Here is a 144,179-nt window from a genome sequence, read left to right as displayed (position 1 = left end):
CTAGCCTTATTCTTGCCAATGAGAAGAGTTTCAAGTCTCTCAGCCTTTCCTCACAAGACCTTCTCTCCAGACCAGGCAACGTTCTGGTAAATCTCCTCTGCACCTTTTCCAATGTTTCCAGATCCTTCTGGAAATATGGGCACCAGAACTGAACACAATATTCCAAGTGTGGCTGCACCAGCGTTTTGTATAGTTGCAGTACGGTATTTCAACTTCGGAACTCAATCCCTCCATGAATGAAACCTAACACACCGTTTGCCTTCTTAACAGCACTATCAACCTGGGTGGCAACTTTCAGGGATCTATGTACATGGACTCAAAGATCCCTCTGCACACCACACTACCAAGAATCTTTCCATTGACCCAGTATTCAGCCTTCCTGTTATTCTTCTCAAAGTGCGTCACCTCACATTTAGTTGCATTGAACTCTATTTGCCACCTCTCAGCCCAGTTCTGCAGTTTATCCAAATCCCCTTGCATCCTTTAACATTCTTCCACACTGTCCACTACTACACTGACTTTAATGTCGTCTGCAAATTTCCTAATCCATTCATCTATACCTGCCGTGGTCCCAAAACAGATCCTGGTGGCACGTGACTAGTAACTGGACACCAGGCTGAATATTTTCCATCAACCACCACTCACTGCCTTCTTTCAGAAAGCAAGTTTCCAATCCAAACTGCTAAATCACCCTCAATTTTATGCCTCTGCATTTTCTCTAACAGCCTACCATGTGGAACCTTGTCAAAGGCTTTACTTTGGTCCATGTGTACCACGTCAAATGCCCTATCCTCATCTACAAACTTGGTGACCTTCTCAAAAAACTCAATGAGGTTTGTGAGACATGACCTGCCCTTGACAAAATCAAGTTGACTATCTGAAATCAAATTGATGTTTGCCAGATGATTATACATCTTATCTCTTCTCATCCTTTCCTAAACTCTTCCTACAACAGAAATAAGGCTCACTGGTCTATAATTACCTGGGTCATATCTACTGCCCTTCTTGAACAAGGGCACAACATTTGCAATCTTCCAGTGCTCTGGTATCAAATCTGCAGACAATGACAACTCAAATATCCAAGCCAAAGGCTATGCTACCTTCTCCCTAGCTTCCCAGAGAATCCTCGGATAAATCCCATCTAGCCCAGGGGACTTGTCTATTTTCACTCCTGCCAGCATTGATAACACCTGTTCGTAACTAACCTTGATAATTTCTAGTCTAATATCTCATACCTCATTCTCCTCCTCTACAATATTCTCCTTTTCCTGAGTGAAAACCGATGAGAAATGTTCATTTCGCATCTCTCCGATCTCCACAGGGTCAACACTCATCTTCCCATTCTGTCTGTGATTGGCCCTATTCCTACCCTAATCATCTTTTTATTCCTCACATACCCATAGAAAGTTTTAGGTTTCTCCTTTATTCTATTTGTTAAAGACTGCTCGTGTCTTCTCTTTGCTCTTTTTAACTCTCTCTTTAAATCCTTCTTAGCTGATCTGTAATTCTCCATCGCCTCATCTGAACCATCTTGCCTCATCAACACCTAAGCATCCTTCTTCTTCATAACAAGAAATGCAGTTTCCGCAGTAAATCAAGGTTCCCTTACCTTATCACTTACTCCTGCCTGACAGGGACATACCTATCAAGGACACGCAATATGTGTTCCTTAAACCAGCTCCACACTTCCATTGTCTGCATCCCCTGCATTTTGCTACCCCCATTCTGTGCATCTAATTCTTTCCTAATAGCATTATAATTGCCCTTGCCCCATCAATAACTCTTGACCTGTGGCATGTACTTATTCCTTTCCATCGCTAAACTAAACTTAACTGAATTATGGTCACTCTCTCCAAAGTACTCACCTACAACTAAATCAAACACCTAGTCTGATTCATTACCAAGGACCAGATCCAGTGTGGCCTCCCCTCTTGTCGGCCCGTCAACATACTGTGTCAGGAAACCCTCCTGTACACATTGGATAAAAACCGATTCATCCAACGTATTCGAGTTATAGCATTTCCAGCCAATTTTGGGGAAGTTAAAGTCCCCCATAATGACCACCCTGTTACTTTCACTCCTATCCAGAAAAAGTTTGCTAATCCTCTCTTCCACCTCCCTGGAACTCTGCGGAGGCCTATATAAAAAAAACTCCAAGCAGTGTGACTTTCCTCTTCTGTTTCCAACCTCAGCCCACACTACCTCAGGAGACTTGACCTCATCAAAAGTTCTCTCAGCCACCGTTATACTCTCCTCGACTAATGTGACATGCATGGACCCATTGCAGAGCTTCAAACTCCATGAGGCAGCCATACTCTCTGACAGACAGACTCAGTCTGGAACCTCCTCTGTCCTTAAGACCTTATGCACTGCCTGTGTTCCTCCATTTCCCCTTTGCATGTTCCCTTTCCAACCCACCCCCACCTGCATCACTCCACGAATGGTGCTGTCAAGGGCAGAAGTCTGTGGAATACCCTCCCTAACCTTCTCTATCCTCCTTTAAGATGTATTTTAAAATCATTCTCTTTAATCAACGTTTTGATCATCCATGAAGCACCTTAGGAGGTTTGCCATTGTGAAAGATTCCATACAATGCAAATAGTTGTTGTTATTGCTGCACATTAGGAGAAACAGGAATGATGATTTCAAAATTCTAACAAGAAAGTCACTGACAGGTGTAGTGTGCAGGCCACCAAATAATAACATCACATTGGGATGGGCAATAAACAAAGAAATAACTATTGCCTGTAGAAATGGTACAGCTATTATCATGGGTGATTTTAATCTTCATGTAGATTGATCGAACCAGCTCAGTCAGGGTAGCCTTGAGTTTATTAAGTGTATCCATGATAGTTTTCTTGAACAGTATGGAATGGAACTGACAAGGGAGCAATGTATCCAGCATCTGGCCCTGTGCAATGAGACAGGAATAATTAATGACCGCAGAGTTAGGGATCCTCTTGGAAGAAGTGATCACTGTATGGTTGAATTTAGAATACATATGGAGAATGTGAAGATAAGATCTAATACCTGGGACCTGTGCTTGAACACAGGGAACTACAATAGAATGAGGGAGAACCTGGATAAAGTAGACTGGAAACAAAGATTTTATGGTGGGACAGTTGATGAGCAGTGGAAGATTTTCAAAGGCACTTTTCAAAGTGCTCAGCAAGGGTATATTCCAGTGAAAAGGAAGGACTGTAAGAAAAGGCATACTCTGCGATGGGTATCTAAGGAAAGCAATCAAATTGAAAGAGAAGGCATGCAAAGTGGCCAAAAACAGCCTGAAACTAGAACTGGGAAAACGTTAAAGATCAACAGAAAGCCACAGAAGAGCTATAAAGAAACGTAAGATAGAACATGAGAAAAATAAACCAACACAGACTATAAAGACAGATAGCAAAATTTTATATTGAATGAGAAAAGAGTGGCTAAAGTAAATGTTGGTCCTTTGGAAAATGAGAAGGACCATTTAATTATGGGATATCATAGTGGAGGAAACTAATATCTTGCCAATAATTAGCAAAGAGACAATGATAGGTGAGGATTTGGAAACGATCATTATTACGGAACAGCTCGTGTTGGACTGTTGGAGGTAATTGAGCTAATGACAGAAAAGTCTTCTGACCCTGATGGAATGCATCCCAGGGTACTAAAGGAGATGCCAGGAGAAATAGCAAATGCACTGGCAGTAATGTTTCAAAGTTCACTAGACTCTGTGGCAGTCCCAGCAGATTGGAAAGCAGCAAAAGTGACGCCACTTTTTTAAAAAGGTGGACAAAAGGTGGGGAATTATACACAAGTTAGCTTATTCTCTGTAGTGGGAAAGATGCTTGGGCCTATTATCAAGGAAGAAATAGCAAGGAATCTCGATAGAAATTGTCCCATTGGACAGACAGAGCATGGGTTCATGTAGGGCATGTCATGCTTCACAAATCTTTTGGAATTCTATGAAGACATTTCGAGCAAGGTGGACAACGGGGACCCAGTGGATGCAGTGTACCCGGATTTCCAAAAGGCCTTCAAGGACCTGTGCAAGAGGCTGTTGCATAATATAAAGATGCATGGCATTAAGAGTAGAGTATTAGCATGGATAGAAGATTGGTTAACTAATAGGAAGCAAAGTTTGGGGATAAATGAGTACTATTCTGGCTGGCAATCAGTGACTAATAGTGTGCCTCAGGGATCACTGTTGGGACTGCGATTATTTAGAATTGATACAGATGATTTGGAGTTGGAGACCACATGTAGGGTGTCAAAGTTTGCATATGACACTAAGATGAGTAGCAGAACAAAGCGTGCGGAGGACTGTGAAACTTTGCAGAGGAACATAAATACATTGAGTGAGTGGGCAATGGTCTGGCATTTGGAATAGAATGTTCATAAATGTAAAGTCCTACTGTTTGGTTGGAGTAACATTAAAAAAGAGATTATTACTTGAATTTTAAAAAGTTGCATCATTTGCTATGCAGGGGTCACCTGAGTAATCTTCTGCATGAAGGTTGGTCACCAGTTACAACAATCAATTCAGAAAGTAAATGGAATTTTGGCCTTCATTGCTGAAGGGATTGTGTTTAAAAGCAGAGTCTATGTTCCAGCTGTATTGGGTGCTGGTGAGGCCACACCTGGAGAACTGCATGCAGTTTCTGTCTCCTTATTTGGTCAAGGATGTACCGGCACTAGAGGGGGTGCAGAGGAGGTTAACTAGGTTGATTCCGGAGTTGAGGGGGTTGGCTTAACAGAGACTGAGTAGATTGGGATTATATTAATTGGAAATCAGAAGAATGGGAAACATATAAAATAATGAATGGAGACTGGAGACTCTGGCTTTTTGAGACTGAAAGAGACTCCACATCGCGAGCGGAGTGAAAATGATGCACCTTACATTGATTCTGACAAGCATATCAATTCTTAAGATTGAGAAGCTGAGTATGACTGAATTTTCTCCATAAATATTTGTGAACTTTTGTAATTTGAATCAACTGTACTTTTTGTACATTCAATTTTGTGTATTGAGATTTAATAAAAATCATTCAGGTAAAATAAAATAAAATAAAATAAAATAATGAATGGTATGGATAAAACAGAAGTAGAGAGAATGTTTCCACTGGCAGATGAAGCCAGGATAAGAAGGCATCACCTCAAGATTAGAGGCAGCAAATTTAGGACTGAATTGAGAAGGAACTTCTTGACCTCTATGGAATTCATTGCCCAGGGAAGTAGTTGATGCTCGTTCAGTGAACGTTTTAAAGCTAAGGTAACTTTTTTTTAAAAGAAATAACTAATTAATTAAGGGCTATGATGAGAATGTTGGTCAATGGTTCTGCGTCCACGAAATGATCAGCCATGATCTTAATGAATGGCAGAGCAAGCTCAAAGGGCAGTACGGCCTTCTCCTGTTCCAAATTCTTTTGTTGTTATATTTTGCATTCCTCCCGAACTCTTGACTTTCAGGTGCTGGTGTTGGATTAGGATGGACAAAATTAAAATTCACAGAACACCAGGTTATAGTCCAACAGGTTTATTTGGAAGCACTCGCTTTGCAGCTTCTGCATCAGATGTTGTGTGATTTTTAACTTTGTGTCTCACTCTTGTAACTGATAAACAGCAACAAAAGCCACGAAGCAGTGCGCATGCTCCAGCCAACAATGGGCCTCTGGTGGTTGATGTCAGCGGAAGACCAATGGAAAGGCAGGGGCACAGCTGGAGGACCTGGGGGGGCATTTGGTCCTCCGACCAATCAGAGTAAATGAGGGACGGGGCTAGACTATACCATGTGATCATCCTCACGGTGGGCGCGGATGTGCACGACGTGTGGATGGAGAGCTGTTGGTAAGGAAAGAAATAAACAGCAGGAAGTTGGACGGAAATGGTGTTGGTATGGGCTGAGAGGTTTTACAAACATTTGATGCACATTGGAAAATACAAATTTGAAACTTACAGTCCCGTTTTTGCAGTAAACTGGAAAATAACCTGATCATGTGATTGCCGCCATCTTTATTCGGGGCAAAGATTCACTGGACACGAGCGCGGCCGCCAGCTTTGTCGGGGGCAAAGTTCAGAGGTGTGTATCTGCAGCCCTCCCTGGTAGAGAGTCATAGGGCAGCATTTACTCATAGCACATTCAAACCCAGATAAATTGATTTTTTTTTTCTGGATTTGTTTCTTCATCCATTTAAATGATTTGGATGTGAACAGAGCCGGTACGGTTCGTAAGTTTGCAGATGACACCAAAATTGGAGGTGTTGTGGACAGTGATAAAGGTTGTCTCAGAATACAATGGGATATTGATCAGATGGGCCAATGGGCTGCAGAGTGGCAGTTAGGGTTTAATTTAGATAAATGCGAGGTGCTGCATTTTAGAAAAGCAAATCAGAGCAGGACTCACACTGAATTGTAAGGTCTTGGAGAGTGTTGCTGAACAAAGAGACCTTGAAGTGCATGTTCATAGTTCCTTGAAAGTAGAGTGACAGGTAGATAGGATAGTGAAGAAATTGTTTGGGATTCTTCCCTTCGTTGGTCAGAGTATTGAGTAAAGGAGCTGTACAGGACATTGGTTAGGCCACTTTTGGAATATTGTGTGCAATTCTGGTCTGCCTCTTATCAGAATGAGGCACTGAAACATGGAAGGTTTGAGAATTGATTTTTTAAGGATGTTGCCAGGGTTGGAGGATTTGAGTTGCAGGGAGAGGCATAATAGGCTGGGGCCATTTTCCTTGGAGTGTCATAGGCTGAGGTGTGATGCTGAAGAGGTTTACAAAATCGTGAGGGGCATGGATAGCGTAAATAGACAAGGTGTTTACCCTGGGGTGGTGGAGCCCAGAACTAGAGAATATAGGTTTAGGGTGAGAGGGGAAAATTCAAAAGGTGCCTAAAGGGCAACCAAAATTGTAACATTTAAAAGGCATTTGAATAGGAAGGGTTCAGAGGGATGTCGCTCAAGTGCTGGCAAATGGGAATAGTTTAGGTTAGAATATCTGATTTGCATAGATGGGTTGTACTGAAGAGTCTGTTTTTGTGCTAGACATCTCTGACTGTGGGATCATAAAAGTGAACACTGCTCTTATTCACCTCTGGGCTCCTTGATGTCCACTTGTTCGTTATCTAGCTTCCTCAGTCTCACATGAGTGTATTTTTGCCATGTTTGGTATTTTACTACTACGTTCACAGATCTTTTTGTAAATGGATTGTCCACTGCTGCCTGACTCCTGACCATTATCAGGTTATTTTTTCCACAATATCTTTGACAGTCAAGAATTCTTTTTTCCAATAGTGAGTGGATTTTTCTTCCATTTCTGACAGTCAAATTCTGCACCATTTTCATTCCCTATAATTCATATTGCATTCCCTGAAACATCATGTGTATTTCTCCTCCCACAGATATCAGTGATCATTGCCAAAGCCCTGTTGCCTGTGGAGAGGGTGATGTTTGACTTCCTTGTACAGCTGCAGTTTGAATGGTGAAGGCGCTTCCACAACATGGTTGGGTAAGAGACATTACAGATTATTCACTCAGCGATAGTGAAAAGTAGAAGATATCTGTACAAATCAACATGTTTTTAATTTCAAAAAAATATTGAGAACTTTTGACATAAGGCCACAGCTGGAGAATATTATGTCCATTGCCAAATTAGCAATTTTTCAGGTTAGCCTTAAAGGAAGAAAGCAGATCTTAGAGGGTGGGAATTCCAGACCATGTTGCCTTGGAAGATATAGAAACAGTCACAAGCTGAACTCAAAAATAAACACATCATTGGGAGTCTAAACTAAAATGAGTTATTGAGATATGAAATGGTGTGCGGTGCAGGAAGATAGGAATGATTACAGCCAGGAATTAAGTCAAGAGTGTGAAAGTAAATTATTGTTGCTTATAAATGGGAGCCTTTTGATGGATCAGCAAGTTCTGGTACAAGTGAGCACTTTAGCGGTAGAGTTTTCAATATTCTGGACATTATAGGGAGGGTGATTGTGGGATGCTGGCCAGGAGTGGGTTTAGATAATGAAATCTAGAGTTAACAAAATGAATGAGAGTTTCAGTAAATGAGCTGAGACTGTGGTGAGTTCAGGTGATATCACTGAAGTCGAAATAGTGGTCTTGGAGTGGGACTGGGATATCACCCTCACCTCACCTCTGGAATTCAGCTGTTTGTCAGTTTGTGAATCAAGTCTACAACAAGATCAGGAACTGAGTGGTCCTGGCAGAACCCAAACTGGGTGTCACAGAAGGTTATTGCTGAGCAGCTGTGTGACAGCACTGTTGATGACACCTTCCATCATTTCACTGCTGAGCGAGTGTGGACTGATGGAGGGAAATTGGCTGGGTTGGCTCTGTCCTGAGTTTTTGTGTTGAACATCCCTGGGAAATGTTCCACAATGTCAGTAGGTGCCAGTGCTGGACTTGCCTTGGTGGGCAGTAAGTTCTGGAGCACAGCCATCAGTATTATTGCCACAATGTTGGTAGGGCTGACAGCCTTTACACTACTTCTCTATTTCTTGATCTGATTTGAAATAAGTTTTCAACCAAGTTGATTCACGTCTGTGGCTCATCCACTTGGCACTGCTGGCTGAAGATTGCTGCAAATGTTGTTGTCTTGTCTGTTGCATGGATGTGTGAGACCCCTCCATCAGTAAAGGTGGGGATATCTGTGATGCTTCCTGCAGTGAGTTGTTTAATTGTCCATCACCATTCCTGACTAGGTGTGGCAGAACTGCAGAGTTCAGATCTGATCCATTGGTTGTTGGATCACGTAGTTCTATTTGGTGTTGCTTGCACTGTTTGGCATGCAGGTTGGGTAGCTTCACCAGGTTGGCACCACATTTTTAGGTATGCCTGGTATTGCTCCTGGCATGCCCTGCGGAACTCTCCATTGAACTCTGGTTGATCCCCTGGCTTGATGTTAATGTTTGAATAGGGAATATACCAGGCCATGAGATTTCAGATTGGGCTGGAGTACAGTTCTAGAACATAGAACATAGAAGAATACAGCGCAGTACAGGCCCTTTGGCCCTCGATGTTGCGCCGATCCAAGCCCACCTAACCTATACTAACCCACTATCCTCCATATACCTATCCAATGCCCGCTTAAATGCCCATAAACAGGGAGAGTCCACCACTGCTACTGGCAGGGCATTCCATGAACTTACGACTCGCTGAGTGAAGAACCTACCCCTAACTTCAGTCCTATATCTACCCCCCCTTAATTTAAAGCTATGCCCCCTTGTAATACCCGACTCCATACGCGGGAAAAGGTTCACACTGCCAGGGGATCAACCAGAGTTCAATGGAGAGTTCCGCAGGGCATGCAAGGAGCAATACCAGGCATACCTAAAAATGTGGTGCCAACCTGGTGAAGCTTCCCAACCTGCATGCCAAACAGTGCAAGGTTCTGCTGCTGTTGATTTTTGCCCACAGTGAGACAGAAGTTGCAGGGTCAAGAGGGCTGATTGTGTTGTTGTATTTTCCAGTGCATTGGTAGATGTAATGTGGTCCATCCAGTTTCATTCCTTTGTTGAGACTGTGCAGTGATTAATACAATGAGTGATTTGATGGGCCACTGTTAGGAATGCAACTTTTAAAAAACGTTTTGTGATTTACACAAGAAAGAAGTGAAACTATCATGGTATTCGAACACATGAAAGACTCAACAAACAATCAAGGTATTTTTCAATGGATAATTTCAGTTACATCACACTAAATTTTTGCTATAAATTCTGTGCCTTAGAATTGTGCCCTCCACAATCACCTGATGAAGGAGCGGTGCTCCGAAAGCTAGTGCGCTTCCAAATAAACCTGATGGACTATAACCTGGTGTTGTGTGATTATTAACTTAGAATATGACAGCACTACTAACAGGGCTGCATGTAAACAGGCTCAGTCCATTTAATCAATACATTCGGAAGGATTTCCTCCAAGTTTGATGACGCAATATTCGTCAAAACCGTCAACTTCAACTTGCAATGTTGTTATTAACAAAAACTTCAGGCTGACAAAAGCTCCCCACCCCACTGCAATGTGGTAACTGGGCCCAGCCCAGGAATTGGAACTGGGACATTTGTGGACTGTGATCTCAAAGGAAGCGAGCAAACACATTTCTGACAGATTGGTCCTCAAAGATGAGTAGCAAGTTTGTGACAAGGCCGGTGGTATACCTTCTTGCACTTAGCTTAATTGCATTTCTTATTTACAGTCGTGTTTTGCAAAGTATAAAGAACTGTGTTTTTTTTTTCCGTGGTTGGGCAGGTTTATTCTAGTTGATCACAGTTGCTGCCTCTCGCTACTCAAGTCAAATCATAGGATCGATAAAAAAACAATAAACTGCAGGTGCTGGAGATCTGAACCGCAGAAACAAAGTGCTGAGAAACTCAGCAGTTTTGAGGGCATCGGTGAAGAGAAAAATAATGTTACATTTCAATTTCAGTGACTCTTCGTCTGAACGGACAAATGGTCATGAGACTTGGAGCTTACAATGTTTTTTTCCCCCTCAGAGGGGCTGCTGGACCTGCGGTTCTCCAGCACTGTGCTTTCTATAGTGAACTTTATTTACAAAACAGATCGGAAAATACTAATCTCCAAAGGTTCATTGCAAACATGAGCATAGTTTCCACACTTGAGTTACACAAGCACGTCTCAGTTTAAAAATGAGATTTACCTCAAAATAATATTCCATCTCAAAATTAGCCAAATTACACCAGTAATAAAGCTCATCCACCCAATGAGGCACTTCAGCACAACATCCTGCAGTGTTGCACACAGCCACCTTTACCAAAGAATGATCACATGTCACAAAATTGAAGGCCAAGAGCATATCTCTTTAAAGGAGCTGAAGTCAAACTCAATTTTTGGAAGGATTTTTATTAAACCTGATTAAACATTTAAATCTCAGAGCATAGTCTTTGTTTAAAAAAAAGCAATGTGTGTGGGAAACATCCCACATCTTGCTAAAGATTCAGTTCGGTCTGATACATAGAGCCAAAGGTCAAGCAAACATCACACTTTCCATTCACTTCTACAAAGGGCTGACATCACATTTCTTCAGGATTTAAAGTATTTTATGAATTGTTTGTAAAATCATTTGTCACTTTATAGAACTGGACAATAAATGTCATTGTATGCAATAAGAGTGAAGCCTGAGGCAGCAAATTTAGCTTTGGAGGGCAGTTGATGCGCTTTCCAAATTCTGGGAGCACTTTGGGAGACTGCTCCCCGATGGTGATGGTGCGCATATCTGGAATGCACTGTTTAGATTTGGGAATGCATGGGAAACAATCTGTGGTTTCACTATTAGTTGGCTTGCGTTGTTGGTGTACAGTAAGCAATTCATAAAGTTACTCATGTATTGTTGTTGACTACCTGAATGGTATTCAAATCTGCCAGGTTGCCTTCAATAGTGTGAATGCATCTATTGTAAATATTTGGAATATTCCAGAACTGCCCAGTGCTTGGCAAATTCAGGGGGGGGGGGGGGGCAAAAAATCACATTGAGTAATTAAGAATCCAAGTGGACGTAACCACTGAAGTATTAAATTCAAATAGTTAAATGGAGTGCTCACATTTAAAATACCTCTTATCCATAGGAATGGATGGACTGACAGAATTGGGATCAAATTCCTGGCTGGGGAGTGTGAAATGTGCTTTGATAAAGTCACCTGCATTTACCAACAATAATTTGGCAAGCTCGGAAATTTAAAAAACAATACAAGCTTCATTGCTGCTCCAGTCGGGTCACAAGCTCTGTGAAAAAATAACAATGTTCAGGTTTATTGCATATACTCTGAAACACGTGTTCCTTCTACAAATCCTGCAAGTTTCCCCAATGAGCATAGTCCATCCAAATGATGTTGCTAGCTTTGGCCAACTCATTTCTTTCCTCGCCTCTATCGCCTGAAGAGTGACCAGAAGCAATTACTCCACATATGTGGGAATATTACCGACGAGGATTTTTTCCTTCAGCATTGACTTCCATATATTCAGTGCCCAGAAAAGATAAAAAGCTTGTTACCTTTTATAGAGCAATGATTCAGTGGGAGTAAAACGCCAACCTTTTCTTGCTTAACAATCACGCTGCCTATATTTAAACATGAACACTTCATAATAGTTCACTCGATCCGAACGAAATATTTTGTGCGAAACAAATCACATGATACATAGTTATTCAGATAATAAAACAAGTTTGTTCATTGAAGAACCCAGAGGAAAAGGTCATGAAACAATGTGAGTTTGATAAACCTCAATCATCATTTCAAGTGCAATCTCTGCATAAATTCTCCTTTTCCTCCTCGAAGTATTCAACTTCTTGAATAATTGAGAGAATGAAGTCACAGTTATACAACACAAAATCAGACCCTTCAGTCCAACTTGCCCATGCTGACCAGATATCCAAAATTAATCTAGTCCCATTTGCCAGCATTTGTTCCATATCCATCTTAAACCCTTTCTACTGATTATCAGTTTATTTTACTTTATCAGCACTTGAAATACTGACATTTTTTTCTCCCAACATTGGATAAAGAAATCATAAGTTCATTCATCCAAGTTAATTTTGTAATCTTTCACAAAGAAACAAGTGAGAACAACATATAGCTGAGTGCAAAACAAAATACTGCAGCTGCGTGATATCTGGGAACACTCTCAAGCTGAGGCACTGATACTGCAGAAGTTTGTCAGCACGGTTTCAATTACTGACAATAATTTAGTAATGTCTTAGCCTTCACATAGTTAAGGTAAATGTGAGCTATCTGAATTTCATGAATTGGTTCATATTGCACTTTGAGAAGATTAAACCAAGAATAAATTTTGTTGATCAAAGGAGAAAGTGATGACCAAAGCAGCTGGACATCAGAGTCGAAAACTGTCATGCTGGAAAAGCACAGCAAGTCAGGCAGCATCCGAGAAGCAGGAGAGTTGATGTTTCGGGCATAAGCCCTTCATCAGGAATCACAGGCTTCCGAAAAATAACTGGCATAGACTTATGCCAATACGTATGTAGAAGTGTCAGAGCATGTTACTATCAGATTAGAGACTAATTTCAGATTTGGTACCATTCAGTGCAACATTTCAGTATGATATTTACATATGTACCTAAAAGAGAAGTTGTCTAAAATTACAAGCTCTAGAATGATTATACGATTAAACCTGGAAATAAAGCTGGTGAACAAGAATGGCAAAGTGAATTCCCATCAGTATCGCCTTGGGCAGTGTCAAGTAAGAATTTGACAACAAAGTTGCCACTTTGGTGTAACCTGCAGTCTGGCCAAATTGCAGCAAAAATCTGTTCAATTTTATCTGCAAACTATTGAATGCAACATCCTCCTTGCACAATAATGAGGCAGCATTTTGGGATGTCATTTTTAAAATATATTATTTTCAAAGTTACTCACAATTAAGAGTGATCACTTGGTGCTGTCTGCATAACACAGTATGAAAAGGAATTAACAAAAAAAAACATTATAACCCAAATTTAGAGTCACTAATTCATTGATTATTGCATGGGTCCAGCATTTATAAGTAATCGATTTTTAAAATTAATACAGATACATTTACTAACTATATTGGAGTACAGTCAAGTTTCTTACTGAACAGTGACAGGATTGGACAGAGTCCGCATGGATTTAAGAGAGGGGAATCATACTTAGCAAATCTACTGAAAGAATCTACAGATTCGAATATTAAAGAAAGAAATTGCAGGACCTTTAGAAAACGTTCTCATTAAACATGGTAGACTGGGTTTTGTGAAAGAGAAACTATATTTGACAAATTTACGACAGTACATTGAGGAGATAACAAGCAGTGCTGATAAAGGGCAATCCAATGATGTTCTGTATTTGTATTTTAAAAATGTAAATGATAAGGTGCTACATAAAAGTTAATTGCACAATTTAGGAACTCATGGTATCGGCGTAATGTATTAGCATGGACTGAGGATTGGTTAACCACACTGGCTGTTGCTGAGTCCTCACTTGCAGTGCTGTATACAATGTTAGCTCCCATATTTAATAAAGGATAACCCAACATTGGAGACCATTCAAAAAAGATTCACTTAGCTGCTTTGAGGACGAAAGGATTGACCTATCAAGAATAGATAACATTTTATGGAAACAAGATTCTGAGGAACTTGACAGGGTAGATGTTGACTAGATCTTCTAGCACCAGTGAAGTCTCAAACCAGGGGACATTACATAAGGGAACATTCATTTTAGTAAAAGTAAAGATTTTTTTCTCTCAGTGAATGGCTAGAATTTTCTCACCCAAACAATTGTGAAAGTTAAATGTGGGAGGGGAAAGGTTGGGTTACTCTTCGGAGGGTTGTTCTGGCTTGTTGGGCTGAAGGGCCTGTTTCTACACAGTAGGGAATCTGTGATTCTATCTCAAATTATTTTAAAAGAGGGCAGATAGATTTTTGAAATATTGTGCAGTTGAGGGCTATGCGGATCAAGCATAAAAGAGCTGTTGAGGTCTGGGTTGGCCCAGCCATGATCTGATAGAATGGGGGAACAAGCTGAAGGGAATGAATGCCCTACTCCTGCTCCGATTCCTTGAGGCTGCATTTCATGCTTTTTTTGTTTCCAAAGAAGAGCGTGATACAATGTGCTAAAGATCTCAGATGTGAAAATGGGCTGTTTATGTACTGGTTCAGATGGCATTGATTCAACAATCACAACTATGCAGTCATGAATAGGAAGGCGATTCCCTCCATGAATAAAGGAAATCTACTGCAGAGCTCACACAAAGTGAATTCTTACCCTCAGTAAACTCTCCCATCACATTACCCAACATATCAGCTAAAGCAGGACGCGCTACGCATGTTCTCGCCAGCAAAGTGACTCCGAGTAATTGATGTCAGCACCGGACCAATGAAAGGACAGTGGGCGGAGCTGGAGGACCGAGCGTGAGGTTGGTCCTCCAACTAATCAAAGTGAATGAAGGGCGGAACTAAACTAAACCATGTGATCACTCTCGCGCGCGGCGCAGAGTCGCTGTCATGAAGGCTCGGAAAGTTATGGAGAGAAAGGATACGGTAAGGAAAGAAATAAACAGGGAAACGGGAGAAAAACTGTGTTGCTATGAGTGGAGAGGTTTTACAAACAAATCGTGCACGTCGGAAAACACAAATTTGAATGTTCCATTTTTGCAGTAAATGGGGAATTGCTTCAGCACGGTTGCAGGCCTGAGTGAGCGCCGCCATCTTTATTCGGGACAACGACTCACTGTACACGTGCGGAGCCGCCATCTTTGTAGGGGGCAAGGTACAGCCAGGCGCATGTGCAGCCTTTCTCTAGTAATGAGTCATTGGGATCATAGCAGCCAATACTGCTCTGATTCACCTCTGGGCTCCCTCATGACCACTTTGTCAATATATCGCTTCCTCAGTCTCGAACCATGGGTGTATTTTTGGCCTGTTTACTACTGTATTATGACTTTTATAGACCCATTGTAAACGAGTTTTTCACTGCGGCCCAGCCACTGACCATGTGCTGCTCTATTATCAGATTACTTTTAAATATTGAATATTTTTGACAGTCAAGAATTCTTTTTTCCAACAAGCAAGTGTATTTTCCTCCCATTTCTAACTATCAAATTCTGCACCATTTTCATTCCCTGTAATCCATTTTGCACTCCCAGAAACATCAACTGTGTTTCTCCTTCCACAGATACCAGTGATGAATGCCAAAGCCCTGTTGCTTGTGGAGAGGGTGATGTTTGACTTTCTTGTACAGCTGCAGTTTGTGTGGTGAAGGTGCTGTCACAGTGTGGTTGACTAAGTGGCATTATAGATTATTCATTCAGCAACAGTGATGATTTGAAAATAATGTCCAAATCAACAACAGTTTGTATTTTTATTATCATGCTTATAATTTCACAAAAGTACTATTGAGAACTTTAAACATATGGCCAGAGATGGCGATATTAGGTCAGGTGACCAAAAGCATTGCCAAAAGGCAGGTTTTGAGGGATGTCTTAAAGGTGAAAAGCAGATCTGTGAGGTTTTGGTTCCGAGTTTAAGACCATGCTGTTTCAGCAACTGTAGAAACAGCCACACAGGTGAAGTAATGCATTAACAAATGGTTGGGAGTCTCTAAGAAAATGGGTTGTCGAGGTCTCAAAGTGTGTGTGGTGCAGGGAGCTAGGGATTATCACAGCCAGGAATTAAATCAAGTGTGAGAATTTTAAATTGAGGGATATTGGCCAGGTGCTGGCAGGTGAGACTAGATTGGGTTGGGATATCTGGTCGTCATGGACGGGTTGGACCGAATGGTCTGTTTACTTGCTGTACATCTCTATGGCTGCATGTTGTTCATTTTAGTTAGGAGCCTTTTGATGAATCAACAAGCAGAGATTTAGACTTTTTTGAGATTACAGGGAGGTTGAATGTGGGAAGCTGGCCCTGAGTGTGTTTGGAAAATGAAGGTATGAGCTGAGACAAGGGTGGAATCAGCTAGAAATAGTGGTCTTGGCGTGGGACTGAGTTATCACACTCACCTCACCTCTGGGATTCAGCTGGTTGCCAGATTGTGAATCAGGGAGGTAACACAATCGGGAGCTGAGTGACCCTGATGGAGCCTAAAATGAGTGTCGCTGAGCTGGCTGTTGCTGAGCAGCTGCTGCTTGGTAGCCCTGTTGATGACATCTTCCATCACTTTACTGCTGATCGAGTGTGGACTGATAGAGGGAAATTGCCTGGGTTGGATTGCCCTGTGCTTTTGTGTTGAACATCCCTGGGCAATGTTCCACATTGTCAGTAGATGCCAGTGCTTGAGCGGTACGTGACTTGGTGGGTGGCAAGTTCTGGAGCACAAGCCATCGGTATTATTGCCAGAATATTGGCAGGGCCCGTAGCCTTTGCACTACTTAACCATTCCTTGATGTTGTTCAAACTGAATCGATCTGGCTTAAAACTCACATCTGTGATGTTAGAAACCACTGGAGAAGGCTGAGATGGATCATCCCACTTTGCACTTCTGGCTGAAGATTTCTGCAAATGCTGTCATCTTATCTGGTGCATGGGTGTGTGAGGCCCCTCCATCAGTAAGGGTGGGATTTCTGTGATGCTTCCTCCAGTGAGTTGTTTAATTGTCCATCACCGTTCACAACTGGGTGTGGCAGAACTGCAGAGCTCCGATCTGTTCCATTGGATGTAGGATCACGTAGCTCTGTTGCTTGCTGCTGATGCTGTTTGATATGCAGGTAGTTCTGTTTGATAGCTTCACCAGGTTGGCACTTGATTTTTAGGTCTGCCTGGTGCTGCTCATGGCATGCCCTCCTTTCCTGTCCATTGTGATGGGTGAGAGCAGGATTTACTAACCCATGAGATTACAGATTGTGCTGGAGTACAGTTCTGCTGCTGTTGATGTCCCACAGTGCCTCAGAGATACCCAGTTTGAGATCCTACATCTCTTCGAAGTCTGTCCCATTTAGAACTGTGATAATGCCACTCAACACGATGGAGGTTTTTCTCAACTTTAAGGCAAGACTTTGTCTCCGAAAGGAATGTGTGATGGTCGCTTTTACTGATACTGTCATGGCCAGATGTATCTGCCGCAGGTCAATTCATATCAATGAGATCAAGTATGTTTTGCACTCTTGTTGGTTCCCTCACCACCTGCTGCAGACTCAGTTGAGCAGCTATATCCTTTAGGACCTGGCCAGCTCAGTCAGTAATTCTGTTGCAGAGCTAGTCTCGATTGTGGACATTGAAATCCTGTACCCAGAGTATGTTTGACACCATTTTACTTTCTCAGTGCTTCCTCCAAATGTTGTCCAACATGAAGGAGAACTGATCCATCAGCCAAGGGAGGACGGTACGTGGTCATCAGCAGGAGCCATGAGACTTCCTGGTCTCCGAGCCAATGCTGTATACTCCCAGGGCAAATCCTCCCTGTCTGTACGCCACTGTGCCACCACCTCTGCCTGGTCTGTCCTGCTGGTGGGACAGGACATATCCAGAGATTTCAGGAGAAAGTGAAGACTGCAGATGCTGGAGATCAGAGTCAAGAGTCTGTTGCAGGAAAAGCTCAGCAGGTCAGGGTGATGAAGGGCATAGGCTCGAAACGTCGATTCTCCTGCTCCTCGGATGCTGCCTGACTGTTGTACTTTTCCAGCACCACACTCTCGATATCTAGGGATGGTGATGGTGGTGTCTGGTCATTGTTTGTAAGGGATGATTCTGTGAGTATGAGTATGTCAGGCTCTTCCTTGATTGGTCTGTGAGACAGCTCTCCACATTTTGGCACCAAAAACCATATGTTTGTGAGTGGGACGTTACAGCATTGAGAGGGCTGATTCTGTGGTTGTAATTTCTGGTGCCTTGTTACTTGCCAACTGGTCCATCCAGGTTCATTCCTTTGTTGAGACTTTGGAGTGATTAGTACAGTGAGTAGCTGGCTGGGCCGCTGTCAGGTTGGCAGGATTTGTCTCGCCATTGACAATGGTTTCATGGAGATCAGGAGATTCCTAATACTTTTTTTCTTGAATTCAGATTCCACCATCTGCCAAGATGGGATTCGAACCAGGACTTCAGTCTTTTTTTATTAATATTCTGGATAAAAGCTAAATACATCAAGTTTGTTCACCCTTTTTAAATATCATTAACCATGGTTTTGTTTCTTTGTGAAACACTGTCCACCATCCTGTCTCCTCCATCCTCCCCTCCAACAACGAGTGAGGAGCACATGGAGTTTCTCTGTCACGAAGACTGAGATAATCCGATCTGCTGCTTCCCTCCCTCCCACCAGCCCACTGAGCCAAACTGCCTCACATGGTGTTCCTGGTTTTTGTCCTAAACCTACATCTTTCTCCAGTCTCTTGTCAAGCCTTATCAGAGCTCACCTTGACCCTTTACCCTAATCTCGCTAAACTCACTTTCCAACTCTCTCTCCTCCGCTGCCGCCTCATCACTCCCCCTCGCCAATTCATAGATATTGTTCCTTGTTCTGTCTATTGGTCTTTTCTGGTTATGTCCTTCTCTCCCATTCTGTGAAAAAATAATATTTGACCTCACCGTTGTTGGAAAATCCTGCTCCATCTCCACTCTCCCTTTCCTTTCTGAATTCTTTGCATTTGGTGTCCCTCAACGATCTATCCTTGGTCTCTCCTGTATCTCACGTACATAGTGCCAGGAGGTGATATCATCCAAAAACACTGTGTTAGGTTTGACATGTACACTGACGATGCCCAGCTCTCCCTCCACATCATCCCTCTCCATTACTCCACTGTTACTCAGTTATCAAACTGCTTATCACATGCCCACTACTCGATTAGCTGCAGTTTCCTCCAATGAAACATTGTCACGGTTAAACCCATTGCCTTACCTTTACCTTTCTGCTGAGCCCCTCCCTCCAACTGGGAACTCTCTGAGGCAGAACAACATTCTTCACAATATTGCTGTTATATCTCACCCCAAGGTGACCTTCTGATCAGACATCCACACAATCACAACACCAGGAATTCCAATCTCTTAAATGTTGCTTTTCTCCACCTCACCCCAGCTCCATTGCCACTGAAACCCCTTACCCGCGTCTGTGTCGCCTTAAACTTGAATCCAAAACAGAACCCTTGATTCCGTGACTCAGAATCTGGTTTCAGACTCTCCTCTCAGTATTTATTCTCAGACACATCCTCTCTGTATTTATCCTGTCAAACCCCTTAAGAATCCCATCTGTCTCAATGAAATCACCTCTTTTTCTCCAAAATCCAGTGAGTAGAGTCCCAACCTTTTCAGCCTTTACTTAAAAGATAATCCCTCCAAACCAGGGATCATCTCATTGAATCTTCCCTGAAATGCCTCCAATAAAGTGACACATTTCCTTATCTAAAGGACCAAAACTGCTCTCATTACTGCAGATATGGTGGTCTTACCAGTACTTCCACATGTTACTCTCAGGTATTTACTCCAAACTCTCATACTGAAAACCTTTGAAACAAAACATTCCATTCCCCTTCCTGATTCCCTGTTGTAACTGTGTGGTAGCTTTCTGTGTTTCTTGAACAATTACGCCTGGACCCTTTGTTGTGCAGCTTTTTACAGTTTCCACCATTTAGATAGTACTTTGTTCTTTGCAGTACATTGCAGTAGCTGAGCACCGAAATGTTAGCATGAGAGCAAGGTAGGTTATGGAAATGGGAAGCAATGAGAGGGTCAGCGTTATTCCTACAGAGAGAGTGGGAGTGTTCCTCAAAGCAGTTTCTGTTTTGTCTCCCCGGTGTGAAGGATACTGCACTGTGAGCAGCAATGACAGGATGTTTATATTAGATTAGATTCAGCCCAATAAGTCCATACCGATCCTCTGAAGAGTAATCCACCCAGACCCATTTCGCTCTAATGGATCTAACACTATGGGCAATTTAGTATGGCCAATTCACCTGCCGTGCACATCTTTGGACTGTGGGAGGAAAACGGAACACCCGGAGGAAACCCACGCAGACACAGGGAGAACGTGCAAACTCCACACAGTCATCCGAGGCTCTAAATGAATCCGGGTACCTGGTGCTCTGAGGCAGCAGTGCTTACCACTGAGCCACCGTGCCGGCCTCCAACTGTGTGGAGACTGATTTGAAACAGTACAAGTGAATGAGAGTGCAGTGGAGGCGGCAATGTGGGAGATAGGTCAGTCACAGCATAACGTCCTTTCCACTGTAGTTAGGGGATTCCTGGTTTGAAGGAAAAACGCTCACGTCAGAGGCAGATCACTGGAATGTGGCATCATCAATCGGAATCATCAGAGATGGAGAAACTGGGAGAAAGGAGTCACCATCCGCTGATCATGTGTTCAGCCACATGCAGAAGTTCCCTCTGAAGAACTGAAAAGAACCAGACATTAAATGGAGGAGTTCTGACTCACATCTGGTCAGAAGCGTGATGTGGATAGAAACCCAGAGGAAGGTCAGTGGGTATACATGGGCAGACGTTCAAGCAGATATCCCATTATGCTCAGCAATTATTTGTTTCTACTCAAAAAGAAGGACTTGATAAAGAGTTGAACCACTCATGGTTGACGAAAGCTCTCAAGGATACTATTCAATCACAAATTGATGAGCATTGATATCGGGCCAGACTTAGGATGTTTATTTCAGGGACTACTGGCAGATGCTAGGCATAAATTTCAGCTGTGCTTCCTGAATTATCCCAGAAATCCCTGCCATTGCTGTTCCATCCTCTTCCCTGCTCATGTCACCTTCCTGATTCCAGGTTCCCCCTCTCCAATTACAAAGCATATTCTCTCACATTATTGTCCCTACCCACATCACCTTAAGCTCTTTGATCCAGCCTACCTTCCCTGCACTAGCCTCAGGCTGCATTTTGTGCTGCCACTTTTCCTCTGGTCTCAGTGTGGCTCGGCCTCTCCATTCACGCTGTTTTAAAACTTCCACTCACATCTCATTCTGGAAAATTTCCTTCTTGGAGTAAACCGTATTGAAAACACCTCTCCCCCTTTGCCCTGAATTCACACAGTGATCCAAATTTCAAAAAGTACACTCAGTCTACATTTCACTCTGCTAAAGGTAACTGCATTCTTACCGTGTGGTATAAGAATTCCCTTCATTTCATAGATCTGGCCAGAGATACGTTTTCACTGTGGAGATCATCACCCCCTTTAGAAAAGGAATTCAGGTGTTTGATGCCTTTTTGGCACTAGTAAGAGTTTCCTGCTGCCTTGGTATTGTAACGTGGAGAAAAACAAATCATAGTGTGAGGTTTGGGCTGTGTGTTGTTTACCTGTCATTTTTAATCTGTATAGGTTAGATGGTTTTTTTGAAGTTGGCTCTGTGGGTCGGCACATCATCGAAGGCCAAAGGACCTATACTGTACTGTCATGTTCTAGGTAATATTGATGAAAAGGAGGTCATCTGGAAAGTAATTGTACAGGAATATGCATAGAAATTAGAAGCTGATGTAGGCTGTTTGGCCACTCGCGTTCTGACATTCAACAAGATCATGACTGACTCCTTTCCGATTTGTATCCAACATTCTCCTCTACCCTCAAAAATGCTTAATCCCCTTCTTAACGGGAATATGAATACATGCACCCCCACTCTTAAATTTATGCAAATAATCCATCTCCATTACATTTGTATGGTTTGACAAACGTAATGAGGAGGTCAGATGAACAAGATGAAGCAAATGTCTGAGATGAGGAATTGCGAAATCGTCCAATAGAAGAAGGAAAATAAGATGAGCGATGACAGAGTTATATAAAGCAATGCAATCTGCTGCGTGCACTTCTGCTTTATTTGCAAAACGTTTTATGCAGGTACAATAAGTAACGAGGCAACGTCACAGAATTGTATCAGTTATTGTGAACAACATTGAATATAAATGTAGATGTTAATGTTTCAGTTGTATCAGGCACTGGGTGTTGGCAAATTCTGTTGCCGAGACAGCTAGTCTATCAAACAGAACGATACTAATAGCATGGGTTTAATTCCTGCTCTCACTTGATAGTTTAATTGAGTATAACATGTCTGCAGAGCCGATCCGCTGAAAGAGAAGCATCTCGGAACTATTTTTGGGGTAATGAGCTTTAACCAGGGCAGTGCCAGAGGGATCAGTGCTGGGGCCGGAATTACTAACCGCACAATGAGTTGGGTGATAGAAATGAAAGTACTACCTCCATATTTGTGAGTAACACAAACAGAAGTGGGGAAGGCAAGTGGTGAGGATGATGCAAGGAGTTTATCATGAGATAGAAAAAAATAAGGTGAGTGCACAAAAAGTTGGCATCTGACATATAGCGTTGTAAAGCTTGTACTGATTAACTTGTCAGGTAAAATAGAAGAGTCAATCTAATTTACAAGAGAAAAGACTCAGGAATTTCAGGCCCTCGGCTTGACAGTTAAAAAGTTGGCATGCAATTCAGCAATTATAGGAAATTCGAATGCACTATGAGCAATTATTTCAAATGTGGTGGTGCATAAATATCATTCTAAACATGTACACGTTTCTATGCAGACTGAACGTGCAAAAATGTGAACGGTTCTGCTCTAATTTTCTAAGGAAATATGGAGAGGAGATAACAGACATATTGGTAGCAGATGGGAGAAGCTCCACAGAATTAATCCTGAGAATTGAGGTATTTTCTTATGGAGTGAGCTTAAGTAGCTGAGTGAAAAACTCATTGGAGTTTGGAAGAATGAGAGGAGATCTCAATGAAAACAAAAACAGATTGTCAGTAGGCTTGACAGGCTCATTGCCAACAAGGTTGTCTCAATTTGTGGGAGAGTCCAGGACCAGAGGGTACAGCCTCAGTCAAAGAGAGCATATCTTTATGAGGGACGTGAGGAGTGCCTTCTCTCTCAGAGGGTTACTGAATGATAGGCCTGTTGAAACCCTGTCGCTAAGTCTAATCAAAGCAGGTGGTGGACAGATTGCTAAGCAGTGAGGGAATCAAGAGCTATGGGGATAAGGCAAGAAGGCGGATTTGAGGATCATCAATCAGCCATGATGGTAATGAATTGTGGAGCAGATTTGATTTGTTGAATAGACTATGTCAGCCTAAGTTCTGATAAACATTCTATTGGTTCCTGACAGATTAGCTGTGGATAGAATGCTTCAACTTACGTATAGCATGCAAAGTTATAGTTCATTTGTTAAACATGAGGGATCACCCATTCCAAACAGCAATTAACTTTCCTTTCTGCAGGTGGTTTTATTTTGGATTTCTCTAGCTGAAAATTTAGTGGAAGCAGAGACCCTAAACACCTTTTAAGGCAGAAGTAGATAGGTTCTAGGTCAGGAAAGGGTTGAACAGATTTGCAGATTAGTTGGGAATGCAGGTTCAATGCTATAATCAGCTCAGCGTGACCTTATTCAATCAGGGTAAGCACAAGGAGCTGAATGATATGCTCCCAGTTCAGCTGCCTCCGTTTGTACATTCTTTGACACAGTGTTTAAAACGTCGTACACAACTCATCTATGATATGAAAAGATAAATAGCAATGTTCAACTGTAGGTGGAGCCACCAATAATTTACATCCTCATTTTCATATGCACATTGTGAATATTATACAGTACTTTATAAATTCATTCCTCTCTCCTGAGCACACTCATGTAAACTAGGCCAGCTTATCACCTTTTCACAAAAGATAGCCTGAATATCTAAAGTTTCAATTGAGTAACCTTCGTCTGGCAGCATACAAGGTATTTGCATACTTACAAAAACGACTGACAAAGTCTGCAAATAGGACTCAAGAGGGAAACTCACGAATTCCCGCATAACTGTAGTCCAGCATCCTTACTGAAATGTTGAATACCACTCACCCCTACCCCCATCTCTGCACACAGACAATGAGGGAGCTGTGCTCTGTATCTTACACAGGCCATGCTTTTGTTTTGGTGATCAATCTTTTGGAGGCTGTAACAGTGCTTAACTTGTGAAGTACTTATTCTAAGTATCATATCAATGATAGAATTAGTGACATGCTCTATTTTTTATAAATTCATTTCTATTTCTACCTTCTGCTCCATAGATCATTCCTGCATTAATCAATACTGACTGTTCTGTTATAACACAGGAGCCCATATCATCAAACTCTGCTGTGATGTCCCACATGTACTGACTATTCCTCTCCCAGCTTTTACCTGAGCCTGAACAAGTTTGTGTACAATCTCAGCATTCTATTTTAAACTGAATTGAGTTTTTTCCTAATTTTCCTATCTGTCAACAAAACTTTCCCCATTTCCCAGCTCTACTGCAGACTCGATACGCATCCCTGCCTTAGACACTTTGAATCTGAAAACTTCATCCATGTCTCGGTCTGCTCCAGTCTCAACTATTCTAATAATCGTCTCATTGGCGTCTCACTTCATACTCTCCATGAACCTCAGTTTATCTTCAACTCTGCTGCTTGTCCATCAACTCACACGGAGTCTAATTCACTTATCACCCCTATAATCGTTGAACTACAGTGGCTTCTGGTCTGGTAATATCTCATTTTAAAGTTCTCATTCTTATCAGTGTCTCTCTCTGGCATCACATCTCCAATTAGTACCATTCCTCAAGTCATTTCTCATAGATCCCTCAAATTTGTTTTCCTTTCCAGAATTGTGCTTAAAATGAATGTTTTTCTCTCTGTTTCCCTCCTTGACCATGATTTGAGCCCCTATACAGTTGATAGTACTGTGTCATTGCTTGTATTTTCATTCACTTCCCAATGCGTCACACGTGAAGCTCCCTGTTAGACAGGGATATCAGCAACTTTGACTCATTACTTTCCCAATTATTATCTGTCAATCCATTGAAACTCCATGTTAGTCATCGTCAGCTGATCATAGTTGAATCCACATGGGAAAACCCCTTGGAGGTTTGAGAAGAATCAGGCATGAATTATAGACTTTTGGTCTGCAGGTACAAGAAGTGGTTAGGAAGGCAAATGTAATTTTCTCCTTCATTGCTAAAGAGGTTGAGTTTAAAAGCAGAGAGGTAATGTTGCAGCTGTACAAGGTGCTGGTGAGATCACATCTGCAGAACATTTTGCAGATTTTGTCTCCGTACTTGAGAAAGGATGTACAGGCACTGGAGGAGATGCAGAGGAGGTTGTTTCCGACGTTGAGGAGGGTTGATTTATGAGGAGAGACTGAGTAGATTGGGATTATATTAGTTCGAAATCAGAACAATGAAGGGCGGGATCTTATAGAAACATGTAAAATAATGAAGGGAATGGATCAGATAGAAATAGACTGTACATTTTCACAGACATGTGAAGCTAGGATAAGAGGGCACAGCTGCTAGACTAGAGGAAGCAGATTTAGGCCTGAATTGAGAAAGAATGTCTTCATCCAGAGGGTTGTTAATCTGTGGAATTCTTTGCCCAGTGAAGTCATTGACGCTATTCAGGAAACTGTTTTAATGTAAGGTATATTTTTTCTAAAAATGGAAGAAAATAACGGATACAGTGAGAGGTTGAGTAAGCGCAGCTGAGTCCACAAAAAGGTCAGCCATAATCTCATTGAATGATGGAGCAGGGTTGAAGGGCTGGACGGCCTACTCCTGCTTCTAGTTCTTATGTTATAATCAACAGCTTAAGCACTTGTTGCTAACAATGAGCTGGAAAGTAGATTGATAGGACTTTCAGTTGATAACGTTGACAGATATTTAAATTAACATTTAACAATGATCAAACATGATGGGGAGACGATGGTCATGTAGTGTTATGTCTAGATTGTTAATCCATAGACCCCGATAACGTTCTGGGACCAGAGTTCAATTCCTGCCACGGCAGATGCCGAAAGTTATTTCAGTAAAAACAACCTCGAATTAAGAATCTCATGATGACCATAAATCCATTGTCAATTGTTGGGCAAACCTCTCTGGATCACTGATGTCCTTTAGGGAAGGAATCTGCCATCCTTACCTGCTCTGACCTACATGTGACTCCAGTCCCATAGCAATAACTGCCCTCTGTGCAATTCGGGATCGACAACTAATGCTGACCGAGCCAATGATTCCCTAATTCCCTGAACAAATTTTAAAAACATCAAAAAGGAATTGATGAGATGGTAAACTTTGCATGATTAGCAAATATAGTCAGGGTGTGTACCCAATGAAAACAATGGCGCACAAATGATGAAAACTTCTGGTAAACCAGAGGTTTGGGACTATATTTTTAGAGCCCACAAGCTGAAAGACGTAAAGCAAATAAAGTTGGAGAAAATTGATTTTGGAAGGTCAATTGTTGCAAAGTATAAACAAAAACAGCACGAGGCTGCATGTGGAAATAAAAATAATAATAAAAATAATAGCTAAAACCTTTTTTGGAACAGTTGGAAGATGACATCGGGAAATTCCACACAGGAAAAACGGAAACTCTCAAATAACTCAAACAACTATTTTATATTAGTTGTGACACTTTTTCGACAGAGAATATCCCAAACGATCGCAGGCCTTATTTTCAGGACAACCCGTTTGATAAAGGAAATGATTACGGATAAACTATCCACCAAAAGCTAGTGGTATGTTTCCTGGATTTCGAAACAATGTACTCCGGACATATTCCTGGCATTTGTTGAAATATCACTACAGTCCAAGGGGATTTCAGTGGATTCAAAGGTCTTACTGTGATGTCTGTCTTCAAGGAGGGAGGAATGCAGAAAGCAGGAAAATACAGGCCAGGTCGCCTTTTGTCTATTATTAGGAAACTGCTCGTGTCCATTATAGTGTGATTTACAATAATTTAATGGAATCAAAGAGGCTCATTAGAGTTATCTGAAATGGAGAAGCAGTGATAATAAAAGTGAACCCTTAGATTGTGTAATTAGATTTGGGAAGCATTTTGTAAAGTACCATCTAAAGCGTATATTGTGCAAGGTACGAACTTGTGGGTTATTGTTCAGAGATTGAACATTTGTGAAGACACAAAGGAGTGAGTCTTGATGAACATGTCTGTGTGAGTTTAGAGAAACATAATAAGTGGAGTGCCAAAAATGTCAGCCCCTGGACTCCCAGTTGCTTACTCTCTGTATTAAAGTTGTTTTTGTTGGGGGGCGGGAGGTGTAGAATGCAATCAATGCATATTTGATGATGGTAGAGACTATGTTAAATAAGACTATGGTTCAGCATTATATCTGGTACATTTCTGGTCGCCCACATTACCACAACGATGTGGATGAGTTGGAGAGAGTACAGAAGAGGTTCACTAGGATATTACCTGACATGGAGGGTGCAAACTATGAAGAGAAGTTGAGTAGATCAGGATTATTTTCATTAGAAAGACGGAGACCGGGGAGGGGGAATCTGAATGAGATCTACAAAATCATGAGAAGTATAGATAGGGTGGATAGCAAGAAGATTTTTTTTTCCTAGAGTGGCGTACTGAATTTCTAGGGGCCACGTGTTCAACGTGCGATTGGATATGTTGATGGGAGGTATATGTGGTAAATTCATTATGCAGAGGGTTGGGGTGCCTGGAACGCGTTGTTAGTGGTGGACACAATAACATCATTTAAGATCTATCTCGACAAATATATGAACGGGCAGGGAGCAAAGGAATACATATCCTTAGAAAATATGCTTTGATAGAAGAACTGGATTGGCACAGGTTTGGAGGAATGAAGGGCCTGTTCCTGTGCTGAAATATTCTTCGTTATTTTTCTTTGCTCTTTGTTCTTTTAAACTATGGGAACCCAGCAGATATAGTTGAATCATTTATACACACGTGAAGTACTGGAGGACTGGAGGATGACTAATGCTGCGCCTTTAGAAAGGCCGGAAGAAAGAGCATGGAAACGATAGACTGTGTGTCTGACATTGGTGATGAATAAGTTGTTGGAAGACATTCTGAAAGATAAGATTTACATGCATGGAGAGAGAAGTGCTGATTTGTGTTGGTCAGAAAGATTTTGTGTGAGAGGAATCATGTCTTATAAACATGATTTTAATTTGTTTTAAATGAAGTAAACAGAAAGATTGATTGTAGCAGAATGGTAGATGTTGTTTAAATGAACATTAGCAAAGCCTTTGATAAGGTTCTGCATGGTAGACCAATTAATAAAGTTAGAGCACATGGGATTGCGGGTAAGCTTGACAACTGGATGTAAATTCGGTTTTACAGAAGGAGACAGAATAGAGGATTTTACTTTCGCCTGGAAGCTTATAACAAGCAATGTTCCATCGGGATCAGTACTGGATGGACTTTTGTTTGTCATTGATGTAAAAGGTTAGGATGATAAGATCGAAAGCATGGTTGGTACATTTACAGATGACACTACAATTGCTGTTATATTGGGCAGTGAGACAATTGTCTGCGATTGCAGAGATATATTGTGCAATTAGGTGAATGGATTGAGGAGTGACAGATGGAGATTAGATAAACTAAATGTGAGGTACTGCATTTTGGTAAAATAAACTAGTGCATGACGTAAAACAAATAATTAAACGGTCCAAGGTAATACTTCAGGCCATAGAGATCGAGGGATTTTGGTACATAATTCTTTGAACTTTGTGTCACACGTGGAAAAAGTATTTTCGAAGGCATTTAACACGTTTGCCTTCGTCACTCAGACGTTTCGCTCTAGGTGTCGTAATTTCATATTGAGATTGTACAAAACATTGGTAAGGCCTCTTTTGGAGTACTGGGTCCAGTTCTGATCACACAGTCAGGGGAAGGGCAATATTAAGCTTGTTAGAGTTAAAATATATTTACCGGAATGTTACTAAGAACGGAGGGATTGGGGTATAAGGAGAGATTGGATTGGATCTTATTTCCTTGGAGGGCAGAAAATCCAAGGGTTACATTATAAAATCATGAGGGATATTGCTAAGGTGAATGGCATGTTTCTGTTCCTTCGGATGGAGGAATTCAATACCTGCGAAAATATTTTAAAGTGAGAAGAGAAAGATTTCAAAAGTACATGCGGGGCAATTTGTTCTTACATAGAGATATTAGTATGTGTAATGCACTTCCAAAGGAAGTGGCGGGTGCAGGTACAGTTACAACATTTAAAAGATGTTTGGGTAGGTACAAAAATAGGAAAGGTTAGGAGGGATATGGGCCAAGCTCAGGCTGGTAGTATTAGTTGAACAAACGGTGTGGTTCCATAATGTTCGATTCTGTGACTACGATTCTTTTACCTTTTATAAAAAAGGTTAATGACTTTCCAATATCTGTGACAAAGTGAATACTTATTCTTAAAATGAATTCCCTAGTTTTAGTCTCCCAAACAAGAGGAAATGTCCATCAGGTATTCACCTGATGCACGGTTTTCAAGATCTTGTTTAGTGCAATAGCAAGAACACTTACACTGAGACCTAAAATGCATATCTTTCATAATACAAAGCCTTCAACTCAGTAACAATAAAGTGAAGTATCTTTGGAAGTTTCTAAATGTAATGAATCTTTTTTTTTCAGAAACCAAAAGCACGTTGGATAACAGATATAAACCGATTCCTGGAGCATTCTACTGGTTTCAGTTTTTCAACCTGAAAATCAATATAAAATTCGACACACAACTTCCTGTTGTAAATCAGGAACGAAAACAGAATTTCCTGGAAAATCTCAGCAAATATGGCAACTTCTTTGAAGAGAAATCAAAGTTAACATTTTGGGTCTGAATGGTGTCCTTCCTCAGTTTGAATCTTTCTTTTTGTCAGTTTAGGATTCAAAACATTTTACATTGCATCAGGCGTGATCTCAGCGATGCCCTATACTAATGCAGTAAAATATTCCTACGATTAAACCCGATACCCTTAGCAGCATCATTCCATTTACTTTCCTAATCATTTGCTACACATGGTGACTAACTTAACATGATTCATACAACAGTACTCACAAATCTCTTGTGTGTCACTAAGTTCTGAAATCTCTCACCATTTAAACAGTTACTGATTTTATATCCTTCTTCTAAAACACCCACTCTCATAATCCACATTAATCAGTTTCTGCTGAAGATTTTCGCACTAAACCACCCCTGTCTGTATCCCATTGCTGCCTCCCTGCGTCCACTTGACAAAACATTGAATGACTATCTTGATAAATTAACTCATATAGCTTCAATCCATCGGGTCATCCAAATAACTGTAACTAGTGGTGTACCTCAGAGATTAATATATATCAGTTCTACAACCTGCAAACCAATACTAATCTCGAAACAGTACTTCCTGCTATATTCAAGAGGCTGCTGTGAATGCTCAGCACCGAAGGCAGTTTGAATGGCCTCGTCCTGTGCTGTGTAGTGTGCACTGGAGGGCTGAATACCATCACCTCGTTTCTGTCTAACCCCTTAGACGGTCAGAATGGTCTCCCGCTGTCTTATTGCCTTACTGGCTGAATGTGGTCTTTCTCTCCCTCTGTAACAGCATTGAGGAGTGGATTGAGAGAACAACACAGGAGCTCGGATCATCAGTTGGCCAATCGCCCCCTCAGGCCTGCTGCAACATTGAGAATGCTCTTGGCTGATATGATTGTGTCTGAGCATCCTTTTCCTGTTTGTTCCCAATAAACACTGACTCTGTTGTCTAGCAATGGTCAGTACAGCTCAGCCTTGAATACCTTCAGTAACCCAGTCTTCACTGTTCCCTGGGAATGTGAAAATCGACAAGGAGAAAAAATTATCCTTAACTCAGTCTTAATTAGAAGGCGCTTATTTTATAATATATTTGATCAGATTAGATTCAATTAGAGTAAGTTAGATTCCCTACAGTATGGAACCAGGCCCTTTGGCCCAGCCAGTCCATACTGACCTTCTGAAGAGTAATCCACCCAGAGCCATTTCCCTCTGACTAATGCACCTAACACTATGGGCAATTTAACATGGCCAATTCACCTGACCTCCACATCTTTCGACTGTGGGAGAAACCGGAGCACCCCGAGGAAACCCACGCAGAAACGGGGAGAATGTGCAAAATGTGGCAAACATGCCCCACATTACCATTGACTATATTTTGGTTAAATATCTATCAAAGCCAGCCTGCACAGCACCCTCACAAAGCCATTTCCAGATATCAAAGGATCATAAGACACACGAACAGAATTAGCTTAATCGAATCTGCTCTGCTGCTTGATCATGGCCGGTTTGTTTCTCAACCTCATACTCCTCACTCCTCCCAATTACCCTTGATTCACTTATTAATCAAAAGTTTACCAAACTCTATTTCAAAGACTGTGTAATGGGATCTCTCTTGAAATGGGGAATAACACCTTGTTTCTTCGTATGTTTAAAATGATGTAATATAATCTGATTAGATTAGATTAGATTAGATTATTTACAATGTGGAAACAAGCACTTCGGCCCAACACGTCCACACCGCCCCGCCGAAGCGCAACCCACCCATACCCCTACATTTACCCCTTATCTAACACTACGGGCAATTTAGCATGGCCAATTCACCTGATTTGCACATCTTTGTGTTGGGGGAGGAAACCGAAGCATCCGGAGGAAACCCACGCAGACACGGGGAGAATGTGCAAACTCCATACAGTCAGTCGCCTGAGGCGGGAATTGAACCGGGTCTCTGGCGCTGCGAGGCAGCAGTGCTAACCACTGTGCACAGTGGTTAGCACTGCTGCCTCACAGCGCCAGAGACCCGGGTTCAACTCCCGCCTCAGGTGACTGTCTGTGTGGAGTTTGCACATTCTCCCCGTGTCTCCGTGGGTTTCCTCCGGGTGCTCCGGTTTCCTCCCACAGTCCAAAAATGTGCAGGTTAGGTGAATTGACCATGCTAAATTGCCCGTAGTGTTAGGTGAAGGGGTAAATGTAGGAGTATGGGTCTGGGTGGTATACGCTTCGGCGGGTCGGTGTGGACTTGTTGGGCCGAAGGGCCTGTTTCCACACTGTAAGTAATCTAATCTAATAATCCTCTGCTGGTTCACCAACTCCACTGTGCAAACAGTAGACTTCATAGAATCCATTCAGTTTGGAATTCATTCCATCTAGTTCACACTGACCAGCCATAGAGAGACCCACAATCATTCCCATCCCTTTAACCCTGCGTTTCACATGGCTAATCCATCTAAGCTGCACATCCGTAAGCATTATGGACCACTTAGCGTGGCCAATCTATTTAATCTGCACATCTTTCAACTACAGGGGGAAGTAGAGAACTCATCGTTTGCTTGAGAATGCATCAATAACTGTGAATCACCCACATTCATGCTTCAAAGAATAGCCTTGGCAACAGAGAGGAGTTTGTCTGATCCCTTGCAATGCTGTCTCTGAGATATTAGAGAAGGAGGTGGACATGTCTAGCATTGACCTGCTGGCACCATTGGGTCATTAAAAATGCTTTCGCACTTATCATTTGTCAGAGTGTAGAGCAAATAAAATGCAAGTAGCAGAACGTGCAGAGCATGCTATCAAATGATCTCATCTTCTTCCACAATGGTTCACTTATAGACGTCTGAAGACAAATGCTGTGGAGCACGACATTTCTCCATATGATCCTCAGTACAGTTGAAATCCTCTCCACACCAGTCTAGAGAGAGAGAGAGAGTCTGTGTCTACGTCTCTGTGTGTGTGACTGAGTCTGTCTGTCTGTCTGTGTAATGTTGATGTTGGTGTCAGTTTGTATGATGCTGTGACCTGCTGCCCTCCCTCCTTCCAGATGGTTTTCACCCTCCGCCACTGTCTGTGCAATGGAGTGAAAAGGCCAGCAGAGTGTGGAATTCCATCACTTTAACCAACACAGGGGCCACTAGACCATTCCCACACAGAGGTACACGCAAACACACTATTACACACAGTTACATGCACTATTACATGCACGAAGATGCAGACATATGAATAAATACACACACAGAGATACACTGACATGAGACAAACATGGGAGTCAATCGGTATTTCTCTTTCTCTGTGGCAAATTCTCACTATTTCACCCGCTCTGTATAGTGTACAATATTATTTCTATTTCTCTGTTTGCAGCATGTCAATTTTCTTAAATGGCTCTTTGGGATGTGTGTTGTTATTTCTGACGCTCCTTTAGTATCAGTGTACACCTTGATCACATCAATGAGTCTGTCAGTATTTCAATTGTTCTGTAGGGGAAAGTAAGGACTGCAAATGCTGGAGATCAAAACCGAGATTGTGGTGCCTGAAAAGCACAGCAGGTCAGGCAGCATCCGAAGACAAGGAGAATTAGCATTGTAGGCATAGACCCTGCATCAGCCCTGTCAAAAATCCGGATTCTGCCCTGACTTACTGTGCTTTTCCAGTACCAACTCTCCGCTTTGATCTCCAGCATCTGCTGTCCTTACTTTCTGACTTGCTGTGCTTTTCCAGCACCACATTCTCTTTCAGTAATTTTGACTGGGGTGTGACACTATGACAACTTCGATGCCTTTGGATGTCAGCAAACCTGGAAGAATTGTGAAGTGTGTGGAGGATGGAGTGCAACAGCAACAGGACAACGCCAACTTGGTGTAGAGTTCAGGTATATTTCATACGATGATCAAAGCAAGACAGTGTGAGGTGATGCAGTTTGGAAGGAAAACATGCTGTGCTTTTATAAAGTGGGTGCAGGAGCAGAGGGACCTCGGTGTGTATGAGCACAGATTATTGAAGACGTCAGGACAAGTGGGGAGAGCAGTAACTATCACAGATTAGTTTCAGTATCTGAGCTGTTTACAGGGGGAGGTGTAGGACGGAGTCTCCGTGCTCCCTTCCTGGGAGGTGGTGGTGACGATGTGTTGTGAGCCCACCCTCTTGCCCAAAGCCTGGATTCCATTTGTAGCAGCTCGATACAAAAGGGAGATGCCATCAGGGTCACGGCTTCTAAGTTGGGCCAGGGGGAAAAGGAACTACCAATGGATTTAACGTGAGAATTTCCCTTCACTGAACATTGCTCCTTACTCGGTCGGTGGGACGTGGATGTTTCAGAATCTCCACACGAGGCGTCTCGGTCTTCTCCGGCTCGTACCAGGGTCCTCCCCACATGGCCAGTGAGGGAACGGCTATCGGGCACTCCACCACCAGGCTTGGCCCTTTCTGTCCTATTCCAGGCTGTTTCTCCTGGAATGGGTGGGAGGGAGGGAGGGAGGTTGGGTGTGGGAGGTCCTGCTGTTAGTGCTGGTGTAGGTGCGAGGGGGGAATGAAGAGGTTTTTGGAGGGGCGTCTGTCCACAGTGTTGTATCCCTGCAGTGTTGTTAGTGTGGGGGGTATAGTGGAGGTGAGAGAAGCAGAGACAGAGGGGGAAGATGCTACATGCAGCAGTGAGAATATTGGAGGATGAGCCTTGTTATGGGGTAGGTGCTATAACAGATATACAGTGAAAGTGAGGGAGCAGAGAGAATACGGTGACCCTTATCCTGACAGAACAGGAAAGGTTATTGATGCTTATCCTGTATTGCTGGACATTTCTTCAGACCGCAGATACTGCACTGAGCTGGGCGGTGAGCTCAGATCATGCTCGTTGGGTCTGGTGATGTGGCCCCCCTCTGGGAAGAGAATGTTCCCCCTCTGTACTAGCCCATCCGCCAGGACCTCCGTGCCCCTGCCGACAAACTGTGGTGTAATTGCCCCTTATCTGCCATGCTCGGGGTAAACATTGTAGGGCAGTTCCTAAGAGAGAAAGCTCAAAAATGTGCCCGTTTGGCCTTTTAAAGCTGGCCACAGTGCCAGGGATCACGGAATATCCAAGGGTATCCGAGCGATGGTGAGTACCTCCAGCCTTGATGGGTGTTAGAATCAGTCTGGCATTGAATGAGAGGGACACCATGGGGAGGGGATGGTTGTTAATGAGGTGAGTCTGATACGATAGCACCAGGAAACTAGCTCAGCCTCGTGTTGACGATCCCTCTATTACATTCAACGAACATGGCACTGAGACAAATTATTGTTAGATTCAGCCCAATGGGTCGGAGTCTGTGCTGATCCTACTCCCAGTTACAATGCTGCAGAACAAATTTTAATCCAAAATTCTCCTGAACTCACACCAATATCCCATTCACCAATCATTCCTGGAAGCCCTGGCTAATGTTCCAGGATACAGTACGCTGGTGAGTGATCTCATGCGGTGTTACTGAGAAACGTACTGGGGTGGTGGACACAGTTCCACACCCTGGTCGCATGTCTCATCTCGGCTTATAGATCAATACACTGCTGTGATCTGCATAACTTTCCACTTTGTGTAGATTAGGGATTTTATTGTACAGTACACCAGTCCGGTCTGCACAGTATATCATACTGAACACATATCTCATCTGGGTTTATAGATCAATCACTTCAGAGGTCTGCACAGTGTTCTACTCTGGACCGATTGCCTTGTTGTGTTCAGCAATACACGAGCATGGTCTGCACAGTGCTCCATGCTGAACAGATATCTCCTCTGGGTTTATGGTGTCTGGGCTGGTTCTCTGAGGTGGATTGAGAATGTGATAGAACTGATGACTTCAACTGATATGGCAATGCTTTTAGTTTTGTTCTCATTCTTGTGGTTGGATCATCCAAATTCTGACTCCACCGGCCAGTCCCATTCTTCAATCTATCTCCATCGTTCAGCAACGTGTTGCCCCATGTGGTATTGTCCATTTCAAATGTGAGTAAAACTGTTCTACTTCCCTGGCCTTTGACGTTGCTCACCCTGGAGAATTGGGATTCACTGCGATAAACGTTAGTAAGGTCACTCCTCAGACTCAACACTCCAGGGAATATAGCTCCAGCCTATTCGTACTCTCCGTGTAGCTCAACATCACCCACTCCTAACACCAGCAACATACTTGTAAAAGTTTTCTGCACTCTTTCAAATTTAGCAACATATTTTCTAAAGCAGGGAGAACTGAATTCAAGGCAGTATTATGGAAGTCGCTGAACCTAGTTTGTTGGCGAAAGTGAGTATTGCAGGTACTGAAGGTTACTGTCGATAATGTGGTGCTGGAAAAGCACAGCAGGTCAGGCAGTATCCGAGGAGCAGGAAAATCGATGTATCAGGCAAAAGCGATCTCGGATGCTGCCAGCCTTGCTGGCCTTTTCCAGTACCACACTCTGAACCCAGTGTATATCCCAAATGGTATCCTTCTTCAAAGATCGCAATTTTCCCTCCCATGTGGTCGACGATGCCCTCCAGCGCATCTTATCCACTTCCTGCACCTCCGCCCTTGAAACCCACCCTTACAAACGCAACAGGGAAAGAACACCCTGGTCCTCATCTTCCTCCCTACCAAACCACTAGATGCAATGCATCATCGACCCCCATCTGGGCCACCTACAAACAGACCCCACCCCCGTGTTATATTTCCCTCCCCACCCTCCATGTGCTCCATAAAGAACATTCCCGGTTCGACTCCCTTATCAGGTCCACGCCACCCACCAACCCACCCTCCCATCTTGGCACCTTACCCTGCCACCGCAGGAGTTGTAAAAGCTGCATCTTCACCTCCCCCTCACCTCCGTCCAATATCCCAAAGGAAACTTCCACGTCAAGTGGATTTTTACGTGCACTTCCACACGTGACATCCACTGTATCCTTTGCTCGTCTACACTGGGGAGACAGGACAACAACTTACGGAACACTCCAGAGAATATCTGTGGGACACCCGCACCAACCAATCAAACTGCACCGTAGCTGAACACTTTAACTCCCCCTCCCACTCCGCCATGGACATGCACGTCCTGGGCTTTCTCCACCTCCACTCCTTCACCACCCGACGCCTGGAGGAAGAAAGATTCATCTTCCGCCCTGAGACCCTGAAACCACATGGGATCAATGATGATTTCACCAGTTTTCTCATTTCCCGACCCCCACCTTATCTCAAATCTAACTTTCCAACTCAGCACGGCCCTGTTATGTGTCCTACCGGTCCATTATCCTTCCCACCTATCCCTTCCACCCTCCTCTCCGACATACCACATTCATCTACCTCTCACATTCTCAGCTTCCTTCCCACCAACCCCACCCCATCCCATTTATCTCTTTACACCCTTGGGCCTCAAGCCGCTTTCCTAATGAAGGGTTTACACACAAAATGTTGATTCTCCTGCTCCTCGGATGCTGCCTGACTGGCTGTGCTTTTCCAGCACCACATTCCCGACTCTGATCTTCAGCATCTGCAATCCTCACTTTCTCCCTTGACTTAGTGTATCCAGAAATTTCCTCACCAGACATCTTCTGCAGCTCGTCTGACATTTAAACCCTGTCTCCTTTTATAGACAGAGTGGGACATGAACAAACCTGCAGTGCTCTTACAGTACCCGTACAATCAAGGAAAAATATTTTTTAAATGTACGATTCACAGTCCATCCAGTAACCCTCATCCATTCCATCCAGAATGAGTAAATATTATTCCCTTTTATTGTGATATGAGATGTGATGTAAGGAAGAGGTTAACTGAGCCTGTTTGTTCAGTGATTGTGATTAATGTCAGTCTCCATGGGTTCTAAATACCCCAGTGGAGAGTTCCCATCTTTTAATCATAAATGGGTGCCGTTCAATGTGTTATGCCATAGCATGAGCGGGAGAATCACCAACAGCACTAACAGGGATCAGCAGCTCCAGACAGAAGTGAGGAGAGATCAGAATCTGAGAATATTAGATTGGAATGTTCCAACAATGGATCAGAATAGGAAAATATTTGACTGGAATGTTCCAACAATGGATCAGAATCTGAGAACATTAGACTGGAATGTTCCAACAATGGGCAGGAGTTTATCCTATTTTATTTGGTATCTTTCTATGTATTATGGTCGGTTGTCATTATCATGGCGGATCTATTGTGCACTTCGCAATATTCAATATATTTATTATCCTCTCCTGTCTATCGTTGGTGTACCTGGTAAGTCTCACTGTCCAGATACTTTTTGTATAAACCAGTTACGACTGAATTTGTGTTCTTTCGTGTAGTCTACACTTCTTGCCCCCAATACTGTTCCTGGTGAGACTTTGAATCCAGTTCAATTCCTGTCTCCCTCTTTGCATCTGGCTGTATTACTCATGGGTCTCTATGTTGACCTACTCAGTTGCAGATATGAACCATTGTCTCTCTGCCCTTGTTATTTAAATATTGGGAGTGTGGAGGTCATTGTCGTCTATTATATTTACCAACTCCATTTTCTTCCTGGGGCTCCATCCCATCCCTGGCCAATATCTTTCTTCATTCATTTCTGCGTCTTGGGCATCGCTGGCTGCACAGCATTAATAGCCCATTCCTATTTGCCCATGAAAAGGTGGTGAGCTGCCTTCTTGAATGGCTGCAGTCCACTTGCTGTGGGTTTACCCACAATGCCAGTAGGGAGTGAATTCCAGAAATTTGATCCAACGATTCTGAAGCAACAGCAGGATAATTACAAATCATGGTGGTGAGAGTTTTGGAGTGTGGGAGGTGGGGGGCGGTGGGGATTGGTGCGTGTAGGTGAAACATGCAGGTTGTGTTTGAAACAGACGAATCACAACTTTGGTGAACCCTTTAGCCATGAGCTGATTCCTGACACCATGCCCTGACCATTATTAAATTTAACTACACACTGCTCCCGAAAGTACTTCACTGTCTTAAGTCATGTGCTGTTTGAATCTCGAAATGTGAAATACAGACTTAATGATGACAACAATCTGCAGATGACACCCTCAGGTTAAAACCTGCAGAAACAAATCTGATTCGAACTCACACCAAAATTCCATCCATCTGACATTGTTGTTCACGCTGATCTGTATCGCTACTGTGTCTGGCAATGTCTTTATTTTACTATTCTTAAGCACTTTAACTCATCTGTTCTTGAAACCTCCCTCAGTCTCTCTGTGTTGTTTATTCAAATCCCTGCCAGTGGTTCATATTTAATCTGTTTTCCTTCATGTGTATTTTCTCTCATGCAATGATTTTTGCATTCAACACCCAAATGCATCACACACACGCACCCGCGCGCACGCGCGCACACACACATACACACACACACACACACACACACGTGCATGACACACACACACAGACACAAACACATGCATGCTCGCGCACATGCGCACACACACCTTCACTTATACTGGTCCAATGGAGATGGAACTCCTCTCCTTTTAGACAGTAATCTGTTGTGTGTATCATTCCCATATGATAATAAAGTTTTGCAATACTCCCCATGCTGGGCAGATAGTGCAATTTACTGAGCAATACACTAGCATAGTGTTCAGAGCTCTCCATGCTGGGCTGTCATCTTGTCCCAGCGTACGTTATTTGAATTGTTCTGTGAAGCAGTTTCAGAATTTGATTGAACAAACCATTTCAATTCAGCTGAAAATACCATTATTCAATGTTCTCATTCTTATAATTTTGCTTTCGAAGGATTCACTCCTCCAGTTAGTCCCACTGCTCTGTCTTTTTCCCCATATTTCCACAACAGGTTCTCAGGTAATTAACTATCTGTTTCTGTCTTTAATGTGCATCTCTCTGTCCCTCTGTACCTGTCCGTGACCTTGGTTTCTGGCTCCCTAGTGTATCGACTGCTGGCATGGTGAAGCTCAGAGACGATGAAATGGTGTGTGTCAGGCTGTTGTTCACTTCCCAGCGTGTCCCATATGGTGCTCCATGGACAATGGGGTGTATGTCAGGCTGTTTGTATCCTTATCGGAGGAGGTATCTGGGGAGTATAAGGTGAAGAAAGCATATGAGCTTGTGGCAGAAGCCGACAGACAATGTTTCAGGAATCTAAAAAAGGCTCCCTGATTTAAACGCAAATTGAGTTTGAAAGAATCAAAGTAATTTTGAAAGGTGGGTAAGGGTATAAAAAGCTGAGCAAACGTATGACACTCTTAGAAAGGTTCTTTTTTCGAACGAGTTCAAAAATTCACTTCCTGCAATAGTGAGAAGTCGTGCAGAAGAGCAGAGAGTTACAATGGCAAGATTAGAAGCAGAAATGGCTGATGATTATGAGTTCGTCCATAAATCAAAGTTTGGATACCATGATGGATTGAGAAGAATGTATGAGAACTTCTTAAAATATACACCTGTGAGAGTAAGATTGACGGCATAGGCCAGGAGTAGCAGGAAACGACGTTACAACATTAAGAGGTGCAGAGGCATGTAATTTCTTGATGCTGAGAAATGAGGAGACATGTCATTCAGAAGAACTATTGGAGAGATGCAAATTTCTCCATTATGTAACGTGTGGTTGGTGTGTCCGGTGAAACCATCAACAGATGTATTTCACAACTGGGAAGGAGACTTTGAGCTTGGTGTTGGTGTCACAACATTTCAGCATTTAACTTGCAAATAATGTGCCCAAGACAAATCTATATACGATCATAACGCCTAAACGTCTTTGGAGAAATTTAGGGAGAAAACATCTGGTCTGTTCAGATATAGGTTTTTATTGCTGCCATTCGATTTGGAAGTTATACAGGTTACAGGACAAGAAACTGTACTTGCTGACAGGTTGTTGAGACTTGAATGAAGAAAGACAGAGGCGTTCTGCGGCAGGAGTATACAGACTGAAATAGAATGGAGTTGTGAATTTTTGCATACTTACTGTCAATGTCGTATATATGTATTGTAGTCCACTAATAGAGTAAGAATAATGGGTTTAAAAAGAAGCTGCTGTTGTGTACTAACGGTTCGTTTTGTCAAAGGAGCAGATGTGACAATGCTGTCATTTTGAAAATGTTATTTTCTCTTTTTTTTTGAAGAGAAGTCCGAAAGGCAGAGATGCCGAACTGCCGACTGAAAACGGCTGAAGTAACTAACTTACGAGGCCTTTAGGTTTTATTAAAACAGTGGTAACAACAGTGGAACGAGGGTAGGTCCGATCAAGGACAGTAGTGGGAGACTGTGTATTGAGTCGGAAGAGATAGGAGTGGTCTTGAACAAGTACTTCTCTTCAGTATTTACGAACGAGAGGGACCGTATTGTAGAAGAGGAGAGTGTGAAATGGACTGGTAAGCTAGAAGAGATACCTGTTAGGAAGGAAGAGGTGTTGGACATTTTGAACAACTTGAGGATAGACAAGTCCCCCGGCCTGACGGGATATATCCTAGGATTATATGGGAAGCAAGAGAGGAAATTGCAGTACCGTTGGCAATGATCTTCTCGTCTTCACTGGCAACGGGGGTGGTACCAGGGGACTGGAGAGTAGCGAATGTTGTGCCCCTGTTCAAAAAAGGGAATAGGGATAACCCCGGGAATTACAGGCCTGTTAGTCTTACTTCTGTGGTAGGCAAAGTAATGGAAAGGGTACTGAGGGATAGGATTTATGAGTATCTGGAAAGACACTGCTTGATTAGGGACAGCCAGCACGGATTTGTGAAGGGTAGGTCTTGCCTTACAAATCTTATTGAATTCTTCGAGGAGGTGACCAAGCATGTGGATGAGAGTAGAGCAGTGGATGTAGTGTACATGGATTTTAGTAAGGCATTTGATAAGGTTCCCCATGGTAGGCTTATGCGGAAAGTCAGGAGGCATGGAATAGAGGGAAATTTGGCCAATTGGATAGAAAACTGGCTAACCGGTCGAAGGCAGAGAGTGGGGGTAGATGGTAAATATTCAGCCTGGAGCCCAGTTACAAGTGGAGTTCCGCAGGGATCAGTTCTGGGTCCTCTGCTGTTTGTAATTTTTATTAATGACTTAGATGAGGGAGTCGAAGGGTGGGTCAGTAAATTTACAGATGATACGAAGATAGGTGGAGTTGTGGACAGTGAGGAGGGCTGTTGTCGGCTGCAGAGGGACTTAGATATGATGCAGAGCTGGGCTGAGGAGTGGCAGATGGAGTTCAACCCTGCCAAGTGTGAGGTTGTCCATTTTGGAAGAACAAATAAGAATGCAGAATACAGGGTTAATGGTACGGTTCTTAGTCAGGTGGAGGAACAGAGGGATCTTGGGGTCTATGTACATAGATCTTTGAAGGTTGCCACTCAGGTGGATAGAGTTTGTAAGAAGGCCTATGGAGTATTATCGTTCATTAGCAGAGGGATTGAATTCAAGAGTCGTGAAGTGATGTTGCAGCTGTACAGGACTTTGGTTAGGCCACAGTTGGAGTACTGTGTGCAGTTCTGGTCGCCTCACTTTAGGAAAGATGTGGAAGCTTTGGAGAGGGTGCAGAGAAGATTCAACAGGATGTTGCCTGGAATGGAGAGGAAGTCGTACGAGGATAGGTTGAGAGTTCTCGGCCTTTTCTCGTTGGAACGGCGAAGGATGAGGGGTGACTTGATAGAGGTTTATAAGATGATCAGAGGAATAGATAGAGTAGACAGTCAGAAACTTTTTCCCCCGGTAAAACAGAGTGTTACAAGGGGACATAAATTTAAGGTGAAGGGTGGAAGGTATAGGGGAGATGTCAGGGGTGGGTTCTTTACCCAGAGAGTGGTGGGGGCATGGAATGCGCTGCCCGTGGGAGTGGTAGAGTCGGAATCATTGGCGACCTTTAAGCGGCATTTGGATAGGTACATGCATGGGTACTTAATCTAGGTTAGAGGTTCGGCACAACATCGTGGGCCGAAGGGCCTGTTCTGTGCTGTATTGTTCTATTTTCTAATTGTAGGGCAGTGTCCAGCTCTCCCAAACCAGATCTTCTCATTTTGATTTCAGCTGCAGCTTTCAGAAGCTGCTCGGTGTCCCAGGCGGGTTGGAAGCTTCAATACATGATCCCGAGCTGCCCCTCTCTCTGAAACCTCTCTTGAAGATGCTTCTTCCTGGATTGGAGAACTGCAGTTAAGAATCTGTGTTTGAATGTACCTTTGTGTCAAGGAACATGTTTATGGGACAGTATTAGCACAGTTAATTAGTAGAAGGCACTGTATCTCTTGTTTGCGTAAGTGTTCCAATTGAGAAGCTATCTCAAATTGTTCATCTGTTTGATTGTGTTTTAACTGGATTGTTTGAATGGATTACATATTACTTAACGTTGAGTAGGTTGACCAGTTGCAACATTTGTGGAACGCACAGTTCACGTCTACAGTTAAAATAAGGAAAAGTTAGGGTCTCGGCTACCTTTTTAAAATATTTTGAGGGGTCTGGTCAGTCCATAAGGCTTGTAGCTGAGGGACTTTTGACTGACTCCTGTTATTGAAAAGTTAGTGGAGGTGCTGGGGATGGTTTGCTGGAGGTTGTGCTGTGAGCTGCCTCAGACAATCAGGGAGACCTGAGGTTTTGCTGACCCAACTCGGGATGGACCATGGGGACTGTAGTTACAGCATCTGGGTCTGTAACATGCACAACAAATGGAACAGAGGCTGTAGAGAGGGGAAGCTCTGAAACCACGGAGTGAGTGCCTGTGGGGAAAGGGATCTGCGGTATCTGTTTGTGTTTTCGCTTGGACAAACACACACTCTCACTGTCCCCGTTACATAAACTCATGCACACTCTCCCTATCCGCTCCACACACACACACATACACACACACACTCACACTCCCCCTGTCTCACATGCGCACATGCACACTCGGCTCTGTCACACGCAGGCACACCCAAACCCACTATATATTCATCCCGCACTCACACACACACACACACACACACACACCCTCAGTCTCTCTCACTTGCACACATTCTCTCTCTCCCCCTCACACAGGCACACTCCCTCACACACACGTACACGCACACACACGTATGCACGTACAAATCTGCGGCGTGAATTTGCATTTGGATTTGCAGATACGCCTTATTTTGTTCCAAAAACATACAATTTGGAGACAGTCAGTCAATATGGCATTTTATAAACTCCTGAACTCGGAACAAACCCAGTCTGACTCCAGATGAAGACACAGACAAACTCCAAACAAGACCTCACCACTGAAATACATTGCCTGATCGGAGGCGTCATCTCCTTCACATCGATAATGTCTGCGATTTGCATATCCATCAATCAAAACCTACACCTCGATTCTAAGTGATTAAGGATTTAAGAGCCATCTTATGTGTGTACCATTCATGCTCATGAGTTGTACAATCCTTTGATCTTTTACTTATAACTTCTGAGTCGAAGGTCTTCATCTCTCTCTTCCACTTAATGAAGAAGCAGCGCTATGGAAGCTTGTGTTTTCAAATAAACCCGTTGGACTCCAACCGACTGTCGTGCTAATTTTGACACTGTCCGGCCCAAAACCAGCGGCTCCATATTGTACTTATTATTGCTTATCCCATTATCTCTTTTAGTAAATAAATCTTTCCTTTCCCCATGTGGTCTTGTCTTGCATATTAATCTGTTGTGAGGCACATTACATACTGCTGTCTGGAAATCGAGATATATTACATCGAGATGAGCCCCATTACCCATCACTTAAACGAGGAATCAGCGGGCTAAAACTTGACAAGACATGGATTTAACGAGCAGAATTAAGGAGAATCCCAAAGCATCTTATTCTTATATAAGAAGCAAGCGGGTAACTAGAGAAAGGATTGGACCACTAAAAGATAATGAAGGAAGGCTGTGTGTCGAACCTGAAAGAATTGGTGAGATTCTGAATGATTACTTTGCATCCGTGCTCACTGAGGAGAGGAACATGACGAATGTTGAGATTAGAGATAGAAATTTGATTAGTGTGCACCATGTTGACATAAGTAAGGAAGGTGTGTTGGGCACGCTAGAGGTTATTAAGGTGGACAAATCCCCAGATTGCCGCAGGAGGTGAGAGAGGCCCTGACAGATATATTTGTGGCATCCTTAAATGCATGTGAGGTGCTGGAGGACTGGAGGATTGCTCATGTTGTCCCCTGTACAAGAAGGGTACTAGGGATATTCAGGGTAACTACAGACCATTGAACTTGATATCAGTGGTGGGAAAGTTGCTGGAGAAGGTGCTGAGGAATAGGATCCATTCATATTTAGAAAAGAATGGGCTTATCAGTGATAGGCAACATGATTTTGTGCAGGAGAGATCGTGCCTTACCAACTTAATAGAGTTCTTCGAGGAAGTGATCAAGTTGATAGAGGAAGGAAGGGTTGTTGATGTCATACACATGGACTTTAGTAAGGCGTTTGATAAGGTTCACCGTGGTAGACTAATGGAGAAATTGTAGTCATATGGTGTTCAGGGTGTTCTAGCCAGGTGGATAAAGAACTGGTTGAGAAACAGGAGACAGAGTTATAGTTGAAGTTAGTTTCTCGAATTGGAGAAAGGTGACCCGTGGTGTACTACAGGGGTCAGTATTGGGGCCACTGTTGTTTGTAATATATGTAAATGATCTGGAAGAGGGCACTGTTGGTATGATCAGCAAGTTTGCAGATGATACGAAGGTTGGTGGAGTAGCAGAATGCATAAGGGACTGTCAAAGAATATAGGAGGATATAGATAGACTGGAGAGTTGGGCGGAAAATTGGCAGATGGCGTTCAATCCAGACAAATGTGAGGTGATGCATGTAGGCAAGACTAATTCGAGAGCAAACTATACAATGAACAGAAGAGCCTTGAGAAATGTTGATGGGCAGAGAGATCTGGGAGTGCAGGTCATTGTACCCTGAAGGTTGCTGCACAGGTGGATAGAGTGGTCAAGAAGGCATATAGTACACTGGCCTTCATTGGACGGGGTATTGAGTATAAGAGCTGACAAGTCATGTTAACATTGTACAAGACATTGGTTCGGCCGCATTTAGAATACTGTGTACACTTCTGGTCGACACATTACCAAAAGACTATGGACGCTTTGGAGAGGGTGTAGAGAAGGTTTTCGAGGATGTTGCCTGGTATGGAAGGTGCTAGCTATGAAGAAAGATTGAGTAGTTTAGGTTTATTTTCATTAGAAAAAAGGAGATTGAGTGGGGACCTGATTGAGGTTTACAAAATCATGAAGGGTATAGACTTTTTCCCAGGGCGAAGGATTCAATAACGACAGGTCAAGATTTCATGGTGAGAGGTGGAAAATTGTAAGGGGATACACGCAGCAGGTACTTCATACAGCGGGTGGTGGGCGTTGCCAGCAGAGGTGGTAGAGGCAGGCACGGTAGATCCATTTAAGATGCGTCTGGACAGATGCATGAGTAGGTGGGGAACAGAGGGATACAGAATCTTAGGAATTGACCAATAGGTTTAGACAGTACATTTGGATCGGCTCAGGCTTGGGAGGCCGAAGGGCCTGTTCCTGGGCTGTAAATTTTGTTTGTTATTTGTTTGTCACATATTTAAGAAAGCTAGTCAAATCATTCAAACATGATTTATTCTTCATAAAACTATGTTGACTGTGCTGGATTCTGGGAGAAAGTGAGGACTGCAGATGCTGGAGATCAGAGCTGAAAATGTGTTGCTGGAAAAGCGCAGCAGGTCAGGCAGCATCCAGAGAACAGGAAAAATCGACGTTTCGGGCATAAGCTGAAGAAGGGCTTATGCCCGAAACGTCGATTCTCCTGTTCCCTGGATGCTGCCTGACCTGCTGCGCTTTTCCAGCAACACATTTTCAGCTGTCCTGGATTCTGGCTTGACTTTGAAAATTTCTTGTTATTAATTCCTTCATAATGGACTCTAACAATTTGTCTTCAATACCAATAGATTTCTCACAACTTTTCATTCCCTAATGAATTTGGTTATTATAATTTCTTTGCTTTCTATAACCTCTACATTTCCTTTCACAATTCCTGTGTAGCAGGCACAAGGCTGTAAAAGATCAGTGCTAATTGCTGTGTGAGAGAAATGAGTAGCTGATTGGGCACATTCTGTTCCTGATTTATACACTCGCTGGGCTGAATGTCCTCTTGGTGTTCCTACACTATAGTCTCGATGGCGTGCATGTCCTGCTCCTGTTCCTGACCAAGCCGTTCAAGATCTCAATGCCCTCCTCTTGTCACTCATTGACAGGTCTGGGTCTTATGGAATCTCCCTGCTCAAATGTCACTTTTCAAGCGCTGAAATATGCAGGCAAGTTGTGTTGCCCACAATGGGTAGCTCAATGGTTGGCAATACTGCCTCACAGTACCAGAGATTCGTGTTCAATTACAGTCTCCAGTTTCCTCCCACAGTCCCAAGATGCACAGGTTAGGTGGATTGGCCACGCTAAATTACCCATAATGTCCAGGGATGTGCAGGCTCGGCGTATCAGTCATGGAAATGCCAGATTATAAAGATTGGGTGGGGTGAGATAAGTTGGGGGAGGGGAAATGAGGAAGCTGGACTTGATCCCAGCGATCATTGAATTAGATCCCTCCAGTATTCATACTGGATCCCGGTGCTAGATCCACTTGATCACTGCACCAGTCCAACTGTATCCCTTCCTTCGCTGGATTTGATCCCAATGATCACTGAACTCGATACCTCCAGTCATCCTACTGAATGCCTGCGCTAAATCCACTGGGTCACTGCGCTGGTCCGACTGGATCCCTTCACTCGCTCTACTTGATCTCAGTGATAATTGAGCTAGATCAGTCCAGTCATTGTACCGGATCCCTGCACCAAATCCACTTGATCACTGCACCGGTCCAACTGGATCCCTTCCCTCGCTGGACTTGATCCCAGCGATCATTGGTATGCATATGCTTAATTTTTAAAAATCGTTTGATGGCTTTATCATAACTGTGCTAAAATAATACACTTTATTCTTAATATGTATTCCATTGTTTTTGTCTCCCTGAGAAGAGAAAATGTGCATCCAGCTGACTTTTCTCAAAATTATATATGCTTCAAAAGGATTTCTCATCTAAGTCCCAAACTGATAATGTTTCAGAACAAAAGGCCTTCATTCCAGGAAAGTGTGAACAAAACATTGTTGATAAGCTTCTAAAACTTTGTCTTTAGGTTAAGGGAACAAAACTGCACATGATGTGCCTTATGTGGTCTTAGCAATGCCCTCTACAGATGTAGACTCGTAAAATGTGAAGCTGGAAAACCACAACAGGTCAGCCACACCCAACGAACAGGAGTCTCGATGTTACAGGCATATTCCTGATGAAGGACTTATACCCGTGACGCCAATTTTCCTGCTCCTCGGATTCTGCCTGATTGTCTGTGCTTTTCAAGCATCACACTGTTCGACTCTGAACTCCAGCATCTGCACTTCTCACTTTTACCGGTACAGATGCAGTAAAACATTCCTGATTAAACCTGGTACCCTTTGCCAGAAATACAATTATTCCACTTAGCTTTCAAATCACTTACAGCAAGTGCAGACTAACTACATATGATTCGTGTACCAGGATCATGAATACTGTCTGTATCACAGAGTTCTGCAATCTCTCTCCACTTAAATTGAAAACCATTGTTTTATACTTCCCTCCAAAATAGACAACTCACATTTTGCTATATCTGGATAAGGTTTGCTCACTAACCTCCCTTTGCCTATATCACATTGATGATACACGACCTCCATTTGATGACAGACTGGATAACCAGCTTGATGTTTAAACTAATTAGGCTCAGATATATCCAGTCCATTCCTCCAGATCTTTGATACAGATATTGATCGTTGATGACCCCAAAGTGATTTCTGAGGCACTCCACCTGTTACAGCTTTGTAATGTGAAAATAAGCATTTATCCCTACTCTATTTCCTGTGAGCAACAACCTCCTGTGTAGCAGCTCACGCAGTTTAAATGGCCTCCTGTGCAGTAAAATGTACTCAATGAGCTAAAATGATTAGTTCTATTTTCCTCTGTAACTCGTTAAATAGGCAGAATGGTCTACTCCAGTCTCATGGTAGCGATAATGACTGGCTGAATGAGAAGGCCCCCTATCTCTGTCACAGCGTCGAGGGGTGGATGGAGGGCACAATACATGGGGTAGTGGCAGCAGTATATCCCTGTAACAGCATCGAGGGTGGATTGAGGGAACAACACATTGGGAAGGGCCAGCAGTATATTTCTGTAACCGCATCGAAGGGTGGCTTGAGGGAACGACACATGGCGTAGGGACAGCAGTATATCCTTGTAACAGCATCGAGGGTGGATTGAGGGAACAACACATTGGGTAGGGCCAGCAGTATATCTTTGTAACAGCATCGAAGGGTGGCTTGAGGGAACGACACATGGCGTAGGGACAGCAGCATGTCTCCGTAACAGACTCGAGTGTGGATTGAGGGAGCAACACATGGGGTAGGGGCAGCCGTTGGTCATTCGGCGCCACTAGTCAGAATGCTCATGACTGATCCGATTGTGTTTGACCATCCGTCTCCTGTCTGTTCTCAATAAATATTGATTCTCCTGTCCAGCAAAGATCAGTCGAGATCAGCCTTGAATATCTTCAAAGACCGAGTCTTCACTGCACCCTGAGGATGTGGGCCCTCCAGATAGTACAACACTAAAGTGAAAGGGGTGACCTTATTTCAATGTGCGACCTGTTATTTTAAACTGTGTTAACCTAACATGAAATCGCGACCTCTTTTGAAATGGAAGGACATAATAATTAGGCATAGACATAAACCATTCAGCCCTCTAAACCGGTCCAATAGTACCACTGATTCTTTTCAATCAAATATGTATTAAACTCATTCTCTGCTCCTGTCCCAGGAAGAGAATAACTGATAGCATGACACCACACGAGCATTAAAAACGCAAAATTAGGCGTTTCGACTCTGAATGCCATTTAATGCTGACTTAGAGATTTCTCAACATCATTCTCCTGATTACTCTCTGTTACTCTTGACATGCTTACTCATCAAAAACCTATCTATCTCTGTCTTATAAGCACGAGTGTCTGTGTCTCTGTGGGTCCGTGTGTACACTTGTGTGTGTTTGTGTATTTATGTGCTGACATCGGTTCATCTGTGCATTAGACTGTGCGTTTTACTTGTGCTTGTGTGTATTTGTGGGCGACTGTCTGTGTCTCCGTATGCCACTACTTTTGTGCGGTTCTATCTCCGTGTATGCACTGTTAGTGTCAGTATATTAGCGTGTTTACATATGTCTCTGAATATTTTTGTGTCTGTATCTCTCTGCAATTATATAATTATTGTTTTGGGAGGGAGAAAATTGTGAGAACCGACAGAGTGGGAAAACTGAGAATTGCCCTTCACTGAACATTGTTTCTTTTACTCAGTTGGAGGGACATGGATGTCACGGAATCTCCAGACGACACGTCCCGGTCCACTCAGGCACATACCAGGGTCCTGCCCACATGGCGGGGGAGAGGGGGGGTGATGGAGGAGGAATCAGATATCGGGCACTCCACCATCTGGCTTGGCCCTTTCTTGAAGGTAGAATCACCGAAGAAAGGGCAAGTGACTTAATGAAGGTTAACATTATAAATTAAAGATTATATTAATCAAAGGAAGTGAGTTCAGAAGAATTCTAGACATTGTGGAAACCGGAGAATTCTCAGAAATTTGCTTGTGTGGAGGTTGCATATTCTCCCCGTGTCTGCGTGAGTTTCCTCTGGGTGCTCCGGTTTTCTCCCACAGTCAAAGATTTACAAGTTAGCTGAATTGGAAATGCTTATTTTCCAAAAGTGTTCAGGGATGTGTAGATTAGGTGCATACGTCGCAAAGTGTAGAATCGAACGGGAGTGGGTCTGGGTGGTTCCTCTTCGCAGGGGCAGGGTGGACTTGTTGGGCCCAAGGGCCTTTTCCACACTTGTGGGCTTTTAATGATTCTGTGAAAGAAGAACACAAAGACTGCATAAATCTACAATCTGTATTGCAAAGAAAACAAAATAAAAGCGAGGTCACATGTGGAATTTTGTAATCGGGAGAGGAGAGGTTATTGTGGTGAACAGGGAAATGGCCACGAAAGTAACCAGTTGCTTTGCATCTGTCAACACAGAGGAAGATCCAGAAAATCGCTGAGAAATGCCAAATGATCACATGGAACTTGTGGAACTGAAGACATAAAGTCAATTCATATTAGTAACAAGGTAGAAGTTGAAGGCTAGCATAGTTGTATTGTAGCTGGATTGAACATTGCTAAGTCTGATGAGCCAGTTGTGCTTCGTATCAAAATATTAGAAATAAATCAGCAACAGACGCATTAATTGTGCTGTCGATGACTGTTTTATTTTCCCGTACATTCTGCAGAGGCTGGAAGTTAGTAAATGTGTTCCAAGCATTGTAGATGAATGGAAGGGATTCAAGCATCTGCAAAGGGAAGAAGAGATAGTGTGGAGAACTGCAGACCAATTAACTTGACATCTGTAGGGAAACTGATGGAACCTATTATATAGGATCAGATATTGGATATTTAGAAATTAACAGCAACATTGGAGAGAATCAGTATACACTGATAAAGTCTGACAGAATCTTCATACTTGAAAAACTTCAGAATGATTTGAACTTGTTTATTACAACATAGAAATGGCATATTTTGATTTTCAGAAGGCTTTATATAAGAACTCATGCAGTGAATTCATAAATAAAGTAATGTGAATGGTAATTGGAGGAATATATAGAAGTGGAAAGTTAAAGTCAGGTTCGCCTTCATTTAAGAGAATTAGAACATAGTTGGAAGGTCATGTTGAAGCAGTTTCACAGCTTGCTAATGAGACTGTATATAGAGTATTGACCCAATCTGAGAAAGAATATACTGACCACCGAGGATGTGCAATGGACATTCTCCAGATTAAGCCCTCAGATGGCGAGATTGCCTGATCTGGAAACTCGGCCTGTGTTCTTTAGAGTTTCGAAGAATGAGAGGTGATCATAGTGAAATTTAGAAAAGTCACTGAACAAATGACAAGGTGGAAATAAACAGGATTTTTCTCTGGTTGTCTACTCTACATTTACGGCAAATAATGACAGGTAAATGATAGAACATTTCAGACTGCAATAAGAAGGCAATTCTTCATTTGAAGGGGACTGACGAACACAGCGACATGGAAACGTGCTGGCAGGACAAGATTAGGGAGAATCCCCAGATATTCTACAGGTACGTCAAGTGTAACAGAATAACCAGGGAACAGGTAGGACTCATTAGTGACTTGCCAAGTTGCATCCAAATCAACTTATTGGAAGGAGAGAGAAGGTCTGCTGGTAGAAGTCTGTTTGTTTGACTGGAGACTGGTATCCAATCGTGTACCATAGGGATCAGTGCTGTGTCCCATATTATTTGTGATTCGGAGATGCCAGTGTTGGACTGGCTTTGGCAAATTGCAGAATACTAGATGAAAGTCCAACAGTTTATTTGGAGGCACGAACTTTCAAAGTCATAATCACGTGATGAAGAAGCAGCGCTGCGAAAGCTAGTGCGTCGGGAAAACAAACTGTTGGATTATAACCTGGTGTTGTGTTATTTTTAACCTTATTATTTGTAGTATTCATAAATGATGCAGCTGTGAATATGGAGGTGTTGGGGTGAGTGATAAATCATTTTGCGTTTGACACAAAGTTTGGCTGGTTGGTTGGCAGTGAGGAGGAAGGCCTTATATGAAAGGAAGACAGAGATGGAATGATCAAATGGGTGGATCATGACCGATGGAATGTAACCCTGATAAATATGTAGTGATGAACTTTGGAAGAAGGAACCACACAGGGGAGGACTCAATGAATAGCAGCACACTAGGAAGCTCAGAGGGTGCTTTTCCACATATCCCTGAATGTGATTAAACAGGTTAATGCACAAGTTGACAAAGCATAGCGACCATAAACATAGCCTTTATTCATGGAGACATAAATTATAAGAGCTATGTGGAACTTTGGTTCGGCCAAATGGAATACTATGTACAGTTCTGGGAGCCACATTACAAGAAGTATGTGATTGCTTTGGAGAGGGTGCAGTGGAGATTCACCAGGATGTTCCCTTGGATGGAGTAGATCAGCTCGGGTTGTTTACTTTCTCTCAGCCCTCTCAGAAGGCTGAGAGGGACGTTCTGCAGAAGGAGAAGATTACCAGGGGCATGGACAGGATGGATAGACAGCAGCTGTTCCTTTCAGTCAAAGGGCGAAGAACAAGGGAGTGCCATTTTAAAGCGAAGGGTTTGATGGTTAGTGAGGATTTGAGGATTGGTTTTCATCCAGAGGCTGTTGGGGTCAGGAATGCACTTCCTGAGAGGGCAGTTGGCACAGATAACCACACAGCCGTTAATAAATACATGGTCATACCCTTGAAGTGTCATGGCATACATGGATATGTGCCGCGTATTGGAAAGTGGGACTAATGTAGGTCGTGCTGTATTTATGACAGTGCAGAATCAGTGCTTATGTGATTGCATGGGTTGGACGGTCAATCATTGAGCAGCATAAGACAGGAATTGATGAGTTTCTGAAGAATGCATTAACTAGGGTTATAAAATTGAACATGTCTCCAAGAGCTAGAACAGGAAAAGCCAAAAGTGTCTAATGCCCTGCTCCCTTCCTGATGTTTCTGTGCAGTGTGCGGGAAAGCTCTATCATTGTTGTCACAAGCTCTTAAACATTAGGAAGGCAGCATCTGTCTGGTTGAAAGGACTGTGTTTCCCGTTCCCTTTTCCAAAACTCGTTGCTGGTGTTCTGTCTGGTTTTATCCTTTAAGAACTCACAGTAATTTGATTCAATTGAGTGTCTTGGTTGGCCGTTTCAGAGACCATTGTACAGTTTAACACATGTCTGTGTGTCTGGAGATACTTGTAGGCCAGACTAGGAAGCACGGGAGATTCACTTCCTGAAAGTACATTGGGGAAGGGACAGATGTTTACAATGGACATTAGATTCAAGGTCAATATTACTGGCACCAGGTTTTATGTCTCGATATTTTATTAATTGTTTTCAACTTCCACCAGCTGCCAGAGCATTATCCTGGTATGGATCAGTAATCCAGTGACATTTGCACAACAGCACCATCTCCACATGGGGATCTATCGGAAACCACACTGAGCACATTATTTCTGTGCTCTTTGACAGCTCTGTCAAAAAGAACTCCCACCAATGCGACTATCGCGACGGGACCGAGGGCGTGGTAAGTGGTCAGACTGTAGTCATTCCCTTGTTATGGGACTGGGTATAGTTGAGGAACTTTTCACGTGGCCAGGGAGATGTCAGAGTTGAGCTGGATTGAATCAGCTTCCCCAGCGACACGGCTTGTCGTGCAGTACAATCTTGATTCCTATTGCAGGAATGGTGTCCGGGTCCATTGCCTTTGTAATATCTACTGTGTTCAGCTGTTTCTTCATGTCACGTGCAGCGAATCGAATTGGTTGAAAACTGGCATCTGGGATTCTGTGGGCATCACGAGGAGGGTAAGTTGGATTATCGACTCAATACTTCTGGCTGAGGATGGTGCAGATACTCCATCCTTGTCTTTTACACTGATGGACAGGACTGGGGATATTTGTGGAGTCCTCTCCTCCTGTAAGTTGTTTATTAATCCATCGACATTGATGACAGGATGTGGCTTGACTGCAGAGTTTCGATCTTATCTGTTTGTCTTGGGATCATTTCCCCCTCTCCACCAGATGGTAGGTCTGCTGTTTATAATGTAACCAGCCAAGTGCGGTATCTTTAATCGGTTGTTATCAGGTTTAGATACACATGGTTCTGACATTGGCATGTTCACCCAAACTCGGCACTGAACCATTACTCGGCTTGATGATAATGGTAGTGTCATGGATTATCCTGGAGGAAAAGTTATGGATTGAGATTGAACGCAATTCTGCGGTGTGAGCTGCAATATCTGCAAATCAATTCTTCTGACTTTCCCCCAGTTCACACTGAGACCCGTTCACCTATCAGCCCTGTACTCAGTGACCTAACCTGGTTTCTGATGTGCGAACACATCCAGTTTCATAATCGCATTCTGATGAGGGTCTCACACTGACGTCACGCCTCCAATTTGTTACATTACACAGATACTTTAAAATATTAATCTGAAACGTTTCCTTTCCCATAATACCATCTCCTGTGTTTCAAGTGAATGCTTTTTTTTCTCTCTGTTTTTCTCCCTGGTCATGATTGAGACCTCTGTCGTGTCAGTGATGCCAGCCTTATGTCGTTTTAGAGCCAATGAACTTGTGCACTTTGCGTTTTTGTTCCCTTCCCAATGTAAAGCGCTCTGTGCTGGACAGAGCCTTTGAGCAGATTCGACACATGTCTTTCGAAAATGTTCAAAAACAGAAATTGCTGAAGAAACTAAGCAAGTCTGGCTGCATCTTGTGAAGTGAAAGCTGAGTTCATCTTTCGGATCCAGTGACCCTTCGACAAAGCTCCCACTTTCTACAGCAATTTGTGCATTTTAATTTCCAGTATTCATAGATATTTGTTTAATTGAAAATGTGTGCTGTGCTTATTCATTTCTGGAGAAACTCAGCAGGTCTGGAAGCATTTACAGAGACAGAGATACAGAGTTAGCGTTTCAAGTCCAGTCTGACACGTCCGCAGAAAAATGATTGGAAACTGGGCATTTTAGTCCCTTGCCAGAGGTGGGGGATAGCTGCCAGGGAAAAGAGGGTGTGACAACAGATAAACAGGCTTTTAGCGGTGGTGAACGAGAAGATGGTATAAAATGAGTTTAAATTAAGATGTGAATGGGGGAAAGGAGTTCTCTCTATTGAGTGCAAGATAAAGAAGACACAACCACACATGGTCATAGGGAGGCCAGGAGGGAAAATGTTGAACATATGGTATTATATAGATCTGGTCAGAGATACATTGCCACTGTAGAAATCATCACGGCCGACAGACAAAGGAATTCATGTGCTTGATGGCTTATTAGCAATAGGAAGATTTTCATGCTGCCTCAGTATTGTAACATAAATAAAAAAAACACAAATAACAGTCTGCAGTTTGGGCTGAGTGTTGTTTACCTGTCACTTTTAACATTGCTTCAAACTTGCAGTGCTGATCTTTAAATGCTTGTTCTTGAAGTTAGTATCAGATGGAGTGTAGGAGATGGAGGGGTGACATTATAGAAATTTACAAAATCAGAGGAGGCATGGATAGGGCGAAAAGCCAAGGTCTTTTCCACAGGATAGGAAAATTAAATCAGTGAACCATAGGTTTATGGTGAATAGGGAAGATTTAAAAGGGAGGAAGAGGCAATTGATTTTACACAGAGGGTGACGTGTTTATGGAATGCGCTGCCAGAGGAAGACTGGCAGATGCAAGTACAGCTCCAACATTTGAAAGACATGAGGACAAACATATGAATGGAAACCGTTTATAGGCCTATGTGCCAAATGCAAGAAGATGGGAATAGTTTAGTTTGGAAAACCTGGCCGGCATGGAGAAGTTGGACCAAAGATTCTGTTTGTATGCGGTAAGACTGTATGAATATTGAAATCAAAGAAAAGGGAAGAAAAGATGTGATGTAAGCAAATTGGCAAGAAATATAAAAACAAGCAGCACGAGCTTTTCCATGTATGTAAGAAGGGTTCAAGAGGTGTGTGTGATCTTTGGTAGAAAGGAAGTCAGGAAGTATATTCAAGACATTGGGAGTGTGTGACTGGGGAACTGGAGACAGGGAACAGAAAGGTAATTTACAACAATACTTTACTTCGTCCCTCACAGGTGAAGATACTGTAAGTATTTCAATGGTATAAACAAAATGGTAATAGGAGGGAAGATCCAGAACTAACAAAAGGAACAAGACATTTCTCAAACAGATGAGACCAAGGGTAAACAGATCATCAACAATTCATAGCTGGTTTTAAGAAAAGTGGACACAGAGTGGCAGCTGGCACTGTGTGAAATATTCCATAACTCTCTGGATTAAAGGAGTGTTCCAGTGAAACTGGAGACCCTCCAATGTGGCGCCTGTCTTCAAGAAACGAGCGAGACTAAAAGCGGGAACCACCTAGCCTAACCATGATTGCTGGGAATCTGTGAGAGTCTGTTATTAAGGAAGGGACTGCAGGCCATATAGAAAAGCTTCACAGAGAGTCAGCATAGTCATGTTAAAGCCGAACTATATTTTGTCTGTAAAATAATTCAAATGTTTTCTGGAGATCCATTAGAAGTAAAAAGCAGCCTTGATAAATGGGGACTGGTACACATAGAGTCATAGAATCATCGAGATGTACAGCATGGAAACAGAATTTTCAGTCCAACCTGTCCATGCCGACCAGATATCCATTCTAGTCCCACTTGCCAGTACCCTGCCCATATCCCTCCAAAATTTTCCTGTTCATATACCCATCCAAATGCCTCTTAAATATGCAATTGTACCAGCCTCCACTACTTCCTCTGGCAACTCACTCCATACACGTCTGCATGAAAAAGTTGCGCATTAGGTCTCTTTTATATCTTTCCCGTCTCATCCTAAACCTATTATCTCTAGTTCTGGACTCCACGACCCCAGGGAAAAGACTTTGTCTATTTATCCTATCCATGCCCCTCATAATTTTGTAAACCCCTATAAGGTCACCCCTCAGCCTCTGACCCTCCAGGGAAAACAGCCCCAGCCTGTTCAGCCTCTCCCTATAGTTCAAATCCTCCAACCCTGGCAAAATCCTTGCAAATCTTTTCTGAACCCTTTCAAGTTTTACAACATCTTTCCGATAGGAAGGAGACCAGAATTGCACTCAATATTCCAACAGTGGCCTAACCAATGTACTGTTCAGCCGCAACATAACCTCCCAACTCCTGTACACAATACTCTGAACAATAAAGGAAAACATCTCAAACGCCTCCTTCACTATTCTATCAACCTGCGACTCCACTTTCAAGGAGCTATGAACAAGGTCTCTTTGTTCAGCAACACTCCCTAGGACATTACCATGAAGTGTATAAGTCCTGCTAAGATTTGCTTTCCCAAAATGCAGCACCTCGCATTTATCTGAATTAAACTCCATCTGCCACTTCTCAGCCCATTGGCCCATCTGGTCCAGATCCTGTTGTAATCTGAGAAAACCCTCTTCACTGTCCACTACACCTGAATTTTGGTGTCATTTGCAAACTTATTAACTGTACCTCTTATGCTCACATCCAAATCATTTATGTAAATGATGAAAAGTTAAGGACCCAGCACCGATCCTTGTGGCACTCCACTGGTCACAGGTCTCAAATCTGAAAAACAACCCTTCACCACCATACTCTGTCTTCTACCTTTGAGCCAGTTCTGTATCCAAATGACGGGTTGTCCCTGTATTCCGTGAGATCTAACCTTGATAATCAGTCTCCCATGTGGAACCTTGTCACCAACCTCGCCCCAGAACCCTGAGACGAACTCCACCCCTGCTCATGACACCACCCCATTCCCCCTCACCACGCCCACTCCGTTACAGCCTCCACCCCCACTCCCATCTCCACACCCCACACCGATTCCCAGCTCCCAGCCCTGCCGAGTTTTCACTGCCCCTCCAGACCTGCCCCTCCACGGCAAAGGATTCACCTGTATCATCCTCTTCCCACGCATTAATGAATTTAATACACGCCGTGATGTCAAACACTTTTAACGCCACCTACGTGCTCACATTTACAATCAGGACTCCAGCCCACCTTCCGAGGACCCCTTCACCCAACTCCAACACGCTCGATCTACCTGTACACTCCGTGCCAGCCTATTACCCGCCCTCGACCTCTTCATTTCCACTTGCCGTTGGGATGTTAACCGCCTCAACCTGTCTACCCCCTCCCCCATTCCAACCTCTCACCCTCACAACGTGCAGCCCTCCACTTCCACTGTTCCAATCCCGACCTCCCTATTAAGACAGCATTCAAAGGGGGTGCAGTGGTAGTCTGGCGCACTGACCTCTACCCTGCTGAAGCCAGACGCCATAAAGAAGTCACCTCTTCCCACCAGCCCCTCGACCATGACCCCACCCCATCACCAAACCGTCATCTCCCAGACCATACAGAACCTCATCACCTCAGGAGATCTCTCACTCACAGCTTCGAACCTCGTAGTCCGTGAACCGCGTTCTGCCCGATTCTACCTCCTTCTCAAGATCCACAAGCCTGACCACCCTGGCCGACCCATTGTCTCAGCATGCACCTGCCCCACTGGACACATCTCTACCTACATCGACACTATCCTACACCCCCCCAGTCCAGGAACTCCCCACATACATTCGGGACACAACCCACCCCTACACCTCCTCCAAGACTTCCCTTTCTCCGGCCCTCAACGCCTCATCTTCACCATGGATAACAAATCCCTCTACACCTCCATCCACCATGACCATGGCCTCCAAGCCCTCCGTTTCTTCCTCTCCCGACGTCCCCAACAACACCGTTCCACCGACACTCTCATTCGTTTGGCTGAACTGGTGATCACCCTCAACAATTTCTCCTTCGAATCCTCCCTCTTCCTCCAGACCAAAGGGGTAGACATGGGCACCCATATGGACCACAACTATGCCTGTCTCTGTTGGCTACGTAGAAAAGTCCATCTTCCGTAATTACACTGGCATCACTCCCCATCTCTTCCTCCACTATATTGTTGAATGCATTGGTGCCACCTCGTGCTCCCACAAGGAGGTTGAGCAATTCATCAACTTCACCAACACCTTCCATCTTGCCTTTATGTTTGCCTGGAGCATCTCTGACACCTCCCTCCCCTTCCTGGACCTCGATATCTCAATTAATGACGACCGACTTGACACTGACATTGTTTATAAACCCACCAACTCCCACAGCTTACTGGATCACACCTCTGCCCACCCTACCTCTTGCAAAACTTCAATCCCATATTCCCAATTCCTCCACCTCCCCCGTATCAGCTCCCATGAGGACCGGTTCCACCACAGAACACACCAGATGGCCTCCTTCTTCAGAGAGAGCAATTTCCCTTCCCACATGGTTAAAGATGCCTTCGAACGCATCTCATCCACATCCCGCCCCTCCGCCCTCAAACCCCACCCCTCCAACTGTAACAAGGACAGACCCCCCAGATGCTCACCTTCCACCCTACCAACCTTCGCATAAACCAAATCATCTGCCGACATTTCCACCACCTCCAAACGGACCCCACCACCAGGGATATATTTCCCTCGCCACTCTTTTCCGCCTTCCCTAAAGACCATAACCTCCATGACTACCTGGTCAGGTCCACGTCCCCCTACAACCCACCCTACCATCCTGGCACCTTCCCCTGCCACTGCAGGAATTGCAAACCCTGAGCCATTTATTGTAACCGTTGATCCCAATGCGGTCTCCTCTACATTTGGGAGACTGGACGCCTCCTAGCAGAGCGCTTTAGGGATCATCTCCGGGACACCCGCAGCAATCAACCACACCACCCTGTGATCCAACATCTCAACTCTCCCTCCCACTCAGCCGAGGACATAGAGGTCCTGGCCTCCTTCACTGCCGCTGTCTCACCATCCGATGCCTGGAGGAAGAACGCCTAGTCTCCTGCCTCAGAACACTTCAATCCCAGGGCATCAATGTGGACTTCACCAGTTTCCTCATTTCTCCTTTCCCCCTCACCCCACCTCCAGCCTTCCAGCTCAGCACTGTCCCCATGATCCATCCTACCTGCCTTTCTTTCATTTATCTCTCCACCCTACAGGCACTCTGCTTCTACTTTTGGTTAAGGGCGTTTGCCTGAAACGTCAATTTTCGTGCACGACGGATGCTGCCTGGACTGATGTGCTTTTCCAGTACCATTCTACTCTAGAATCTGGTATCCAGCATCTGCAGCTCTTGTTTGAATCTTGCCAATCACCTTACCGATGTCCATATAGATCACATCTACTGCTCTGCCCTCATCAGTCTTCTTTGTTACTTCTTCAAAAAACTCAATAATGTTTGTAAGACATGATTTCCCACACACAAAGCCTTGTTGACTATCCCTAATCAGTCCTTGCCTTTCCAAATACATGTACATTCTGTCCCTCAGGTTTCCCTCTAACAAATTGACTACCACTGAGGTCGGTCTCACCGGTCTATTGTTCCCTGCCTTTTCTTTACCGCCCTTCTTAAACAGTGGAACCATGTAGGCCAAACTCCAGTCTTCTGGCACCTCACCTGTGACTATCAATTTTATAAATATCTCAGCAAGAGGCCCATCAATCATCTCTTTAGCTTCCCATAGGGTTCTCGTGTACACCTGAACTGGTCCTGGGGATTTATCCACCTTTAACCATTTAAAGACATCGAGCACTTCATCCTCTGTAATCGAGACATTTTGCAAGATGCAGTCAGTCCTTGCCTTTCCAAATACATATACATCCTGTCCCTCAGGATTCCCTCCAACAACTTGCCCACCACTGAGGTCAGGCTCACCGGTCTATAGTTCCCTGGTTTGTCTTTACCGCCCTTCTTAAACAGTGACACAACATTTGCCAACCTCCAGTCCTCTGGCACCTCACCTGTGACTATTGATGATACAAATATCTCAGCAAGAGGCCCAGCAATCACTTCTCTAGCTTCCCACAGAGTTCTCGGGGACATCTGATCAGGCCCTGGGGATTTATCCACCTATAACCATTTTAAGATATCCAGCACTCCCTCCTCGGTAATCAGGACATTTTGCAAGATGTAACCATCTATTTCCCTACCGTCTATATCTTCCATATCCTTTTCCACAGTAAATGTTGATGAAAATATTCATTTAGTATCTCCACTATTTTCTGTGGCTCCACGCAAAGGCTGCCTTGCTGATCGTTGAGGGGGCCGATTCTCTCCCAATTACCCTTTGGTCCTTAATATATTTGTAAAAACACTTTGAATTCTGGTTAACTCTATTTGCCAAAGCTATCTCATGTCCCCTTTTTGCCCTCCTGATTTCCCTCTTAAGTATACTCCTACTTCCTTTACCTACTCTTCTGAGGATTCACTCTATCTATCCTGTCTATACCTGACATATGCTTCCTTCTTTTTCTTAACCAAACCCTCAATTTCTTTAGTCATCCAGCATTCTCTATACCTACCAGCCTTCCCTTTCACTCTGACAGGAATATACTTTCTCTGGATTCATGTTATCTCATTTCTGAAAGCTTCCCATTTTCCAGCCGTCCCTTTACCTGCGAACATCTGCCTCCAATCAGCTTTCGAAATTGGCCTTTCTCCAATTTAGGACTTCAACTTTTTGATCTGGTCTATCCTTTTCCATCACTATTTTAAAACGAATAGAATTATGATTGCTGGCCCCAAAGTGCTCCCCCACTGACATCTCATTCACCTGCCCTGCGTTATTTCCCAAGGGTAGGTCAAGGTTTGCACCTTCTCTCATCGTTGCATCCACATACAGCATCAGAAAATTGTCTTGTACACACTTAAGTAATTCCTCTCCATCTAAACCTTTAACACTATGGCAGTTCTAGTCGATGTTTGGAAAGTTAAAATCCCCAACCATAACAACGCTATTATTCTTACAGATAGCTGAGATCTCCTTACAAGTTTGTTTCTCAATTTCCCTCTGAATATTAGGGGATCTATAATACAATCCCAATAAGGTGATCATCCCTTTTTTTCAATTCCACCCAAATAACTTCCCTGGATGTATTTGCAGGAATATCCTCCCCCAGCACATCTGTAATGGTATCCCTTATTAAAATACCACTCCCCCTCCTCTCTTGCCTCCCTTTCTATCCTTCCTGTAGCATTTGTATCCTGGAACATTAAGCTGCCAGTCCTGCCCATCCCTGAGCCATGTTTCTGTAATTGCTATGAGATCCCAGTCCCATGTTCTTAACCATGCCCTCAGTTCATCTGCCTTTCCTGTTAGGCCCCTTGCATTGAAATAAATGCAGTTTACTTTGTTAGTGCTATCTTGTCCCTGCCTGCCCTGACAGTCTGACTCGCTTCTGTTCTCAACTGTACCAGTCTCAGATTGCGCTTTTTCCTCACTATCTTGCAGCGTCCAAAACCCCCCTCCCCATCCCACGCCGCCACCCTACTACTTTAAATCCTCCCAAGCAGTTCTAGCAAATTTCCCTGCTAGTATATTTGTCCCCTTCCAATTTAGGTGCAATCCGTCCTTCTTGTACAGGTAACTTCTACCCCAAAAAAGATTCCAATGATACAAAATATGAATCCTTCTCCCATTCACGAGCTCCTCAGCCATGCATTCATCTGCTCTATCCTCCTATTCCTGCCCTCACTAGCTCGTAGCCCTGGGAGTAATCAGATATTACTACCCTTGAGGAGCTCCTTTTTAAATTTCTACCTAACTCTCTGTAATCTCCCTTCAGAATCTCAACCTTTTCCCTTCCTATATCGTTGGCTCCAAGGTGGACAATGATCTCTTGGTGGCCCCTCTCCCCCGTGAGAACATTCTGTACCCTCTCTGAGACATCCTTGATCCTGGCACCAGGAAAACAACACGCCAGGAACTCACCTCTACCTACCTCGACACTGTTCTATCCCTCCTAGTCCAGAAACTCCCCACATATGTTCGAGACACCACCCACGCCCTCCACCTCCTCCAAGACTTCCGTTTCCCCGGCCCCAACGCTTCATCTTCGCATTGGATATCCAATCCCTCTACACCTCCATCCGCCATTACCAGGGCCTCCAAGCCGTCCGTTCTTAACTCTCCTGACGTCCCCAACAGTACCCTTCCACCGACACTCTCATTCGTTTGGCCGAACTGGTCCTCACCCTTAACACTTTCTCCTTTGAATCCTCCAACTTCCTCCAGACCAAAGGGGTAGCCATGGGCGCACGTATGGGCCCCAGCTATGCCTGTCTTTTTGTTGGCTACGTAGAACAGTGATCTTCCGCAATTACACCGCCACCACTCCCCACCTCTTCCTCCGCTACATTGATGAGTGCATTGGCGCCACCTCGTGCTCCCGAGTGGAGGTTGAGCAATTCAGCTTCACCAAGACATTCCACCCTGACCTTAATTTTACGTGGACCATCTCTGACACCTCCCTCCCCTTCCTGGACCTCTCCATCTCCATTTGTGACGACCGACTTGACACTGACAGTTTTTACAAACCCACCGACTCCCACAGCTACCTGGATTACACCTCTTCCCACCCTACCTCTTGCAAAAATGCCATCCCGTATTCCCAATTCCTCCGCCTCCGCCGTATCTGCTCCCAGGAGGACCAGTTCCCCCATAGAACACACCAGATAGCCTCCTTCTTTAGATACAGCAGTTTCCCTTCCCACATGGTTAAAGATGCCCTCCATCGCATCTCGTCCACATCCCGCACCTCCGCCCTCAGACCCCACCCCTCCAACCATAACAAGGAGAGAACGCCCCGGTGCTCACCTTCCACCCTACAAACCTTCGCAAAAACCAAATCATCCGCCGACATTTCGGCCACCTCCAAAAAGACCCCATCACCAGGGATATATTTCCGCCCCCACCCCTTTCCACCTTCCGCAAAGACCATTCCGTCCGTGACTACCTGATCAGGTCCACGCTCCCCTATGACCCACCCTCCCATGCTAGCACTTTCCCCTGCCACCGCAGCAACTGTAAAACCTGTGCCCACACCTCCTCCCTCACCTCTATCCAAGGCCCTAAAGGAGGCTTCCACATCCATCAAAGTTTTACCTGCACATCCACTAATATCATTTATTGTATCCGTTGCTTCTGATGCTGTCTCCTCTACATTGGGGTGACTGGGCGCCTCCTAGCAGAGCGCTTTCGGGAAGATCTCCGAGATATCCGTACCAATCAATCACACCGCCCCGTGGCCCAACATTTCAACTCCTTCTCCCACTCTGCCGAGGACATGGAGGTCCTGGATCTCCTTCACTGCCGCTCCCTCACCACCAGACGCCTAGAGGAAGAACGCCTCATCTTCCGCCTCGGAACACTTTAATCCCAGGGCATCAATGTGGACTTCAACAGCTTCCTCATTTCCCCTTCCCCCACCTCATCCTAGTTTCAAACTTCCAGCTCAGCACTCTCCCAATGAGTTGTCCGGATGTGTCCGACCTGCCTAGCTTCTTTTCCACCTATCCACTCCACCCTCTCCTCCCTGACCTATCACCTTCATCTCCTCCCCCACTCACCCATTGTACGCTATGCTACTCTCTCCCCAGCCCCACTCTCCCCTATCTTAACTGTCCACGCTTCAGGCTCACTGCCTTTATTCCTGATGAAGGACTTTTGCCCGAAACATCGATTTCGCTGCTCGTTGGATGCTGCCTGAACTGCTGTGCTCTTCCAGCACCACTGATCCAGAATCTGGTTTCCAGAATCTGCAGTCATTGTTTTTACCTTGAAGAAACGGGCTGGCATTGAATGAGAGGAATACTATGAGATTGAGTGGGTAGTTAATGAGGTGAGTTCGATAAGATAGCACCAAGATTCTAGCTCAGCCTCGTACAGACAATCCCTCAGTCACAATTAATAAAATTGTCACTAAAACAAATTATTGTTAGATGCAGCCCAATGAATCGAAGACTCTGCTGACCCCCACACCCAGTTACAATGTTGCAGAACAAATGCTCATCCAAAACTCTCCATCATCTTTACTGACACCAGTATCCCCTTCAGCTATCATTCCTGGGAATACTGGTTCATGTTGCAGAATGCTGTCGAAATGTCTTCATTTCAGCATTCTGAAATCTATGACCTTACATGAGATTGTCTCTCAAACTCCCTTTTTTTCCCAAAATCCTTTTGATTGTTGGTTGCTAAACTGATTTCCCCGCCATCTCTCTCTGACAGGGGCTAGGGAATACGGAATAGGCAACAAGGACTTTGTATCAGGATGATAATGTAACCAGACGGTGAATTCAGAGGAAAGGGCTGTGCTTCCCAAGCAGTGCACAGCACACGCTATCTCCAGCCTTGCTTTCCTATCTCAGTAACATCTGCAGCCTTGCTTTCCTCTCTCTGTAACATCTCCAGCCTTGCTTTCATCTCTCTGTGTAACACCTCCAGCCTTGCATTCCTATCTCTGTAACGTCTCCAGCCTTGCTTTCTTCTCTCTCTGTAACATCTGCAGACTTGCTTTACTCTCTCTGTAATATCTCCACCATTGCTTTCCTATCTCTGCTTTCCTTCACACCTCAGTGATTTGGTTTTTACGCAATGGAATGTCGCCCTTGGGCCATCAATATGCCAACCCCTGGTTGAGTCTGTTTGATCTGGGTAAATGAACTTGATCATTCCATTGGAAGATCTTCCATACCCTCCCAAGGGCTTGAAGACTTAGAAGGATAAGAATCACCTCAAAACCCCACAGAGTGCGGCAACTGGAGAATAACCACTGAGAAAGAAGACAACTCCAAGACCATCAGAAGAATAAGAAGGCATCACCACGTCGAGCCTGGCCAAGTTCTAGTGTGGTGGTACATAATCAGCCAAAGTTAAGTTAAAACATAAGACAGTTTGCAGTATTCTTCATTACTTTATTGTACAACTTTATTGTACAAACATTGAGTGTGCTCAATAAACAAATATTATTGTTTGTAAGAGTTGACTCAGTTCCTTTGCTGAATGGAAAAATTTAAGCAAACTGTGTGGCAGATGCAACACCTTCCTAACTGTTGACTCAACCTGCACGTTTACCTTGAGACAATCCTGTACGAGAACTCACCACTCTCTTTGCACTTCAGACTTCTGAATTTTCTCTCCATTTATAAAATAGTCAATGCCTCTCTCCCTCCTCATAAAGTACATCAGTTCAGGTTTTCCAAGATGATCTCCATCTGCCACTTCTTTGCCCACTCTCCTACACTGTCTAAATCATTCTGCAGCCTCCTTGCCATCTCAATGCTGCCTGTCCCTCTACCTACCTTTGTATCATCTGAAAACCTAGTCAGAATATCCTCAGTTCCTTAATGTAGATCGTTAATGCACAAAGTAAAAAGTTGTGGTCCCAACAATGAGGCATACGGAACACAAGTTGTCATCGGCTGCTATCCCAAGAAGGACGTTTTTATCCCCACTCTCTACTTGCTGCCAGATAACCAAGCTTCTGCACACACTAGTAACTTACCTGGAACAAAATGGGGCCTTATTTTACTCAGCAGCCTCCTGTGCGGCACCTTGCCAAAGTCCTTCTTGAAGTCCAGGTGGATAATATTAACTGGCTTTCCTTTGTTTCACTTGCTTGTCGCATCCTCAAATAACTTTTACAGATTTCTGAGGCATGACGTCCTCTTGATGACACCATACTGACTTTGACCAATTTTACATTTCACTTGCAAGTATTCAGAATCTCATCCTTCACAATGGATTCTAGGATCTTACACATGACTGAGGTTAGGTTAATCGGTCTGTCACTTTCTGCCTTTTGCCTTTTTCCCTTTTTTAAGAGGGTGTCACGTTTGCAACTTTCTAGTCTTTTGAGCCTCTCCCTGATTCTAGAAATTCATGAAAGATCACCACAAATGTCTCCATTATTTCTTCAGCTAACTCCCTTGGAACTCTGGAATATTGTCCAGTTGGTCCAGTTTATTTACCCATTTAGTTGTTCGAGCAACTTCTCCTAATAAGTTCTGTCCCCTCGCTATCTTGAATTCTTGGGATACTGTACGTGTCTTTCACTGTGAAAAGTAACGTGAAATAATTGTTCAGTTTCTCAACCATTATTTGTTCCCTATTACTATATCTCCAGCATTGTATTCCGCGACCAACGTCCATATCTGCCTCTCTTTTGCCCTTTACATTTCTAAAGAATCTCTTACAGTCTTTTATATTACTGGACAGCTTACCCTCATATTTAATCTTCTTCCTCGTATTTCTTATTTTGTTGCCCACTATTGGTATTCGTAAGCTTCCAAATCCTCCGGTTTCCCACTGCCATTTGCTATGTTACCTGATTTCTCTTTTGCTTTTACGCTATCCCTGATTTCCCCTGTCAGCCATTGTTACCTCTTCCTCCCTATACCATGCTTCTTTTAGCTTGGGATGAATTTCTGCAGTGTCTCCTGAATTACTCCCAGAAACTCCCGCCGTTACTGTTCCACTGTCTTTCCTGCTAGCCTACTCTCCCAGTCAATTTAACCCAGTTCCTCTCTCCTGCCTTTGTAGTTGTTTTTTTTCAGCGGTAATATTGTGAACTCTGATTCTACCTTCACCCTCTCAAATTGAAGAGTAGGTTCAATGATATTATGATTACTGCCTCGAAAATGTTTCTTTACCTTAAGCTCCCTTATCAAGTCTGCCTCATTGCACAACTCTAAATCTGGTATTGCCCGTTCCATCGTTGCCTGCACCATAAGCTGCTCCAAAAAGCCATCTCATAGACATTCAACAAATTCCATTCCTTGCAAACCATTGCCAACCTGATTTTCCCAGTACACGTGCATATTGTATTCCTCCCTATCACTGTAAAATTGCCTTTCCTACACATCTTTTCTACCTTCTAATGTAACATCCGACCCAGCTCCTAACTACAGTTTGTGGACCTGTACATCAGTCCAACTATGGTTTTTCACCTTTGCCGTTCCTCAATTCTAACCACACAGATTCTACACCATCTGTCTTTACTTTGAGTTTTGGGAACTGAGTGATGGGACGGCAAAACACTTTAGCATTGTCATACGTTCATTGTTTGGACATTAATTAAAAATATTACATTGTCAATTCCATTGGAATGTGGCCACAATATATTTCTTTGGCCAAATATTCTGTGTGTGCTATGGAAGAATGCAGACTTTTGAAACTGTTAGAAAAGCATCATATGAAGAGGAATTGAGTCTATAAAGAGATTAAGGTGGGTCAAGTGAAAAGAAAAATATTGTTGTATGGAGCATTGTAGGATGTATTTTCTGTGCGCTAAACGATGTTGGCGGGTTCAATCGAAAGGCAGTGTATTATTTCAATGGACAGATTTGGCTTGAGGTGCAGAAGAACCGGGCACCTGGATTACAAAATAAAAACTTTAAGTGTGCATTAATTTTGAGGGAGGTAAGATAAATGTAGACATTTTCTGAAACAGAACACATTCAAATTTAGGGAAGATTTTCTACAGTTTTGCAGAGTAGTGGCGGGACCACATCGAGAGAACAATGGTCATACTGACATGCAAATCAGTCCAGAGAAGATTCACTGAACTGATTCCTGTGTGGAACATTTATTTCAGGTGGAAATCTTGAACTGACTGACTGTGGATCTGCTGGAGTTTAGGCGAACAACACGTGATCTTGGTGACCCTAGAATATTCCAAGTTTTCTTTTCAAGTTGAATTCTGAAACAATATTTCAGCTTGTGTGAGAGATTACCAGGAGTGGATGGATTATGAAACTGAAGGTTGTCTCAGTTAAGGAAATGTTGGATGTTTTAATCTTCTCAAAGTTTCGAGTATTTGTGAACTCCCTTCCCAGATAGCAATGGTGGATAAAATATTGAATATTTCTAATGCAGAAGCAGTCAGATTCTTGACTTAGAGTAACACATTGTAAAGGCAAAGGAGGAATGTGTGTTTGATGTCACAGTCAGATCAACCACGATATTATTGCATGACGGAGCTGTATTGGTGACTTACTCCTGATACTCGTTTCTGCACTTCTGTTGAATTTAGATACAGAAAAAAATATGAGATGATTCTCATGAACGTGGAGAAATTTCCTTTCAGATTATTGGGCACAGATTTCCATATGTGACTTTTAAACAGCACTCAAAAGCACTCAGGGAAGTTTCATGGTATTGGAGAAAGGTCAGGAGTACAGGGCAAAGTGTAAGCCTACCTTGAAACTGCTTTAGAAATCACATTGGGTCGAATGGATAAATTTAATTCTGCTCATTCCTTTCAGTTCTTGTTGTGAGGTGAATTTCATTAGCAAGGCCAGCATTCTGTTGCCTGTGTGTACTTTCTATTCAGAATATGGTGATAAACCCCAGGGTTTCTTATGGTGCAGGAACACTAACAGGTATGTTACAAAGAGAGAAACAGGGTTCTGAACCATTTGACAGCTTCAAGTCGGTGTGCTGCGTGACCTTGGAAATTGCATTCCTTACCACTTGATGCTCACAAGCTGTGGAAATAGTGAGACTACATTCTTTATTTTTAACAATTAAACTGATAGTCATACAGCTTATAAATAGGCCCTTCAAACCAATACATCTACGCCAGCCAGAAAACATCAATGTACATTATTCCCAGTTACCTGAAGACCTGTAGCATACTATGCCCTGGCCGTTTTTGCTTAAAAGCTGCATTGTCTTCTTACACACTTAATGGTAAGGTCCTAGGGAGTGTTGCTGAACAAAGGGACCTTGGAGTGCAGGTTCATAGCTCCTTGAAAGTGGAGTCGCAGGTAGATAGGATAGTGAAGAAGGCGTTTGGTATGCTTTCGTTTGTTGGTCAGAGTATTGAGTACAGGAGTTCGGAGGTCATGTTGCGGCTGCACAGGACATTGATTAGGCCACTGTTGGAATATTGCGTGCAATTCTGGTGTCCTTCCTATCGGAAAGATGTTGTGAAATTTGAAATGGTTCGGAAAAGATTGACAAGGATGTTGCCGGGGTTGGAGGATCTGAGCTACAGAGGGAGGCTGAACAGGCTGGGGCTGTTTTCCCTCGAGCATCGGAAGCTGAGGGGTGACATTATAGAGGTTTATAAAATTATGAAGGGCATAGATAGGATAAATAGACAAAGACTTTTTTTCCCTGGGGTCGGGGAGTGCAGAACTAGAGGGCATAGGTTTAGGGTGAGAGGGGAAAGATATAAAAGAGACGTCGGGGCAACTTTTTCACGCAGAGAGTGGCACGTGTATGGAATGAGCTGCCAGAGGAAGTGTTGGAGGCTGGTACAATTGCAACATTTAAGAGGCATTTGGATGGGTATATGAATAGGAAGGGTTTGGAGGGATATGAGCCGGGTGCTGGCAAGTGGGACTAGATTGGGTTGGGATATCTGGTCGGCATGGACAGGTTAGACCGAAGGGCCAGTTTCTATGCTATACATCTCCATGACTTTATCTGTGACCTGAGTGTTTTTTGTTCTTTTAGCGTGTGTACAAAATGGTTTCATGGACATAGATAACACAATGATAAAGACAGTGGCAAACTCATCAAATGAATAAAAAAGACTCTACGTTTTTCAATAATTATAGAAAATCGGATTGTCGTTTCAATTCATTTGGGATTTTAATGGAGCAAGACCAGCATTAATTGCCCTTGAGACGTTCCAGTCCAGTTGATGTTGGTCCGTCCAAATGGCTGGTGGGAGGGAGTGCCAGCAATGCATCTCATGTGCTGGGTTATCTGAGAGTAAACATTACTGATGGTGGATGGAGTGTTACACAAGCCGTCATGCTGTAATGAACAGCTCGCAGGAAAACAGGAAAACGGACTCATTGTCAAAGCGAACATATAGGATGGAGTTTATTATTTCTCTGAGAAATAGCAACCTTACAGATACAAGTCTATATAGTAATGAAGGGAAGTCTGTGTCTATGTTATTGCTGTCCTTAAAATAACGGTGCCACACGGTTGGAATTATGTTATTGCTTTGGAGGGACGATGCTTGCACTGAGCATGTGATTTATCCTGGATATTTTTACAGATGGCTGAGCTGTCCTAGGTTGAGTAAGTGCTGACACTCCATGGGATGATATTGATTTATTATCTCGCCACTTACTGAGCACAGTTCGCCATAACAAACCATAACAAGTACTGTTGGTTGGTGCTTCAGAATGTCTCAGAGCTTTCATGGCTGCCACCTCATGGAATCATGTATAAAGACAATGCCAATCGAGTCTGCACCATCCAGTGCTGATGCTTGTGGTTTATAAAGTTTGTGAGATTACCTTACTGAACCACCCTCCCAGGCAATGCATTCTAGACACAAACCATCCTCTGGGTTCAAAACGGATTCCCCAAATCCTCTCTCAATATCTTCTCTTTCGCTTCAAACATGTGTCCCTTGTTTTTGACCCTTTGATTTAGGGGAACAGCTGCTGTCTGTTCACTCTGCCCATACCTCTGATGCTCTGTCAGGTTCACCTCTGTCAGGTTCACCCCTCACCCTTCTCTGCTCCAAAAGCAAGACTAGCCTATCTTCATGGTTTGAGTTCTCTCTTGTCTTGTTACTTCTTCCAAAGTGCAGCATCTCACAAATTTCAGTGCTATTTTTTATCTGTCATTAATCTGACCATCTGAACAATCAGTTTGTACCCTCCTGTAACCTAAGACATTCCTCCTCACTGTGACCCATGCGGCCTATCGTTGTGTCATCCACAACATTGTTTATCATTCTCCGACCCCCCACCCCACCCCACCTCCCCATCTGCCACATTAATATCATCAACCATTCGGAGCAGCGAGAGGTGGGAGCCAGGAGGAGGTGATGTTGGTGCAAGGTGATTGTTGGGAAGGCCGGTAAGTATGTTTAAACTTCTTACTTTCAGGCCAGTGAGGGAGGAGCGAGCAAAGGACTTCTGGGAAGGGTAAGTAGAACAGTTTATTTTTGCGTGGTTTCGTTGCCCGAGACACTACTCGGGTAGTATCTCCCACCCATCCTCCTCCTCTAACCTAAAAAAAGGTTATGTGAGCCAGATTGACAAGGTAAGGTAACTATGTAATTTCCTAATCCTTTTTTTTTAGGAGTCACTTCGGGAATTAGAATAGTGGGAATGGAGTTTAGGGCAATGGAATTTTCCTCTTGCAGGAAGTGGGAAGTAAGGGTCACCACTAGTGTCCCTGCTGACTACATCTGTGGGAAGTGCACCCGACACCAGCTCCTTGAAACCACGTTAGGGAACTGGAGCTGGAGTTGGATGAACTTCGGATCATTCGGGAGGCAGAGGGGGTTATTGACAGGACTTACAGAGAGGTAGTCACTCACCAGATAAAATAAAAAAAAACAGATGGGTGACAGTTAGGGGACAGAAAGGGGACCGGCAGGCAGTGCAGGGATCCCCTGTGGCCATTCTCCTCAACAATAAGTTTACCGTTTTGGATAGTGTTGGGGGGGAAGACTTACCAGGGCAAAGCAGTGGAGCACCTGCTGCTCAGAAGAGAAGAGGAAGAGGAGCAGAGCAGTAGTCATTGGGGACTCAATAGTTAGGGGACAGATAGGAGGTTCTGTGGGGACAAGAGAGACTCAATGTTGGTGTGTTGCCACCCGGGTGCCAGGGTCCGTGATGTCTCTGATCATGTTTTTGACATTTTTTGGGGGAACGGAGAGGAGCCCCAAGTCGTGATCCACATTAGCAATAAACAACATAGGTCGGAAGAGAGATAGGGACTTGAGGCAGATATTTAGGGAGCCAGGATGGAAACTTAGAGCTAGGACAAACAGAGTTGTTTTCTCTGGTTTGCTGCCCGTGCCACATACTAGTGAGGTGAGGAATAGGGAGATAAAGGAGTTGAGCACGTGGCGACAGAGATGGTGCAGGAAGGAGGGTCACCACATTCTCAGAAGGATGTGGAAGCTTTGGAAAGGGTGCAGAGGAGATTTACTAGCATGTTGCCTGGTATGGAAGGAGTGTCTTACGAGTAAAGGCTGAGGGCCTTGAGGCTGTTCTCATTAGAGAGAAGTAGGTTGAGAGGTGACTTAATAGAGACACACAAGATAATCAGAGGGTTAGAAAGGGTGGACAGGGAGAGGCTTTTTCCAATTATGGGCACGGCAAACACGAGGGGAAACAACTTTAAAGTGAGGGGAAATAGGTATAAGACAGATGTCAGAGGTAGTTTCTTTACTCAGAGAGTAGTAATGGTATGAAATGCTTTGCCTGCAACAGTAGTAGATTCCCCAATTTAAGTGCATTTAAGTCGTCATTGGGCAGGCATATGGACGTACATGGGATAGTACAGGTGGGATGGGCTTCAGATTAGTATGACGGGGCGGAGAAACATCGAGGGCCGAAGGGCCTGTACTGCGTTGTAATGTTCTATGTTCTATGTTCTATTTTTGAATATCAGATACAAACCTTGATTTTCTACGTGTTCTGCAGATCTGTTGCAGAGGAAGAATTGGGAATTCCAGTATCTTGTTTTTCATATTTTGGTGAATTTACAGCGTGATGCAGTTGAGTTTTTTTATAAGGAAGCCAGACATGATATTTTGGACATGGAGCTGAATTCTGCTTTTGCACTCCACCCCTCTGCATGTATTATTCATAAGACTTGTATATCATTAATTTTGGAATAGGGTTTGGCACCGTGCACTGTGACAGTTCAATTTGATGTGGGCCTGCAGCTTATTATGTCAGAAATTCGCTGCAATAGTCAGAGCTGAAGATTTTTCTTTTCATCTGCAGGATTTATGCAGAATCATTCATTAAGTTTGTTTGAAAGAGCTAGAGGGATGAGGATAAAGATTAAATTAATTTTACATTATAAACACACTATAGAAGATCAATTCACATTCTCATTTCTACGTTGGATTGGAAGCAAATTAAAAGAACAAGGACCCATCGTTCTGAATATTGTTTTAAAAAGTGACATCATGTTGCAATAATGCATTGGGGAAAAAGAAAATGTTGTCTGCATTTGATGGAGATACGGAAATGCAGAGTGAATGTACAATATGAACAAGAATTAAGCAGGAATAAAGAAGTATGTGAAATATTTTCTTAATTTTCAAAGGAAACCAGATCCCAATTATCCTGAACAGTGATGTTTGATTGTCCATCAATCTCACTTTTCCAACTCTATGCTTTTCCTGCCACTGATGCGCCTTCTGGCACACCTCATCCTCCCTTCCTATTCGATTCTTACCCTCCTACTTCCCTTGCATTGCCTATTCTGATGCTACAGACCCTTCCACTGTCCATCTCCCTTTACACTTCTCGCACTGTATGTCACACCACTTCCACTGACCCTCCCTTTCCCTTTTTGCTCTCACACTGGATGCTGGAATATGCTGATTTATGTGCTACTACTGGTCATCAGTGAATGATGAGTTTGTAATGATCAATGTCTAATAGCAACAGACAATAAGACGTTTGCCAAGATCTGATGCACCGTGAGCAGGATAGTTTTATCCACTATTGGTGCAGAGTGGAGCTGCTTCCTGTCCGTCTGTCATAATGTTTAGTCAAACAGCCTCATCACCAACAGGACAAACACCTTCTGACAGAATCGTAAGACCATATATCCTTTGGAATACTGCGAGGACATTGTTCTAACAACCAGTGTTCTTGTCTTCTGTTCTTTATTCTTTCAACTGATCTTCCTTTGTAATTTAAGCTGAGATCAGAGTGACTTCCCTTTCAATCGAAGCAGGACTTGGCTGAGGGTGGAATCAAAGACCCTGAGTAAAACTGTGGTTAATGGTAATTAGAGAAAATTCTGCAATGGAAATGGGAACAATGGAAAAAGCGGTCTCTGCAAGGTATCTTCCAAGTTGCATGTCATTCTGACTAGGGACTAATTTATTCTTACTTCATTATCGGTTGTTAAAAATCTTGGAATGTCCTAAAAACAGCTCTGTGTGGATCTGCATTACTTGGATTGAAGAGTTTCAAGTAGGCAGCTCTCTGGCGCCATGTCCAGAGCTACTGCGGACGACAAATAAACTCTGCCCTTGCTAGTGCCTTCCAAAACCCTGGATGAATATGTCCTGCTTAAAAGAAAAACAAGATATTTTATGTTTGCATACTCTCATCTGAAGTTTCGGAAAGGTAAGACCTTGCTGGATGAGTTTGATGTCAGTGACATCAGGAGCATGACAAGACATTGATAATAATTGGAATCGTGAATTCAGTTAGTTACTTACAGATGATTGATTGTGTGATGTTAGTGCCACTGAGTTCAACATTTTCATAATGTGTAACGGTAGTCATTCTTATATATTTAAAATTTTCATTCAGAAGCCACAACCAAATACTCGAGAGCTAACAGAAATGGCAGCTTCACTGTTCCCTTTCAGATCAGACAAATATCCACAGTCCAAAAGACTAAGTTGAAAGTGTTCTAAAACCTTAACAGGTTCTGAGCAGAGAGAAACAGATTTAACTTATTGAGTCGAATATGAGTTTTTCCCAATAGGGTAATATCAGGCTTAATATTCTAACTCTGTTCCTCTTTCCAGATACTGGCTCATCTGCAGTGTTTTGCCACTGTATTCTGTTTATATTACAGAATTACATTTTCCCCAGTATTCCCTAGCACAGTGATTCATTGTGGGGAACAGAGTGGGAGTGGGAGTGGCATGGTGTCTCAGTGGTAAACATGACGGTCTCACTGTACCAGGGGCCAGGTTTGCTTTCACACTCAAGACTATTGGTATTGAGTTTTCACATTCTCCCCCTGTCTGCAAGTGTTTCCTCCAGGTGCATCAGATTCAGCCCACAGTCCAAAGACTTTCAGTGGATTGGCCATGCTAAATTGCGCATCTGACACAATTTTGAATAAATGCAAACACACAGGTACCAAAGATCTGTGGGGAAGAGAATTCCGACTCAAACGGTCCTTAGAGAATTTCTCCTTATCCCTGTTTCTACCGAGATTGGAGAGTCATTGTATCTTTTTCTAGTCCCACTTCTCCATTGGTCATGACAAATTATAGGTGGAACCAAGTGTGTGATAGGCAAATGATATCAGTCTCAGACTGGGTCAGGTACAGTGTTAGAAGCATGTCAGGCATGTGTCTTAAATTTGCAAAAACAATTAATCTAAAACAAAAACAACGTTACTCAAAAAAATGAACAAGTAAAGCGATGGAGCAATGGCTGTGGCTTCTCAGACAAGTTACATTTTCTTCCTCTCTGAGCTGAAACATATAATAATGTTACGCGAACACCAACATGAACCATGTAGCGTCTGGTTAAACATTCCCCTGATGGCATACTCCATCCCTGTTATCTGTTCCATTGAGGAGTGATTTGTAATTTATCTTTTGAAAATATTTTTATATGTGTCTTCATAATTATTGTACAATAAATTCATGTCTTCAAAGAACTGAGTTAAAATGAATATATTGTTTTATTAAATTAAATCCTTAGTTTTATTCTCTCATTCCTCAGCTACGCCCAGTGCACTCTCCTCAGGGTCCTTTATTTTCAATATGAACATCTCTTATTCTCAGGCCTGAAGTGCCCTGACCTTGTAGAGGCCAGGGGGGCATGGATATGGTTATTATCCACGGCATGGATATGGTTATTACCCAAGGTCGGAGGGCTCCAAACCAGTGGTCATAGATTAAAGGTGAGAGGGCTAAGATTAAAAAGATACCTGAAGAGGTAACCTTTTTACACAGAGGATCGTGTGTGTATGGGACAAACTGGCAGAAAAAGTGATGGAGGCTGGTACAGTTACAACATTTAAGAGGCAATGGAGGGTATGTGAATAAGAACCGTTTAGAGGATTATGGGTCTAATGCTGGCAAAGATTACTACATCAGATTGGAATACCTGGTCGGTGCAGATAAGATGGACTGAAGGGTCTGTTTCCGTGCTGTATGACACTATGATTCCATCAGGCCTTCATTCTAGCAAAGAGTAAAGTAAAACATCAGTGAAAAGCTTCAAAAACCATTGCATATTTTCCTTTCAGTTTAGGGGTTCATTACAAGAGACAATACTTCAGATGTAGTCTCAGTATTGTCATGGACAAATGCAGTAATACATCTTAATGATTATAACTAATAGCCTTTGCATAAAACAGCAAGATTCGATACCCTTTTCTAATTATTGGCTGAATCTGCTGATTAGGTTTATGTGGCTCATGTACCGGAATGCACAAATCCTTCTATACCAATGAGTTCTGTGATTTTCTCTCCATTTAAGTAGGTTACTGTTATTTTCTCTTTTCAACACAACACTGACTTCTCTTAACCAACGTTAAACTGTTTTCTGCCAAAATTTTGATCACTAACCTCCCCGTTTGTATCCCATTTCAGAGTCTCCATGTCCAGTTAAATGATTATCTTTGTGAATGAGCTAACTGAGCTCCAAGCCAATCAGTCCTCTCATCCAAGGCATTGGTATAGATTGTAAATAGTTGATAATCTCACACTGATCCCCTAGGAACTCAAACACAGTTACAACTTTACAACCTGAAAAACCCGAATGTTTATTCCCTGATAGTTAACCAGGTTGCTCCTGTTGCTGGGTAGCAGGCTAGAAAGGTTGGATGGCCTCATCCGACGCTGTGTAATGTCCTGAAGCGAGTTGAATGACTTCAATCTATTCATGCGTCAATTCTTGAGGGCAGAAGGGTCTCCTCATAATGATGCTGACTGGCTGAATGGGATATTCCTTTACCACTGTAACTTTACGGAGTGCTTGAGAAAACAACACATGGGTTAGGAGTAGCAGCTGGCCATTCAGCCCCTTGAGCCTGCTGCACCATTCGGAATGTGCATTGTTGATGCGATTGTAAACATAATTTCCCTGTCTGTTCCTAATAAACATGGATTCTCTAGTTCATCAGAGTTCTATGGAACTCAACCTTGAGTGTTTTCTGTAATCCAGTCTTCACTGCTCCCTCGGGATGAGAACACCACAGATTACACAACCCTAAAGAGAAAGGAACATCCCTGTCTCAGTCTGAAATGGAAAGGTCCTTATTCTCAAAATGTGTTCCCCTCAAACCAATCACCATTCTTTTGATATATGAGGAGTTGACAATTAGAAACAAATATCGACCACTCAGCCCCTTAAATCTGTCCACATTTCCATTAACTCTCCTAAACAAAATACTTATCAAATTCAGTCTCCACTGACCTCGTGGAAAGACAATTCCAGGAAAGATCATATAAGCAATGAACACTGGAGCATAATGAGGCCATTCAGCCCATCTTTTCTGCCATGACATTTGATCACTGCTAAAATATTTCTGAACTCCTTTCTCCTGCCTTCTCCGACTAGCCAATGATAACTTATTGATTAAAAAATGTATATATCTCTGTATTAAAGATCGTGTGTGCCTGTGTATGGGGTTATGTTTGTGTGTTTGTGTGTAAATGTCCATATCTACGTGCGTATCTCTGTGGGCATGTATTATGTGTGTTAGTGTCAGTATCTCAGTTTGTGTGTTCCTCTGTCTGCATCTCTGTGTAAAGTTGTTTTTGAAATTAATAGATTGAACTTGGAATCAAAGTCTTCCTCCTCCTCTCTCTCCGTCTGTCCCTGTTGTTCATAGAGCTCTTAGAATCGCTACAGTGTGGAAACAGGCCCTTCGACCCAACAGGTCCACACTGACCTTTCGAAGAATAACCCACCCAGACCCGTTCAAATGCTATCCTTCGCTTACCCATGACTAATGCCCCTAACCTATCCATCCCTCGGCACTATGGACAATTTAGCATGTCCTATTCACCTAACATCCACAACGTTGGACTGTGGGTGGAATCCAGAGCACCCACGCAGACATGGTGAGAATGTGAAACTCCACACAGACAGTCGCCGAAGGGTGGACACGAATCCGGGTGCCTGGTGCTGTGAGGAAGCAGTGGTCGCCTCTGAGTTCTGTGATTAGATTCATACAATACCTCCCTCTACGGGACTACCCACACCACTGCATCGGTGGCACAGTTTCTAACTCTGAGAAGATAACAAATCCTTTGCTGTGAATCTGTCAAATTGCATGGCCGTTTGATTTTTCAAATAATATCTTTGGAAGCACAGAGCAGTGCTTTGTCTGATACTAAGCGATCTTGTTCCTGCGTCATCACCACCACTAGTGGGCCTTTTCAGGACTTCTCAATGCTTTCTCATGTACCTTTTAAGCATTGCAAGTCACAGAATGAAAAGTAAATTTATCTACTCTCCTAACGAAATGGTTCACTCAGAGGTGAGCATTTCCATTCTGAAAGGCCCAAGTAAATTTGCAACCCTCCATCTACCAGCATTGTGTGTGTGTGGGTTGTGTGTGTTGATGGTGCTGTCAGTTTGGAAGGTGCTGTGAGTTGCTGCCCTCTCTCCCTCCCAGACTGAATCCTCGAAGGTTATCACCCTCTGCCATTGTCACTGCAGTAGGTTGTGGAGATTGTGTCCTTTTAAACACCACAGAGACTGTCTGACCTGCACCCACGTATAGATATTCACAGAGTCAAATACTGATGGGGTGGGGAGTGCAGATGGATATCGGACACTCCACCACCAGGCTTGCCCCTTTCTGTCCTATTCCAAGCTGTTTCTCCTGGAATAGGAGACGGGGAAGAATGGAGTGAGGGTGGGATTGCGTGACCGTGCTGAAAGTGCTGGTGTAGGTGGGGGTGGGGTGCGGTTGGAAGATGGTGACGTGTCCATAGGGAGTCAGTCAACAGTGCTGTATCCATCCAGTGCTATTAGTGAGGGAGATATAGTAGAGGGGAAAGAGAGAGGGATGGTGCTGCATGCAGCAGTGAGAGGGTGGAGCATGAGCCTTGATCGGGGGTCGGTGCTATAACAGATAAGCAGTGAGTATGAGGGAGCAGAGAGTATACGGTGACCCTTATCCTGACAGAGTGGGGAAGGTTATTGATGCTTGTCCTGTATTGCTGGACATTCCTTCAGACCACAAATACTGCACTGAGCTCAGACCATGCTTGGTGGGTCTGGTGGTGTGGCCCCCCTCTGGGAAGAGAATGGTCCTCGTCTGTACTAGCCCATCCCTCGTCTGTACTAGGACCTCAGTGCCCCTGCCGACAAACCGTGGTGTAATTGCCCCTTATCTGCCATGCTCGGGGTAAACAGTACAGGGCAGCTCCAACCTGAGAAAGCTCATCCATTTGCCCATTGGCCTTTTAAAGATGGCACCAGTGCCAGGGATCACGGAATATCCAGGGATATACGGTCGATGCTGAGTACCTACTGCCATGATGGGTGGGAGAATCGGGCTGGCATTGAATGAGAGGGATAACATGGGGTGAGGTGGGTAAATGATTAGTTGATTTAGATAAGATAGCACCAGGAAACTAGTTCAGCTTCGTGCAGAAAATCCCTATGTCATACTCAATGAAAATGTCACTGAGACAAATTATTGTTAGATTCAACCCAATGAATCGAAGACTCTGCCAATCCCCACCCCAGTTACAACGCTGCAGCAGCTTGACCAATGCTCTCCATCACAGACAAGGAGCTAATCGCCACCTTATCCTTGGGACATAAGGCAGTGGGGAGGGGGTGGTTGAGGTATTAGTGGGGGAGCACTTTATGGCAAGTCTTCAGAATTCTATTGGTTTTAAAATAAAGATGGAAAAGGATGAAGCACGTATAAAACTTAAAGTTCTAAATTGTTGAAAACCAATTCTGATGATATTAACTAAGAATTTTCAAATTTCGGTTGGGACAGATATTCTCAGAAAAGGGGGTCAGTTGCGGAGTGGGAAACCTTCAAAAATGAGATGTCACGAGAACAGAGACATTCTGGCACTGTTAGGGTGAAGGGTAAGGATGGTACGTGTAAGGAATGCTGGAGGATTGGAGAAATTGAGGCTCTTGTCACGGATAAACAGGAAGCATATGTCAGGTATAGACAGCAGGAATTGAGGGTTTTTCTTAATTCATTCACGGGATAGGCAAGCATCTCATTCCTGTTGAAGGGCTTATGCCCGAAACGTCGATTCTCCTGTTCCCTGGTTGCTGTCTGACCTGCCGTGCTTTACCAGCAACACATTTTCAGCTCAAGCATCTATTACCCATAACTAATTGCCCAGAGGGCAGTTAGCAGTCAACCGCATTGCTGTGAGTCTGGAGTCACTTGTAGGCCAGACCAGGTAAGAATTGCAGTTTGTTTCCTTAAAGCGTATCAGTGAATCAGATGGATTTTTCCGACAATCGAAATGGTCATCATTAGCCTCTTAATTCCTGATTTAAAGTGAATCACTAGAAGAGTCTGAAGGCAACAAGAGTAAAGTTAAGAGGGTAATTGGGAGCATAAAAAGAGGACATGTGATAGCTTTGGCAAACAGAGTTAGGGAGAATCCAAAGGAATTCTACAAATACGTCAAGGACAAAAGAGTAACTGTGGAGAGAATAGGACATCCTTAAAGATCAGCAAGGCTGCCAATGTGCAGAGCCACAGAAATTGAGGAGGTATTGAATGAATATTTTGTATCAGTATTTACTTCGCAGGAGGATATGGAAGTTAGAGAATTTGGGAAATAAGTAGTGACATCGAGGAAAGTGTCTCTATTACAGAGGAGCTGCTGGAGGTCTTAAAACATGCAAAAGAAAGAAAATTTCCTGGCTTTTATTAGAGGTACTCAAGAACTCTGTGGGAAGCTAAGGAAGTGATTGCTGGGCCCCTTGCTATCATCAATAGTCACAGGTAAAGTGTCAGAAGACTGGAGGTTGGCTAACGTGGTGCCACTACTTAAAGGATTTCAGAAGGGTGATAAGGAAAAGCCAGTGAGCCTGACGTCAGTTGTGGGTAAGTCGTTGGAGGGGATTATGAGTCATCGGATTTTCACACATTTTGAAAGGTAACGACTGATTAAGGATAGTCAACATGACTTTGTGCAAGCAATATTGCACGTGACTGAGATTTTTTTGAAGAAGCGAATAAAAAGAGTAATTGAGATAGATTGTTGCACATTGTCGATATGGACATCAGTAAGGCGTTGAATAACATTGTGCATGGTCATCTGTTTAACAAGGTTTTTTTTCATATGAAAGCCATTTGGATACAAAACTGTCTTAAAGGTAGGAGGCAGAGGGTGTTGTTAGAGGATTGCAATTTCCTGGCAAAGATTTGCAATGCTCCCCATGCTGTGCAGATAGTCCAGCTTATCGAGTTATCCACTAGCACGGCCTGCTGGTGTCTGGGCTGGTTCTCGAAGCAGATTCAGAATTTGAGGCAATGGACCATTCTAGCGGGCCTGGCAATGTCTCCATTCAATGCTTGCTTTCTTGGGATCGGACCCATCATTGTCTCCCTTATCCCGTTATTCCAGTTCCATATCCTCATCCATATTTTCAGCAAGTTATCAGTTAATAAATTATTTGTTTTTTTTTAAATTATGTATCTTTCCCTGGCCTTAGTTTTTGACTCCCTCGTGCATCGAGTGCTGACATGGCGTAGCTCAGAAACATTGAAATGGTGTGTGTCAGGCTGTTGTTCACTTCCCGATGTGTACAATGTGGTGCTTCATTGACAGGGGTGTTCCAACAGCTCTGACTCACGTGTTTGAAATTGGTATGCGCCTGTCCGCGGAACGCCTCTGTTTGTCTCTCTCAGTTGATTGTGCGGTCAGTAACACGAGGAAGACCCTTGAGTATAATTGCAAAGGACCAGACATCTAACTTGTAGCTGAAACTATGTTGACTGTGCTGGATTGTGGCTTGGCTTTGGATATTTCCTGTTATTACTTCCTTCATAACGTATTCCAATACTTTGTCTTCAATCTCAACACTTTTTTCACTACTTTTCATTTCCCAGTGAAGCTGCTTATTCAAAGTCCTTCCCTTTCTATAACCTCTACGTTCCCTTTCACAATTCCTATGTAACAAACACAAGGCTGTAAAAGATCTGTACAAGAGGCATGAGTGACTAAATGGACTCATTGTGTTCCGGCTTTACACACACACGATGGGCTGAAAGTCCTCCTGGTGTTCTGACATTAGTCCTGATGGCCTGAATGTCCTGCACCTGTTTCCGACCAGGCCGCTCAAGACCTCAATGTCCTCTTCCTGTTGCTCAGGTTTGGGGAGTTATGAAATCTCCCTGCTCAAATGTCACTTTTCAAGGACTGAACTGTGCAGGCAGGTTGTGTTTCCCATAGTAGGTAGCATCGTGTTTAGCATTGCTGCCTCACAGCACCAGAGATTCAGATTCAATTTCAGTCTCCAGTTTCCTCCCTCAGTCCCAAGGTGTGCGTGCTGGGTGAATTGGCCACGCTAAATTACCCATAATGTTCGGGGATGTGGAGGCCATGGAAAATGCCAGGTTACAAGATAGGGTGAGTGGTGGAATTGGATGGGATGGTCTTCGGAGGATGAGTGTGGAGTCGATGCGTCAAATGGCTTGGTTTCACACTGTAGAGATTTTACGATTAACAACTTCATTGCGGAAACCAGTTAAGGGAATAATCTCTGAGGTAATTCCAATATCTTTTCCACAAGGAGGAGATTAAACCTGTGCACAGTATTCCAGGTGTGATCTCACCAAGATCCAGTCCAGCAGCAACAACACTCTTGCAGCCTACTGTAAGATTCCCACCCAGGTTAGAGCAGGCTCAGCTATCTGGGGGAATACACAGCATTGTTGAAAGATCATTGCCCTTCTCTACTTCACCAGCAGAACGGGAGATCTGGAGGAAATCTCACAATGACACTTGAGAGGAACGGGTAAGATGTGGTGAGATAATTTAAATGATGAGATATGCCTCGCCAAACATCTCGCCTGAATCTACCATTAGCTTCCAGAGAGGCTAATGGTAGATTCCACAGAATCTGGTGAGGTGGATCTTAGGAACAGCAAGGAGAAGCAACGTACATGGGAGTTATGTATCAAAGTGAAAGCTGCAATACAAGTGTGAATATGTCATAAAACAGGAAAGTAGACATTCACGTTTGTGGGTACTACAGTAATCATGGACAGCTTGAAGTTACATCTAACCAGTGTTTACCCAAATGAATGTTAATGTTGAGTGTGTATGAGATAGGTTGCTTTAGAAGTATGTTGAGCAACGAGCAGTTGATCAGGCAATTTTGGAGTTGGTGTTGTGTGATCAGAAGAGCAAATCGAAGAATTTGCTGTAAAGGAGCTTTTGGGAATAGTGATCTTAATACATCGAATTTTATATGTATTTTATAAATACAAAAAAAGTTTTTTTTCTTATATTTCGGGTATATACCTGAGTCATTCAAGCCATTAAGATATGAGAATAACGTTGGCTTTAGTGAATTTGAAAAGTACATTAAATGAATTAATGAAAGATAAACAATGTCTGTTATTTACCAAAACACTGTAAAGTCTACTTTATACATATATCCCTCCAAGGCATAAATCGCAAAAGTGAAAGGTGATGATGTAATTCATCAACGATGATGATTGAAAGTGCCTTAGAAAAGAGTCATATATTGTGGATTCATTGAAATTTTGGATGAAATGAAGGAAGACTAATAAACTGATAAGTAAATTAGAAAGAGAAAAGAATGCAAACGAACCAGAAACAAAAAGACTGATGAAAACCTGCCATCAATACTTGAAAGGAAAATAAAAGCAAAGTCAAATGTGGAACAGTGAATGTGTTGACAGGACAATTTATTGTGGAGAACAGAAAAAAAATGATAAGGAAATTAAACAGTTACTTTGGATCTTCACGGAGGAAGATCCAGAAAATCTCCAAGAAATACCAAATGACCATGGGACTTGCGTAACTAAAGACTAAAATCATTCATATCAGGGACGAGGTAGCATTTGAAAACATAACTGTATGAATATGTCTGACAGACCAATTGTACTTCATACCAGAATTGCAGAGAAAGCAGAAATGGACGTAATAGTTGCATTGCGAATCACTGTATTTTTCCGTTTTCAGTTTGGAAGGTTATAAGTGCATTCCAAGGATTTACAAAGTGAAGAAGAGGGAGAATGGTGAACGACAGACTAGTTAACATATTGTTCACAATGGGGAATCTGTTGAAATTTATTATAAAGAATGTGATATTGGACACTTGGAAAGTTATAGCAAACGTCTGGAGAATGATGCTAGATTTTTAAAAGGGAAGGCAACATTTGCAAAATTTTTCCTTGACGATGTACCTTGTTGATATAACCAATGGAGAACCAGTGGATGTTTGGAGAAATCATACAGTAAGTTAGCCCTAAAACAAAAAAAAAATGTATTGGGAGGAACATACGCAAAAGTGGGAAGGTAAAAGTTAAGTTTCCCTTTGTTTGAAGGGAATCAGAATATAGGCGATGAAGGGCTCTGTGCTCTCTCTCCACGGATGATGTCTGAGTCCGTGCGATCTCCAGCAGTGTTGGTTTCTCTCCAGATTCCAGCTTCTGAAATAATTTGCTCCGACTAGGAGTAAAGATGTTCTTCACCAGTGACACAAAATGTTGGTTAGTCTGTACCTGGAGTATTGTGTACAGCTTTGATTTCCTGATCCAAGTAAATCATACTGATCTCATATACTGAATGGACATTCTCCAGTAAAATCCCTTGTATGGCAAGATTATCCGATAAGCGAACTCCGCCTGTATTCCGCAGAGTTTCAGAGAATGAGAGATGATCGAAATGAAACTTTAAATATATCACACAGAGGGGAGTGACGAACATAGGGGCAAAGAAAAGTGTGAGCAAGATTAGCGAGGATTTCAAGATATTCCACAAGAACATCAAGCAGAACAGAATAACCAGGGAACAATCAGGGCCCATTAGAAACTAAGGGGCCAATCTGTGTGCGAAGCTGGAGAACATTGATAGATTGTGACATGAGAGCTTCCCATCTGTTTTACTTGGGAGAATGTGGAGGCAGGTACATAGTTCAAGAAGATGAAGTGGGAAGATCTTAAACGGATTGATATAAGATTCGAGCAGGGAATGATGGTTTTGGATGGTATAAAATTGGACAAATCCCTGGGGCTGGATGAGTTCTATCCCATGCTGCTGCTGGAGACAAGGGAGGAAAGGCACTGACTCAAATGTTTAAGTAGGATCTGGTCACACTGGAGCATTTACAGGAGTGCGGGTGGAGATAGACCAAGGAACTGTAGATCAATGAGTATCAAATCAGTGTCAAGGAAGCTGTTGGGGAAAATAGGGAAGGAGAAAATTCATCTTCATTTAGAGAAGCAATATTTGATCATGGATCGTCAGCATGAAGATATCAGAGGGAAGTCATGCCGAACAAATTTTATTGATTTTTTTGCGGAAAGGTCACTTATTTGGTTTTTCAGCAAAAACTGTGTCAACGCCCCGCATGGGAAACTAATAAAAAAAGTACAATCTCATGCTATCAAGTGTAACTTAGTAAGTTATATTCAAGTTGTCTAACTGGCAGGAGACAGAGAGTGGAGGTAGAAACCTATTTGTGTGATTGGAGACCAGTCTCCCCTGGCGTATCACAGGAATCAGTGCTGTATCTCTTATTATTTGCGTTATTCAGAAATGATGTAGATGCGAATGTGGAGGGGGGTGGGAAGAGTGTGTTAAGTAAGTTTGCGTTTAGAACAAAGATTGTGTGGGTGGTTGGCAATTAGGGGAAAGGTCTTATGTTACAGGAAAATACAGATGGAATGATCTGATGGGTGGATCAATGGCAGATGGAACGTAACCCTGATAAATGTGAGGTGATGCACTTTGGAAGAAGGAACCAGTCAGGGGAGGACTCAATGGATGACAGCACACTAGGAAGCTCAGAGGGTGCATCTCCACACATCCCTGAATGTCACTAGGTAGAATAATAGGCTAGTTCAGACGTCACATGCGACTGTCGGCATAGCCTTTATTAATTGAGACATAGATTGTAAGAGTTATACAAAAGATTAATTCAGTCACAGATGGAATACTGTGTGGAGTTCTGGGAGTCACATTGTGGAAGGATGTGATTGAACTGCAGGGGGTGCAGAGGAGATTAACCAGGATGTTCCCTGGGATGGAGCATATCAGCTATGGAGAGAGGCTAGATAAGCTTGGGTTGTTTACGTAGGAGCAGAGAAGGCGGAGGGGGACGTGATTCAGAAGGATAAGATTACGAGGGGCATGGAGATGGTTGGTAGACAGCAGCTGTTCCTTTTAGTAAAAAATACATGAACAAGGAAACACACTTTTAAAGTGAAGGGGTTGCGGTTTAGAGAAGATATGAGGATTGTTTTTCACCCAGAGTGTGTTGGGGTCAGGATTAAACTTCCTGAGAGGATAGTTGTGATGGGTAATCTCACAACGATTAAAACGTACTTGAAATATCATAACATTTATGGCTACAGATCTCATGTAAGAAAGTGGGACTAATGTAGATCGTACTGCTTTTCTGACAGTCCACAGTCTAAGCTTCTCTGATTGTTTGATTATGGACGGTGCAAACAGTTAAGAAGATAATTGGTGCGTTGACCATCATTTGAGTACAGGAGTAAGGGTGTCTTACTGCCGCTGTGCAGGCCCTTGGTGAGACCCCATCTCGAACATTGTGCAGTATTGGGTACAGTTTTGCTCTCCTTACCAAATAAAGCACAATCCTGACATTCAGGGAGAGCAGTGAAGGATGCCCAGACTTGTCTCTGGGTTGACAGGCTTGTTGTAGGAGCCGAGTTTGGGATGAGTGGGCCTGTATTCCATGAGCTTTAGGAAAATGAGTGAAATATATAAAACTCTGACAGGGGGAGACAGCATGGAAGCAGGGATGATAATTCCCCTCGCTGGAACGTCTCAAACAGGCGCCCACAGTATTAGGTACAGACAAGCCACTCTGCATTCAGATGAGAATAAATGTCTGCACTCAGAGACTGGTGAACATTGGGAATTCTCTCCCAGATCAGGCTGTGGAATACAAGGCATTGAATATAAATAATGAATTTAGACAGGAAAGGGATGGGAAGAGTGCAGGAGTATGGTGTGAAGATAGAGGAATAGCGATCATTGCAGGTTGTTCTCTGATAACGCGGCAGCTGTGTTCCTGTGGAACATTGTTATAGAAAGCAGAGCAATATAAATAATGGGGGCTGTGGGAAAAAGGAGGGTCAGGGGTGAACGCCCAATAATGTCAGGAAAAATCAAACTAAAAATAATAGTCAACGTAACACAAACAACAGCACAGTCTACGTAAATCTTAAAACCTTATATTGTCATGAAATAGTGCTGTAAATGCAACACTTCCACAAAACAGTTACTGACTACAACACTGTACCTTTCACCAAGCTCTTCACCAGAAAGCACGCGAGCTGACACTACTGCGGGATTCCAGTTGGATTTGATTCCCGACAGTATGGAAACAGGCCCTTCGGCGCAACATGTCCACACCACCCTCCAAATAGTAACCCACCCAGAACCATTTCCCGACCCTATGTTTACCTCTGACTAACACACCTAACACTAAGGCCAGTTTATTATGGCCAATTCACCTGACCAGCACATCGTTATGGGAGGAAACTGGAACACCCGGCGAAACCCACGCAGACACGGGGAAAATGTGTAAACTACACACAGACAGTCACCCAATGCGGAAATTGAACCCGGGTCCCTAATGATAACCAGTGAGCCACTCTGCCGTCCCAAGATTACTCCCCAAGATTCTTCCCTTGGTTTGAAATAAAGTTCCTTCTAAATGTCGACTACAATTCCCAGTTCTGGATGCAGGTTTGCTCGCTGAGCTGGAAGGTTCATTTATCTATAACCTCAACCTGAGCTACAAATCTTCTCAAAACTCGCAAACAATTCCCAGTTTCAGGCTCAGTTTCAAGGCTTGCAGAGCGGATTACATTCCTGCTTTAGCTGAACACACTGAGGATGTTTTTAGAAGACAGAGGATCCTGAGGCTGGGTTTTGCTGTTCAGCTGGGACTGAGAATGGAATCACGTCACAGTGAACAGGAGCTCACTTTATGAATCGGTATGCAGCCAAATAGTTTTTATTGAATGGAGGAGCAAAATTGATGAACCGAAGGGACTACAGTAATTCTTATTTTATGTGTCCCGATGTTTAAACATACTAAAGGATATGAACACTGTGTGGGGAAAACTGCATTGAGGAAATTTTCACCATGAACTAGAATGGAGAAATTTCAATGTGTCTAAAGACCTCCTCCTTTCCTGATGTTTCTGTGCAGTCTGTGGGACAGCTTTATAACTGTTGTAACAAACTCTCAGATGTTAGGAAGGGGATCTCTGCAGGATGACAGGACTGTGTTTCCCATTCCCTTTTCTAATGCTGAGGCTGGTGCTGGGTGTTCAGTCCGAGTTTATCCTTTACGACCGGAGCAGTTTGATACCATAGAGTGTCTTTCTTAGCCGAATCAGAGATCATTGAAGAGTGTATCACATGTCTGTGTGCCTGGGGTCACTTTTAGGCCAGACCAGAAAAGCACAGGAGATTCACTTCCTGAAAGCAGATTGGGGAAGGAAATTGGTATTTACAATCGACATTGGCTTCAAGGTCACTGTTACTGACGCCAGGTTTTATTAATTGTTATTAACTTCCACCAGCTGCCAGAGCATTAGCCTGGTCTGGATTAATAATCCAGTGACATTACCACAACAGCACCATCTACACATGGGGACCTATCGGAAACCACACTGAGCAGGTTTTTTCTATGCTGCTGGACTGCTCGGTCAAAAAGAACTCTTATCAACGTGACGATCGTGACGGGACTGAGGGTGTGGTAAATGGTCAGACTGTAGTCATTCCCTTGTTATGGGACTGGATATAGTTGAGTAATTTTCCACGTGGCCAGGCAGCTTCCCCAGGGGCACAGCTTGTTGTGCAGCACAAATCTTTAGTCCTATTGCAGGAATGGTGTCAGGGCCCATTGTCTTTGTCGTATTTACTGTGTTCAGCTGTTTCTTCATGTCACGTGCAGCGAATCAAATTGGTTGAAGACTGGCATCTGTGATTCTGTGGGCATCATGGCGAGGGTGATTTGGATCATCCACTCAACACGTCTGGCTGTGGATGGTGCAGACACTACATCCTTGTCTTTTATACAGATGTACAGGGCTGTTCCGTTATTTAAGATGTGGATATTTGTGGAGTCCTCTCCTCTAGTAAGTTGTTTAATAGTCAATCGACAATGATGACTGAATGTGACAGGGTTGCAGAGTTTAGATCTTAGCTTTTTGTCTTGGGATCACTTTCCACCTCTCCATCAGATGGTAGTTCTGCTGTTTGGAATGTAACCAGTCAAGGTCGGTAGCTTTAATGGGTTGTCATCAGGTTTAGATACACATGGTTCTGACTCTGGCATGTTCACTCAAACTCGTCACTGAACCATCACTCGGCTTGATGATAATGGTGCAGTGATGGATTACCCTGGGGAAAAAGTTATGGATTGTGATTGAATGCAATCCTGCTGCCGCTGCTGCTGTGATCACATGATAACCCAGTGTGAGCTGCAATATCTGCAAATCAATTCTACTGACTTTCCCCCAGTTCACACAGAGACACATTCACCAATCAGCCCTGTACTCAGTGACCGAACTGGTTTCCAGTTTCATAGTCTCATTCTGCTGAGGGCCCTGATGTCACGCCCCCAATTCGTTACATTACTCAGATACTTTAACATATTAAGCTGAAACATTTCCTTTCCCGTAATACCATCTGCTGTGTTTGAAGTGAATGTTTCTTCCTCTGTTTTTCTCCCTGACCATGATTAAGACCTCTGTCGTGTCAGTGATGCCAGCCTTATGTTGTTTCAGAACCAATGAACTTGCGCACTTTGCGTTTTGTACACTTCCCAATGTACACCGCTCTATGCCGGACAGGACTTTTGAGCAGATTCGTCACACGTCTTTGGAAAATGTAGAAAAACATAAATTGCTGAAGAAATTAAGCAGGTCTGGCTGCATCTTGTGGAGTGAAAGCTCAGTTCATATTTCGGGTCCAGTGAGCCTTCGACAAAGCTCCCAGTTTCTTCAGCAATTTGTGCATTTTCATTTCCAGTATCCATAGTTATTTATTTAATTGAAAATTTGTGCGGTGCCTATTAATTTCTGGAGAAACTCAGCAAGTCTTTCAGCATCTGCAGAGACAGAGAAACAGAGTTAGCGTTTCAAGTCCAGTGTGACCCTTCAGAACTGAAAAGAATCGGAAACTGGGCATTTTATTTCCTTGCCAGTGGTGGGGGGTAGGTGAGACGGAAAAGAGGGTGTGACAACAAATAAACAGGCTTTTAGCAGTGGTGAACGAGAAGATGATGTAGAATGAATTTAAATTAAAATGTGAATGGGGAAAGTGGTTCTCTCTATTGAGCGCAAGATAAAGAAGACATAACCACATAAGGTCATAGGCAGGCCAGGAGGGAGAATGTTGAACATGTGGAATTATATAGATCTGGCCAGAGATACAATTTGACTTTAGAGATCATCACCACCATCAGACAAAGGAATCCAGGTGCTTGACGGCTTATTGTCACTAGTAACATTTTCATGCTTCCTTCGTATTGTAACATAAAGAAGAAAACAAATAACAGGATGACGTTTGGGCTGAGTGCTGTTTACCTGTCACTTTTAATATTGTTTCAAATTTACAGTGCTGATCTTTAAATGCTTGTTCTTGAAGTTAATATCAGGTGGAGTGAAGGAGATTGAGGGGTGACATTATAGAAATTTGTAAAATCAGGGGAGGCATGGACAGGGTGAAAAGCCAACGTCTTTTCCACAGGATTGAAAAATTAAATCATAGAACCATAGGTTTCTGGTGGAAGAGGGAAGATTTAAAAGGGAGGAAGAGGGAACTTTTTTTTCCACAGAGGGTGACGTGTTTATGGAATGTGCTGCCAAAGGAATGGCAGATGCAAGTACAGCTCCAAGATGTAAAAGACATTAGGACAAACATTTGAATGGGAACCATTTAGAGGCATATGTGCCAAATGCAAGCAGATGGGAATTGTTTAATTTGGAAAACATGGCCGGCATGGACAAGTTGGACCAAATACTGTGTTTATACGCGATATTACTGTATAAATATAGGAAGTGAAGAAAAGGGAAGTAAAGATGTAATGTAAGCAAATTGGCAAGAAATATAGAAATACAAGCAACACGATCTTCTCCGTCTATGTAAGAAGAGTTCAAGAGGTGTATGTGTGATCTTTGGTAGAAAGAAAGTCAGGAAAGTATATTGAGGACATTTGGAGGGTGTGACTGGGGAACTGGATACAGGGAACAGAGATAATTTACACCAGTATTTTACATCGTTCCTCAAGGTGACGGTGCTGTAAATATTTCAATGGTATAAACAAAATGATAATAGGAGGGAAGATCTTGAACTGTCTCTAACAGAAGGAACAAGGCAGTTCTCAAACAGATAAGACCAAGGATAAACAGGTCATCAACAATTCATAGCTGGTTTTAAAAGAAGTGGTCACAGAGTGGCTGGTGGCACTGTGTGAAATACTCCATAATTCTGGATTAAAGGAGTGACCCAGTGAAACTTGAGACCCTCCAATGCGGCGCCTGTCTTCAAGAAACGAGCGAGACTGAAAGCAGGACCCATTTAACCTCACCATTATTGCTGGGAATCTGTGAGAGTCTGTTATTAAGAAAGGGACTGCAGAGCATTTAGAAAAGCATCACACAGAATCAGCATTTTCGAGTTAAAGGCGAACTACATTTTGCCTGTAAAATCATGCAAATTTTTTTTCTGGAAATCCATGAGAATGTAACTACTGGCCTTGTTAAAGGCGGACTGGTAGACATGAGGCTTTCCAGAGGTTTTCCACAAGATATCACTAAACAAATGTTCTTACGCAAGACAGAAGCTCATAGTATGATGGATAATGCATGAGCATGGGATGACACTTGGTAAACACGTGGAAATCGGAGAGTCAGGACTCATCGATCTTTATGAAAAAATGTATTTACTGGAGTACCACAAATATCAGTCCGATGGCAAGAGCTGATTACAAGAGCTGCACTCATCTCCTGGCGGCGGGAACTGAGTGCAATATATATTCGAGTTTGAGGATGACACTGACAACCATAAGGCAGCTGTTATTAAATGGAGAGAGCTCCCAAAAAGGGAGCAGTGCAACGGAGTGGTGTGTTTCTGTGTCTGAAACATAACGTCAGCATGTTGATGCAGAAATGTTGGTTCATTAGACTGGTTCCTGGGATGAAAGGATTGAATTATTGAATACATCAAAAATGCTGAGGCAATTATTCATTGTGGTTTAAATGAATGAGGGTGTCATTACTAAAACGGACAATATACAGAGGGGGCTTGACAAGGTCGGCATTGAGAATGCGATTCCAAACCAGGGCAGAGTCTCGAACTCAGAGATGTAGATACAGAGTAAGGAATATCGATTTCAAACTGAGATGTAAAGAAATGTCTTCTTTCAGAAGGTAGTAAATGACTGGAATTTCCTAACCTCGAGAGTTGGGGAGGTTGTGTCACTGATTGTATTTACAGACGGGTGGATTGGTTTGTGACATTTCAGCGAGTTGAGGGATGCAAGGGGTTAGCAGGAAAGTAGAGTTGAGCCATGGAGTAGATCAGCCATGTTCGTATTGAATAACAGCGCAGGTTCCTATTTCTTACGATCTTATTTATGTTTTTGGAAAATACTTTGATTATTTTCCTGGACGTCATGATGTAAAATGTTGCATTCAGAGACAGCAGAGGATTTGTGTGATTTGACCTTGTGTGGGACGTGGGGGCTGTATTCAATGCGAATCTGGGTTGTAACATGACCTACATCAGGAGCAGATGTTACAGAGAGAAGCCTGAAAAGGGGAATTGAGGGAGAGGGGTCACTGCCTGACACAGCCTGGATTTTCTAATACATTTCCCAAACTACACCAAACCATCAGAGTGGCCTCAATCTGCTCCTGCACAGCAGGACCGAAAGGGCTGAATGGAACATCAGAACATAGGGCTGACGGACACGACTGGGCCATTCGGCACTTTGACACTATTGCACCACTCAATAAGGTCATGGCTAATCTCATTGTGTTCCCAGCTGCACTTTTCTCTGATTTCACAATGATCCCTGATTCACCTGTCTCTGGAAAATCAGACAAAGTCAGCCTCGATATAATATGAAGATTCAGCCCTCCCAATCTTCTGGGTGAGAGCATTCCTACTTGAATTAATTCCCGCTTTGTGAATTTATCTTCACTCCGGTTCTGACTGAGGTTGGAGGGTGTCACTGTTTCCATTTCTAATCCCACTCCTCCACTGCTCACAACAAATTTTAAATGTAACCAGGTTGGCGATATGTCCGATGATAAAGGTCTAAGACTGGGTCAGGTTCAGTTATCAGAACATGCCAGTTGGATTTCTTCATTCAGCTACAAGTAGTTAACAGAACTAACTGAGGAATATGATGGATATGTGGCTAGCACTGCGGCCACACATCACCAAGGAGCTGGGTTCAATTGCAACTTCAAGTGAGTTTGAACATTCTCCACGTATCTCTGTGGGTTCCATCCCAATTGTCCAGTTTGCTCCCAGAGTACAAAGATGTGCAGCTTAGAGTGGATTGACCATGTTCGATTGCTCATTGTTGAGAGAATGTCCCCTTCATGGTAACCTCTGTCAGTGTGGGAGAATTGAACCTGCACTGCTGGCCTCCCTCTGCATCACAGACCAGCCGTCCAGCCAACTGAGTGGGAGACAGTGTAACTGTTACAGACAGAAACAGGCACAGGCAAAGTGCAAGAGAAACTTTCAGAACAAAGAAAATGGTACAATTCAGATAACGGTCCAGATAACAGCAGAGGATAAAAGGTTCTCTGCTCAAAATTGTATTTCATAACGGAACAAGTGTTTCGAAGCAGTGTTTGGCTGAATACAACAAAGTGAGACAAAGTGAAATAGCCAGAATTACTAATTGTGATTGGATATAAAATAAGTGCATTTTTATGCAGAAACCCAGGGGGTTGAATGACTGCAAGTCCCTGCACCTGGAAGTGGGAATTCTTTGGAACACTATCTGGAAGGTTCCATATTCAAAGTGTGTGTGTGTGTGTGAGAGAGAGAGAGAGAGAGAGAGAGAGAGAGAGAGAGAGAGAGAGAGAGAGAGAGAGAGAGAGAGAGAGAGAGAGAGAGAGAGAGAGAGAGAGAGAGAGAGAGAGAGAGAGAGAGAGAGAGAGAGAGAGAGAGAGAGAGACCGCAGATACTGCACTGAGCTGGGTGGTGAGCTCGGACCATGCTCAGGCCTCCTCTGGGAACAGAATGGACCCCGCTGTTCTAGCCCATCCACTAGGACCTCTCTGCCCCTGTTGAAAAACCGTGGTGTTAGTTCCCCTTACCTGTCATACTCGGGGTCAACTGTGCAGGATGGCTCCAAAATGAGGAATTACAACAGTGTGCCCATTGGCCTTTGAAAGATGGCATCAGTGTCAGTGATCATAGAATAGCCAGGGACATCGGTGCGATGGTGAGTCCCTCCAGCCATGTTAGGTTGGAGAATCGGGGTGGCATTGAATGCGAGGTACACTATGAGATTGAGTGGGTAGTTAATGAGGTGAGTTCGATAAGATAGCATCATGAAACTAGTTCAGTCTCGTACAGACAATCCCTCTGTCACACTCAATAAAAATGTCACTGAGACAAACTATTGTTAGATTCAGCACAATGAGTCGAATACTCTGCTGAACCCACACCCAGTTACAAACTTGCAGAACAAATGTTCATCTAAAACTCTCCCTCATCTTTATTGACGCCAATATCCCCTTCACCTATCATTCCTAGGAATAATGGCTCATGTTTCAGGATGCTGTCGAAATGTCTGAATTTCAGCATTGTGAAACCTGTGATCTTACTGGAAATTGTCTCTCAATCTCCCTTTCGCTTTTTTCCCCAAAGTCATTTGATTGTTGGTAGTTAAACTAATTTCCCCGCCATTTCTCTCTGTCAGGAACGAGGGAGTACGGCAATTTCACTCAGCAACTGTTAAGATTTATTTTTATTATTTCACTGATAGTCTTTGCTAAAGAAACTTAACATTATTACCCAGTCTGAACATGGTGTGACTTCAGACCCACAACAACATTGTTGGCTCCATTTGTCTTGACTAATGGCCGTGTAGTCACAGACTGTTAGTGATGGACAACAAATGCTGCCCTTGCCCGTGATGCTGACATCCCGAGAAACAACAGAATGAAAGGTGAAATAAACCAAGGAACGGTGAGTGCTGGAGATCGAAAATAAAATTATCCAGCGTCTGAAATTTTGGAGAATCTCACAGGTATGGTAGCCTCTGTCAGGAGAAATGCAGATAACGGTTTTGAGTCCAGTGACCCTGCCTCACAACTGAAAGAAAACTGGGAAATAACATTATTTATCCTGGTATCATGGATGGTTGGGTTGGAGAGAGAGGTGGGGGGAAGGTTTAAATTGAATGGACGGAGAAATGGACAGAAAAAGAGAGGAAATGAAATGAAATGTGAGCAAAGGGATTGCTGTTGATGAACTGAAAGGAAAACAAAATGGCAAGTTATTCTCACATTTCCTCGTTTTCCCATATTCCTGAATATCGCGTCCATTTAGATTTGTCCCTGTTTAAAGTGAGTTAGGTTCCCTGTATCTCTCTTCTGTGAGTGTGATGATCAAATCCATTAGCAATATTGGTGCTGCCCTTATAGTTGCTGACATATAGAGAAAGGTAATGTTACATTGTCAACTGATTCTTTGGAGAGAGGAACTCTTACTGTGGGAGTGTGCAGAGATGCAACGGCTTTCTCAGCCAGGAAGAGAAACTCAGGCGTGGAAATAATTTACAACACTGAACCCGTGCACGTTCCGTGTGGGGAATTGATTTGTTCCTGTCTTTGGAAAATCAGTGGAGTTTCTGTGGATGATTATCTCTGGTTTGTATTGTCAGCTGCGGGGTCTGGTGACCCCATTCTATACACTGCATTTACAGTGTGTCTGGGTCCATGGTAAACAAATGGAGATGAGGCTCCACAGAAGGGGAGCTCTATAAATAGGGAGGTGCAGGACAGTGCAATATCTCTCCTGGGATTTCCCGGGACATTTGTCTAAGCTGGACCAGGTGTCAGGTATGACGCCAGTTTGTTTCAAAATTGAGGTGGTCACTGAGCTTTGTCCCCTTCTTCAATATACTGTGTAGCCTCACACCAGTGACAAGACTGTGCTGATGCTCACCATGAATTAAACTGGATTAATTCTGGAACTTTCCAGGCAGGAGTGAGTAACATATCCATCATCACTGGAGTGCAGTCCTCCGATATATTCACTGGCTGACAGAACCCATCTGTCCGCTGAGAGCAATATATTCTGTACCCTGAGGAAGGTACAGAAAGAAACTTCCAGACATACAAGGGAACAGAGTGACTGGTGAAAATGGGGAACAGCATGGAATTAGAATTAATAAAAGGTACGTCTTTCAAAACCTCATTGAATTTAAGGTTGGTATATTGCTGCATCTGATGAGCTACATCACAGAGTATTGAGGAGGTGGCAGTAGAGCTAGTGAAAGAATTACTGATTATTCTTCAAAGCTGTTAGATTCTGGAAAGGATCCTCCAGACTGGAAAGCAGCGATTGTAAACCTAAATGTTTAAAACAGGACAGAGAGAGCAAACAGCAAACTTAACAGTGGTTAGCTTGATGTAAGCTGTGAGAAAAACATTGGAACATTTTGTCAGGAATGTGACAACGAGAGACTTGGAAAATAATGACATGATTCAGTAGAGTCAATCCAGATTCAGGAAGGGGAAATGATCTTGATCCTTGATAAAGATTTGATAAATCTTTGCTGGATTTCGTGGAGGTTGTCCGTTGTGACATCGACAATTGAGAACCAGTGGGAATGAATTATTTTAATTTTCAGCAGACGTTTGTCATGGTTGAATACAGGTGAGTAGAGAATGTTAGAGTCCATGGGTAGGTAGGCGTGGAATACAACGAATGTATTAAAAGTTGGATAATCGATAGAATCAAGAGAGTAGTATAATTATCTGGATTGAAGGCTTTGGGGTATCAGAAGGATCAATGTTTGGGCAATAGATCTTCGCAAGATCTAAAATATTTCGGATATAAACAACAAATATCATCATTCACATTTATGTTCATTAAATAGTGAGAGGTTGGGAAGTGTTGTTGTTGAAACAGACCTGGATATGCTTGGTCATAATTCACAAACAGAATTTTAATGCAGCAGGAAGTAAATGATATGTGGCTCTTCATGCAAAATGATTAAAGTACCAGAGTAAATATATCTTTCCCAATGATAGTGTTTTGTTGAGAGACTGTTAGATGTATTGTGTACAGATTTAATCAGCAAAGGCGTTTCACCAGACTAAACCCTGGCATGATGTTAGCATGAGGAGAATGTGAAGAAACTTGTGCTTACTAAAGTGTGTTAAGGTGTTTGTGAGTTTATATTTTAAAACGTGCTGAAGCACATTGAATGTTGAAGGTACAAAATTGCTTTATTAGACCAATGAAAGGAATGCCCAGGCAAATTCACATTTCCTATGCATTGGACTACAAATATATCCACTGAAAATATATTGGCTGGTGCCTGTTCTAGTTGAGGAGAGATCTGCACGGTAACAGCATATAGATTGTGGTTTTTGACGGTGGTGGTGGTGGGAGGTTACAGTATTGCAAACGGACAATGCAGCAGAATCATCTAGCCTGCGATAAGAAACCATTCATCATTCACCCTCAATGCTAACTTCATGAGAGCAATGGGTGATGGGAGATGTGACCAATAGCCAACGGTGCAAACATTCAAACTGAAGGAACCATACTGAAAGGGGTTAAATGGAGCTGTTTGTTCAATGACTGTGAGTGATGCCAGTCTCCATGGATCCGAGTTGTGTCACTGGATGTTTTCCGTCTCCTATTAGTAAGGGACCTCTTGCAATGGTTTATGCCATTGTAGCAGCAGATGCATCAACTACAACGCTCAAAGGGATCAGCAGCTGCGGAGACAGAAAAAGGAGATTTAAACATCTGAGAATAGTTTGGAATGATTCATTAATGGATCAGAATCTGAGAACATTAGACTGGAATGCTGCAATAATGGACAGGAGTTTATCCGATGGTCTTTTCTATTTTTCCTGGTCTTGGTCAACATTATCAGATCGGATAAATGGTGCACTGCTGATTATCCAGGCGGGTTACTATCCTATCCTCGCTATTGTTGGTATTCCTGGTAAGTTTCTTCATCTCTATCCATTTATTAATCTCTTCAACCATGGCGAACTTCGTTGCTATTTCTGTTATCTATATTTGACAAAGACGGAAACTATTGTCTTCAGTTTCAAATGCAACTTCCATTAATTACCCACAAACTTCAGAACCGCCCACACCCCCGCCCTCACAAACATCGGAGAACGAGACTGTTCACAATACCGAATTTAAATAAATGATATTCATTTATGTCTCGTTATTCAATCCATCACAAAACCTATTCACTACCATCTCGATTATATGCCCAGTCACCATCTTGGCTTCAAACTGACGCTTAATAAACCATTATCTGTGCTTCGGTAAAATTCAGACGTTATGGTTCCACCTCTCCTCTAAGCGCTCTTTCAGTTGCAAATATTTCGATCACAACTTTGTTCTTGTCTCTAAAATAACATAATGACTCAAACACTGTCTCAGAGCAGTAATGTCGGAAGAAATGTAATTCAGATGCACAGGTTATTACACAGACAGACACTGTTCCACATCCTACCACAGACGATGTCAGAAAGTAAACACAAAAGACAGGAATTGGAAATAACAACCATAACACTTCCAGCATTTTGTCTATATGTTTATCTATTTCACTGATGTCCTTTGGTAAATAGATCTTGTGATATAATCTGGTCTGGCTTAAGATTGATGTGAGACCCAAAGCAAGTGGCTTGGTTCTGTACTGCCTGAAAGAATGACCTCGCAGTAAATGACATTTGATGAGGTCAACAAATGCTGCCCCTGTCAGCGATGCAGACATTCCAAGTAATAACAAAATTAAAGGTTAAATAAAGCAAAGAATGATGCAACAGAGCAGAAACAATAACGAACGAGAAAGTGCCAGACATACTGAGCAGATGGGTTGAGAGAAAAATATTATTGGCAATTAGATTCTAATGACCATATATCAGAACTGAACACAGTTGGGAAATAGCGAGATTGATGTTTAACACCGACATCTATTATGAAGGGGAGAAGGACTGAGTTGAATAGATGGAGAAAGAGAGAGATAGAGAGATAGAAGCAAACAAAGGGATTACTGATGATCAGCTGGGATGGAAATAAAAAAATGAAATTAAACCTTACTTATGCTTCTCCTGTTCCCATATTACTGATAATTATGACCATGTAAGATATATGTCAAAGTTCCTGTTTAAAATTATTTATGTCTGATTTTCTCTCTTCCCTGAGTGGGATCATCTTCCTTTATTCATGAATGGGGATGCTGGGCCAACATTTAATTCCCTTTCCTCATTGTCCTTGAGAAGGTTTTGGTGAGCTGCCTTCCTGACCCACTGCAGTCTGTGGGCTGTAAGAAGTCAGTGCTGAGGTCCATGCGGTTTCATTTCTTTGAGGCTTTGAAGTGACTGATATAACTGAGTGGCTGGCTTGGCTATTTCAAATTTCAACTGAAGGTTAACCAAATTGCTGTGGGTCTGGAGTTACATGTAAGACCGACCAGCTGAAGATTGTAGCTTTCCTTTCCTGAAGGCCATGAGGTTGCCAGGTAGGACAATGAACAATGGTTTCATTGTTTCATTTGATTCTTACTTCCTCATAGTTTATTGAATTCAATTTCCAACATTTGTCGTTGTGGGATTCGGATCCGGTGTCTGGGTCATTACCTGATTCCCTGGATTAATATTCGTAGACAATACAGCTAGATCATCGCCTCCTCAGTATCTCCCATCAACTCCAATGGCAACAGTGATGTTGTGGTTGGTGTGACTTTGCTTCATAAGGCAAATAAATGACAGGCAAAAAATGCCATCCTTCTCATTTTGTCTTTACGAGAAGGCGAGATGATGGGAAGTCCTCTTGGTGAAAAGGAGCTGGATGTCCTTGATCATGAGGCACTAACAGAATTCATTCAGAGCAATCGGGTACTGGCAGGTGGGACTAGATTGGGTTGGGATATCTGGTCGGCATGGATGGGTCGGACCGAAGGATCTGTTTCCATGCTGTGCATCTCCATGACTCTATGACTCAGCAAGTAATCAGCACAATAGATGAGTAGGAGTGTTCATTACAAATGATTAAAGTATAAGAGTGAAGATACCGTTCTGCAGTCGTGGAGTGTACTTGAGACAGTATTTTCTTTCATTTATAATCAATGATCTCCTAGCTACAGAGAGACGGTGTAATGGAGTTTCACCTGACTAATCCCTGCAGTGATGATACCATGAGGAGAGTGTGAAGGAAATGAATGTTTAATCTGTAACGCTACAAAAAGAATGAAACGTGATTGCATTAACACTGGAGTGTTATGAATCAACACTCATTATTTCCAAAACAAAATACGGATAGCATTAGATATAATATGTTTTCCATGATACGTGCCTTCAAATTTGGACAAATGTATAGATAGGAAAGGTTTAGAAGGATATGGACCAAGCGCAGGGAAATGGGGTTTGCATGGATGGACATTTTGATCAGCATGAACCAGTTTGTGATAATTGGCCTGTCTCTGTGCTGTGGGATTCTATGACTCGATGATATTTTACAGAGCTCTATGGAGCCCCCATGTTGGTTGAGAGAGAGCTCCAGGTTCTGAATGAGGTCTAACCATCTGGATGTACAGTTGGTATGTGACCCTGTATTGAACGTCATGTTGTTCACATATCTGTCATCAGCCACACTCTGATAGTATCAGCCATTCCCACCAGCTTCTGACCTCCATACAGAACACTAGCCTGTCTTCTCTGACTTCTTTTTTGCTAAAAGCTGTTCCTTGGCTCAAGTAGACTCTGTCCTTGATGTTTTTCAGAGGGTCAATAAGACGGGGCCAGGCTACGATCAGTCTGGTTTGGTACAGACACGAAAGAGATTTTCAGAGGCCTTTTATGTATATGTAAACAGATGAAACTACATGGCAAAGGTGTCATGCTTTCGAAGTAACCTGTATAATGAATGGGGAGTGGTCAGCTCTTTTAGCTGAGCTGGCTGAGGTGAGCTGAGCTGAGCAGTTTTCAGTTGAGTCTTGAACTGAGAAGTTCAACTGGGAGCTGTGTGGAAACTCTCTCTCTTTTCTTCCCTTCAGCTTCAACCTGGAAGCATGCATTCCATTATAACGTTTTTTCAAGGAAGTTTGATTATTGGGGCTATTGTGTGTATTTGGAATAGTATAATTAAGTCTAGCTGGACAGTTTGAATTCTGTAGGGGCTCTTTATTCTGTTCATTGTGTTTCATTGTGTAACTTTGTGAATAACGTTTTTGTCTGATTTAAAATCACCCTAGCTAAATTACTCCGGGTAATTTTCATTGGATAATGACCAAAACAAACAGCGAAGTTATGCTCAGGGCTGCTTGCTTAAGAATGTTTTGAGTGGTCTCGCCTCGTCAATAACAAACTGGGGGCTCATTGCTGGATTTTCAACAGCGAGTGGGTGGTGCTAGTGTCTTTGATTCGGGTATTAATTTGATTGGGTTGACAAAGCTTCGAATAGTAATGGCTACTTCAGTCGCTAAACATTTCCTGGGTGTGCATGCAGCGACTTTGGAAATTTTACGAAAAGTGAATTAGACCAAGTTGCAAGAATTAGCTGAAAAGCTGGAATTGGAACTGACTGCTTCTGTGAGGAAAGGAGAGATAATTACAGCAGTAGCTCGTCAATTAAACTTACTGGAGAAACCATCAGAATCAGAGATAGCAAGAATTCAGTTGCAAATGAAACATCTTGAGTTAACGTCGAGAGGTAAGAAAAGGGCAGCCAAAATGAAACATTTGACTTTCGATAAAATGCAGAAGGTGGGATGGGGGAGGAGTGGAAGAGAGCAGGAGAACAGAGAGTTAAAAAAATTGGCAAAAGAGAGAGCAACAGGGGAGAGAGAAAGAAAGAGCTTTTGAACAGCAAAAACTGACACTTAAAAAGGAAAGTCAGTGTAAAAGGCTGGAGATAACGGCTGGGGGTGCGCTTCGTCTGGAAGAGAGTGAGGATGAGCAAGCCCCTGGTAGTCATAAGCCTAGTGAGAATTTGTTTGCTTATGTTCAAGCGTTGCCTCAATTTCATGAGAAGAATGTGATGCCCTTTCCATCTCATTTGAAACGTTGGCTCAACAAATGCAGTGGACAGAGGCAATGTGGGTTTTGTTGATCCAAACGAAACATGTAGGTAGGACGTTGAGGTATTCACATCCCTATCAGAGGAGGTATCTGGGGAGTCTGAAGAGGTTAAAAAAAATACCATTTTGTCTGCAAAGGCAACCTTTCAGGAATCTAATGAGGAATCCTGGTCAAAACTACACTGAGTTTGTAAGGATCAAACAGACTAATTTCGATAGTTGGATATGAGCTTTAAAATTCAAGCAAAGGGGTTAGTATTTGGAGGAATTCAAAAATTCACTACCTGAAGTAGTGCAAACTCAGGTGGAAGAGCAGAGAGTGTAAACAGCAAGGTTAGCTGCTGAAATGGCTGGTGATTATGAACTGGTACATAAACTTGGTTTGGCTTCCAGAACCAGTTCTTGTCTCTGAGGGACAGAAATTGGAGCAACGAGATATCCTCACGTGCAAAGGGAAAGGTAGATCACAGTGCAGATTATAAGGATAATTTACCACAGTAATAAAGAAAACCTTGATGGGGACAAAGACGTTAAAATACTATGGTGTTTTCATTGTAATAAAGTGGGCCACAGAAAATCACAGTGTTGGTGGGCTGGGAGAAAACCAGCTGTAGGATAACCAGACAAGCCTGTAAGTTTTGTTGGACTCGTAACAAAAAGCATAAGGGGAGTTAGGCAACTGCCTCATAGTGTCCAAGATGATCAGTAGACGTGCCAATTCTGCATAAAAAACTTACATGAAAGGGTAAAGTTTATTCACATAGGCCAGGAATAATTGGTAAGGAGGTTCCAATATTAATTGACACAGCATCTTTTCAATCTGTAATGCTGAGGGGTGAAGCTTCATGCACTTTTGAGAGACTATTACCATAAAATGCGCTGGGAACAGGAATTCGTAGTGAGGCAAAAAGTGCTCAGTTACGTAAAGTGAGGCTGGAGAGTCCAGAGAAGGGTGGAGAATGTGTGGTAGGAGTACTGGGCCCCTAACTCTCAGCTCCTGGAATAAAATCTGTCCTTGCAAATAATATAGCTGATTCACTGGTAGGCGTGCTGCCTACTCTAGTTGAAAAGTCAATGGAGATGCAGGCAATTGAAGACCTAGAAAATGTTTATCCAGGAATTTCCCCGATTGCGTGATCAGAAGATCACAGATACACGGGTTTAAGCAGGATAAAGGCACAGATAAGGAAGCTGACATAGAGTTATCCGAAAGTTTCTTTTTGATCAGAGAAGTGGAACAGAGAAGGAGCAAGTAGGAAAACATGAAAGTATTTTTAGCTCTGCTAAGTTGATTGAATTACAGCAGAAAGATGAGGAGTTTAAAAAGTTATATCAAAAGATATTTAACAAGAAATAGAATGAATGCATTTCTGTGTGTTATTAATTAACAAATTATGTCGTAATGCGAATATGGAGATCAGCACACATTGAAGCAGATCAGACGTGGACAGAAATTCATCAAACTCTTTTGCCTGTTGGTAATAAAAAGGAGATGCTGCGAGTGGCACATGAGCTACCACTTGGAGATCATTTCGGGGTGAGGACATTACAGGCTGAAATACAAAGATAATTTCACTGGCCTGGACTACACAAAGATGTAGTTGAAAATTGCCAGACGTCTCAAACATGTCACACAGGCAGTAATAAAACCTGCAACTTTAATACCTATTCCAGCATTTGAGGAAACTTTTGCAAAAGTCTTGATAGATTGTGTTGGTCCCCTATCTGAACCAAAAAGTGGAAATAAGTATTTATTTACATTAATGGATGTGTCGACTAGATTTCCAGAGGCAGAACCATTATGCAGCATTACAGCTAAAAGAGTTGGAGAAAAAAATGCTTATTTTTTAACTAGGTACGGACTACCAATAGAGATTCGGACAGATCAAGCCTCACATCCGAACTATTCAAACAGGTGATGAGTAACTTGGGAATAAAGCAATTCAAATATACTACGTAGTATGCGGAATCACAGTGAACATGAGCGAGTTGGCATCAAACAGTGAAAACCATGTTGAGGGTTTATGGTCAGGATTATCCAGATGAATGTGATAAGGAAATTCCTTTTGAACTATTTGTGATGATAGATGCACAGACCAAATTCAGTCTATTTAAATTAATTTGTGGGCATGAAGTAAAAGGATCATTACCATTGGTTAACGAGAAATTAATAAATCAGAATTCAGAGACCACCCATTTGAACGATGTGTCCAATTTTAGGGAATGATTAAATAGAGCTGGAGAGTAGGCTAGACAACATTTGAAAGTATCGCAACATACAATGAAACAGGAAATGGATCAGAAATCACAAATTTGCAATTTTGCATTTGGGAATAAGGTATTGGTGTTACTTCCAGTAACAATTGAGCCTTTAGAAGCAAGTTTTAATGTACCTTATCAAATTGGGAAGAAATTGAATGAGGTGAACAACTTGGTACGGACTCCAGACAGGATGAGGTCTCACAAGAGTGCGTCATGTGAATATGCTCAGCAGGATTTTGATAGGGAAGGAAAGCAAGAGGAGAAGGTGTTAATGATTACATCACAGAAGGAAGAACCAAGTTCTGAGGATTCTGAATTGGACATTCTTCAAATCAAATTGAACAATGAGAAAGTTGTCAAAAATTGGGATAAAGTATTGAGTTACCTTACACAAGAAAGGCAAAGTGACCTGAAAGAGTTATTACGATATCGTGGAAAGATATGCGGCAATAAACTGGGATGTATGAGCATAATTGTGCATGATGGAGACTCAGGGGATGCTGTTTTGATTATGCTACATCCTTATAGGCATGACTGTCCAAAATTGGCACAGGTTCAGAAGTAGATAGAGCGCACACTCCACGATGTCATAATCGAAGTGAGTTACAGTGACTGGAGTTCATATATAGTCATGGTACCAAAGCCAGATGGTACCCAATGGCCATGTGTGGAAGATCACAAAGTCAATGCCGTTACAAAGACTGATGCATATCCAATTCCATATTTGGAGAATTGTGTCGAAAAAGTGGGAGAAGTTTGTAAGTTGGATTTGCTCAGAGGCTACTGGCAAGAACCTCTGCCAGAGAGAGCGAAGGCAATTTCGGCTTTCATAACGCCAAATGCACTATATCAGTTCAAAGTTGTGGCATTTGTTATGAAAAACGATCCAGCCACGTTTCAGCGACTGATATTAAGGTAATTTCCGGATTACCCATTGATGACCTGGTGGTTTTTAGTCACTCAGGAACTGAACATTTACAGCATTTATCGGACTTGTTCAATTGACTTCCGAAGGTAGGCTTGGTGGTAAACCGAGCTAAAAGTGAATTTGAGAAAGCCCAAGTCACGTTCCTGTGTCACGTTATTGGACATGGACAAATGGCCCCATGAGATATGAAGATGAAAGTAGTTCGGGAATGTTTCACACCGTCGACAAAAAGAAAGATGCAGTGCTACGGTTCCTGGGATTGACTGGATTTTACTGGCAGTTTATGCCAAACTTTAAGCAGTGTGGCTGCTCCACTCACTGAATTGAAGAGGGCAAGAATTCTCAGTGGACAGAGGACTGTCAAAAGCATTTTACAGCATAAAAACTGTGTTAATCACTGCCCCCAGTATTAGCTACACGAGATTACATGAAGCCTTTCAAGGTGGCAATCTATGCCAGTGATGTGGGTATTGGTCCGGTGTTGCTGCAGGAGGATGATGAGGGAATAGAAAGACACATCGGGTATTTTTCTGGGAAGTCGAACGTTCATCAACAGAACTGTTCAACGGTGAAGAAAGAGACTTTAAACTTGTTGTTGGCATTACACCAGAACAGTTGTTTATATCACCAGCAATGCAACTGAGACAATCGTATACACTGATCACAACACATTGATATTTGTGGAAAACATTAAGGACAAAAATATCAGACTGTTTAGATGGAGCTTGTTGTTGCAGCCATTCAATCGGACCATTGTGCGTGTGGCAGGTCGTGAAAATGTGAAAGCTGATGAGTTATTGAGACTCGAATAAGATACGGAGGTGTTCGATGGTGGGTGTACCGCGGCCTGAATTTGCATAGGCTTGTGTTTGAATGTTTACAGTTAGTATAATGTATCTGTCAGTTTTGAGACTACTAACTGGGTTTGAAGGGTTAAAAATGAAGCCATCTTTTAGCATCGATGGTTCTTTTTTTTAGGGAGAGGAGACATATCACAAAGTAAGTCCCTTTTTTGTCCAAAAGCTGTTCCTTGGCTCAAGGAGACTCTGTCCTTGATTTTTTTCAGAGGTACAATAAAACGGGGCCAAGCTCCGATCAGTCTGGTTTGATACAGAGATGAAAAGGATTTTCAGAGGCCTTTTGTTTTTATGGAAATAAATGAGACTTCAGGCCAAAGTGGTCAGGCTTTATAAATGAACAGTATAATGAATGGAGAGTGGTGAGCTATTTTAGCTGAACTAGCTGAGCTGAGCAGTTTTCAGTTGAGTTTTGAACTGGGAAGTTCAACTGGTAGCTGTGTGGAAACTCTCTCTCTTTTCTGACCTTCAACTTCAACCTGGAAGTTTGTGTTCCATTTATGCTGTTTTTTTATTGGGAGTTTGCTTATTGGGACTATTATATATATTCAGAATAGCATAATTAAGTCTAGCTGAATAGGTTGAACTCTGTCGTAATTCCTTATTCTGTTCTTTGAGTTTTATTGTTTAATTTTATCAATAAAGTTTTTGTCGATTTTAAAATCTAGTAGTCAACCTAGCTAAATTACTCCGGGTAATTTTCATTGTGCACATACCGAAACAATTTGCAAAGGTATGCTCTTGGCTGCCTGCTTAAAAATGTTTTGAGTGGTCTAGCCTAGTCCGTAATATCTCGGAGATGGAAGGTGCCTGATTGGGACTTGGTACAAACCAATCACTTTCCCTCCTCATGGTCAGCAAACCACGTTAACATAACACGTGTGTACCATTAGCAATGCAGCCAGGAGGAACAACGTGGAGCAGTCTGTCTGTGCAATCTATTCCTCATTGGTTAGTCGTGTTGCAGCAACAATGACATCCTCCTATTTCAGTCTAACAGTTTGGAGGGGCTGTATGGCCTCTTATCTTCATGTGTCAGTGTCTCGAGGGACTGAATGTCTTCCTCTTGGCCGGAGGAAAGGCATTCAAGGACTTCAGTTGGAAGCCCATCGTTCCTGCCTACCAGCACGTTGTGCTGATTAGACTCGATCTTCCTGAGTTATCGGAGACAAACGGAAGGCTGAAAAAACACTGCAAGCCAGGCAGCATAATTAGCTGGGAAAATCAACATTTCAGGTATACATGTCCTTCAGAACTGGGTTGGGGTGTAGGGAGAGCTGCAGATAAAGAGGGAAGGGGGTAGTTGGGGTGGGAAGATCGGGGGATGGTGAGTTATGTATATGTGGACCCAAGTGGTGGGTGCAACCTGTTTGGGCGATGGGAGGGATGAATCCCGTTGGGAGCTGAAAGGTAGGGTCGTTAGGTGGAATGGAAAACCTCCCAGTCACTTCCTATTTTAATTCTCTTTCCCAATACCTTTCCGACATGGCCATCCTTGGCCTCCTCCATTACCACAATGAATCAAACCATAATTTGGAAGAATAAAATCTCATCTGTCACCTGTGCAGCCTACACCCCGGGGACTCAACATTGAATTCTCAAATTTCAAATAACCTCCCTTCAAATCCCCCTACTCCCTTCCCAGGCTCTTCTCTCCCTTCCATTCCTCTGAGTAAGCTTTTGTCCAGCTACAAACTGGCTTCAGCCCTCCCATCATCAAAACGCCGATACCCTTTATCTGTGTTCACTTATCCCCCACCTCGCCACTCTGCTTCCTCTTTCCTCACCCACCCCTTTATCTATAGCCCCCATTACTCCCATCCACAGCCCTGACGAAGGGTTATATCCAAGGCGTTCACTTCTTAACATCTTGATGCTGCCTTGCTTATTCCATTCTTCCAGCTTCCTGCGCGTGTACTTTGGATTCCAACACCTACTGTTTTTTGAAATTGTCTCCTTGTGTAATAGGCAGGAGTGAGTGAACACATTGCGCCACCTGTTATCCAACAGATCAGATGGGCGGAATGACTTTCTTATATTACTGTGAAATCAGCTGGAGTTACTGAAGGAGTTCCTCTTTATTTTAACCGTGGACATGTTTAGTGTACCGCAGTGCTTTTGATTCATGTTACCTTTACATTAACAGCACAAGCTTGAATGTTGTCCAGATTTGATACCTGAGTACCTTAGGAGGTGACTCATTGTTCTGAACATTGTATAATCTTGACAGAACATCCCCATCTCTGATCATATGACATGAGGGAAATACATTGATGAAGCAGCTGAAGATGTTTGTGCCGAAGAAGCTACCCTGAGGATTGCCCATAGGGATGTCCAGGGACTGGGATGATTGATGTCCACCAGCCCCATTGTGTTCTGAATGATCCAACCAGCGGGGAGTTTACAACTGATTCCCATGAAGTTCAATTTTGTTCAGTCTCCTTGACATCTCGCTCAATCAAATACGGCCATGATATCAGGGCCAGTCACTTTACGCTTTGTTCATAAATTCTATCCATGTCAATCGGCCAAGGTATATGTGTGGGGAGTGTTTCCTTCTCTCAGGCGGTAGTGACGGTTGGGACCAGACAGTTGGGGAGGCCAAATCACTGAAATGTTTGGGGGGTGCGAGTGGGTGTCAATGGATTTTGACCCGTCAGAGAGTCGAGGGCTACAAAGAATTGGGCATGAAAGAGAAATTGCGGCCGAGTGCAGATCAGCCCTGACTTACTGAATGGAAGGGGAGGTCTGAGGGGCTATGTGGCCTGGTTTTATTCCAGTATACCCCATAGTCCGGTCACTTTGTGGCCACTTCTATTTCCTGTGTTACTGACTTCAAGTAACTGAATAGACTGATCCTGTTGCTGTGTAACTGGATATTGGTGCTGCATGATCTGGTTACAGTTTTATAGGCCTTAAGGGCTTATTGGCCTCCGCCTGTAATTGTATATCAGGCTCCAGGGGCTGAAAAGCCTTATTCTGTTCAGGTGTAATTGAAATCCATATTGACTAAATCTACTGCCCTTGGAGAAAGTGAGCTCTGCAGATGCTGGAGGTCAGTATCGAAAAGTGTGGCACTGGAAAAACACGGCAGGTCAGGCAGCATCAGAGAAACAGGAGAATCCATGTTTTGGACATTTCTGATGAAGGGTTTATGCCCGAAACATAGATTCACTTGCCCCTCGAATGCTACCTGACCTGCTGTGCGTTTCCAACACCACATGTTTCGACGTCTACTGCCCTACCCAAGTCGATCTTCCTGGTCACATCATCCAATTGCTTTAAGAAAATTGTCAAGCACAAACTTCCTCGCACAAAGCCACACTTACTATTCCTAATCAAAGCCTGTCTTTCTAAATGCATGTAAATCTAATCCCTCAGAAGTGACTTACCTACCACGGATGTTAAACCTTCTGGTCTATAGTTCCAAGGCCTTTTCTGTTCAGTTCTCCTTGAATAAGGGCACATTTGCTATCCTCCAGTCTTCCGGGATATTACCTGTAGTTAATGATGATCAACATTATAGGCCAGGGTCCCCGCAAATTCTTCTGGAGACCCTTGAGGTGTTATTGGATATATCGGGTAAGGACTGTGAGATTTATCCACTTTCAAACATTCCAGTACATCCAAAATCTCGTCTCGTATGACATGGATTGTCCCTAAGATATCACGACTAACTTCCTCAAGTTCTGAAGTCATCATGTCTTTCTCCACGGTAAACATAGAATAGAAATATTCGTTGAGGACTTCATCCATCTCTTATAGTTCCACGCATACTTGTCCACATTGGTCTTCGAGGGATCCTATCTTCTCTCCAGTTATTGCTTTTTCTTTTAATATATTTAAAGTACCTTTTTGGATTCATCCTAATCTTCTCAGCCAAGGCTCTTTCTTGCCCCTTTGCACCCTACTGATTTCCTTCTTCAGTAAACTCCTGTATCTCTTATATATCTCCAGGGATTCCCTTGATCCCAGCTGCCTGGACCTGAGCCACACCCAAGTTCGAACATGAACCTGAGGACCAGTTTTGTCCCTCTCCACAGCTATTTGAAAACTAATAGAACTATGGTTACTGGTCCCACAGCACTCCCCCACTGTTAACGTAGTCACCAGTCCTGCCCTATTTTCTAAGAAAATTTCGCGTTTTGCCCCTTCCCGAATAGGACACTCTATATACTGCTTGAGGAAACTTTCCTGACGCATTTAACAGATTCTATCTCATCAAATCCCTTTACGCTTTGGCCGTTCCAGTCTGTATTAGAAAAATGAAAATCCCGTATTATGATAACCCTATTGCTCCTGCTGTTCTCCCCTCTCTCGCTGCATATTTGTTACTCTCATTCCTGTTGACTCTTTGGTGGTCTATATTACAACCCCAATCACCTCACCATTCCATTCCTATTTTACCTACAAAGCCTCACTGGGTGATCCATCAGTTATTTTATCTCTGATTACTGCTATGGTACTCCCCTTAATCAGAAATGCAACCCCCCTCCCCTCCTTCCACCATCTCTGTTTCACCTAAAGCACCTGTTCCCTAGCACATTAAGCTGTCAGTCATTTCCATCACTTAGCCATGTTTCTGTAATGGCTATAATATCCCAGTCCCACCTACCTATCCATGCCCTGAGTTCATCGGCCTTATCTGTCAGCCCTCTTGCATTGAAACAGATGCAATTTAATCCAAAATGCATTACTTTCTCTCTGTCATTTTCCAGCCTAACCTTACTATTTCTAATTACTGTATCTCCTTCCACTTGTCTCTCTGCTCTTGAGGATACAACCACCAATCTAGTTTAAACCCTCCATTGTAACCCTAGCAAAACTGGCCGCCAAGATATTGGTATCCCCTCCAGTGCATGTCTCGGACAGTAATTTCCCTCTCAGGAGATTATCACTGTCAAGGTTTTTTTTAAATGTTTCTCCTAGCTCTCTGTAATCACGCTGCAGGACCTCGTCCCTATTTCTATGGGTATCATTTTGCCAACGTGCATAATGATTTCTGGATGCTCACCGTCCCCCTTGAGAATGTTCTGCAGCCCCTTGGAGACATCCTGGTCCCTAGCACTTGGGAGATAGCCCACCATCCTGGATTCCCGTTTGTGACCACAGAATCTCTGATCTGTCCCACGAACAATCCATCCTCCGATCTTTAACTTCCTATTTACCTTTACCCTTTCCCGCTGTGTCCCAGAGCCAGTAGCAGTACCACCAACCTGGCTACTGTTACTTTCCCCTGAACGGTCATCGCCCACAACAATCCAAAATGGTCTACTTGTTTTCGAGGGGAATGGCCACAGAGGATTCCTGCACTCCCTGCCTACTCCCTTTGCCATTGCTGGTGGTCGCCCATCTACTCTCTGCCTGGAACATGACAGGAAGCAAGGAAGGCCTGTTGGATTAAATTGTGTTTATTTAAATACAACAGGACTGACAGGTAAGGCTAATGAACTCAGGACGATGAACGTTGGACTGGAATATTAAAGTCATTAAAGAAACATAACTAGGGGCGTATCTATGAATTTGTCAGTATCTCGGATGACCCTGAGTGCATCCTAAATTAGATTACCTACAGTGTGTAAACAGGACCTTCGGTCTAACAAGTCCACACCGACCCAACGAAGAACAGCCCACCCAGACCAACTCCCCGACACGCAACATCACGGGTCATTTAGCATGACCAATTCACCTAACCTGCCCATCTTTGAACTGTGTGAGGAAACCACAGCACCCAGAGGAAACACATGCAGACACGGGGAGAATGTGCAAACTCCACACAGACAGTTGCCCGAGGCCAGATTTTAACCCTGGTCGCTGGTGCTCTGAGGCAGCAGTACTAACTCATGAGCCACTGTGCCGCCCAGCATCGCTCCCTAACATGGTCCCCCAGGAGCTGAAGCTGGATGCAGTTCCCACGTGTGAAGCCATCAGCTCCCTGAGCTCACACATCCCACAAGAGGAACTTGTGACTGTGCTAACTGCCATTTGGACTGCTGTAACAATAAAGTTAAAATGACTTTATTTGAGTTTACCTGTATATTTTGCTGAGCTGGAGCTGTCCAAAGCCTCTCGTGTCAAAGACGTACTGCTTACTCTGCTACCAACGGCATGTCTCTCTACCCCTCCACATTTAGTTTTGGTCAGGGAAGGAAGGAGACACGACAGTGATGTAGTGTTTAGGCCTTCAGCACTCCTTGACACCTGGCCTCTGACTACCTGCTCCCCAATGCAGGTCGCTGCTTGGTCTTGGAGGGTGTCTTGCTGAGGTCTTCCTTCTGGTAGTGGAGACTATGTCGATGCAGATCCTCACCCCGACAGGCAATCCGTGTTATCGCAGTCCTCTCGTACTTTCTGTCTATTCGTATCGCGTTTATGAATTCCTTGAATCCCTCGATTGCATTCCAAACTGTGTCTCACTCCATAGTGAGAGAGATGATGTTCATGTGAATACAGGGCTATTGGAAAAGAACACCATTAGACATAGGGGCAACAATATGTCTATCCGCTCACTGAGTCTGCTTTTCCTTCGATTAGGTTATATTTATTTTGTTAATCCCCCATTCCACTTTCCTGTGATTTCCCCGTAACACTTGTATAAAAATCTGTCTGTCTCAGCCTTGAAGATATTTAATGATCCAGCCTCAACAGCCCTCCAAATTTTCTACAATTCTTTCCCTCTCACTGATGTGAGACTTGGTCTTTAATCTGGTGATTTGCCCACTCTATCTTGCATGTCTGGTTTTGATCATGAGCTCTAACCAGCAAACCTCATTAGAGGATCCTTTCAACATATCGTCCCTTCTTACGCCAGTAACTGACTCCATAATTAATAAATACCTCCTCTTTTACCGTCTCTCCTGTCCTGACTATAGTTCTGGTACCACAAAATATTGAGTTGTCAGCCCTGACCTCCCTAAAACACATCGCCATAATGGCAAAAATGTCACACGTCCACAAGTCACCTCGTTTCCTTAACATATCTGTCTGTCTCATAATATTACCAGCATTCAGGTAAAGCACATTCAACCTGGAATATATCACCTGGAATACTCGGGGTTCTTCAGTCATTCATTGTTCGTTATCAACCTGTCCAATTCATTAACCAAAACTGTAAACTCTGGCAGTGAATCAATATTTGTTGAATTTGAAATTCATTTTTACTAAATGTGTTCATCAAATGCAACTTTCCAAAACTGAACAGTCAGCTCCAGATACAACGAGTTTCTGCTGATTAGTTCCCTGCTCAGTGTGCAGAGGGGACAGCCCTCAGTAATGGAGAAAGTGAGGACTGTAGATCCTGGTGTTCAGAGTCGAAAATTGTGGCGCTGGAAATGCACAGACAGTCAGGCAGCATCTGAGGAGCAGCAGAGTCAAAGCTTCCCATGTTTTCCACAGGATATTGGAATCATACTTGCTCAGGATGGCAACACTGTACAGAGCCCTAAAATGGAAAGCCGTCAATCAGTTTGTTGGACAGGGAGTAACCAAGTTTAGGTGAAATACAGACTGATTGAAATACAAACATAAGGATAGATAAATCAATCAGCCAACGGGAAACACGCTAGGTTCCGACAGTAATACAGGGAAGAGATTTTTGTGCCTTTGGCGATAGTCTTTGCTTCTTCACTCTCCATTGGACTAGCATCGGTTGATAGGAGGGTGGCGAATCTTACTCCCTTTTCAGGCAAGGAAACAGGGATTGTCGTGAGAATGACAGACAAGTCAGTCTTACATCAGTATTGGGCAAAGTATTGGAGAGGATTCTGAAAAATCATAGTTTGATTAGAAATAGTCAGCATGGCTTTGTGAGGGGCAGATCATACCTCACAATTCTTTTTGGATTCTTTGTGGATGGGATTAAGCACACTGAAGAAGGTATACCAGTGAATGCATAGTGCATGGATTTTAACAACGTGTTTGATAAGCTTCCTTGTGGTAGTTCCATTCAGAAAGTAAGGAGGCATGGCATACAGGGAGACCTATCTGTCTGGATACAGAATTGCTAGCCCATAGAAGACAGAGGGTGGTGGTGAATGGGAAGTATTCAGTGTGGAACAAGGTGAGCAATGGTGTTCCGTAAGGATCAGATCTGGGACCTCTGTTGTTTGTGATTTTGATAAATGACTTGGATGACGAAGTGGAAGGGTAGGTTCGTAGGTTTGATGATGTAACATAGGTTGGTGGAATTGTGGATAGTGTGGAGGGCTCTTGTAGTTTGCAACAGGACATTGACAGGATGCAGGACTCGGCTGCTAAGTGGCAGATGGTGTTCAATATGGAACAGTGGGATATGATTCATTTTGGAAGGTCGAATTTGAATGCAGAATTCAGGGTTAAAGGCAGGACATTGTGGAGGAACAGGGGGATTATTTGGTCCATGGCATAGCTCCCACAAAGTTGCTACCCAGGTTTTTAAGGTTGTTAAGGCGGTGTTTGATGTGTTCATTAGCCGAGGGATTGAATTTAAAAGCTGCGAGGTTATGCTGCAACTCTATGGAGCCCTGGTGAGACCACACTTAGAATATTGTGATCAGTTCTGGTTGCCTCGCTATAGGAAAGATATGGAAGCTTTGTTGAGGGTGCTGAGGAGATTTATCAAGATGTTGCCTGGACTGGAAGGCATGTCTTGCAAAGAAGATTTGAGGGAGCTAAGGTGTTTTCCTCATTGGAACGAAGAAGAATGGAAAGTTACTTGACACGGGTGTTCAAGATGACGAGAGGCACAGATAGAGTGGATAGACAGAGACTTTCTCCCAGGGTGGAAATGGCTCTCGAGGGGGTATGATTTTAAGGTAATTGGAGGAAGGTTTAGGGGAGATGTCAGAGGTAGGTTCTTTGCATAGAGAGTGTTGGTGTGTGCAATGAACAGCCAGCAATTGCAGTAAATTCAGCTATATTAGGCATATTTAATTGGATAGGCACATGAATGATAGTATAATGAAAGGTATGTAGGTTAGTCTGATCTTAGAGTAGGATAAAAGGTCGACAGAACGTCAAAGGCCGAAGGGCCTGCACAGTGCTGCACTGTTCTATGTTTCCAGTTTCACCCAGCTTGTGGATTCTCATCAATTGTTGAATGTGTGACGAAGTGATGTGTGTGAGATCAAGAAGCTTTGGAGGGGTGTATGGCCAAAACTCCAGTTATGGTGTGCATTGTCACAGTCACCTGAAAGCCAGTATAATATGCTTGGTTACTTAAACCAGACAGAATCCGACAAGTTCAGTTATTAATGTGATTTTTGGAATGCTGTTTGCTGCTGGTTATTTCACATACATTCTACTGTGTGAGCGATGTAGTAATCTCTGACAATTCACAGAGAAGTACAATTTTATTTTAATATTGGAGAATGTGAAGGTGATATTTATTGGATATGGATTTAGAGGTTTCTTTATGAGACACAAGGCACTGCAATAGATTGTCAACTTGTTCACGTCTTCACCCATGTCTGGTCCGGGATGCAGATGTATGGATTCTGGGACATGGGTCAGATTTCATCATCATAGATAGCTTGTATGGTGTGATTCTGACTCTCCATGCCAACACTCTGCGCTCTGGGCCAGGCTCTGACTGAAGATGAATTTTAAAATTTAGTTGCTGGTCAGCCATTAGTATTTAACCTGGACAACATTTGTACCTACACTGAGACCAGCGATAGTCTGTTGGCGGGTTCTCCCCCTGCCCGAGGAGGATTCCAAATTATTTGTTTTGAAGTAATGTTTGACTGATTGCCCTGACCAGGTTAGAAGCTCAATGCACAGTATTTGGAACAGGCCACTGAGTCTCTCTGTATCACAGGCAGCTGTGAGGTCCAATAACACTGCAAATGATTTCAGATCTATTTGAAGCAAATTTCAGCGTAGCTCATTGCAAGGTGTTGAGTTTACTGACCCGATCAATAATCGGATGTTTGCTATATTTCATGAATTGGGCAAAAATAAGATGTGAACGATAATCATTCAACTGAACTATAATCTCTTAAATCAATTTTGTTGATTCTATATTTATGGAACTAAAATATAAACACATGTCAAGATTTCTAACACAGAAATAAAGTATGTACATTTTATTTTATCGAAGAAAGAACTTAAATCTTGTGATCAGAATTAAATATTCAATGTCAGGATTCAAAGCAATGTTTTGCCACTCCAATATGTTTAAAGTGGTTGGCTTCTGAATGATTACATTTTCAGAGTGAGCAAACGATTGAACATACAAATAAAATTAGCGTTCTTATACATTTATATATAAACAATCAGTTTAATTTCTCACTGAAATGTACGATCTTCAGCTATTTGCCAGCAATTTAAAAATGGCAATAATTCAATATAGATTGTGAATATTAAACTAAATAAATTATTTGTGTTATCAAATTTTAGTGAATAATAATTTGAAAACTTCCAGTTTTAGAATGAATAATGTTTAGTATGAAATGTTGAGACTGAAAAAAAGCAACAAACATAATATCGTTTCAGTGAAAAGTCAGAGCTTTCCAAAGAGTTTTGTGACAAAGCAATGATATATCTGTTTTAGTAATTGGAATACAACATGTAAAATATTCATGTTCTGAGTAATAATTAGACTTCATAACGAAGCTGACTTTTCAATACTTGCATTTTAATTGCTTATGTTGCACCAAATAATCAGATATTTGCGAGCATTTACACAGTGAAATAATAGGATGCTGACTTTTATTCTCAGCTGGCACATGATAGAGTACAAAACTTTAAAGTACAGAAGGAGGGCATTGGCCATTATGTATGAATCAGCTCCAAAAATGTCTCCCAAGCACCCCCATTTGCTAGCCCTCTTTCTATTGCCCGTTAAATTCATAATTTCCATATATATATATCCAGTTCTCTTTTGAATCTTTATCCACAACTTTCCTAGTCAATTGCAATTCGTACAACATTCTAAATAAAGACGTTTTCCTTATTTCACTTCTCGCTCTTTTGCTGACTACCTTGAAATTAGAATTCCTTGATGCTGTAATGCTGACTAATAGAGTATTCTTTTTGTACTCTGCAATTTTTTTCATACCTTGAGCACCGCAATAAATTCACATCTTTGTCTGTTCTGCTCCAGGAACAATAAGCCTTGCAAGAACTGTAACATACACTACAACGGAAAAACAAGCAGAAAACTAGTTGCCAGGATATATGGACATCAACTAGCTACAAAATACATGATCCCAACACTAATCTCTTACGTACTAATGAGAAAGTACGCCACTTGGACTAGGTCTGCATATCAATCCTAGGACAGGCCAAACAGAGACAAGCACAAGAATTCCTAGAAACATGGCATTCCAACCGGAAATCCATCAACAAACATATCAATTTTGACTCCAACTGCCATCCTCTGAGAAAAAGGGCCGGAAATGACATCATCGACACAGGAAATTACATGACAAACTCAAGGAAACCGAAACATTTAAATAAAAAGTGGGAGATAACACCAGCATTTCACTGGAGGCTCTCATACTGAGTACAGTCAATGGAACAAACTAGGGACTGCGATTAGCTATTGCTTCAGAATATATCTGAGTGTTCGTGGCTGCCACCACATAGAATAATTGAATGAAAATCCGAGCCTGCACCACCAAGTGCATATCCAAAGGCTTTTAAAAAAGTTTGTGAGATTACCTGATCAATCACCCGCCTAGGAAATGCATTCCAGACGCAGACCAGCGGCTTAGCGGTTAGCAGTGTTGCCTTAGAGCGCTGGGGACCCAGGTTTGGTGACAGCCTGTATGGATTTTGCACATTCTCCCCGTTTCCACGTGGGTTTCCTCGAGGTACTCCGGTTTCCTCCCACAATCCAAAGATGTGCAGGTTAAGTGAATTGACCATGCTAAATTGCCCAAAGTGTTCAGAGATGTGTAGATTAGGTGCATTAGTCAGGGGCAAATATAGGAGGAACATGTTTGTGTGCGTTACTCTTTGGATGGTCAGTGTAGATTTGCTGGGCCGAAGTGCCTGTTTCCACACATAGGAACTTTATATTCTATATCTGTGCCACCCTCTCAGTTCAATACAGACTACACAAATCCTCTCTCAATCCCCTGCCTTTCACTTTAAGTAAGTTTTCCTTTGTTTTTGACCCTTCGAGTAAAGGAAACTGCTGCTGTCTGTTCATTCTCTCCATACGCCTTATGCTCTTGTACACCTGTACCACGTTCCCTCCTCAACCTTCCCTGTTGCAAAGAAAAAAGGAACAAGTTTAGCCCTCGCCCTTCCCAGTTTTAGTACTCACTTGTCTTCTTAATTCAGATGTGCATCATCTCACATTTATCAGTGTTAAAATTCATCTGCCATTAATCTGGATATAGAAATCATCTGTTTATATCGTCCTGAAGCTAACTCTTTCCTCCTCACTGTGAACCACCCAGCTAGTCTTTGTGTCATCCCCAACATTCGTTATCATTCCACTGCCATCCATCTTCCACATTCTCACCATCATCATTTTTGAATATTACAAACAAACGTTGATTTCCTTCCTGTTCTCCATATGGTATTCACAAAGGAGTAATTGAGAATTCCAATCTCTTGTTCTTATTTTGGGGAATTTACAGAGTGATGCAGTTAACACCTGTTATGATGTTGCTGCAAATACCGTTTTCGACATAAAGTTAAATTCACCTTTTACACTCTGTCCCTCAGCATGTCTTATTCATGAAGCTTGTAACTAATTTAGGATAAAGTAAGGTTTGCCACCTTGCACTGGAACATTAGGCTTTTGTGTGGCACTGTCCTTTGTAAGAATGGTCAGAACTGAACAAATTTTGCATCTGCAGGCTGGACACAGACTAATTGCTTGAATCAGCTTATGTGATGAGGATAAATATTCAATTAAGTTCTATGTTATGGACAAACTGCAGGAGATCAAACAATATTCTCATGTCTACCTTGAATTGGAAGCAAATACATACTGTTAAAAAATTCAAAAAATGTTGAGACAAAACACCAAGGATGAAAAAAACACGCCACCTGCATTTGATGGAGATACAAAACTACAGAGTGAATGTGCAATCTGATAAATAATCAAATGATAAAAAAGTACATCAAATCATAATTTTCAATCGAATCAGTTCGCAATTTTCCTGAACAGTGGTGGTTTTCACCCAACCTCACTTTTCCAAAAACAAGCTGTTCCCAGTCACTAAAACTTCATTAGCCATTCTTCCTCCCCCTTTCAACTTTTTCTTTACACTCCTACTTCCCTTGCACTACCCCTTCTGCTGCCACATACTCTTCCACTGATGATAACTCTTCACACCCTTCTTCTGCCACTCCCACTGTAAGTTTTGGCAATTCCCTCGTTACTCACACTTTCACTGACCACCCCTTACCCTTTTTTCTTTCCACTGGTGTGATGGGAGATGCTGGCTTCTGTGCTGCTATTGGTCATCAGTGAATGATGAGATTGAGATGATCAATGCCCAATAGGAACAGACAATAGTGCATATCTGTCATTCTCCATAGGATGTTTTTTTCCCCATAGAGAGTGGAACTTTTTTCTGTCCCTCTGTCACAGCGCTTAACTAAACAGTCTCATCCTAAATAGGAGAAACCTCTCCTCAGAATCAGAGGTCCATGCATCTGTTTGTCCTTAAACGTTGCGAGGACAGTGACCACATTGTTCAAATATGCCGTGTTCTACCCTTTTTCTCTTTAGTATTTTAACTTATTTTCCAATGTCAGTTGAGGTGAGATCAGAGTAACTTCCCTTGCCATCAAAGTAGTATTTGACTCATGTCGCATCATTAAACCTCAGGAAACTGCGGTCAACTGGAATTGGAGGAAATTCTGTGCTGGTAATTTCATCAATGAATAATGACACCTTCCCTAGAGCTATTGGGAATGACAAATAAACTCTGCCCTTGCTAGGGCCTTCCAAAACTACGGATGGTTTTGACTTATTAATAACATCAAGATTCATCTGTTTTCATAGTTTGGTCTAAAATCTCAGAAAAGTAAGACTTGGTGGTTGGGTGTCAACCCAATTAAATCAGAGCATTACAGTAAGATAATGATTCCGATTATTTTCAATCAATTACTTCCTGAGGACTTGTCATGCGGTGTCGTTGCCCCTGAGATCAACATTTTCTCTGTTCAACAGCATCACACCACATTGGCTCAAGGCTGCACCAATCCCCAATTCTACTTCATTCTCCAGCTCATTCGCCATGCTCGATAGATATACAAGGCCCACAATTTGGAATAACTTAGAGATGCTGATGAGCCTCTGGAACCTGCCACCCAATCCATGCTCTGCAATCTGAGTCCATCCCCTCCCAAGCCCACCTCCTGTCGTGTATTCACCATCCCTCCTAACCTTTCACGCTCTAATGCTGACTGTTCTGTATTCAGGAAAAGTCTCAGCTCTATCCCTCTGTGCCCCCACTTTAATAAATTTTAGGCACGAAATAATGTTGAATTTGTCTTCCACCGTCTTCTCTTCGGTGTCCATTTCTTTGTGCAAGAGTCCACTTCCCATCCCATAGACCTTCGCCCAGCTCCAACACTCTCCCTCCACCTGTATCCATTCCTCTGGCATTTACTTGAACTCAATCTGTTCATTGAGAACGCTCCGTGTGAGTTTCGTTGTCTTGAGTTCTCTGCATCCCCTCACCCTATCCAACCTATCACCCTCTGAACAGACTGTACGCTGTATGCTTCGATCCAACCCTGGATGTGTTATTCAGCCTATGCCGATAAGGGTAGTGCTGCTATCGTCTGGTGGACGCATCTCTACATTTCAGAAGCTGAGTGCCAGCTCTCAGATACCTCCACATATCACCTGCTTCTCCATCATTCTACCATGGCACATCAGGTTATTTTATTAACTAAATCTGACCACATTTCATCTGGAGATTCCCACCCACACGCCCCCTTCCACAAACACACACAAACTCACCCCCACCTAACAGTCCCGAAGCTGATGGTCCTCTGATAGCAGAGTTAGCTTTTATCTCCTCCTGAAAATCCACAAACAGAACCTCCTGGACAGACCCATTGCTTCAGCCTCCTTCTGCCATACAGATGGGAATCATGGATACATACGGGGCCCAAGTTATACCTGTTCCTTCATGGGGTAAGTAGACCATTCTTTGTTCCAGTTCTATTCCAGCCCCAAACCACAACTCTTTCTCCGATCGCTGCTGCTCCTCTCTCTTGTCTAGAGTTGGAAAAGTTCATCATTTCCAATTTGCACCCCTCCCTCACTTTCACCTGGTCTACCTCTGACTCCTCCCTTCCTTTCCTCGACATCTCTGCTTCTGTTTCTGAGGATAGACCGGTCACTGATATCCAGTATTAACACACCAACTCCCACAGCTACCTGGAGTATATATCCTCACACCCTCTTTCATGCAAAGAGTCCATTCCATTCTCTCAGTTCCTCCATCTCCACCGCATTGCTTCTGATGATGTCAGGTTCAAAAATGTGGCCTATGAAATGGCCACCTTTTTCCTCACCCGAGAATTCCCAGCACTGTTATTGACAGGGCCCTCAACCAGTTCCGACCCATCTCCTTCACTTCTACAGTCAGCCTCTTTCTTCCCTCCTGCTACAGCGTTAGAGTACCACTTGTCCTTATCTACCATCCCACCGGCATTCACTTGCATAAAATCATCAGTCTGCATTTCCCCCACCTCCAGCGCAATGCCACCACTAGACACATATTAGACTCCTCTCCCTTTACTGCCTTCTGAAGGACCATTTCTTCCAGGACACCCTGGTCCGCTCTTTATTCAGTCCCAACACCTCCCCCACCCCCCACCACAAGTCCACTTCACTCTCCCCTGCCGGAGGTGTTACATTTCCCATTTACCTCCACCCTCTTCACTATCCAAGGGGCCAAACATACTTTCCAGGTGAAGCAGCATCCTACAAACAGTTCCCACAAACCGGTCTACTGCATTCACTGCTCACATTGTGGTCTGTCCTACATTGGGGAAACGAAAGTTAGATTGGGTGACCACTTCACGGAGTATCCAAGATGTACCTATGCAAAAGACAGTGTCTCAGAATGGTTTTGTCTCACAATATAATACGTCATCGATATTTGGAGCCCTGCGAAACATAGGAACTTTGTAATTTCTCATTTAATGTCCATAACAAATTACTCGAGATTCAACTGATATAGCAGCTTTGCTTATACCGTTCAGATCAGTCAATTTGTCACAGTTCCGAAAGAAAAAGAAATCGAATGATTGAAACTCAGCAGGTCTGGCTCCCTCTGAGCAGAGCTACACAGAATTTGATTCCAATATGACTTTTCCAGAACGGTGTCACATCATATTTGATATGTTAACTCTATTTCTCTCTGCAGATACTTCCTCATCTGTCGCGTTTCTCCATCATTTTCTGTTTGTATGTTATGTTTCCATGTCACTATATTTCATGTTTCTTGACAGGGTTACATGCTGAATTTAGTTATATATGGACAATGTTGTCCTTTTCTGTTCCTATTATTGTTGGTGTGTCTGTGACACCTGTGTTACGGCCGAAATCTGTTTCTTCTTAAAAGTCAAAGGAAAAAATAGTATTTTTCTGATTACCCTGTAGATCTCAGGAACTCCACTTTGTTTGAAAATACATTATAGAGGCAGCTGAAATTTCATGAGATAATAGGAATAGATTATTGATGGTGGAGCACTCTGTGTCCTTCGTTGAACTAGCTGTCTACCCCCTCTCCAAAGGCTTTGATTACATATCACAGAATTATTTACAGCAAAAGTGGGGGAAACTCAGCCCATTGTCTCTTTCAGCTTGGAATGACTATATCTCGACTGTTAGTCTCCTGTATTGTCCCCATTGCCCTTCACATTTTGTTATGAGTGTCTGCTTTTAATTGCAAGTATCCTGCCAGATATGAACAATATGATAAATCTCAAACAACAAGATAAACAGAACATAGAGGGCAAGCTCAGCAGGTCTGGCAGTATCTGTGAAGAGAAATCAAAGTTAATGTTTCAGGTCCGGTGACCTTACTCAATCTGTATTCCCAATGATTAAATGGTGAGTATATACAATATAGTTCACTTTATCACATTTAATATTATCATTTTAGTTCACATTGTCATTCATCATTGCATCTCCGAAATGTTGGCTGTTTCCTTGTCAGAAAGAGGGATGATGACTGGGGGCTATTATTGTACCCCCCATGCAGTCTCCACAGCCACTGCTCCCATTCCGCCCTATCTCCCAGCCAATATCATGTTCATTCGAACCTGACTCATTAATTCATACGTCTTCATGAATATGTTCATTGTAATGATTACTTTTAGTGTTGGACCGAGGCCAGAATGTGTAAAAAAATAGGTTTACAGCAAATAAAACTGCATTTAGAAGTCTGTCAATTTATATAAATAAATTACTGAATCATATTCCCTATGGAAGTTCAAAGTTGCCTTATTAGAGCAGTGAGAGGAACATTCGGAGAAGTCCACACTTCCTGTCTATGTTCAGGGCGGCTGTGCCCAATGACAGTCTGTTGGCTGGCGTTTGTTCCCGTGGAGGAGAGATCAGCACAGTAACAACATCCTGGTTGTGATTCTTTTGGGGGGTGGAAGGATTTTTGGCGAGATGGTTACAGCATAGTAAACGGACAACAGAACAGAATCATGTAGCCTACGAAAAGAATATACTCTTATTCTCCCTCACAGCTGACTTCACTAGAGCAACTAATGATGGTAGATGTGACCAATAGCCAGCAATGTCAACATGTAGTCCAGTCCAGATATATTGTGAACTGAACGTGCTGTATTGAAAGCTGGGACTGTTTGCTCTGACTGTAATTGATGTCAGTCTCCGTGCAATGCAACTGTGTCACTGGAGGGTTTCCCTCTCCTATTAGTAAGAGGCTTCATTCAGTGCGCTGTCCCACTGTAGTAACAGATGCATCAGCTCCAATAATAACAGAGATCAACAGCTGCATAGATCTGAATCTGAGAATAGCGGACTGGAACATTACAACAATGGAGAGGAGGTTTTCCTTGAGTCTTTTCAAGATTTCCCCCTCTTGGGGATTTCTACCATATCGGATATCAGAAGTGCTGATGATTATTCTGGGCGGGATGGAGGGTGTGCTACTAACCTATTCTCGCTATTGTTGGTGTTCTCTACCTCTGTCCATTCATTAATCCCATAATCAAGTTTGAACTTCGTTGTAATTTCTGTTATCTATATTTGTCAGAGAAAGAAACTATTGTCTCACGTTTCAATGGCAGTCTCCATTCATTACCCATGAATTGCAGACCACTCCCTCACAAACATCTGCGAACAAAACTGTGCACAACCTCGAGATCCCTTTTCACCCTGAACTGATTTATGTCTCGTGTTCACTCTGTCACCAAACCTGTCCACTCCCAGCTCCTCATATCCCCAATCTCCATCTCTGTGTCAGTATTGTTGCTGAACCAACCATTGACTACACGTTGGTAAAATTTATATTTAATGTTTCAAGCTCTCTTCTGACCACTTTTCCGATTACAAATATTTCAATCACATAATTGCTCTTGTCTTGGACGTTACTTCATGATTAAGACAATATATGAATGTAGGAATGTCGCTGGATGTAATTCAGAAGCAAAGCTTATTAAACGAAAGATATTGTTTCAAATAATGTGTTTCAAGTCCACTCCAGCTTATGACAGAACTTAAATAAAAATGATAAGAATTGGACTAAAAGTGAATTTCACGAAAAACAAACATAAAAGCAACATTTTGTCTGAAACCTTCATCTTTCACTGATCGCCTTCAGTAAAGAAATCTAATGTTATTACCAGGTCTAGGTTAATTGTGACTTGAGACCCATGACAATGTGCTTAACTTTATATTGGCTTGTGGAATGGCCTCATAATCAGAGCAATTAGTGATGGTAACTGACTGCTGCCCTTGGCAGAGATGCCAACATCCCACGAATTAACAAAATTGAAGGTGAAATCAAATAAAGAAAGTAACTGAAAATCTGAAATTATAGAAAGAAATGCAAAGAAACGAGCAGAAAGTGCTGAGAAACTTGCCTGAACTGAAAGCAGCTGGAAAGGAGTGTGATTAACACCGTTGATAGGGAAGTCTGCTTTGAAGGGGAGGAGGACTCAATAGAGAAAGAGAGATAAAGAAGAAAAAGAGCAAACAAAGAGAATGATGATCAGCTGGTCTCGATATAAAACGTGAGATTCACCTAATTTATTTTTCGCCTTTCCCATCTTCCTGAATATCATGCCCTTGTAAATAAAGGTATCACCCGCTTTTCAAAAGTTTGCTTTTCGCCACTTCCCTTTCGGAATGACTTACATTAGGACATTGTTTCGCTAACCAAAAGAAATCCGAACAGGATTTTCACTTTTATGAAGAAAGCCGAAACGTTTCCCATATAAATCAGTGCTACTGCAATTTACACCATATCCGCTTGTGAATGGTTTTGTAGGAATACTCTAATTACAAATAGTGAGGGAAAACTGGATATATCTAAGATCATGTTTAAAGCGATTTGATTCCCTCTGTCTGTCCTCCCTGAGTGTGGTCATCTTCTTATATTCATTAATTAGATATGGGTATCTCTGACTGGGGCAGCATTAGTTCATTTTTCCAGTTGCCCTTGAGAAGACCTTGAGCCCCTGCAGTCCACGTGTTTGATCTGATTTGGTTTCGTTTATTTTAGTCAAATTTACAATGGAAAGGTTTGTTTTATTGTAGTGCAGGCACAAGACCCTAAACAAGAAAACAGAGATCACTGGGTCCTTGGACAGAGTGAGGCATACAAGGTTATCGCTTCAAAGGAGGTGGGCAAAGTAAGATCGACATTAGTAAGGTTAATATTATTTGAAAAGTGAGAGATGTCAATTTGTCAGTCTAATAATGGTAGGGAAGGAAGTGTCCCTGAGCATGTTGGTCCATGTTTTCAAGCCTCTGTGTCTCCTCCCTGTTGGAAGAGGTTGTAGGAGATCATTACTGTTTTAGGAGAGATCTTTGATGTTGCCAGCCTGTGACAAGTACAAATAGACGAAAGGTTGTCTTCCGTAATGGTCTGGACTGTGCAGACAACCGTCTGTAGTTTTTTTTATGGACCTAGGCAGGGCAGTTACCATGTCAGGTCATTATGCACCCGAATAGAATGCTTTGAGTTGCCAGTATGCAGAGCACTGGGAGACGGGCGGTTTTAAAATAGATGTAACAATTGGCTGTTAAATGGATACTCACGTTCTGGTTGCTGTTTTGACAACAACTGAAATTTAACTGATAATTTTAAATTATGTCCTCTATACCAAAACCTTGTGGAGTGTATTGTATTGCCAATATCGAACCAATGAGCCATCACCTGTTTCAAACTAATAGAGAAGCCATCACCATCACAACGAAGGAGAAAGCGACAGAATCAAAGGGAAGGAGAGAGAGAACACAGCGAGGGAAACAGATGGACAGTCAGTCAAAGAGAGAAAGGAAACAAAACAAGGAAACAAGCAGCCGCATGTGCAGGGAGAAGGGAAGGTAATAGGTTCAGGGAAAGAAACAGAAGACAGGGAAAAGGAAAACATAGGGAAATAGGCAGTGTGAGAGAAACAGTGAGAGACAAAGTTCACAGGGAGGTGGGGATAGGGTCAAGGGGAGCTTGGGGGAATGGGAGGAGCTGGGGGTGAGGACCGGAGAGATCTGGGCGTGAGCACTGGAGGGAGCTGGGGGTAGGGAGGTGAGGATTTATTTTGTCCTGTGCCAATATGTCCAGGAAGATCATGGTAAGAATGGATGTACTGAACGATGGCTGTAAAACATGTCTGAGAGGTTTATAAGTTACGCTGCACAGGGCGTGCGCGAAGCGAGATCAATATGAACAAAATCAGCATTATCCGAGATTAGAGAGTCAATTCATCAGTCTAATAACAGCTAGGAAGGAGCTGTTCCTGAACTTACTGCTCTGTGTGTTCAATTGTCTGTATCTTTTAGCCTGATGGAAGAGGTTGTGAGATATTTACAGGCATATGATGGGTCTTTGGTAATGTTAGAACAAAGAAAATTCCGGTACAGGAATAGGCCATTCGGCGGTCCAAGCCTGCGCCGATCCAAATCCTGTATCTCAACCTGTCTCCTGTCGTCTAAAGGTTTGTATCCCTATGCTCCCTGCCCATTCATGTATATTTCCCGAAACATCTTAAATGGAGCACCAGTGGTCGGAGTTCTCCATTTTGAGAAACTCCCTTCCTTTACTACGTTCTGTCCCCTGTTGCCAAGCCAGTTCTTTATCCATGTAGATAGCACACCCTGGACACCATGTGACTTCACTTTCCCCATAACCCGACCATGGGAAATCTTATCAAACGTCTTCCTGAAGTCCATGTACATGACATCTACAGCCCCTACCTCATCAATCAACTTTGTCACTTCCTCAAATAATTCTATTAAGTTGGTAAGACATGACCTTCCCTATCATTGATAATACCATTTTCATCCAAATGAGAATAGATCCTATCCCTCAGTATCTTCTCTCGCAGCTTCCCTACCCCAAATGTCAGGCTCATCGGTCTATAATTAACTGGATTATTCATACTGCACTTCTTAAACAAGGGGATTAGAAACTTTCCATCCTCCGGGACCTCAGTTGTGTTCAAGGATGTTACAATGATATCTGTTAAGGCCCTAGCTATTTCCTCTCTCCCATCCCTCAGTAATCTTGGATAGATGTTGGTAGCCTTTCTGCGGCAACGAGCCGTGTAAATAGAGTCAATGGTTTGGAGATTGGAGTCCGTCATAGTCTGGGCTGTGAACACAATCTTCTGTAGTTTCTGATGGTCCTGGGCAGAGCGTGGCCGTACCAGGCCATTGCCCGGACAGTACGTTCACAATAGTGCATCTGTAGAAGTAGTGCATGCTAAATATCCTGAGCCAAGTGAAGATGGAGAGACGTTTTTGAAGCATCTTGACTGTCACAACTATGTGACAGGGTAGGTTGTCAGTTATCATCAGTCTGAGGGACTTGACGCGCTGCACTGTCTCGACCGTTGATGTAGATAGGGGCTGGTTTCCCTCCTTTCGTTCTAAAGTCAATGATCAGTTCTTTACTTTTACCGAATTTGAGAGGGAGGTTATTATCATTCCACCATGTCACCAAACCTACTATCTCCATTCTGTGTTCAGACTCATCGTTGTTTGATATCCCTCCTGCTTTGGTGATGTCATCAGCAAACTTACAGTTGGCATTGTTTGGAATTTGGCAACACAGCCACGTGTGTACAGGGAGTACAGTTGGGGGCTGAGGGCACATATCTTGGTGCACATGAAGTACGGTCGGGGGTGAGGACACAGCCGTGCGTGTACAGGGAGAACTGGAGGGGGCTGAGCACACAGCCCTGCGTGTACAGGGAGTACAGTAGGGGGCTGAGGGCACAGCCGTGTGTGTACAGGGAGTACAGTAGGGGGCTGAGGGCGCAGCCGCGTGTGTACAGGGAGTACAGTCGTGGGCTGAGGGATACTGCCGTGGGTGTACAGGAAATACAATAGGGGGCTGAGGGACACAGCCGTGTGTGTACAGGGAGTAGAGTAGGGGGCTGAGGGACAAACTGTGTGTGTACAGGGAGTACAGTAGGGGGCTGAGGACACATCCTCCAGGAGCTCCAGTATTGAGTGTTGTTGTGGCGGAGGTGCAGATACCTATCTTTACTAATTGTGGTCTGTGGGTCAAAACTGGTGGATCCAGTTGACGAGGGTGGAGCCGCGACTCAGGTCACGGAATTTTGAGATCTGGAGGGGATAATGATGTTTAAGGTGGAGCTGTCGTCAATGAGCAGGAGTCTGGTGTAGGTGTTGTCCAGATGACATCAATACACAGTGATATTGGTTGGTGTGAGCACCACTCAGTTAGTGTTGAGACGGAGTGACATCAATAGACTGGGATTCTGCGTCATAATGAAGTAAACTCACAACAAAAGGGAGTAGGGTGTGCTTCTACTGAGAGTCAGTGGTGCAGGGAGTGAAGACTCTCCAGGTGTAATTCAAGTCAAGCCACTGCTTCAACCTGAATGGAGTCAAGCACCTTGACTGTTGTGCCTTGTAGATTGTGGACGGTTCTCAGGGAGCCAGGAACAATATTATATATGAACAAACTGAACAAATGACTTGAGGGAAGTTTTGCTAAGTTTGTAGATGATATTGAGGAAGTGGGGAAGCTGCGGAAAGGCTTGAACAGTTTCCGACTGTGGGAAAAAACGTGGCTGATGGAACACAATATGGGAACGTGTGAGAATATGCACTTTGGTGGGCGGAATAGAGGAGACACTATGATCTAATAGGATCCATTAAATCTGAAGCCCAAAAGGATTTTGAAGCATTCACCCTCTCTTATGGTTAATGCGCATGTTCAGTTGGCAGTTAGGAATGGAAAAGCAATGTTCGCGTTCATTTCAAGAGAGGAAGAATGCAAGACGGAAGACATACTGCTGAGAATGTAATGGGCTATGGACAGACGGCATTTGGACAATTGTGAGCCGTTTTGGCGCTATCTCTGGAGAAAGATCAGCTGGTGTTGGAGGTGATCCATCCCGGGGATGATGGCTTGTCATATGAGCGGCAGTGTGTGTACTCGATGGAATTTAGAAGAATTGTGGGGGATGGAGGTGTCTGATTGAAACTAATGGATTACTGCAAAGATTGATACAGTCAATGTGTGGAAGATATTTCCACTTTTCATAGAGATAATGGCAAAATTGTACAGTATCAGAGTGAAGGAATGGGCTGAATGGCCTACATCTGTTGCTATATCTCATGCCGTTTAGGACATAGGGTCTATTATTCAGTATATTATGCAGTCTCTGACCTGCTCTTGTAATCCTTGTATTTGTATGTTGATTGGACTTCACGTTCTCGTCAATGGTAACCCCTGTGATATGGAAGGTGGGAAGATTCAGTTTCAGCCAGTAATCCATTAATATTTTGAATATGAGCTGCTATCAGTGAGTCTAATCTGGCGGGAGTGCATTCTCTCTACGATGATTGCCATTTTCTGTCTGGTATTTTCGAAGGATCTGTCCCATCGAGATGCTCAACATGGAACTTTTTTTTAAATTTTTTTTTGGATGTGGGCATCGTTGGAGATGCCCAGCATTTCTTGCCCGTGCCCGTTTGCCCTTGAGAAGGTGGTGCTGAGCTGCCTTCTCGAACTGCTGCAATCTACCTGCTGTGAGGTGACCCACTATTGATTAAAGAGGGAATTCCAGGGTTTTCACGCAGCAACAGTGAAGGAACGGTAATACATTTCCAAATCAGGATGTTGACTCGTTTGGAGGGAAATTTGAAGGTGGTGGTGTTCTCAAAAGTCTACTGCCCTTGTTATTCCAGATGGAAGTGTTTGTGAGATTGGAAGGAACTGTTTAGGATCTTTGGGGAATTTCTCCATTGTGTCTTGTAGGTTCTGCGCACTGCTGATCCTGAGTGACCATGGTGAAGGGAGTGAATGCTTGTGGATGTGGTGCAAATCAAATGGGCTGTTTTGTCCTGGATCGTGTCAAGCTTCTTTAGTGTTGTTGGGGCTGCACCCATTCAGGCAAGTGAGGATATTCCATCTCATTCCTGACTTGTGCGTTGTAGGTGATGCTGGAAAAGCGCAGCAGGTCAGGCAGCATCCAGGGAACAGGAGAATCGACGTTTCGGGCATCAGCCCTTCTTTCAGGCTTATGCCCGAAACGTCGATTCTCCTGTTCCCTGGATGCTGGCTGACCTTCTGCGCTTTTCCAGCAACACATTTTCAGCTCTGATCTCCAGCATCTGCAGATCTCACTTTCTCCTCCTTGTAGGTGATGGGCAGGCTTTGGGTAGTCAGGAGGTAAGTTTCTAATGCAGTATTCCTAGCCTCTAATCTGCTGTTATAGTCATGTGGCGAGTCCAGTTGAGTTTCAAGTTAATGATACACCCCTCCCCCCCACAGGATATTGATACTCTGGGAATTTAGTGATGATAATGCTGCTGAATACAAAGTGGTTATATTGCTTCTTATTGGGGAGTTATTGTCTGAATTTATGTGGCGCAAATGTTACTTGCCACTTGCCAGCCCAAGCCGGGATATTGCCCAGATATTGTTGCTTTGGGCATGGACTGCTTCCGTATCTGAGCATTTGCGAATGGTGCTGAAAATTGTTCAGTCATCATCAAATATCCAGACTTCGGACATTATTATGGAAAGAAGGTTATTGTTGAAGCAGCTGAAAATGTTTGGACCTAGGATATTATCCTAAGGGACTACTGCAGAGATGTTATGGAGTTGAGATGACTTACCTCCAAAAACAATGACCATCTTCCTAACTGTCAGGTATGACTCCAATAATGGAGTGTTGGCCCACGATACCGTTTTTGCTTGGGGTCCTTGATGTCACATTTGGCAGAATGCAGCCTTGATGTCAAGGGCTGGAATTAAGTTCCCTTTACTATGTGTGAACCAAGGCTGTGACGAGTTCAGGAGCTGAGTGACCCTGGCAAAACCCAAACTGGGCCTCACTGAGCAGGTTAGTTTTGAGCTGGTGTGGCTTGATAGCACTGTTGATGACACCTTCCATCATTTTACTGATGATGGAGAGTAGACTGATAAGGCGGTATTTGGACGGGTCGAATTTGCCCTGCATTTTATGTACAGAACACACTTGAGCCGTTTTTCCCCATTGTCGGTTTGTAAACATACTGAAACAGCTTGGCTAGGGCAGCGCGATGTTCTGGAGTGCAAGTCTTCAGGACTATTGTCGGCATGTTATCAGGGCCCATAGCCGTTGCAGTATCTAGTGCCTTCAATCTTTTCTTGATATCAGTTAATCGAATTTGCTGATGACTGCTATCTGTAATGATGTGGACCACCGGAGGAGGCTGCAATGGATCATCCACTCAAAGCTTCTGAATGAAGATGACAACGAAAGTTTCAGCCTTATATTTTGCACTGATGTGCTGGGCTCTTCCATCATTGAGGTTGAGGATATTTGTGGAGACTCCTGTGCCAGTGAATTGTTTAATAGTCCACCAGCATTCACGATCGGATTGGCAGGACTGCAGAGCTTAATTCTGATGCATTAGTTCTGGGATCGATAAGCTCTGTCTGTCCCTTGCTGTTTATGCTATCTGGGACGCAAGTATTTCTGTTTGGAAGCTTCAGCAGATGAACATTTTATCTTTATGTATTCCTGGTTCTGCTCCTGGAATGTCCTTCTGCATTCTCCATTGAACCAGGGTTAATCTTCTGGATTGATGGTATTAATTGAGTGGGGGACATGCTGAGCAGTGACGTTACAGATTGTAGTTCTGCTGCTATTGATGGTCCACCGTGTCTTACGAACGGTCAGTCTTGAGTTGCTAGATCTGCTAAAAGTCTGTGCCATTCAGCATAGTGATAGTGCCACACAAAACAATACAGTTTATGGAGACAATAGACTTCGTCTCCACAAGGACAGTGTGGTGGTCATTTTTTGCGATACTGTCACGGATAGATACATCTGCAGTTGGTAGATTGGTACGGATGAGGTCAGGTATGCTTTTTTACCCTCTCGTTCATTCCGTCACCACCTTCTGCAGACCCAATCTAGTAGCTATGTCCTTAGGAGCCGACCAGCATGATCAGTCGTTCTGCTGCCAAACCACTCTTGACAGTCGACTTTGAAATCCCCCAGCCAGAATACACTTTGTGCCCTTGCCACAGTCAATGCTTTCTCCAAGTGTTGTTCAACATGGAGGAGGACTGATTCAGCTGAGGAACGACATTACGTGGTAATCAGTAAGACACTCCGTTGTCCATGTTTAATTTCTCTTATTTCTGTAAGGTATGATTCAGTGAGTATGGGCTATGTTAGTCTGTTGCTTAACTAGTCTGTAAGGCAGTTGTTCCAATGTTGGCACTGGACCTCAGAAGTTAGTAAGGAAGGCTTTGCAGGTTGTACAGTGACGTTTCTAATGTTATGATTCGGCGATGCCGGTGTTGGACTGGGGTGTACAAAGTTAAAAATCACACAACACCAGGTTATAGTCCAACAGGTTTAATTGGAAGCACACTAGCTTTCGGAGCGACGCTCCTTCATCAGGTGATTGTGGAGGGCTCGATCGTAACACAGAATGTATAGCAAAAATTTACAGTATGATGTAACTGAAATTATACATTGAAGAATTGATTGTCTGTTAGGCCTTTCGTCTGTTAGAATACAGTGATAGCTTCACTTCTTTCATGTGTAAATCACAAAACCCTTTTTTTAAAAGTTGCATTCTCGGGTTAGCTGTTAACAATGGTGATAGCTAGACAATGTGTTGAAGGTGTTAGCCCCCTGTGTTCTCTGTCTATGACCTGATGCTTAGATTGATTCCAATCTAAAAAGTGAAATAACAGAGTTTTACATAAATTCATGCAGTTTTTGAGCTCAGATGTCGACATGAATCTATGTGGTTTTTGAGCAAAGTGCAATGTAACTTTGTACTAAAAAAAATCACCACACACAATATATATGTGTCATGTGGGTCTTTGTCTGTCTGTGTGCGCGTCTATCTGGGGTGGGGGTTGTGAGCGTGAGAAAGTGTGTGTGTGTGTGTGTAGTGAGTGCAGAGTGTCTTAAGTCTGTGAGGGGGTGCATGTGTGGGAGTCTGTGTGTCTATAAGGGTGTGTGTGGGTGTCTGTGTGCGCGTCTGCGTGTACCTGTGTTCGTGTACATGTGAGAGTCTGTGTGTGTGTAGGAATATCTATGTGTGTGTGTGTAGTGCAATAGCGATCACCTGTAATGTGACATGAACCCAAGGTCCCGGTTGAGGCCCTCCCTATGGGTACCGAACTTAGCTATCAGCCTCTGCTCGTCCACCTTCCTCTGCTGCCCGTACCGAAGTCCACCTTGGAAGATGGTCACCCGAAGGTCCGGGGCTGAATGTCCTGGACCACAGAAGTATTCCCCAACTGGGAGGGAATCCTCCTGTCTGTTGATTGTTGTGCGGTGCCCATTCATCCGTTATCGTAGCCTTTGCTCAGTTTCCCCAATGTACCATGCCTCTGGGCATCCCTGCCTGCAACGTATGAGATAGACAATGTTGGCTGAGTCACATGAGTACCTGCCATGTACACGGTGGGAGGTGTTCCCACGCGTAATAGTGGTATTTATGTCCACACTCTGACACATCTTGCAGTATCCATCATGACAGGGTTGTATGGAGCTGTCCTGAGAGCCGGGCAGTTTGCTACGAACAATGATCTGTTTGAGGTTTGGCGGTTGTTTAAAGGCAAGTAGTGGAGGTGTGGTGAAGGTCTTGGTGAGGTGCTCATCTCCATTGATAATGTGTTGCAGGTCACGAAGAACATGGCGTAATTTTTCAGCCCCTGGGAAGCACTGAACAACGAAAGGTACCTTGTCAATTGCAGCCCGTGTATGTCTCCTGAGGAGGTCATTACGGTTCCTTGTGTGGCACGTCGGAACTGGCGGTCGATGAGTTGACCATTGTACCCCGTTCTTGTGAGGGCATCCTTGAGTACTTCCAGGTGTCCGTCACGTTCCTTCTCATCTGAGCAGATCCGGTGCATGCGTAGGGCTTGTCCATAGGGAATGGCTGTTTTAATATGTTTTGGGTGGAAGCTGGAGAAGTGTAGCATTGTGAGGTTGTCTGTGGGTTTGCGGTAGAGTGTGGTGCTGAGGTGTCAGTCCTTGATGGAGACGCACGTGTCCAAGAATGAGACAGACAGTCGAGAGTAGTCCATGGTGAGTTTGATGGTGGGATGAAACTTGTTGATGTCACTGTGTAGTTTTATCAGTGACTCCTCGCCATGGGTCCAGAGGATGAAAATGTCATCAATGTACATGGTGTACAATGTCGGTTGGAGATCCTGCATAGAGAAGAAATCTTGTTCGAACCTGTGCATAAAACTGTTGGCATATTGGGGTGCACATTTGGTCCCCATGGCTGTTCCGTGTGACTGGATGAAGAATTGGTTGTCAAAGGTGAAGACGTTATGATCAAGGATACAGCGGTTGAGTTGTAGGATGGTGTTTGGAGACTGGCAGTTGTTGGTGTTGTGTACTGAGGCTGTTGCCGCGATGCCATCATTGTGGGGGATACTGGTGTAGAGTGCGGAAACTTCCATTGTGATGAGGAATGTTCCTGGTTCGACTGGTCCATTGGTGCTGAGTTTCTGTAAGAAATCCGTAGTGTCGCGCCAGAAGCTGGGGATCCCCTGTACAATAGGTTTCAAGATGCCTTCCACATAGCCAGAGAGATTCTCACATAGGGTCCCATTTCCCGACACGATGGGACGTCCCGCTGTGTTGGCTTTATGGACCTTTGGAAGGCAGTAGAAGTCGCCTACACGAGAGGTACGTGCGATGAGGGCGCGTAGGGAGCTCTGAAGGACTGGATCCAAAGTTCTGATCAGTGTGTTTAATTCTTGGATATGTTCTTTGGTTCGATCAGCTGGTAGTTGCCTATAGTGTTCCTGGTTGTTCGGTTGTCGGTACACTTCCTTGCAGTAATCTGTTCTATTCTGAATGACAACGGCTCCTCCTTCCAAATTTGACTTTTCCGGTGCCCATTTCGATGCCAGGTGGTCCATCTGATTTCATTTGTTTGAAACTTTGTAGCGATTTGCACAATTGAATGACTCATTAGACCATTTCAGGGGGCGATTGAGAGTCAATGTCATTGCTTTGGGTCTGGAGTTGCATGTCAGCCAGACCAGGTGCAGATGGAAGATTCCTTCATTGCAGGATATTGGTGAACCAGATGGATTTTTCTGACAATCGACAATGATTGCATTCTCATCAGTAGATTCTTAATTCCAGGGATATTTTTACACTATTGAATTGAATTTCCACTCTACCGTGGCGGGATTCAACCTGGATCCACAGAACAGGAGCTGATTTTTCTGGATTGATAATCTATTGGTAATACCATGAGACCTACTTGGAACCACATGTTGTACTCAGCTGCCATTTCTTGTGTTACCCTGTTTTTCATTCATTGCTTAAGTTATTCTGGAATTCATTGAATCCTGATTGAAATACACACTCAGGAACGTCTTCTCGACTGCTCGGATTTCATTCAGTCTGTTGTTTGAACAGACATTTCAAGGCAGCTGTACCCCAGAGAAGAGCAGGAAAAGATAATGGGTGATTGCGCACTGTACCTGTCACCGGACCAGCATGTCACTCCAGAAAGTATTTATTGTTGGTCAGAGAACCTCAATTATTATGGCAGGGATGGAGGCCATTCAGCCCATCATGGAGTCACAAGCTCTCCAACTGCACAATTGGAGATAGAGAGAGTGTGTGAAGAGAGATCGTGTGAGAGAGAAATAAACAGAGAGAAAGCAAGTGAAGGGAGACAAACTGAGAGAGGATTGAAAGGGTAGCGACCGACTGAGTGCGAGGGGAAGAGTTGTTAGATGAGGGTGAAGTCAGATAGATTAGAAGACTGCATTATGGTAGATAAATATGGACAGACAGAAGTTAGAAGCTTTATTTATAAATTCCTCTGGACGGCAAGCCCTTTGTCTGGGCGCCATACACTGTGAGCACTGTGCAGATACTGGCTGCCATCCCAAATTATTTATTTCTAACATATCACAGAGCTGGGTTACTGACAGCTAAACAGAACCCATTAGGCCAATAGACTGATTCCATGCAGAAAGCATAGTTGTTAAATAGACTGTGCCAATAGCAGCAGGAAATGATAAACCCCCCCCCCCCCCCCCCCCGCGCTGCGCACACCGATACTGTACGAGAGACTAGGCCAGAGAATCTCAGTGAGGGGACTCACTGACAGAGGTGAAATCACGATCTTAGCTGTGGGTCAAATAATGATTGAAAAAGTTTGCGTACCATTTACCTAGTTATATAATTCACATTTCAATTTATGTAGCTCAATATCAGTAGTGTATTTTTAATAACCATATCTCTTTGTGCTTTGCATATATTGGTGGGTGCAGAAAATCATTTTGTTTCTGCATTTTATATTGCATAAACGCATTTCATTAATATTGTCTCTGCTAATTCCTCATTGTAGATGCATTTTTGAATCTGTTCTTCATATGAGTTATAAAGAGTAACATTCCAATTCTGGTAACTGGGGAACATCACTGTCCCTCCACCCAATCTAATCAGCCATGTCCCCCTGTCCTCTCCATCTTCTGACTTTTCCCCAACATCATAATCACAATGTAATTGAAGTCCATTAAATGACACTTCGTGACAGTTCCTTAACATCGATAACATCAACAGCATGACCCACACCTGCCCTCTCTGATCCTGAAATAACAATCTGAACTGTGTTTGTCATGTGCAATTCTCTGTTAACGTATCCATGCCGTTTGTTTGTTGTAACCCACGTTTTGTTTTGGCATATTTTGCTATCACATCATGGATGATAGTTGTTTTCTCTCAATGTTTTACTGATTTTGCAATGACTGATCAGTAGTTACGGGATTTATTTCTGTATTTATGAACAGAGAAGCATGTTTATGTTCCCTTAAACTTCTGGCATTACTTTCATATCCAAGGGTGACTGAATGATTACACACAATCAATCTGCGATCTTCAACATTCCTTCATTCAGTCACACTCGCATATCACACCCAGAATGCAAAAATGTTCAACGTTATTTTGAATTTTAATAAAGTAGCATTGAATTGAAAGGGGTTAACTGGAGCTATTTGATCAGCGATTGTTATTATGTCAGTCTCCATGGATCATATGCGTCCCGAGAGGGTTTCTCTCTTCTATCAATAAGGGAATGCTTTCACTGTTTTATCCCATAGTGTGAGCGGGAGCATGTCCAACATCAATAAGAGGGACTAGCAGCTTCAGAGAGAAGGGCAGGAGAGATGGAAATCTGGGAACATTAGACTGGAATGTTCCAACAATGGATTAGAATCTAGGAAAATTAGTCTGAAATGTTCCAACAATGGATAGGAGTTTATCCTATGGTCTTTACTGGCTTTCCTAACCTTGGATATCATTAGCATCGCGGATTCAAGATTTGCTGATGGTTATTCAAGCTGGTTACTATCCTATCCTTGCTATAGTTGGTGTTCCTGGCAAGTCACTCTGCCTGTTTAGTAAAATGTTCTGAACTGAATCGATGCTCATGATATGCAGATTTTGGAAAGGTGCAAGCCTACGTTTTCAGCTCCAATCAAAGATTCCATTCCTTAAGAATTATAACTAGCAAACTATTATTTACAAATTACTCACCAATACGCGAGGGTAAAACACACTGTTCTCAACCTCTTTGATTCATTTTCTCCTGCAAAGTGTACATCTCCATATCTTCCGCACTAACCAGTCCTGTCCAGTACCACCATGAAGACGTCCCAGTCTCCTCCTCAGCCTCAGTTCAATTCCTGAATAAACCATCGTTTGTGCCTTTGTTAATTCCAGATACAGCTGTTTCATGGCCCTTCTAACTACGTGTTCATTGCAAAATAATTGCACTTGAGATGTTTAACTTGTTCTCTGCACAAAATCTGAAAGATGGGCAGACAGTGTATGGTGGGTCACGTCATTGGCTGTATTCTAGAACCACAGATTAATAATCTGTTGATATCGGCTTGCCTTAAGCCCATTAGAGAAGGCAGTGGGTCATCGTCCTCTGGTCAAGTCTCTGTTTAACTACAAACCCACGGCAATTTGTTTTACTATTTATTGTCCCGTGGAACAGCTGAACCAGCCACTCAGTTCAAGATCGGCATAACATGCTGGCCTGACCATGTTTGCACACATCCCGTGAGGGCAGAACAAAAGGAAAGGTAGCTCCCTTCTTCTGGCTGCATCCCATATTCCAACGGCTCATTTCCATTCAGGTAGGTAGCCGTTTACTGTTTTAGATGTACTCTTTGTGATTGAGTCTCTTCCAAGAGTGATGTCCAGCTCCATGGGCGCCACTGGTGCTGGCTTAATTGATGCTGACCTACAGATGTAAGGATGTTTTTAAATTCTACATCAGTGGCAGTGCATTGTAAATGAATGGTTTCATGTTTCACACGGAAGAAATGGAGTTGCTAAGCGAGGAAAAGGAATTATTGTGATCAAACCCGAGAGTGTTGTTGAGGCAGTATTTGGGGTATTGTGGACAGATTTTCTTTCCTTTATATGGAGTCATCTCCTTACCACAGACAGAGTGAAAAGGAGTTCCACCAGGTTAATGCCCGGGATGATGGTACCACGAGGAGTGAGTGAAGGTTGATCTGCAGTGCTGTGAGAGAATAAGAGATGATTGTATTGAACCCTGAGAGGGATGGACAATCCCTCCTTATATTCTAAACAGACATTATGATAAATTCCATGACGGCTATTTCACTCAGGATGCATGATTCAGGATAGTTTAAGTGCCTGGGCGAACGTTACGCCCACCCACCGCAACCCCTACTCCCCATTGAGAGAGACGGAGCGGTCCAAGTTTTGAATAAACTCTCCCCACATTAATACAGTGCAGTTGGTGTGTGATCCTGCACTGAATGTCATATTATCCATCACCCCGACAGTAGCCACAGTATCTTCATTCTAAAACAGTTAACTATTCCCAACAGCTTCTGATCTTCATGAAGAGCATGAATCCGTTTTCTCAGAGATGCAAGGTGCCTCCTTAAGGTTTAGACCAGAAGATTATAAGACGGTGGAGCATAAATTAGGACAGTTAGCCCATCGGGTCTGCTCCGTCATTCAATCATCGCTGATAGGTTTCTTTAACCCATTCTCCGACCTTCTCCCCATAACCCTTCATCCCCTGGATAATCTAAAACTATCTATCTACGTGTCAACTCAATGACCTGCCCCCACAGCCTTCTGTGGCAATAAATTTCAAAGATTCACCATTCTCTGGTTCAATAACTTTCTCCTTCTCAATGTTCTAAACGGTGATCGCTTTCATCTCAGGCTGTGACCTCGGATCCTAGTCCAATGGAAACTTCTTATCAACATCCACTCTCTCCAGGTCATTCAGTATTCTGTCTATTTCAATTACATTCTCTCTCATCCTTTCAAAATTCATCAAGTATAGACCTAGAGTACTCAAACATTCCTCATGCAATAAGCTTTTTCATTCCTATGACCATTCTCGTGAAAATCTTCTGAACACGCTCCAGAACCAGTATATCCTTCCTGAGTTATGGAACTCAAAAATGAGCACAATACTCCAAGTGTGGTCTGACCAGAGCCATATACACTCAGTTCTTATATTCAATTCTTCTCGTAGTAAATGCTCCCAATCATAATTGCAATTGCCCTCCTAACTACTGCCTCAACCTGAAAGCTGACCTTGAGAGAACCCTGTACTAGAACTCCCAAGTCCCTTTGCACTTCAGATTTCTGAATTTTCTCGCCATTTAGAAAATAGACTATGCCTCTATTCTTCGTGCCAACGTATATGACTTCACACTTTCCAACGTTGGAATGCATCTGACGATCTCTATATCTCTCCAAATCCTTGGTCAGCCTCTCTGCTTCATCAGTACGACCTGTCCATCTGCCTATCTTTGTATCGTCTGAAAACCTAGCCAGAATGTCCTCAATTCCCTCATCTAGATTGTTAATGTAACAAGTAAAAAGCTATGATTCCAACACTGAGCATCTGGATCACCACTTGTCACCGGCTGCCAACCTGAGAAGTATACTTTTATCCCCACTCTCTGCTTTCTGCCAGACAGACAAGCTTCTATTCATGTCACTACCTTGCCTCTAACATCGCGGACCCTTATTACCCTCAGTAATCTCCTGTATGATACCTTGCCAAAGGCCTTCTTGAATTCCAGGTGGATAACATCCAATGGCTGTGCTTGGTCGAGCCTGCTCATTTCCTCTTCAAAGAATTCCATTAGATTTGTCAGGCATTAACTTCCCTTGATGAAATCATGCTGACTTTGCTCTATTTTACCAAACACTTTCAAGTATTCAGAAATCTCATCCTTCGTAATGGATTCCAGGATCTTACCCACGACAAAGGTTAAACTATTCATGGTGGTTGTTTTTTTTGTCCTTTTCCTTACTCCCTTGTCAAAAAAGAGCTGTCACGTTAGTGGGTTTCCTGTGCTCTGGGATGGATCCTTACTCTAGTGATTCCTGAAAGATCACCACGATCGTCTCCACTCCTTCTTCAGCTATCTCCCTTATAATACTGGGATGTAGTCCATCTGGTCAAGGTTATTTAACCACCTTCGGACCATTACATTTTTTTCCAGCATGTTCTCCATAGTGGGGGCCATATACTCAGCTCTGGCCCCTCAATCTCTTGAATGTTTAAGGTATTACTCGTGCCTTCTACCATGAAAGTTGATGCAAAGTAATTATTCAGTTCCTTGACCATTTTCTCGTTCCCCACTACCATCTCTCCAGTATCAATTTCCAGCGTTCAATTTTCACTTTTTCCGCTCTTTTGTTCTTTATATATCGAAAGAAACTGTTCCAGTCTTCCTTTATCTTACTGGCTAGCTTACCCCATATTTAATAATCTCCCTTCATATTGTATTTTGTTTGCCCTCTGTTTTGCCTTTGTAGGCTTTCCAACCCTCAGGTTTCCCACTGCACTTTGCCACATTATATCATTTCTCTTTTGCTTTTATGCTATACCTGACTTCCCTAGTCAGCTATGGTTGTCCCATCTTCCCTAGACAAGCCTTTGTTTCCTTAGGATAAATCTCTGCTGTATCCTGAATTATTCCAAAATTCTCCTGCCATTGCTGTTGCACTGTCTTTCCTGTTGGGCTCGTCTCCCAGTCAATTCTACCCAGCTCCTCCCTCATGTCTGTGCAATTGCCTTCACTCAGCTATAATACCGTTACTTCTGATTCTAACGTCTCTATCTGAAACTGCAGAGTAAATTCAATCATATTATGATCACTGTCACCGTAAGCTCCCCTCATCTAGTCTGACTGCACAAGCTGCTCCAAAAAGCCATCTCGTAGACATTCCACAAATTCCTTTTCCTGCCAACCACTATCAATCTTAATTCCCAGTCCATCTGTAAAATAAAATTCCACATGTTCACTGTAACTTTGCCTTTGCCTTAGATCTTTCTAGCTCCTGGTGTATCTTACACGCCAGCTCTCTGTATATAACTCCAACTGCATTTTTGCACCTTTTCGATTCCTCAATTCTCCCGACAAAGATTCTACACCATCTGACCTTATTTCATTTCTTATTATTGATTCAATCCCATTCTTAATACTGAGACAACTCTATCTCTCTGCCCACCTGCCTATCTTTTCGACGGGATGAATATCCTTGAATATTCAGTTCCCAATCCTGATCCTCTTACAGCGATGTCACTGTTATGCCCACTATATCGTACCTGCCAATTTATGGATGAGTCACAAGCGTATTTACCTTATTCCCTATACTGCATGCATGCCGATATAATAGTTCAGTCCTGTATTACCAGTCGCTCTTCTCATTGTCATTTGTTTGTCCAGCTGTTGGTATCTACGCGGACCCTGACCATTGGATCATTCCCCTCCCGCTACAAGTTCTGCAACCCAGATGATATATCCCAAACCCGA

This window comes from Chiloscyllium plagiosum, unplaced genomic scaffold (genome assembly GCF_037043375.1).
Source record: "Chiloscyllium plagiosum isolate Xiang-an unplaced genomic scaffold, Cpla_swu_hap1 HiC_scaffold_45, whole genome shotgun sequence".
Lineage (NCBI taxonomy): Eukaryota > Metazoa > Chordata > Chondrichthyes > Orectolobiformes > Hemiscylliidae > Chiloscyllium > Chiloscyllium plagiosum.
Note: the sequence above shows the minus strand (reverse complement) of the source record.